Source organism: Strongylocentrotus purpuratus, unplaced genomic scaffold (genome assembly GCF_000002235.5).
Source record: "Strongylocentrotus purpuratus isolate Spur 01 unplaced genomic scaffold, Spur_5.0 spur5_scaffold_3, whole genome shotgun sequence".
Classification (NCBI taxonomy): Eukaryota; Metazoa; Echinodermata; class Echinoidea; order Camarodonta; family Strongylocentrotidae; genus Strongylocentrotus; species Strongylocentrotus purpuratus.
In genome coordinates, this window is record NW_022145609.1 from 25,909,181 (window position 1) to 26,027,337 (window position 118,157).

Sequence of the window (118,157 nt, forward strand, 5' to 3'; positions counted from 1 at the left end):
TTGTTCCTAACATTTAAATATCTGAAGTTATAAAAAATTGTTTCAAAATATTAAAGTATAGCCATGAAATTTGAGGACCGTCTGTAAATACACACATCGTAATACAAGAATGCTTTTACTCCAAATACTTCACTTCGCCTCGTCTAGTGTCGAGCGAAGCAAATATTCTCACTTTTAAAATTCAACATGAAATGTTGATTTTCGAAAGTGCAATTGTTATCTATGAACTTGTTTAATCAAGTTTTCAGAAGTTTTAATTTCTTCAATTACTACGAGAGATATAAAGTTGCACATATATTTTCATCTCTAAAATTCAGCAATGGCTACGAGTGAATGTGTATTTGAAAACTCCTCATCTCCTCGACCTGTTGTTGGCAATGATAAATTCTGAGATTTTGCGAATCAACCTGTACTTTGCTTGAACTATGGCATTTTATCATTTTAAAAAGTACAATTTCCTTTAAAATTTCAATAATTGACATCTCAATCATATTTTCATTATTAAAAATGACACATAATGGCTTTTCTGCTGTTTTTGTAAGCTAAATTATCAACAACATCATATTCAATTTTTCATTTTTTACCAAATTGTTAATTTTTTAAAGTACTTAAAACTTCATTGAAGATAATATTTCAGGGTAAAAAATTCACATATATATGAGGTCATAGCTTTCCCTATCCCACCTCCCCCCCCCCACACACACCCAGTTAATAGCACCTTTAAAAATATTTACTTTCACATAAAGATTCTAATGCTGCAGCCATGTACTACCTGCAAAAAATTGTAATTTTAATACTATTTTGCAGTTGGCATTTTGAAAACATAATAATAGGGCCATGTTTCATAAATCTTGTCATTAATAACAAGTTACAATAACTGCTAAAGGGGGTGTAAACTGACTGGGGCGTGGTCTGACTCGGGGGGCCAATCAGGTATAATACGACTACGGACGGGACCGCAGCTGCAATTACGTGCATGCAACATCCGCGAAAATGAAGCGTGAGGAGAACTTCGATCTGTTTCGCGAATGCTGACCATGTAGAGATTAAGTTGCTGACTACCGTTAATCAAGTTCATTTGTTTAGGTGCAGCTGTCCAAAAGGAGATGAAGATGGTGTTCCCCTGTATTCGTCAGTTTACATCCCCTTTCAAAACTAATGAAATTATTTGCATTTGTGTCTGGTATTCCTTAATTACAAGTTTCATGAAACTGGACCCTGGTCCTGTTTCTATCTAAGAATAAAACCAGGAAACCAATGAATGTACTGCTCAAAAGATACTGACTCTTTACTTTTACTACTACATAGTGCTGATGTGTAGATGGGATTTTAATGTAATGTAATGTAATGTAATGGAATGTAATGGAACACAAAGAGTAATCCAACAATCGTGATGAAAGCCCGTCTTTAGTGTTGCAACTATTAGGTATGCGAAGCACCGCTATGACTTTATTTCACGTGAAGCTACATGTATACACATTATGGTCATTTAGTACCAGTATACAATACATCCATACCATTCTAGTTGAAAATAATATCTGCAGTCTACAAGCAATTTAATTTATTTCCACAGGTGCCTTTGACTTGCATTATCAAAACTGGACAAAGTTAAGTCAAAACTGATTTTAGGATATTCAAATATATTTTGGAAATACATGTAGGACACTAAAATTCAGCCCAGCTGAAAATATTTGAAGCCATTGTGGGCTTGACATTCGAGAGGTTTTGTTTTAAGAATAGCTAGAGAATACAAAGAATTCAAAGAAAACCAAGTCGTAGTCTGGATCATTTTTGATGTTGATGATAGTTAATAGTAGTACCAGTAGACTTCAAATCCAGACAGCATTACTTCATGTCTAACAATGACTGTCTGAGAAAGTTCTGGAGCATCTCGACACGTTTGTACCGTTCCCAAAGTGTAATCACTGGGTGCGGCCTGGAAAGTCTTGTATTTTTAAATAGCTAGAGAATACACAAAAACAAAGACACAGATTTTAATCATTAGGGACATTTAGATTTGCATGACGAGAACGTGGACTGCGACATGTGACATCCTTTTAAGGCAATGTGACGTCCTTTTAAGGCACTGGCAGTGACGTCACACTGCCTTAAAAGGGTAGTCCACGTTCCTGTCGTGCAAATCTAAAAGTCCCTATTACTGGTGTTGATGACCGTTATCCACAAGGGACTCCATATCCAGACGGTCCAATTCCATGTCCAACAATGCCGTTCAAGATAACCTGCAGTATCCCTCACGTTTACACATAATGAAGCGTCATTACCGATAACGGAGGTCAATGGCATATTGTACATCTTCTCGCTTCTAGTTCAAATATCTGTGAAATGTCACATGTCTCAACAAGAGCTTCAAATCTGGACAGTTTCGTTTCACGTCCCACAACGGCCGGCTTTGAAAGTACAGAATCTTAACCTCACATTAACACAAGGGGGGTGTTTCACAAAACTGGAGATAAGTGACAAATGACAGTTTGTGTTATAAGCTACCGAAATCCTTGCTTCTGATTGGTTATCAGCAGGTTTGTCACTGATTTTTGCCATTTGTCATTGAGAGAAGGCTTTGTGAAACGGGTCCCAGATGCTGAATCCTCATTTGGTACGGGAGTCCAAGGCATAGCGTACGTCGTCCTGACTGACGTTGAGACGCACTCTCTGTCCCAGTTCATTGGTGCTCGCCTCTAGGAGTAGCAGTCGGGTTGATGCCAGTCTCTTGCACACACCCCACACATCTGATACCGTAGGGGGCAACTGGCCTGAAGTAAAGAATACAAATACAAGGAAAACAGAATGAAGGAAGTATCATATGATCATTTTTCTTTAAAAAATGTACAACTCTCTGTATCTTGTACAGAGCTCTGTAAAGACTTATATGTCTGAGATTGGGGTGAGCAGGTGGACCATTACACCGGGGTTTCCCCTACTCTTATACAAATAGTGCAATAGGTTCTTAACGTGCAAGCCAAGGGTGGTGACTCTCCTGTACAAGGGGCCTCCATTTAACGTCCTATCTGAGGGACGGAGTCTTTTCCACCTGACATAACCTGCGTCTATGAACAAGAGAAGGGGCACGTTAACACACAACGCAGGCTTCAGTCATCCGCCTGGGTGGGAGTCGAACCCGGGATCTTTGGTTCGACAGGCAGACGCTTTACCGACTGAGCCAATCTACTGCAGGAAAAGCAATCCAGAAAGAATTATAAGCCATGTTCTCTCGACAGACGATTCCCATACCAGAGCTCAAGATTAATTTTGATACAAATACATGGACCTACAACTCATAAAATAAGCACTCTCAGTGAGAAAAAAAAACTTGTTTAATTCTCAAATAATTATATTCACTCACCTTCTATCCTGCACAGTGATATGTGTTGTTGTAGAACCTAAAAATGAAAGATAAAGAAAATAAATTTTTTATAAATGTAATGCTTCCTGGGAGAAATTTAAGGGGAAAATAGGGGTAGAATCGGGAAGAAAAAAAAATAGGGGAAAACAAAAATCTGGAAACCGATTTAAATTGGGTAATTATCAGGCCCTGTGTATTCAAGTCATTATTATTCACCATGAACGACCCTGATAAAGCACACAATGAGATATGAGTCAACATGCATGATTTACAGATATTTGGTTTCAAAATATTTAAAAAAACATCATATTTACAATTCATTAATTAACAATAATTCAACGAAAAAACTCAGAAAAAATCAGAAAGGGAAAAAAGAAATAAAGGAAAAAATATGGAGCAAGAAAATAGGGAAGGAAGGGAGAGGGAGTGGAGAAAGAGAAAGGGAGAAGAGAAGGGAGAAAGAGAGATATTGGATGCTCTTACCTCAGCGAATGTAGCTTCCTCTAAACCAGACTGTCTGAACTCTGAGATGACAGCTCTCAAAAAGATTTGCTCCTGCTCTGAAGCTTGCCTAGAAATAAAAAGAAAATACAATGAAAGCTCAATTCATGGTGATAGACCCCAGGGCAGACCAGCCAAGAAATGGTTAGATTGTGTAAAGGCCGATTGTGCTACTAGATGTCTGGGATCCCTCACAGAAGCGACCAGAACGTCACAAGATAGGAAGATCTGGCTTGAGGTCATGAAGCAGAAGCCATCACACATCTCCCAGATGGTGTGGAACAGAAGGCTTAGGTCAAGGTCATTGTAATCAAAATAACATGGCTGATTGAATTTTGTTTAAGAGCTTTATACATTGAATATTTTTATAATCAAATATTTGACCCAGTTAAATCAATTTTCTTTTGCACAAGAGCATTTAATCTGCTTATGGACAATGTGCAGGCTCTAAGCTCTTAAAGATGGCTTTCATTTGCTTTTATAACGATAATGCTATGGAGATTCATTATGTAATAAACATTGCACATAAGACCTGTAGAAGAGGCGTTATTTGTACTGTGAGAGGTAAAGCGATGAGTAATAACAGATTTATATCGGAAACATAAAATAGACACATCTGTTTTATAACAATGACTAGCAAAATCCTAGGAAGAGAAGATGTACATACTCCTAACACCCAGTTCAAGGAGACGGTCAGAGGCTCGCTTTTCTTTTTTTCCGGTTTTGATGAGAACATACCTCAAGACTGTACGATTCTCCTCTCTTTCCATTTTTCTTGTTCTACTCTGTCCTTCTCTACCCCTCTCCTCCAATCTTTCATATATTCTCTGATCAACTTTTCTTTCTTTTTTCTTCTTCCTTCTATTCCTCTTTCTAGTTCCATCTTTCTCTATCTCTTTCTCCTTTTTTGATGACACAGAAGGTTTTTAATGTTTTTAATATTTGTAATATATTTAGATTTTGATGTAATATTTGATTTTTATTTTGTTTTGTTTATTATGATTTATAGTCGTACGTTTTAGTCATTTATATTTTGATCGTTTATTGTGTTGTATATTGACTGAGTAAATTGGACAATTTCAGCTTCCCAGCTGCATATTCTTTTATTGCAATAAACCGAATCAAATCAAATCAAATCAAAATCAACCTACCTCATAGCCACAATCTTGGGTGAACAGAACATCTCGGTAACGGCTGCATCAACCTGAGCCATGCCGACTACTGCCTTCTTCTTGCTCTTACGGGCATGAACCTCGGCGATCTCGGTAGCACGACGACAGATGTCCAGGGCTCGTCTTGCGTCCCCTGAGATAGCAGCCACCTATTAAAGGGACGATCAGATTTTAGAAATATGATTGGATACCTGATATATTTTGTATTAAAGGGATCCGGTAACTTTGTCTCAGATTCTGAAACAAAATTCTGGATTTAGCTCATGCTGCAATGATAATTATATACCTTTATGTTTGTCAGGAACCCCATAACTTTTACAAGCCGATCGCCTGTCTGATTATCAAGATATTTATGATTGCAATTTCAAATTTTGAAAAACGTTTACCAAACGGTTTTCATAACACTACAGTCTATTAGGGAAAACGAGTATAGTAAAACCGGTCACTCAAGTTTTTTCTTTTTTGAGGCACTTATTGATCATTTTGAAGCGCAATTTTTTTAGGGCTTCAATATTACACCATATTACAGACACTGATAACACGTAGGGCCGTGTATCTCAGATTTAACATTGTTATACGATCCCTTTAATTTATTTAGAATCTACAAGCACATGCAGTATGTTTAGGGTCTCAACTGGAAGTGACGAAAAGCAGCAAGATAATAGGGATGTATTTGAATCAGGCTATGGTGATGAGGAATAGAGTTGTTGAACCCTAAATAAATGAAATGAGTAGTATCAGCTATAGTAGTAGAAGTATTATATCTTAAAGTTTGAAGTTCACTCGTTTTTTATGGTCATTTGCATCCTAAACTGTTGTCATTCAGCTGTTAACAGACTAAACCATTGACTGTACGGATAGTGCGGTAGACATCAATGTTGTATGAACTTTATAATTTTACCCCAAAAGAACAAATTTTGTGACATTATCAACAATTTAATTCTCCACAACGTCAGTCTCTGTTGCATCCTTCATTACAAAAATAGATTTGTCTAAACTTCTTTTCTAGACTCTCTTACCTTCCTTGCTGCAAGCTGAACAGCATCTGAATTGAAAGCATCAATGCCCTTGAGACGACTTTCAACTATCTCTTGAAGTTGTTTGTAAGTGTAAGGCTGGAAGGTCATTCGAGTCAGTCCCTACAAAAAACAGAAAATCGATTTGTAAATTCACATGTTGCACTGATAATCAGAGTAACAAACATCTGTTTCTATTGCCCAAAACACAGCAGAAATCTTTTGTTTCACCATAATCTTGAATACATTGACAGAATTCTGATAGATTATAAGTACATCTCTTAATATTAATGAAATGGGCAGTTACAAGATAAAGTATTGTTTTGTGGATGTGTGTAACTAACAGTCCATAAAAACTAATATGACAAAATGGTGCAGTGACCTTCTGGTCAATAGATTTATACAAAACGATAATAAGGTTTAAAGAAAAATGACAAAATCAAACTTCACATACTTTCACTGGATAAAAAATTGAAAGCAGTATGAAGTGTGTTTTACACATTTCAAAAGAGGATAAAAGATGATAAAATTCAGATCTTAAAGACCGTCAATACTACTGGGCCAGAAGGGATTAAACCACCCAGCCAGGTCACTGACAGGTGGCTATCTCATCAACTCAGCTCTCAACTAACATAAGAAAAAGAGGGTCATGGGAGACCAAGAAGCACCAATTGAGGAAGTTTTCTATATAGAGGGAGCAAGTTGCTACAAGTAGGACAGTGGGGCTTTAATACCATTCTGCTGACCACCCTGTTCATCATGATGCGCTCTGGGAGATCCATGGTGTTTGCTATGGCAACAACAATCAGCTGAGCGTTAGGTCTGGTTGGCCAATCAAAGATACTGTACAAAACACCCTGCTTGCGAGTCCATAGCAGATCAAGCTGCAACGAGATTGAAGAAAGGTACAGTCGTTAGCATAGTTCTTATTTAAATACAGTGGAACCTCGTTATAATGAGGTCCTTGTTATATCAGGATAAAGAAAACAAAAGAGAGAGAGGCTACCGGCATTCGCTGTACCCCAAGACCGTCCCCGAATGGAATCATCTAGATGAGCAAACCAGAAACTCACCCGATGTGAAAACTTTTAAAATCAAATTGGACTCATTAGATATTGAAAACCTTGTAGCCGAAGCACACTTCAATATTTAGGCGTGTTTGGCGTTTGACCCTAACCCAATGTACGCGACAACCAAATGCTGGTGATTGTACGTCACTGACAGATCGTCGCCTGGCTGGCAGAAGGGAGTTAGCTCAAATTTCAGGTCAATAATGAAACTTTAAGCAGAAGGGCATTAGCACTAAATGGCCTCAAACTTTTATAAAACTGACTTATTTTCCGAGAAAAAATTGTGACCTTGTTGTACTACAACATTTCTATTAGTCTTTAATGTTTTAAACCAATTTTTGGGACGGAAGGCAGTTTAAATATAAACAAATCTTTAAATGCGAAAAATTTGAAAAGTAGTTTTCGAGTCGCTCGCCCGCTAACAGCCTTCTGCCACCCGGCAGACGAGATACAGATACAAAGTATTTTCATGGTTCCTATCCAAAACTTTGAAACTTTGAAAGGTATCTTCAATTGTGCCCATATAGACCTGTTTACTAATTTTATGCATACTCTTTGAATAAAATTTTCTCTTGACTTTTTACACAGGATTCCTTCCCTCACATTAAATGTACACCATTTCATTAAAAAATACATTTGAGAACGATATTGATCTCAAAGAAAAAGAAATAAAGAATCCTGTGTTAAATATTTACCTCATCTACAATGAGTACTGTTGGCATCTTAGTGGCTTTGTTTGCACTGAAAAGTTTATCTAGTAGAGTAGCTGCATGCTCTGGGGTTGCTTTCTTCCCAGTTAGACTCTAGGAAGGTGAATAAACATAGTAATAATGAATGTATATTAAACTGCATTCACTATGAACATGACGGACAAAGAAAGAGGAAAAAATAAACAGTTTTTCATTCTACCCTCAACAACTGCTGTGGTAGACAAAGGAACATCCCTTCACTGCTATTATGTAAAAATGTGTAGAACAGGTGAATATGCATGTGACACCTGTTCTACACATTTTTACATAACAGCAGTGAAGGGATGTTCCTTTGTCTACCACAGCAATTGTTGAGGGTAGAATGAGGAACTGTATATTTTGTCCTCTTTCTTTGTCCGTCATGTTCATAGTGATTTATATTGAAGAAATCAGATTTACTCTCAAGTAGTATCTAACATGAAATAAGGATATAATGAGATGAACGCATTTAAGTACAACTTCTTGATGCAGTGTTAACAAATAATTACAAAATACTGATTTATATGTGATATCTAAAAAGGAATCATATTTTTCCAAAACAGTTTCAAATAAAATTTCTAAATTATCTTTCTTTGATTTAACAATTTATGTGATCTAATGATGATGATTTATGTATTGCAAAACACCATTTTTGAGGTCTTACTACGACAATTAACTCATAGATTTATGGTGCTTTTTTTTTTTTTTTTTTTTTTTTGCTTTTATTCCCAGGTAATTAAATGTACCAATTACAATTGCAACAATGTTGCAAGTTCAATAGTATAAACAAAATATATATATATATATATTCATATTCCAAGATACCTTAATAATGTGAACATATGCCTGATGAGGGTTGGTTAGTCTCATTCCATTGACCTCCACACATTTGAACTTGGGTATATCTTTCGATTCAGCATCTTGCTTCAGCCAATGAAGCACCTCCATGACTGTAGCCGTCTTGCCTGTGCCCGGCACGCCAGAGATATACATGCAGCTGGAGAACGAATATGAAGATTGGTTAACAAACTTCGATTTCATTATCTTTAATAGTTTAATCTTAATATTCTTACTTGTCCCTCTATTATAACTTTGCTTCTTATCCCTCAAAGATTCTTTCATCATTTCCTGTTTTCTCTGCTTTCTTATCTATTTCGAGTGCTGATCAGTCTCTTTTCTGATATACTTTTTTTCCTGTCATCGGTTTTTTACTACTTGTAAACATTCTCATCCCCATCTCCACCGACCAAATGATTTTTAAATACAGAATTATACAAAAACCCTCTTATCATTTCTTATTCTCCTTTCCAATGTCTTGACTGTCTCATTTCTCTCAACCTCCTTAACTGCACCTCTATAATTGCTAAATCCCCCTTTTTGAGTAAGAACATTGGGAAAAAATTGGGAAAAAAATAGGGCAAAATAGGGAAGAATAGAGAAAATAAGGGGGAAATAGGGAAATCAGGATAAAATCAGGAAGAAAAAAAAATCTGGTAAAAAAACAAAATTTAAAAAAATCAGGATTTTTTTTTTTTTTTTAATCGGGAAGAAAAGAAAAAATTAGGAAAAAATCAGGAAAAAATCAAAAAAAAATCAGGTATTTTATCAGGCCTGACTATTATGGACTTACCCTCCTGTACCATCTAATAGTTTTGACTTGACGAAAGAGAAGATGTCAGCAAACTCTTGATCTCTACATGGGAGACTGTCTGGTACTGCTGAGACATGCAACCTTCACAGCAAACGGAAGTAACAAGAAATCAAATCAATCTGGATTTATATAGCGCTTGATACAAAATACTGTCTCTATAGAGTACTGAAGCTGTGACGTCATAAAAATAAATTTTTAGAATTTCCCAATTTTTTCTTCATTTTCCGAAAGAGCATCAAAAATAATGTCCAATGTCGAAAGCCTATTGAATATGTTAACTATTGGCTGAGATATGACTATCTGAATGAATGGATGTCCTATGGGAACTGGCTCCTGATGGTTAGGAGCCAGAGCATATAACACTGAGTTTCTATGGGAAATATATTTATTCAGATGGTCACATCTCAGCCAACAGTTAACATATTCAATTGGTTTTCGACATTTGGATATCATTTTTTATGCTCTTTCGGAAAATGAAAAAAAAATTGGGAAATTCTCAAAATAGATTTTTTATGACGTTACACTTCACCACTCTATTAAAGCTCTTTACAGATATCATTATCACCCCTCTAATCGTGTTCATGCAGTGTCCATTATCTCCATTTCCTGGGGATAATTCTGACCAACCATGTGGTCATTCATCACAAAGACTTTCCTCATCCTACCTGCTCCCTATTTCTCTCCAGGGTAAGGAGTGGCAAATGTAGATTAATTCCTTGCCAAAAGACATTAGTGCCATGTCGGGGATCAAACCCATGACCTTTGCATTAACAGTCAAGTGCTCAAACCACTTGACTATGACACCTCCACATATAATGCCTGAGAGATTCTGTATCTAGCATGTTGAGCTAATCAACCGCATAGTTATAACCAGAGATTCTGGTGCATAGTTATTCATAGTATTGCATATTCATAACCAGTTTGGTTTTATAAACATTAACATAAAATAAAAGCGAAAAGAATGGGCTGCTATGAAATGAAACGTGAGCCATACCTTTTAAGATGATATTAGTAATCATTTGAAGAATAACTACGGAAAATTGTTAATGCTCTTATGTATTTCTTTTTGACAATCTGTGCATCTATAAAAAGGATGCTAATAGGTTTTTAAAATTGCATTCGTCTTCAATATTCATATTACAAATAACTCTAGCAACCAAAAGATAATGAGAGTTTCTCCTACCTGACTCGTGCATGCTCCAGAGGCTGTGAAGGGGTCTTACAGGGGGTTGATCTGCTATGAATACCAGGGGTTGCATCTTTCTTTGAAAAGTTTCTCTTCTTGCCGATAATCTGTAAAAAATGAAAAGAATTTTGATACTAGTCTAATACGACAGTGATAGGAATATTCAGTAAAGTTGGCAGATTTGACTTCAAGGGCACCATTCACACAGTGCAAATTTGGAAAGGAGAGGTTCTCACAAGGAAAACTCTGATTTGGTTGACAACAGGTGCTGATAAACACGTACTCCAAGCAAAGTGTTTGTGATTTTTTTCTTCTATTGATTCAAAACAAAGATTACCTCTCATACGTCACAAAGGGGGCCCGGGAGAGAGGAGGAGAGGGGGTAGGAGAGGGGGAGAGGAGAGGAGGAGAGGGGGGAGGAGAGGGGAGAGGAGAGGGGGGAGAGGAGAGGAGAGGGGGAGAGGAGAGGGGGAGAGGAGAGGAGGAGAGGAGAGGAGAGGGGGGAGAGGAGAGGGGGAGAGGAGAGGAGAGGGGAGAGGAGAGGGGGAGAGGAGAGGAGAGGGGGAGAGGAGAGAAGGATAGGAGAGGGGGGAGGGGAGGAGAGGGGGAGAGGAGAGGAGGAGAGGAGAGGGGGAGAGGAGAGGGGGAGAGGAGAGGAGGAGAGGAGAGGAGGAGAGGAGGAGAGGAGAGGGGGGAGAGGAGAGGAGAGGGGGAGAGGAGAGGGGGAGAGGAGAGGAGAGGGGGAGAGGAGAGGGGGAGAGGAGAGGGGGAGAGGAGAGGGGGAGAGGAGAGGGGGGAGGGGAGGAGAGGGGGAGAGGAGAGGGGGAGAGGAGAGGAGAGGGGGAGAGGAGAGGGGGAGAGGAGAGGAGGAGAGGAGAGGGGGAGAGGAGAGGAGGAGAGGAGAGGGGGAGGGGAGGAGAGAGGGGAGGAGAGGGGGAAAGGAGAGGGGAGAGGAGAGGAGGAGAGGAGAGGAGGAGAGGAGAGGGGGGAGAGGAGAGGAGAGGGGAGAGGAGAGGGGCAGAGGAGAGGGGGAGAGGAGAGGAGAGGGGAGAGGAGAGGGGGAGAGGAGAGGAGGAGAGGAGAGGGGGAGAGGAGAGGGGGAGAGGAGAGGAGAGGGGGAGAGGAGAGGGGGAGAGGAGAGGGGGAGAGGAGAGGGGGGAGGGGAGGAGAGGGGGAGAGGAGAGGGGGGAGAGGAGAGGAGAGGGGGAGAGGAGAGGGGGAGAGGAGAGGAGGAGAGGAGAGGGGGAGAGGAGAGGAGGAGAGGAGAGGGGGAGGAGAGGAGGAGAGGAGAGGGGGAGGGGAGGAGAGAGGGGGAGGAGAGGAGGAGAGGAGAGGGGGGAGAGGAGAGGAGAGGGGGAGAGGAGAGGAGGAGAGGAGAGGGGGAGAGGAGAGGGGGAGGAGAGGGAGAGGAGAGGGGGAGGAGAGGGGGAGAGGGGGAGGAGAGGGGGAGAGGGGGAGGAGAGGGGGAGAGGGGGAGAGGAGAGGAGAGGGGGAGAGGAGAGGGGGAGAGGAGAGGGGAGAGGAGAGGGGCAGAGGAGAGGAGAGGAGGAGAGGAGGAGATGAGGGGAGAGGAGAGGGGGAGGAGAGGGGGAGGAGAGGGGGAGAGGGGGAGGAGAGGGGGAGAGGGGGAGAGGGGGAGAGGGGGAGAGGAGAGGAGAGGGGGAGAGGAGAGGAGGAGACGAGAGGGGGAGGAGAGAGGGGGAGGAGAGGGGGAGAGGAGAGGGGGAGAGGAGAGGGGAGAGGAGAGGGGCAGAGGAGAGGAGAGGAGGAGAGGAGGAGATGAGGGGAGAGAAGAGGGGGAGGAGAGGGGGAGGGGAGGGGGAGAGGGGGAGGAGAGGGGGAGGAGAGGGGGAGAGGGGGAGAGGAGAGGGGGAGAGGAGAGGGGGAGAGGAGAGGGGGAGAGGAGAGGGGGAGAGGAGAGGGGGAGAGGAGAGGGGGAGAGGAGAGGGGGAGAGGAGAGGGGAGAAGAGAGGTGAAGAGGAGAGGGGGAGAGGAGAGGGGGAGAGGAGAGATGAAGAGGAGAGGGGAAGAAGAGAGGGGGAGACGAGAGGGGGAGAGGAGAGGGGGAGAGGAGAGCAGGAGAGGAGAGCAGGAAAGGAGGAGAGGAGAGGAGGAGAGGGGGAGAGGAGAGGAGGAGAGGAGGCGAGGAGAGGAGAGGGGAAGAGGAGAGGGGGAGAGGAGAGGAGAGGGGGAGAGGGGGAGACGGAACAGGTAAGCAATAAAACCATTATTTACTCACTTGTGGTGTAGATTTTAATGAAGCTGACATTTTCCTCTTCTTTAGTGTTTTGAAGTTCTCCTCCTCATCCTCCTCCTCATCTTCATCCTCCTCCTCTTCATAATATGTCAACTTCCTCCTCCTGGGTGTGGATGCATTATTTTTCTGCTTCACGCTCTCCTTCAGACAGCTCTGGGTCTTCCTCAATGATTCAACCTTGGATGGTCGACCAACTCGACCTCCAACGGTCTTTGGTGTCTTTACCACCTTGGACTTCTGAATGGGAGTGGTAGGCAGTTGCTTCTTTGATGTTGACTTGCTTTGTGCTTTTGTTTCCTTGGCAACGCTCATCTTGGGAGTTGGTTTTATTAGTCGTCCTCCACGAGTCATCTTCTCTTCCATCTCCAAGCCCTCAAGAACTTTAGGTTTGATTCCAATGAGATTTATTCTACCACCCGAACGACTGACACTGCCAACTTTCCAGGATTCCTTCTTTGTTGATACTGCAGGCTTCTTGGAATGGCTCTTCTTTGTTTGTTTCCATGGCGACATGTCGTCATCAGATGAAAACATATCCCATACTTCGTCCGCAGTGAAGGTTTGATTTCTCCTAGGTGTAAGACCTGATTCAAGATGCAAGGGGAAAGAAAGAATTGAGAGGTATTTTCATTGGAAGCAAGTATGGTCCTTTAAAAATTACAGCTTATAAAGACAGGTATTTGAAAAGACACAAATCAAGAAAGTGTTAAGTTCTCTTCAAGCTCATCAAACCTTCACATTCTTAAAGAAAGGGGCGAGTTCTGGTAAAAAAAAGAAAATGAATTCTCACAGAATCAAACGAAACTTACACTGAATGTTCAAGATTACAAAAAAATGTCATTTGCCAAACAATTTTGGTAGAAAATGTATACTGACTGAGTAATGAGCATTAAAAGATTGGAAATCAAGGTTAGTAGCCCCGACACCATTTGTGGAGTCCCATTTACATCTTTCTGTGTACAGTGCTTGTTACTTTACCAAGACTGGGCCAAATTTATTATGATCTTGATGACTCCTGGGGGGTGTTTCATCAACTAAAATCGATTTCGATTTTAAAAATCAATTTAAGGCCGAATCAGTTTTAGCTTAAAACCGATACGTGTGAGCTGTTTCATCAAATCGATTTTAAGCTAAAATAGATTTTTAGGTGTCTGCAATCAAGGCTAGTCAATTTGGGGTAAATCGATCACAAAATTGCTTGCTAAACTACTGCCAGAGAGTCCTTGAAAAAGTAAGTAAATTCCGTTTTTCTTTCAAAATATTAATTCTGTTGATAAAAAATCTTTTATTTTGGAAGAAGAAAAGTGTTCCTGTCATTTTTATAGAATTACATTTGTGTTTAACTGAACAAAACTTTAGATAGACTAATATCAATTGATATCACCCCCAACTGGGCTAAAAAGTGGACGAATTGCACTGGTTCAATAATTTCAGTCCCATTCATATAAATTCATGCAGGTTCAATAGGAATTTTCTACCGACGGTTAGGGCAGGTACAAACTCATTAATCTAGTTTATTCTTGCAATAGTCTTGGGGTTATATACAATATACAGGCCTAGGGCCTCTATTCTAGGGCCTAGATCTAGGCCTAGATCTATCTATTTTTTTAGCGGCCCTTGTCTTGTTTTTGTTGATAATAAAATTAAAAATCAACAGACAACAGGATCATTGTTTTGACGTTAATATTTTATGAAGAAGAAGATTAGTCTGGACTCTAGAGAGTAGATGGTCTAGAGTGTTGCTGTTAGACCCAAGTTACATTTAGATCTAGTCTAGATGTAGACCTCTAGACTCTAGATTTAGTCTAGGTCTAGATCTAAGTTCTCGGCCTAGATCTAGATCTACTTGATAATGATACTTGATACTAGATCTAGGGAAGATGTAGACCTAGCCTCTCCAACTATTACTAGGTCTAGATCTAAGGCTCTAGCATACTGCAGTCTGCAGCTCTCTTCTGCTGGACTAGTCCTACTCCTAGATGTGGACCTATAATCTAGTCTAGACTAGAGCCGAGGTCTACTGGGAGTTGCTCAGTTGGGTCTAGATCTAGTCTAGGCCTATACCTACTAGCGCTACAGTAACAAGTTGGATTGTAGACTAGTCTAGTAGGCCTAGGTCCAGGCATATTAATATTAAAATTAGGTCTAGATCTATTACTCAGTAGACTATTAGGGTCACTAAGCCTTAGGCTCCCTATATTATTTTTTTTTTTCTTAATTTCATTTTTCTTTTAAGAGTCAGACTCAAAGATGGAGTGGACCTCAAGACTCAAAAGTTCTCTTCTGCCGTGTCTCTACTCTCTACAGTCTTGGACTTCTCATTCTACTACTAATTTCTACCTCGGCCTCTGGCTCAATAAGGAAAGGGTTTGGATATGCAGAATGTACTCAAACTCAATGTCTAGGTGTACAGCTATAGACTCTAGACTAGATCCTACTGTGCTAAGCGGCCCTGTGAAGTGATCTTTTTACTAGTAAAAATTGCACACCAATATTTAAACAAGTGAAAGGTAAGTTTTTTTGTGTGGTTCTTCTAGACCTAGACCCTACATATAAATAAATTAATAAATTGTTGTTGAGGGTGTAATCTTGATTTTCATTACATTTTCTACGTACAATCACAAACTGATAAATCCATGTAAGGAGAAGTCAACCATGGCATGTCTAAATCAAAGATAAATTACTACGTCAGCCAGACTGATAAATATTACAAATAATAGGGCAGCAATTAATGTATAAAAATGTGATTGAACAAATTGTTATGAGCATATATGTATGATGTAAGCTGTTTGTTATTTACCAGCTGAGGTATATCTTTCCCTTTTACTCACGACAGGGGAATGTTCATTGAGTGTACAACATTGTTTGGTCCAAGAGTAGGGTAACCGAGATCAAGATTAGACTCCATAGTCAATCTTGCAAATGTCTAAAACTTTCAATGTGGTTGGTAACAATGTGTGGGACCAAATTCATGTAAATTGCTATTGTAATTACTGATAAAAATGAACTTATGTTCTGTTGAACACATTAGATACAATGACAAATATTTTTCTGGAAAATAGATGTGCTCTCTTCATCACAATTATGTATCTCTGTTTTAAATCTTAGGTTGCAAAATAAAGAGCTATGGCATCTTCATGTACTGCTAGTTCATGACATATGGACTTTATTGTCCATCTCTTCAAATTGAAAAGGTAAGCAGTATCAATTACCATGATTGGTCTTATCAGCATGTTCTGTGCCTGCCATTGTTGTCATACCTCTACAGCAGTCATTAAAAATGAAAAGACATTAGTCAGTACATTTTTCATAATCCTTGTAAGAAGTCTAAAACCCATATTAACCATTCTGTTGTATAAAAAGTACACAAATGGTTATGAAAGGATTTTTTTTCTCCAAAGCAAACAATCATTTATCTTCTATAACTAAAACTACTTTTGTCTCAATTTTTTTAAAGAATATTTTGTATTCTTCTTCTTTATTTATTTAGCAATTAAAGTATTTGAAATAAGCATGAATACAAAAGTTGAAGATGGGTTGAAAAATTGCACTAGTATTTACTAATTGATTCATTTTTTTCCATAACTTTAAATTCTGATTCTAGACTGCAGAGCCTGAATTACCTGCAACGTTATGCTTCCTATGAAACATCAGCCAGCCCACAGATAGAAGCTCCCTTTTCCAGCTTTAAGCAAGAGAGACCACAATGAGATACAGATCTTGGTATCATGGACTGGTCACTTTTACAACCAACACTACTTGTAAAATAAGATTTACAAATTAATTCCTAAGCTATTTCAAAGCTGATAGAAAAGAATTGATGATTAATTTCATATAGACAAACTATTGTATCAAGAAAATCACATTCTCACCGACTGCGTGACCTAGCTAGATGACAATGTATATCATCCATAGATTAACAAACATATGAGTAACAGAAATATTTGTGACAAGTATTACTCTTTTAATCTCCTTAAAAGTAACTCGAATATAGAGTGGCAGATATCAGCTGCAGTAGTTTTAACAACTGGCTGATACTTTCATAGTAGCACTTTCATTTGTGTCTTTTAAAATGTTCTTATTGTATCCCTTGAATGTATTTGCTATGCTCATCATTTACAAAACGTAGATTTCATTCATTAAAGCATAAGCATATTGATTAGACATTAAAATCTGTGTTAATTTTATTTTGTATGTATTTTTTGTCTTTTAAGAAGATAAAAGGGGGGGGGGATGAATAGATGAGATTGTACGCTAGCGCATGGTGATAATTATTACATGATGATAAAGAGCAATGATGTGATTCAATAATGGTGTGTTTGTTTGCTGGTGAGTATTCAAATATCCCAGTAATGATCTTGTTATAAGTTAGTGTTTATTTATTCATTTTTGTTCTTTATTTATTTTTGTGTGGGAAAGGGGGGGGGGGTGTTTATATGAAGAAACAAAATTACTTTGAAAGGGGCGGCAAGCTAAGCGTTGTGATGGGAGTGTCATTTTATTTTAATGAAAGAGAGAGAGAGAGAGAGAGAATATGAACGGAGTAAGGACACATAATTTTAAGCACATATGGTTAAACAAATATAGAGAAGGGGGCACATAACAAAATGGAAAAGGGGCACTTCTAAGAAGAAAACATAAGAAGTTATTAGAAATAACATGAGGAACTTTAAAACAAAGAGAAACGGGACAAACTACATAAAGGAAAAGTGCACTTTTAATAAACAAAGGGTTGTTAATCAGATGTAAAAGGGGCACTTCAACCCTATCTAGCATGGGTTATTTTTAAAAACTGCATAGCCTGGGGGCACTTCTAAGCAGTGACAGATGTAGAGAGCCCGGGCCCCCTCCCCTGGGAAAAATAACGTGTTACGTTAACTCTACCTTTTTTTGGAGATGGGCCCCCTCCCCTGGCGCTCAAGGGGGGTGGGGGGTGCGATTGTTAACATTTTTCGAGGGCCCCCCCCAAAAAAAAAAACAGTGCTCACCCAACCCCCTTACCCCACAATGAGCGAATTATCGGCCGGCTGTTTCGCTGCTAAGTATCGTCTCACGAATTGGGCGTCCTCCCGTGCCGCCGGCTGGATAAGGCCCCCCCCCCCCTCCCAGGCTAGATTGGGTTAAGGTGAAAACGGGCCGCCCATGTATTTTTGAAGAAAAAATGGGCCATTGTGCTCCCCCCCCCCCCCCCCCCACCAGAGTGCCAAATTTGGTATTGATCATGCCTTACTATATGAACAAAGATTTGTTCCCCCCCCCAAAAAAAAATTGCCATTCATTTTTAACAGGATTCTTCATTTTCAGATGTATGAAGCTAGCCGACACTTATGCCTTTAAAACCATTGAATGCTGAACATAGCATATCAATAATGCAAAGACTAAGGATAAAATTGATTTAAAATTGATATGGATCACACTCTAAGTTAAAATCGATTTTAAGGCCAAAATCGATTTTATTTATTTAGTGAAACTGCTGCTAAAATCGAAATCAATTTTAGGCCCTTAAAATCGATCAAATTGATTTTAGATCGATTTTAGGGCTTTAGTGAAACACCCCCCAGAACTTTGCAGTACACACCAATACTTACATGCTACATGATCCACTTTCTCTGATCCATTCCACACCTTTTCTTTCACAATGCAATCGGATGACCAGAACTCACCTTTATCTTCAATAGACAGAATCATTTTGGAATCAAAATTTTAAGATTCCATTTAATGTTTCAACTGGAAGAATAGTCTTACCTTTATTCACTGGCTTCAAATTCACTTTTTGAGAGCTCTTCTTGACCACTTTCTTCACTTCCTCCTCTTCTTCTTCTGAGTCCTCCTCCTCTTCTTCTTCGTCCTCCTCTTCCTCTTCTTCTTCTTCTTCTTCTTCTTCTTCTTCTTCACTCTCAGGTTCAATAAGAGGTGTCACAGTGGTTACATTGATGCCATAGCGAGCATACAAGACTGGTATCCCTTGGTTTTCCTTCTCATCTGGTGGATCGCTGTCAACTTCTACTGTCTCAACCTGTGAGTATATCAATGCGATAAATTCACTTACTGTTAGGCCTGTAAACGATCATCAGATCAGGGGCCGATCTTGAGCCGATCAGGTGAGATTGGATAATAAATTCTGATCGCTGATCAATAAAAATGATCGGATAGCCCAAGACTTGAAAATTTTCGGCAATTATAAAAAATATTTAAAAAATCTGCTGATTATTTTTGCCGATACAGATCACAGGTGCGAGGGTGTCGCTCCGATCTTTCGATCCGATCAAATCATCAAAGCCCCAACTTACAGGGTTACTTACTGCTATATATATATATATATATACAAGAAAGAGTATTTAAACAAATTAATTCTTGCCTTGCCTTGTACTTGCAAGTTGTTTTCATATTAGGAATGGTGTAGTACAATATTCATGTCGACCAAGCACTATTCAAAATAGTAAAGTTTCTAATGAGAAAATTTAGCGTTGAAGATTGATATAAACGTTGTTTAAAAATAAATTCAACTACCTGTATGCTGTGGCAATGGAGTGTTTAATATCAATAAGAGATTAATACAAATTTCTACATCATCATTATCATTTACTAAAGTCAGCATTTGGCCTTTTACGAGGGGTTACTGACTTTCGGGCCACAATGAAACTCCCTCCATGTTTTCTTGTCTTGAGCATTCTCTTCGCTTGGACCAACCAAACGACTTTCTTTCTTTACTAAATCTTTCTATGTAATCTTAGGTCTTCCATTCCCTCTTATACCATCCACGTCCAGATCATCCCATGCTCTTTTCATAGGTTCATCATCTTCCCTTCTCAACACATGACCCAACCGTCTCAATTCACTTCTCTTTTACCACTTCCACCAAAGTTTCTTCCAGGGGGGCATTTCACAAGCCTTTTTTCAACGACAAATGACAAAAATCAGTGACAAATCTGCTGATAACAAATCAGAAGCAAGGGTTTCAGTAGCTTATAACAAAAATTGTCATTTGTCACTGATGAAAAGTTTTGTGAAACGCCTCCCAGACCTAACCCTTTCCATGAGCTCACTTGTGTCCTATCTATCCGAAATTTAAAAAAAAAAGAGAACACAAATCAGCTCATTGGAAGGTCTGGGAGAACCTGTGATGGAAGTAATAAAGAGAAGTGGATTGAGATGGATGGGTCATGTGTTGAGAACGGAAGATGATGAACATTTGAAAAGAGGATGGGGGTAATTGACTCAGATTTCTCCAAAAACTGCTTATTCAACATCATTCTTTGTTATTTTGGTTACAGTTTTCATAAGGGTTGCCTATAACAATGATTTCTCACTATGACTTATTGGTATAAGATCAGGGAGGTGTTTCACAAAGATCCTTAGTTGAACTTATCTCTAAGTTAGAATTTACAATTATGGAAAGCCGTTAGCATCATTGAAAATATTTTGTAAAAGTTATTTTAAAAGGCATAAAATGTTGATTTAAATCATTCATATTTTATATTGTCAAGGAGATTTCATGTTCTTGATGTGGAATTTATGAAAAGTCTAAAATACTTGAATTTTTGCTTTGAAAGTATTTTATTTTAAGGCTACAAATGGCTCTCCATAATATTTAGGTCCAACTTAGAGTTAAGTTCGAATCTGGGTCTTTGTGAAACACCCCCCAGTAGCCTTGCTAAAGACTACCAAGCTCTATAGGAGGAGACAATGTCAACCTACCACACATTTTCCAATAATGGTCTCTGCATCGATCTCCACATCTGTAGACGCTCCTTTAGACTGGTTGTATTTGTAGATCTCCCTGGAGAGGGGCGCTGAGGGCAGCTTCGGGCAATTGTCTTGGGCAATTCTGAGGGGCGCATATACCACTGGACCTTGGCCCTACGAGGGTCATCGGTATCCTCTTGTCCTATGGCAAGGGAGAGAGAGGAGGGAAATGAATTACTGATTACACCTCTTGTTATCTCATTCCCCAGATGTCATTGACTTTGACAATGATCATAGAATTAAGTTTACCTTGATAAAATAATAGTCTCATATAAAATGAAAACAAACTATAATATAATCCATATTGATAACTTGGTAACTTGTAAGAATAAAGAGCTGGTTTACAAAAATTTTATTCAAATCTGAACATCTAATCCATTCATATTCATACATACAGTTGTATAACCCTTAATTTCCCAAGGGCAGATATCCTTAGATCTTATGGAATATTTATAGGGCTAGATGGCAAGACTCTAAACAGAGTTCTTATACCAGTCATACATTTTATGACTTCCTATACTTCCTATTATCAGGGGTGATAGCGAGCACTAAAAAAAAATAGGTTTTTTGTTTTCCCCTCAACCACGCCCCCCTTGAGTAAAAAAATTGAGGAAAAATAAAGGAAAAATAGGGGAAAATAGAGAAAATAAGGGGAAAATAGGGAAAACAGGGATAAAATCGGGGGGGGGGAAGAAAAAAAAATTGGGGGGAAAAAAATCAGGAAACCGATTCAAATTAATTAATTATTAGGCCTGCATTTTGCAACTTAAATTTTAAAAAATAACAATAAGGTACATGTACATGTACTGTAGCCAGGAATTAAGAGTAGAAAGAGTCAATACCTACCATTATCAAAGAGGTCTTCAATAAGAGCCACAAAACTCTCATCTGATTCCCCTTCTATGAGGACATGGTCCCCCACTTTGATTACACCAATTCCTGGAAGATGGAATCCTCTGCAAAATAGTGAAAGAAAATTAATTGAGATCTTTAGTGAAAGTGCATTTGTCACAGCTAGTATCAGTATCATAATAAATCAGTTACATAAAACACACAGTCTGTGAAGTTAAAAACACAGATCATGTAGACCCTAATGTTTTAATGAAGGAAAAATCAAGTCATGATATTCATTTGTTGTACTACTTCTAGGCCTAGATCTACATACATGTAGCAAAAACTGCAGAAAATCACTCAGTAAAAATAAAATTAATTCAGCAAGAGAATAATCAATTGAGTATGGTCTGGAATGGTACGTCTTCCCATGTGTTTGTGAGATGACATCATTGTTCAATGGATTACTTAAAACAAATATCCATTTAAAGGGACTTGGTAAATATTTTCAGATGAGAGAAAATGGTGCTTACTTTAGTGACTTCAATGCTAGTACATGTACAAGTTATGATAATCTGAAAGTTTGATGAAAACAGACCATTATTTATTATTTTTTATATTCAATTTAAGTGGCTGTCGCAAATTATGGAAGTCTTCCCACTGTTCTAACTCTAACTCTAGTCTAAACAGTTCTACGCAAGTATCCAAAAAAGCTAGTAAAGTGAACCTGTCAAGTAAAAATCCAACGCCAACCCACCACGTCATAATCCGGCCATCTAAATAAATTAAAAAGACATAAAAATTAAAGATTGAGACTGATCGAGAGTTAACTCCGGGAAGCTCCGACCCCGATGCCTTTGGCATCGGCGTCCGTCAGATGCTTCCCGGAGTTAATCGAGAGTGATTGAGACTCTGACTCTGAGATTATCATGATTATTGAGAGTTTGGAACTGAATTAGGGTCTATACTCAGCCTAGTCTATAGTCTATACTCAACGTAGATCTATGTAGGTCTACAACTTCGTTACAACATAGATGTAGACTCTACATGTAGACTAAGCCTATCCAAAAGTGCATGAATGCCACAAAGTCAACAAAGAGGAAGGAAAAGAAAGAGACTCACATTGTCACAGTCACACTCAGTCACACTCATTCTCTCTCAAACTCCATTTTTTTTCAGTCAAATTAATATTGTAAACACTGACTCAGTACTCACTCATAATGTTTATTACAGCGTCGTTTTGCTTTCCCGTTACTTTTGGCTGATCCGATCCATGCAAATCCTTTCTCCCTTCTCATTCTTTGTATTCTGTCTGCAGACATCTTGTAACCTCGAAATAATGGCATAAAATGTGACACACAAAGTTCAGCTGAGCTGATAATAAAGTTGATAACAAAGTTGGGTTTACGTTTCGCGCGACACGTATCACGTGTGTACATAATAAAGCATAGTCTTTCATTAGACGGTCTTATTAAAAAAAATGTAATATTGTTAATTTTAAGCTACAAACAATTCGCTTTTAGTACAATTCTATTTTTTTTTGATTAATTTATATCTTTAAATCAATAAAAGATATTAATCAAAAGATTTTTGGAGAACTACATACTGAGTAATCTTTTAACGACTGTTTTTCACTCTACATTCATTAAATGCTTTTCCAAGATGGCGAATCGCACGGTCCGAGACGCTCGCAGCATCAAGGGGAAGAATCCGCAGTATTTGGTGGAAAAAATCACAAGATCAAGAATTTATGAATCAAGATACTGGAAGGAAGAATGTTTCGCTCTAAGTGGTATGAATTTTAAGCATATGTGATATCTGATTATTTAATTATTAGGTGATCTGCAGCAGATCACTTGTTTTCGTCCACTTCTCCTACGGCTACAGTGCAGGCCAGGCCCAGCCAATACAGGCCATAGCCAGGGTTCTCCGCCGCCAAAGGCGTCGGGGCTCCAGAGCCTGACTGTACGCTACATGTACAGTAGGGGCGCTGGTCCGAGAACAAGTATCGTCTTTATCAACGAAGATCGTCTTTGTAAACGCGGATCAATGCGTCCTCAAAAACAAGTATCGTCTGCAAAAATGCAGATCGGCACATTGGCGATGCAAAAAACGGATTCCGGGATGATTTTCTTGATGCTTGATAAATTAAACCGACAAACAATCCTCGGTAGATCTCTAGACCCTAATAACTATACAAAAGCTTGTTTATTTCTCCATTTGACATTTTGTTTTCTCGATCCTTCGAGCCATTTGTTCATGCGCGAGACATTACCTAACTTTCAACACGCAAGGATCGGAGGAACATTCGCAAACGTCATATCAAATTTGTTGCAAATGCGCAGAAATATACTTAAAAGAAACATTAAAAATCACACGTGAATTTTCAGAAAATCGTATTTGTATTAGATCTACTTTCATTTATTTATATCCTAGACTCTTGGCAGATTTGTCAGGAAAAAATGTCAGATATGCGTTGTCACCATGGTTTGGACTGCCTTCCGAATTAGCTGATCCCAAAAATGGGGGGAAGGGTATTTTTAAACTGTTATTGCTTGTGATCCCTTGGGGCTAGCAAAAAAATAAGCACATAGATATTTTCCTTACGTCTAGCCCTACATAAGCCTGGGGCTCACTTCAGGAAAGTGGCAAAGATCAGAGCTACAATGGAAACTATTTTAAATTGCTTTTTTGATCAAGATAATTTTAGAATTCCGGGGGTGAGTCACTTTGGGTAATATGGAAAAAAACCTGCTCTTTCATATGACACCTCATTTATTGAGTTTCACCTTCAGGATCACGAGCGATAAATGTTTGAATTTCAATTTGTTCATAAAAACATTGACCAATTTTGCATGATCGCGTAATGTACGTAGACTGCATAGGGATGCATGCAATCCAACCGCGCTTCTCTTATACACATGAGTGCATACAATGCACATTGCAGGGACTAGTAGAGGTGTCTAGTTTAATAGCTCACACACTCGTTAAGAATTGCAGTTTCTGAGGTACCGGTTGCTTGCATATTAAGACCTATTTTAAATGCCCGAAACCCAGGAGCCTGGCTATCAAAAATAAATATTCTGGTGTGAATTTAATCAATACAAATGACATCTCCTTACCTTGAAAGTTATAGATGCAATATATATTTCTTTATAATAGGTTGCCTTGGGAGTTTGTTTATAAAGTTTAGAATGTGTTTTTGTGTACACAGTAGAAATTTTATTACCGTACCTGTTTAATGAAGTTCTGGGACGTGTACTCGAAACAGGCCTAGGTAGGTCCCACGCCCAACACATTTTTGCAGAGGTAACTGACAATATTCTCTTTCATTTCCAGCTGAACTACTAGTGGACAAAGCAATGGAGTTGCGTTTTATAGGAGGTACCTATGGAGGTAATATCAAGCCGTCTCCATTCCTGTGTCTGCTTCTGAAAATGCTACAGATTCAGCCAGAGAAGGACATTGTTATCGAGTTCATCAAAAATGAGGACTTCAAGTAAGTACAGAGGGAAGAGTCGCAGACCTATTCCCCTTCTAATGAGAATAATTGTCTCGGGCTTTCAAGCATTCCTACTGTTCAGTGCCCATGTGCCACGTTTACAGCAAATTATAAAGGAGATAACAGTGAAAAAATAGTTCATCAATAAAACCCTGTAACTGATCATCGAATTGGGGGACGATCGTTGATGATTTAGACCCCAACATTTTTTTGAAATTTTGCCTATACGACCATTCCAATTCAGCTTCACTTTCAAAAAAATATAGTGACCATTTGATTAATTAATTAATAAATAAACGAGCCGACTGGTTGTGCATATTATAACCAACTTGAAAAAGCAAACAAAAAGCCAACATCGGCATTGGCTGGAATAAAACATATAAGGCGCTTTTTCGTTTTTTCAAGGGCTGGTTCAAATTTATCAAATATTTGTGGGGCACCACAAATATTTGAAATCGTTATATTTATGGATATTTCAGCCGACTCTGAACCAATTTTGATCACACAAAGGAGATTCTTGTCATTTAAATTGTATTTTCTTTCAAATTTGACACTCAGTTTTTTCATTATCTCACCAAAAAAAAATATTTTGTCTGGTGCCCTCTGCAACAAAACTCAACTATCCCTTTAATAGATTATGATTTAGAACATTTAATCATGCTATTGTGTCCTGAAAGAAGAGTACCAAATAGGCCAATCCAATTAGTGAGCTGCTGCTGAGATGAAGTAGAACATCCCTTTTCTATCTAAATAATAAACACAATACATGTATATACAAGTTTGCCTACCTGTAAAATTCTCATACACTAGTACACTGGGTTGTTACATTTCACCCCCTTAAAGATAAACTTGAGTTCTGGTAATGCGATTGCATTGTGAAAGAAAAGGTGTGGAATGGATCAGAAAAGTTGATCATATACTGTATATCTCCGTGTATAAGGCGCACTTTTTTGCCGCCGAAAAAATTTGAAAGTCGGGGGTGCGTCTTATACACAGGTACAGAATGTTTTTTTTTTTTTTTTTTAGTTTCGATTTTATGGCGCTATGCCTGGCAATATCTCCTATTTTTTCTATAACAAACGGTGTACCACAAGGTTCTATCCTAGGTACTCCATTATTAGAAAGATAGAGGATGCTATTCATATTATGCATGACTATTGATGTTTGGCATAGAACACAGTGCTTCTGCTAGGTGATGTGATGAGGCTGGTGTGGGACACTTGGTATCATGAGGCCTTAGACTGTTGTTACTATTATTTGTGACAAGTTCACAACTTCAACTGCACCTCGATGTAAAATGAAGGTCCTTCCCCGCTTGGGTTTTCGGCAACAAAACAACAACAACAACAAAACAAAAAACGATTTTATTTTTTATTTTTATTTTTATTTTTTTTCCCCCCCCCCCCCAAAAAATAGGGGTGCACCTTATACACAGGTGCGCCTTATACACGGAGATTTACGGTAGCATGTAAGTAATGGTGTGTAATGCAAGGCTCTGGAGTCATCAAAATCATCACAAATTTGGCAGAGTCTTGGTAAAGTAACAATCACTTACACAGAAAGATGTATATGGGACAACACACATGGTGTCGGGGCTAGTACTACACTGATTTCCTTATCTTTCTATGCTCATTACTCAGCCAGTATACATTTTCTTCCAAAATTGTTTGGCATATGACATTTATTTGTAATCTTGAACATATAGTGTAAGTTTCGTTAGATTCTGCGAGAATTCATTTTCTTTTTTTGCCAGAACTTAAGTTTATCTTTCATATCTCTCTATTAATTATTTTGTATGTGTATCCTACCTAGGTATGTGCGTTGCCTTGGAGCACTATATATCAGACTGGTGGGAGAAGGTCTTGATGTTTATAAGTACCTAGAACCTCTGTACAATGACTACAGGAAGATCAGGAGACAGGATAAGATTGGTGGTAAGTGGACAAATTTAAACTAGTCTTGATTTTGGTTGATTTCACTATATTTCAATAGTTGCTAGCTCATATGCACCTGTGTAGGCTATCAAACTAGAGAATAAGGCTGTGACGAATACTCAAGTATTTGAACTGTTGACAACTACTCGAGTTTGATTTCTCGTTCTCGAATACTCGGCCGCCATTTTTTTTTTTTTTTTTTTTTTAATCCCTTCCCCGCTCTCCCGGGCCGGCATGGTACTGTGGGTAAAAATGTTTCCCAACTCAATCACTGTCAACTCACCACTCAGAAACTGGGACCAAATGTCTGGATTTCTGTTTGGACTATGAGGAAAATGGAGTATTCTGTCATCTTTGGTTTTTAAAACAGCTTTGTTTTACTATTATTGTTATTATTAAATTGGGTTGAGTTTTCTGAGACTGCTCCCGTAGTATGGTGGTGGCAAAACAAAAACAAATTAATTTTAAAAAACATGGCGTCCAAGTATTCAAGGATTCGCCTGTAAGCCTGGGAGTGTACTCGAGTACCTCATTACACGGTTATGCACAGCCTTCGCCTTACTAGAGAATATTTGATGGAAATATCATTTACTAAAATATTTACGACACATAAACGCCCTCGAGGAACCACTCGTTATAGAGCTCATCATGGTCAAGATAACTCGCTCCTGTAATCAGGGAAAAAATTAATACTTATTTTTCGGGGGGCTACTTTTCAAGCTTGCCTGTCTGAAAATAACATTCTAAAATTTGCTTTGCACTGAACTCTATGTAAATTTATGGGGGCTCTTTTGGGCATTTCGGGGGCTATTTCGCCCCGAGCCCGTGTATTTTTTTTCACTGCTCCTTTTCTTGTCTTCCTTTGCACATTTCTCACCTGTGTTATGTTTTCTACCTAATTTTTGTCATCTGATACAATCAACCTCACGCAAGTCGACCTTGATGGGACTGAGTGACGTGTGCCTTGGCTTAGGCAATCTTTGACTTGTTCGTAATTACCGTAAATCTCGGTGTATAAGACGCACCCTAATTTAGGACCAAGATTTTTTTTTTTTTTTTGATTTTTAAAAACTTGATTTGAATTTTTTTTTTTTTTTTTTTTTCTTGTTTGAAATCTACTCTTATATAATATACACTCGTATAAAGAAAAAAATTAAAAAGAATATAAACTATTTTTTATGTAAAATGTGGAATAAATAAACTTCAAACTTCAAACATTATTCTACTCCATAGGATATTTCTTATCCCATGTTGATGAGTTCATCGACGAGCTCCTGAATGAAGAGAGAGTCTGTGACATCATTCTCCCTCGTGTGCAGAAGAGACACATTCTGGAGGAGACTGAGCAGCTTGAACTACGCGTAAGTATTGACTAGGGTTTCAATAACCTCTTTGTTCTGACATCATGATGCTTATGACACAGGACAGTAGCATGCATGTAACCCTTTTGCCCATGTTCTTTAAAGGTAAAGACCAGTTTTGGAAACGCCCCCTCTCAAAAAGTGAAATGGAAACTCTTATTACCGATCATGTGAAAGAATATGTTTTGACTAATACGTAATGATACAAATTTTACCTGGAAACCGCCTACTAATTGATATATTTCGTAAATTATTATATCCGGACTGGATAGGACGTTTCTTTCACAATGCAATCGCATGACAAGTAGGGCTGTGCACAACAGTGTAATGAGGTACCCGAGTACACTCCCAGGCTCACAGGCGAATACTCGAATATTCGGACGCCATGTTTTTTTATAATTTTTTTGAATTTTTTTACATTTTTTTTTTTTTTTTTGGATTTTTGGATTTTTGGATTTTTGGATTTTTTTCTTTTTTTGCCACTACCATACCACTCGGCAGTTTCTCAGGTCCCTCGCTGAAAACGCATGCAACTTTACTTTGAGTTGCAGTTGAAGGCGCCGATTTAATAAGAATAATAACAGTAAACAATGCTGTTTTAAAAACCAAAGATGGCAGAATAATCCATTTTCCTCCAAGTCCAAACAGAAATCTGGACATTTGGTCCCAGTTTCTGAAAGGTGAGTTTGACAGTGCTAGAGTTGGGAAACATTTTTAACGACGGTACCATGCCAGCGGACGCCGCTCTTCCTGGCACGGGTAAGCGTGGGCCTGGACATTTTTTTTTTTTTGCGGCCGAATATTCGGGTACAAGAAATCGTACCCGAGTAGTTGTCAACCGTGCGGGTACTCGAGCATTCGACTACCCGTCGCAGCCTTAATGACAAGAACTGGATTTACCTTTAAAAGCTGGCCAACTTTTGGCTAAGCTGTGTTGATCTAGTCCTCCGATTTATGGAGTGTCAAATAACCCTGTAAGTTGGGGCTCTGATCGGATCGGAAGATCGGAGCCACACTCTCGCACCTTTGATCGGTATCGGATCGGCCAATTTTTTATTTTTTTTTAATGCCGAAAATTTTCAAGTTTTTGGCTATCAAATGCTCAAATAAAATTCATGGCTTGGATTATTTTGTCATTCGGAGTTGTTGTAGACCATGTTTTTTTAATATCAAGTGCCTTTTCATGACTTTCAAATTAATAATATTGGTCTAAGAGAAGAGGCAAAACATGCGGGCCACCATCTTGGATTATAATGTAGGCATGCATCACCCCTGATCGGCTCAAGATCGGCCCACGATCCGATCATCTGTTACAGGCCTAGTGTCAAATGTCAAGTTCTTCATCCTGTACGAATCTCCACAATTAATAAGTGAATAAACTACACATGTGAACTTTGCGTTTACATCAAAATCACTAAAGCCAAGGATTCATCACTAACAGAAACCTAGTTATATCGGTGCCCACAAATTGTGTCTGGGTCCCAAATTTCAGCATCTCTTTTAACAAAGTGGTTCATGCATAGAGCCAGTAAAATCTCAATCCATACCCTCTCCCCCATGAAAAAAGGGTATTGTAGAGCTCTGCTGAAGGCTGTTACATGTACGAGGTCTAACACCATGAGAAGTTCATTTACAATATCTTTAAAGGGATCATTTAACAATGTTAAATCTGAGATGCACGGCCCTACATGTTATCAGTGTCTTTGATATGGTGTTATATTGAAGCCTTAAAAATTTTGGGCTTCAAAATAATCAAGAAGTGCCTTAAAAAAGTAAAAACCTTTGAGTGACCGGTTTTACCATACTCATTTTCCCCAATAGACGGTAGTGTTATGAAAACCGTTTGGCAAACGCAAAATTTGATTTCGATTTTCAATCATAAATATCTTGATAATCGGACAGGCAATCGGCTTGTAAAAGTCATGGGGTTCCTGAATGACCTAAAGGTATATAATTATCATTGCAGCATGAGCTAAATCAAGGATTTTTTAAAAGGATCTAAGACAAAGTTACCGGATCCCTTTAATATTTTCTGTGTAGGAGGCCTGACCATGTGTTTTGATTGACATTCATTGACCCTTGACCCTCTTTGTGATACTAGGTTAGCCCTCTGGAGGAGGATCTGGACGACATGGAAGACTCCAGTGATGATGACATTGATATACCTGTAAGTTATCTTATATTCCTCATCTTACTTCTAATTAAGTTCACCTAAAATCCATCAGCAATTATAAATGCGGGGGCAAGTCATACTTGTTCATGACGTCAATAATGAATGACAAAGCCCTGTTTTGCTGCAAAAAATGAGGGATCATTGAGGTTTGAATAGGCAGAGATGCCAACACTGTACACTTAAATTGTATTTAGTAAGATAATAAGAGTGAAATACGATAATACGATATCACCTTTTAAAATACAATTTTTCATCTTTCAAAAAAAAAAAAAAAAAAAAAAAGATATAACACCCCATAAAACCAAAAAAAAAACTTTGCCTTACAATTTTCTCATCAAATTTAAATGAAAGAGCAAACATTTTACTCGACTGTTTTTACCATTGAAACATTTTTCTGAAATTTCACTGGCCCGGGAACAACGGGCCAGTGGTAGTGTCGAGTTTTCGTAAAAATCTGATTTTTAGGATATTCAGTCTGCTTTTTTGTGTCAAGAGGTTGGCATCTCTGAATAGGTGATATCAAAAGTTGGCTGCTGCTGGCTTTTGATTAAGGGTCATGCGGAAGGGTGAGAAAGTCCACATGTATTGGCAAGCCATTGACTGTCCTTTCTAAGATTTATTTGCCACATACTCTAAGAATAGCGGAAAGATACAGATTGCAGCTGTATTTTTCATACATCTTATTATCTTAATTTATAGTGTTATGTATTCATAAATGTATTTTACTAGTTTGGTTCCTATAAACGTACATCTTTATCAAATGAAAAAGAAATATTGCAATCAAATTTTTACATTCTATAAAACCAGAAACTTAACAAAATTAGACTTTCATGAATTATAAACAAAAGTAATTTTCATGGTGAATTATAGCAAAGATTTGTCTTGTCAGTTGTGATACAGTCGTTTTGTAGCATTAACCTTTTTTATTAATCTGAACCACTCACAAAATTTGAGAAAAAATTTCAATCAAAATTTGCAATTTCAAATATAACATAAAACTTAACATAACATAATATACTTATATTCCATATACATTTCATGCACAAGAAAATTTCAGGATTTACATTCATATCATGATAGATGTTAATCATGTAAATAATAATTTTTACTAATCCAAACATCTTACTTGTTCTAAATTTCTGTATTGTTTGTACTGTGATTCTTAAAAACAGGAGATAAAAAAGTCACCTGAACGTCACCGGGGTAGCTATCACGATCACGACAGACCAAGGAGAAGTCCTTCACCAAGGCATCGTCGAAGTCGTAGTCGATCACCTAAAAGGTAAGATATAATATTCTTTGTTTTAAGGCCACACTGTCCTACTTGAAGCTACTTGCTCCCTCTATATGGAAAACAATGCTTAATCGGTGACCATTGGTCCCCCATGATCCTCTTTTTCTTATGTTAATTGAGAGCTGAGTTGATGAGATAACCACCCGTCCAGTGACCTTGCAGTGTGGTCTAATCCCTCCTATAAACTAGTAAAGATAAGCTTTAAAGCTTGCTTTTGTAAGCTTTCGGTTTGTGTGTGGTTGTTTAATTCAATTAAATGAAATATGACAAGGAATGGGTGAGAATGAAGATTGCAAGAAAAAATATAGATAAAACATTCCCAAAATTCATGAATGTGAAACACGACTCAAGAAAAGATCACACTGCTTTGCCTTTGCATCGGTATGTCGCACATACATCAGAGCCAAGTCCTTGGAAGTTTGGAAAGTTCCTACAGGCATTGCTTCTTTGACAACGACCATACCATGAATGAGGAGACAACTCCGTCTGGCTTGTTGGTTCTTGTCCTGAGATGGGCTGCCGTCTGTAACAATACCAGACTCATCACATAACATGTGAACTACTTGACTTTAGTTGGATGTAGTGATCCATCAGGTCACATCAGTCACTTTCTTGTGGTTGTAAATTCCAGGTTACCTCCCTACTTCCTGAAGGTCTATGTCTTCTCTCCCTGATCTAGCAATCAAAAGAAGCTCATGCAAGAGCTGTCCCTTCACCAGTCCTGATGGAACATAGACCCCATTCTCCTTCACATTTTCCATAGCAATATTCATGTTTTTTAAAAAAAAATAAAAATCTTGTTTTTTACTCAAAGTTGTTATGCAAATTATTCTCAAAACTATTTAATGTGGTACAGACCTGCCAACCAGTACGATGTAATCGTATTTCGTACAATATTTAGAAGTAAATACAAAAGTACGATTTTTCCACTGTGTGTGTGTGTGTGTGCCATTTTCAATGACAAAATGCCCATTCTGTCCTGTAAAGTATCGTACGAGCATCTCACATTGGCAATTTGGGGATGTTCATAGGTTCATCGAACACACCAGTCATGACGAAATCATGTATTTTCAATCGATGATCCATAACAAAAATTCTTTTTGTTTGTAAGGACTGTAAGAGGCATTGATCCGTGTTTTACAAACAAAAATACAACTTTTGTCAGTAAAATACAACTTTTGGGACTAAAGAATACAGTTTTTGAACTCCAGAGGTTGTCAGGTCTAGTGATATCATCTTGTAGGAAATTTAATTACCTTTTGTATGACACCTCACACACACATGGTAAAATAAGGTTCTGTTAAAAAGTAATGTCTGAAATCGTTCAATAGTTATAAATGGTGGCCATTTTGAAAATTATGCAGGGAGTTGCCCTGAACATGTTGATACCAAACAACCTTTTTTGACACCTCATTTCTTAAAAATCTCAAAATAGAGGTTTGCACGCTGTGGGATTTGGAAATGCATCCATATTATCATTTTATGGACAGGCCAAATTTCCACAATTACGTATCCTTCAAGAAGTAACGTCACAGATATTTTGGACAATGTATCGCACTGCACTCCTGACTTTCCCAATGTCTTCTTATTTCTTTGTTTATAATATGGGTATAATGCATTATTATCAAATTCTTTCAACAGGCATGGATGTACATTTTTCAATGTTCAGTGTTGATTTTGTTGGGTTCTTTGTTTGTCATCACCAGAACTAAAATACTTCTGATGGGAAAGGGTTGGCTATTGCATTCCCCAATCAAATATAATTTGTAGTATGACTTTATGCAAATTTGATGTTTGTGTAACTTTGATTGTTTCTTTTTATAAACATGTATGTATTTATCAATGTTTTGCATTTAAAAATGATTTTTGTATTACTGAATCAATTATTGTTGTTTTTTTTTCTCATAAAATAATACTTCATAATAATTACTTTTAAAGGGGGGCCTACACCTTACAAGCTCTGCTTTTTAGTCGGCCCTACTTCCCTTTCAATGTCATGTTGTTTTTTTTTAATGTATTGTATTGTGCAAATTGATGTATATGTTTACGAATATGTGAATATGTTAAAATGTACCATCATTGTAAATATGAACAATTGAAAGAGGAAAAATAAATGAATTGAATTGAATTGAATTGAATTGACAATTGAAAGAAACCAAACATGATGTCATTGATTTTCATTATGATGTCATTGATTTTCATTCAGGAGAAGTCGTTCTCCCAAGAGGAGAAGCCCATCCCCCAGGAGAGACAGAGAGAGAAGGAGAAGCAGAAGCCCAAGGAGAGAGAGGGAGAGGAGGAGCAGATCAAGGGAAAGAAGACACAGATCACCAGGTAATGAGCTCTCTCTAGAATGTAATAAATAGTTTTCCTCTTGGTCTTGGAGGCCTTCAGGGGGTGTTTCATAAAGCTGTTTGTAAAGTAATGCATGACTTTACGAACGACTTGAATATGAAGTGCCAGATAGGATGCCCAAAGTTTTTCCTGATGTTTTAACAAAGTGTGACTATATTTCCAATAACCTCAATTAAATTATGGCAAAAAATATACTTTGCATTAAAAAATGTTTGTTATGATGAGAATGTTAATCTAAATCTGCACAGTTCAACTTTAGTTGATGCAGTTAATAATGATTGAGCATCCCATTTGGCTTCTCATATTTAAGTCATTCGTAAAGTCATCCGTAACTTTACGAACAGCTTTATGAAACACCCCCCAGAGCAGCATCATAAAATAGATTCATGTTGGTTTAATTTAGTGTACATCCTGTCGAGCGGTCCTAAAAACTTATTTACATGTTTCACTGTGAGACAGAATGTCAGATAAATTATTATTATCTGTACATAAGATGTAATGTAACTTTCAATAGGTATCTTCTAACATTTGTATATTTGTTAAACTATCCTTACGTTACTTGTTTTGACCATGTTAGCTATCTCTTTATTATGTTATTTACTATGTTAAGTTAGTCATTTTAGTAGTTATAAGATTTGTATATTTCTCTGTGTTGATTCCTTTCATGTGAATAAATTTCTCATCATTATGCTTGTACAGGGCATAGAGAAACTAATGTTTATTATGCGCTTTATAAATATTGTATGATTAATAATTTAATATTATTATTATATTTCCTCATTTTGTGTTAGTTCGTAACTATCATCGTGATGAGAGACGTGATGAGAGACGTGACGATAGGCGTGATGAGAGGAGTGATGATAGGTACCATCATAGACATCGGTCAACATCACCGGATGATAGGTAGGTCTCCTACCCACTCACCCACATGCTGGCCGGTCACTGCTGGTGTGCTGTTCTCTCTCTAGGCGCGTATTCATCATCTCGAGATTGCCAAATAGCCCGCTATTTCTGATTTGGGAAATAATCCTGAGGTTACAAATCGCGTCTTCATCAGCTCGAGATGGATGACAATCCCGGACAAATATCTCGCTAATTGCAACTTTGGGCTAATGAAGACGAATATTAGCTGGATAGTTTGGGATCGGGATAGTTTGAATAGCGGGATATTTGGCAATCTTGAGCTAGTGAAGACAGGCCTTCTGTAGCCCAACTTGTTACATCTGGGGGGTGTTTCACAAAGATTATAAGTTGAACTTATTCTAAAGTTGGATTCAACAATTATGGAAAGCCGTTAGCATCTATGAAAATATTTTGTAAAAGTTCTTTTAAAAGGCATAAAGTGTTGATTCAAATCGTTCATATTTTCTATTATCAAGGAGCTTTCATGTTCTTGATGTGGAATTTATAAAAAGTCTAAAATACTTAAATTTTCGCTTTTTGAATATATTTTATTTTAAGGCTACAAATGGCAGTCCATAATGTTCAAGTCCAACTAATAGTTAAGTTTGACTGAGGATCTTTGTGAAACACCCCCAGGTGTCACATCTTCTGTGTTCACCTATACTGACTGGGCTTTCTGAGAGCAAGTCTTGACTGGGGAGGGGGGGGGGGTAAATTTGAGTGATATTACTCAGCCATGGAATGCACAATTGATGCAAAATTTTGCACTTATATTGACACACATATGGATAGTACCCCTGTGGATGTGTTTTTTCAAGAAAAATCGCTTTTATATTTAGGAAAAGCGGTATTTTTTACACAAATTTTGGCCTGACATGTGACTACTAAATGTCGCGCAGAGGATTATCTCATTTCTGCAAACTTAGTCTAAAGAATTGTGGGAACTGGAATAGACAAAGTCACTAAGGCAATGCGTGATCTGCAGTGGATGCGCAGCAGTCGTGCATTTTGTATGGGGGGGGGGGGGGGGGGGGGGGGTGTCATACCCCAGTCAGAATAGCATTAAATCTGGTGTTATATTTTTTACTTCTGACCCAATGTGAAACCTGTTGTCCTGTCTTCTGTGTATGATAACGGCAAGGCTAATGTCATACTTCCTTTAGTTCTTCATGTTGCATCTGCTCATGTTTCCCCTTTAGGCCCAGATGTTATTTCTGTTGTCATGTCTTCCTTGTTAATTGACATGTTATGCCCACACCTGCCAACCCTTACGAATGATCTGGAATATTCAGATCTGAATTTCTAGGACCTGAAAATCCGGAATATTCAGATTTTTCAAAATTGCATTTTTTTAAAAAAATTTTATGCTTAAGCCAAATTAAGCTGGTTTTATCATATGGCGCGATTTGAGAGTTCACATACTGTTTGCGTTGTGAATGGCTTCATGATCGAGCAGCGAATTTGTACTTGCTTTATAGTACAGATTTATCGCGTATTGCCAGTTACACTGTCGCTGCAAGCGCGATTTCTTATTTACGAAGGCATACCGTGATAAATATTCCTAATTTCTAATTTTCAAATATTGGCAGGTATGTATGCCTGGTGTTTATGTCTTGCTTCATAATTTGTTACTTTTGGGCCAAGTCTTATAAAGTAAGCAATGCCCTATCTGTCATGTACATAGATTGATAGCAATCGCAACTGCTTATAATAGGACAGGGCCCTGGTCTTATTTTTTTTTCTTTTTCAGGTTTCATTCAAATTCTTTTTTTGATTTCACCCATTTTTTCCGTTTTCCGTACCTTTCCCAATCTCGAGATCAGTACACTATTCATTGATGATATTTTTATGCAGGTTTTTTTTTTTTTTTTTTTCTGTTTGCCAAATTGTTGGTCACTGTGAATAATTTGTATCAAATTGAGAAAGGTGGCAGAAGAAACAATCATTTTTTCCTTACAATCTCCTCTCTATATCTGTAAGGTATTGTTCATGTGGTCTGTATGGTGTCTTCTCCCCACCCCCCCCCCCCCCCTCCCTGATAATTTGTGGTTTATACTTTGTCCTGCTTCTCAGATGATTTATTACCTCCTTTCTTTCTCATTTTGTTTTCTTTTCCAGGCATAGGAGATCCTACAGGAAATGATTATATCCCACCCAAAACAGATCTTCACTTCACCAGCAATGTGTTTGTATATATGACCTGCTACACCATTGAAAGGACTCAACTCACCAGCTGTGTGCTTTGTAAAGTGTGGTTCCAGTGGATATCGTGAATTGAATCGTGAAGCGCTCATGTTACAGGAAGTACATCAGACTAGAAATGACCTGGTCTTCTGATCATTCATACTACATGTACATGTATATGATCATCCACTTCTATAATATCTGTTGATCTGCATTTCACTTTGTATAATTAATTTTATTGTTAAAGACAAAGTTGAGTTCTGGTCATGCGATTACGATGTGAAAGAAAAGGTGTGCAGTGGATCAGAAAAAGTTGATCATGTGGCATGTAAGTATTGGTGTGTACTTCAAAGTTCTGGAGTCATCAAAATCATCATAAATTTTGCCCAGTCTTGGTAAAGTGACAAGCACTGTACACAGAAAGATGTATATGGGACTACACAAACAGTGTCGGGGCTACTAACTTTGATTTCCTTATCTTTCTATGCTCATTACTCAGCCAGTATTCACTTTCTACCAAAATTGTTTGGCAAATGACATTTATTTATAATCTTGAACATACAGTGTAAGTTTCGGTTGATTCTGTGAGAATTCATTTTCTTTTTTTTACCAGGACTCAAGTTTATCTTTAATGGGTTAAACAGCAGCTGTAAGATTGTATCTTCTGCTTGGAGCCAAAAGATCGCTAAGTTCATCCAAGTTAGTGTCCTTCCAGCTCCAAACAGACACTATATTTATAAATAATCACATTCTGAAACTAAGACACACATGACAATCGAAATACAGTATACTTTCACTTTTCATATCTCAAGAAAATTGTCTTTATTTAGAAGCTCGTGTCCCAAGTACGTTGCATGCTATGTTAAGCCGTTGTGAGATTATACCAAAAACTTAAAGTGCTACCTTAAAAGCTATCTAAATGATTACAACATATGTTTGACAAACTCTGAATAGAATAAATGAGAATAGCGTCTGTTTAGAGCCCAAATTAAAACCCTTTTAGCTGTCAGAAGACGACAAGCAAGTTTTGTTACATACTCCCTTTTACCATGAATCGTGATTCAATGTGTGTTTACATAACAAGCCTTGCTGAAGCGAGAGGAAGGAGACATTTTGGTGGAATAATAAATTTCAGATATCCAAACATCATTTGGGCTGGTTTTATGATGCGAGAACGATTTGATCTTCATTCATGTAAACATTGTCCTTTCAAAATGAGGTATGTGGTGTGAAAACCTTTACAGTGGATTTTGGAAGCGCATGTAAACATTGGTTTAAAGATAAAGTTGAGTTCTGGTCATGCGATTGTATTGTCAAAGAAACGTTGTGGAATCGATCAGAAAAGGTTGATCATCTAGCATATAAGTATCGGTGTGTACTGCAAGGTTCTGGAATCATCAAAAAGATAAGAAATTTGGCCCAGTCTTGGTAAAGTTACAAGCACTGTACACAGAAAGATGTATGTGGGAGTATGCGACACGTGCACGATATCTATCAGGTCCAAATAGATATAATAATTTACCAAATATATCAATGAGTAGGCGGTTTCCGGGCAAAATTTGTATCATCCCGAATTAGTCAAAACATATTTTTTCACATGATTGGTAATAAGAGCTTCCATTTCACTTTTTGAGAGGGGGGCATTTCCAAAACTGGTCTTTAACTTTAAAGATAATGTTTATTATGATTGGATTAAGTCACTTGAGACACTTATTTTTTCAAGCTGTTATGATTTGACCTCAATCCCCAATTTTGTTTTAATGAAAATATATGAACCAAGTCTGGAGTATGAAGACTAGATCTTTTGGTGGTGGTTGTTATTTTACCTAACTGCTAAGAAAGCATAAATGCTTGTAAGTAAGCAACCAGACGGCCGACGGCTTTAGGTCCTCTCCGAGGGACCTGGTAATGAGGATTAATACCTTACCAAAGAGCACTAGCGCATCACCTTGGTTTCGAACCCGGGTCACCGGATTACGAGACCACTGCTCTTCCGACTGAGCTATCGCGCCTTCATTTTTCTGTGAGAAGATGGCTTGTTTTAGGGAGAGGGGGTATGTGTGGTCTACATTATCTAGCTTCTAGTGTACCTTGTTTGAGTGAGAAGATAATTCAAGTATAATTCAACTTGAAAAAAAAAGGAATAATTGAACCTGTAATTGAGGATGAAACCATCTTATGGAAAGAAAATCTGTTACATTTCCAAGTATTAAAAATATAATCATATTATTGCTCAAACGTGGCAAGATCAAATAAACAACATCAACAAAAGTAAAGCATGGTAGTTGGTGCTCAGTGTAGGCTTGATGCCAGCCAGATTTATTGAGTCCTGGCCAAGAATAACTATTGTGATCATTCGCACCTGCTTCCAAATTATTGATTTAGAGATTTATACTGCATTTGAAAATATAACGTTTCAATGTGTCCTTCATCAGTACATGTTTAGACTGTCTTAAAAGTTATGGATGTGGTATAATTAAAGATACAACAAACCTTGTACGTTACTGAAGGTGTCGCTCAGTTTGTTAGCTCGGTGATAGAACGCTCATGTTCAGTAAAATCCTTTTTTAACCTTCATTAATTGTCATTATTTTTGTCTCATGAATGACAATTGAAGGAGGCTGTTGTAAACAAGAAACATGTAGTATGTCTCATGATCATAGATTCATAAACATTCATCAGATTTAGTCATGCATCTTTATTTTATCAATGTGGTAAGTTTCTTTTGGAGCTATAAGTTGAGCTTAGGGTAGCAATTCTATCCCTTCCCTACCTAGCCCACACTGTTTGTTCTTTGAAATGAAGAGTACCGTAAATGATTAACACTTTAACTTAATGAATGATCTGTTGTAGCTGTCTCAAAATTCAAAACGATTATCAGTTTCTATTATTCCACATCCTGTTTGCATCCTCGTACATGAGAGCATGCCAAACTTTCATTTAATTCATTACAGCACATGCTTCACTTTCATGACAGACATCATCTACTTTTTCAATGATATAAAGTAGCACTTAAAGGTAAAGACCAGTTCTGGTCATGCAATTGCGTTGTGGAAGAAATGTGGAATGGATCAGAGAAGGTTGATCATCTAGCATATATAAGTATTGGTGTGTACTGCAAGGTTCTGGAATCATCAAAGTGATAAGAAATTTGGCCCAGTCTTGGTAAAGTTACAAGCACTGTACACCGTAAGATGTATATGGGACTACGCGACACGTGCGCTATATCTATCCGGTCCAGATAGATATATCAATTTACCAAATATATCAATTAGTAGGCGGTTTCCCGGCAAAATTTGTATCATCACGTATTAGTCAAAACATATTCTTTTACATGATTGGTAATAAGAGCTTCCAATTTTTTGAAAGGGGGGTGTTTCCAAAACTGGTCTATACCTTTAACAGAGAGATAACACCTTTCTGGCTCTTGGCAAACAGAATCTCATGTCAGCAAGTGTCAAATTCCCTTATCCAGCATATCTCTCATGTATGGACAGGCCTAGAAAACAATGGGATTCATTGGGTTAAACATGGAATTTATATTATTATGTGTTTCTGTGAAATGTTTTGACAAGGGAAATTGGCAAGTTTTTGTTTTAAATACCAAATAATAATATTAATAACATGTCTTGTTTACCCAGGGTGACCTCATCAGTATGAAAGGGATTGGATAACTTTGTCTCAGACCCTTTAAAAAAATCCTTGATTTCGCTCATGCTGCAATCATAATTATAAACCTTTAGGGCATACATGAATCCCATGACATTTACAAGCCGATCGCCTGTCTGATTATCAAGATATTTTTGATTGGAAATCGAAATCAAATTTTGCGTTTTCCCGACGGTTTTCATAACACTACAGTCCAGACATGCCAACCGTTCCGATTTTAACGGAACTGTTCCGTTTTTCAAGTTTTTATAGCCCTAAAAAACGGAACGTTCCGATTTTGGGGAATTTGGCTTTCCATACACTGTAGCATTGATCCGATCGAGTGCTGAACGGATTGCATTGCGCAAGGTGCGTGCAGCGTGCACTGATAATTATGTACGTACAGTGTGGCAGCGTGTTGCTGCGCGCCACGTGCACTCTGATATGTGTTTCCGTACGTAACATTTCCGTACGTAAATACCTGCGCTGGCAAATCTCGTAAGTATAATTTCTATACGTTTGCACGCATATCATCAGCGCAGCATGCATGCATTGGCTATCGCGGCTAGCGCACCGTATATATGTATGCATAGGGTCCCCATGCAAAGTACGTGTTTCGAGGTACCGTATACGTTGTGATTTGTGATTTGTCTCGGAAGAAAATCTGTCAAAATGAGCGGAACAGCAGCAAGACGAATTCAGAAGTACAAACAGGAATACAAGGAACGATGGCAAAAAGCTAGCCCGCCACCTTCCCACCTCGAACCTTTCGAGTTCCGCTAAAATTGTGCGCTGCGGAGCTCCGAGGGTGCGTTGGTATCGCTGGCAAACTCTCGGGCGCCTAGCTCCCCACGACGGACCATTCACGGTATGGCGAGAGTGTGTGTGTGAGATACGATTTTGGATTCGAGAACGCACGTACCACAACCGTGCGCGTCATAATATAAAATATAATTTCTTCAAATTTGCTCCTGACTCGGTTCAGACTAATTGTCTGATGTGTTTTCAAGTCAATTTCTTGAATATATTTTTTTGCATGAATTTGCCTAGACTCTAGACCTAGTAGAGTAAAGGAGCCCGTAATCGGCCAGCTCCCGTTTTCGGCCGATTGGTTGGATACAAGGTAAAATCACTCTAAAATACATCGCATAATAGCATAACACATATCCCACACATACCATACCATGCCAGTGTCACTGAAGAACCACATTTGCAATGGAAAATATATCCTAAAATATCACATTTTAGCGATGTAATCGCCGGTCCCGCTACCCAAATCTGAAAAATCGAGTATCTTACGCGTGTCTGTAAGAAATATGGGTACCATAAAATGAGCTTTATTTCAAGTATTTTTCAGATTTAAAGCCCGATTTTGTGCTAGTCGCAAGCTCAAAAGTATGTCATCGCATGTATTAAATCAATGCAGCCGCACACCGCGACGCACACACGATATCTCTATCTAATTCAGATTCCAACTTCCGATCACCGCTGTGCCCGTCTTCGGCCAGGCGAGCACCAGGGAGCTCCGGCGTGGGATACCTGCTCCGCCCGCTTGTGCTGTACATCAGCGCAGAAACGCACGGCGCGCGCGAGCGCTTCCTATTGACTTTGTACATGCGGCCGTAAACTGAAACGCTCGGCCGATAACGGGCTCCAAAACAGTGAAAATTGAAATGGATATTGTCATGGCAATTCGTGATTTTTTTCTGGGATTCTTTTTTTGTGTAAATAATAATAATATTTGCTTCATGATTTGAACAAGAAATGATAATAAATAGGAAGTAAAGAGTCCTAAAAATAGGATTTTGTCTTAAGTGGCCGAAAACGGGCTACTTTACTCTAGACCTAGAATCTATGAGTATGACACAAAAATTACCCATAAACTTGGGTTGAATTTTAGGGGAAATGGTCCCTAAAATAGGCTCAGATTGCACCAGAGAGCATCTGGAAACCCAGAGCTTCCAGGGCCCTAAAGCGGGCCCTGGACCCCGGCTAAAAGGACTTCGCGCTCGTGATGTGCGCTTCGCGCACATAGTGTACAGATTTCTGATTTTCAAATGTTGGCATGTATGTACAGTCTATTGGGGGGAAATGAGTATGGTAAAACCGGTCACTCAAAGATTTTTACTTTTTTGAGGAACTTCATGATCATTTTGAAGCGCAATTTTTTTTAGGCTTCAATATTACACCGTTTCACAAACACTGATAACACGTCGGGCCGTGCATCTCAGATTTAACATTGTTAAACAATGCCTTTAATACTGTTCTCCCTGAGGGCCCTGCAATCATATTAAAAATAAAAGGCGCTCAAGCATTCAAGGAATTTAATCCTACCTGGTACTGGGTACAGGAAGGATAACTAATACAACATTTATGAAGCAACTTATAATTATATGGGAAGCGACCGACTAAAGATAGCTGCTGGTCTCCAGACACTAATGTTTGAGAGAAGTATTTTATAAATGTTATGTGAATAAATTGTACAGTTTTCATGACATCTTTGGCTTGCGTTTGGTGTTATTCATGTTATTTGTCTGCTTATGTTTGCAATACTGAGCGAGTTGTTCAGTATTTGGCAAGTGATATTAGTGAATATGAAAGTTGCATTGGTAGTGAGGTCAACTTTTCTGACAGTGCCAATTATGATGATGATACTGAGGATGATGATTACGATGATGCTAATGATAATGACGATGATGCTGTTAATGAGGATGACAATGTTGCTAATGATGATGACAATGATGCTATTGATGAGGATGACGATGTTGCTAATGATAATGACGATGATGCTATTGATGAGGATGACGATGTTGCTAATGATAATGACGATGATGCTATTGATGAGGATGACGATGTTGCTAATGATGATGCTGATAATGATGGTGATGATGATGATGCTTGTGATAATTGTGATCGTGATGATGATATTGATGTTGAGGAAGAGGATTGTGATAATGGCGATAGAAAAGCTGATGCTGAAATGATAGTGCTTATAGATGTGTTTGTTGATGTCTATGATGATGTTAATGCTGATGTTAGTGTTGATAAGTGATAAGGGTCTTTCTCCCTATCTCACTCTTTCCCCCTTTCCATCTCTCTGACTCTCCCTCACTCCCCTCTCTCTCTCTCTCTCTCCCTCTCTCCCTCTTCCTCTCTCCCTCTCTCTATCTCTCTCTATCTCTCTCTCTCCCCCACTCCCTCCCTTCCTCTTTCTCTCTTCCGAAATGCAAACGACTTGGTTTTTTTCTTCAAAACGTAGCTTCCATTTTTATTTAATACAAATATAAATACTTGTATATATAAAGTTATTTATCTTTGAACATTGTTAACTTTTCTTTCTGCCAACGCAATCGAATTCAGTAATTTCTGTTTATCATTTACATGTACATGTATCTAGTTTATTTAGAGAAGTATGATTTGTATCTGATTGATTGGCTAATTCATTTTTTGAGAATCAAGGATTAAAACAATAAATAAGTCACAAAGTTACTGCTAGAATCAATTTTCTAAGTATTATTTTTAATTACTTTAGGGGGCACAACCAGCCCCCCCCCCCCCCAACCCCTTTAAATAAAAACTCATTCTAGCATACCTAAAGTTTACAAATATTGCACCCCTTCATTGTTTTCTTGTGTTCCCTTTAAAATTCTAGACCCAAAGGTGCGTGGAATGTGTAAAAACTTGTTGGTGTTGTTGTTGTTGGTGGTGGTGTTATGGTTGCCGCTGTCGTCGTTGTAGTTGTTGGCATTGTTAAAATCGTTGTTGTCGATATTGTGCTCCATACCCTATTTCAGAATCCCTATATTTGCTCCTGAATTTATCTGTATACTGGTCCATTTAAAAGTCACTCGATATGGGAAGCGATTTCCTTGTCCTCTGTAACTTTGAATTTATTCCCGATCGAAAGGATTGTCGACAACAAAAAACAGTAGCAAATAAATCTGCATCTTCCGGATGTCATGCTGTAATGGATATATCCACTGGTTTGACTTCGTTTCCGTCATCTTTGATCCCTGTTGTCTGTTATGGTGTTGTCTTCCAACATGAGGAAGGTATTCGTGGGGGCGTTCGGGTGTGGGGTTGGGGAAGTTACTTAAGTTTATATCCGGAGTCTTGATCCGGGGAGGAAAGCGAAGGGGTGGGTGGGCCAGTGCCCCTTTTAATAGATTGAGGAAAACAAAACTTGTGTCGCATTTATTTCGTCATGTATAGAGTTTGTAATTATTTTTTTGTTAATAATGATAATAGCTGATATAGCGCTTTTCAGGACCGAAGACACTCTCGAAAGGCTTTACAGATATATATATATTATTACCCCGGTCATCGGATTCAGGCTTACCCGCACACAATTTATTCTCCACTCTCTGGGGAGCATTCCAGCCAGGCGTCATTTTTACAAGTACACACTTGCTAATCTAAGCACATTAGCTTTCGCATCCTACCGGGTACCCATTTAACACCCGTGGGTGAAGAGTGGCAACTGTATACCAATGTCTTGTCAAAGGACATTAGTGCCGCGGTGGGACTTGAACCGCGGACTTTGTGATACACAGTCCGGTGACATATCCACTCGTCCACATGAAAAATATAAATGAGTTAAGGCAAATCAAATGTTTTTATCCGTATGACTTTTATAACTAAATGATATACATTAATATATACGATAATCTTTTCAGTCTCCTACTGATCAATTGAATACACACAAAACTTTGTGAAATGGGATTTCACACTAGCATAACTAGCTTACAATAGACCAGTTCACGGTTAGCACATCACTGCAATGACCCCGAATATCCACAGATCTTCAAAACATGAAGACGTCCCACTTTGTACATTTTGAAATAATCACTCCTACAGCGATAAATAGATAGCTTTTGTTTCCCCTTTTCAAAGAATACTTCCACCTGTGTATCATGGAGTGCACTGAATGTGCATGAATGAATAATGATCACATAACTTTCATGAGCACGTATCCAGTATTTTGTCTCTGTGTTTTTCAAAATTTGTTCTGCAATGACCTTTATCTGCTCATGCTCAGACTGCAACCGTGAACTGGCTTATACAAAGGCGAACAAATGAGGCACTAATCAAATTCGTGTCCTTTTCTCGAATTAAAACATATAATTCTACCGATAATCTATTCCGCATTATTTTTCTTTCACATCATTTTCTTTCATCTCCGTAGGGACTAGTTGTTCAAAGGGCGTATTATAAACACGCGTCTTAGGTCGTCAGTGTTTACTAAACACCTAATAGGTGTGTATATTAATTAGGCATGATACGTGGCAATTAATGCGTGTAATTAGTTTAATCAACCGTTCAGGTGATGGCGTTTTATAATGTGATACCCGTTTATATTTCGTTTAATCCAAGTAGAATAGTGAAACGTAAAGGGTTTGTGTTGCTCTTAATTACAATATTGACTAAATTGTCGCCTTTTCTACTTCTGCCATAATTTGTGGGGTTGTTTTTTTTAACACTTTTTCCACAAATATAGAGGAATAAAACAGGCATGGATGCCACGCGCAACAAATCTATCAACTTCTAACTTCTTAACCCTAGCTAAATAAACAAGATAAACGACGAAAGTGTAAAAAAAATGGGAGAAAGAAAATGACCTTAATTTAATTTAACAACCTCCTCGAGAAGAAAAGAAAGCGAAAACCGAATAAGTCTATATCAGAATATATCTTCGTTTTATGAATTTCATTCAGAATAGAAAGAAAATATAGAATGAATAGGAGGAAGAGAACGTTATGAACAACCAAATGTGCCTTGATACATCTGTTTTGCAAAATATGATTGTATTTCCATGGAACCTAGGGGTGGTCTCAACTGAGCCCGGTAATCTCATTTCCGTATATCACGCAATGCGTTAATCCATTCAAGCTATCATTTTCCTCGTCCCGTCAATTTTTCCTTATTCGCTTTGAAAGGATTATGCCCCCAAAATTGGCAATGTTTTTTGCTCAAACATGAACGATATAACATGAATTATAATTTGAATTTGTATATAATGGTATAATTGTCTTTTTCTTCCCTCTCTCTCTCTCTCTCTCACTCTCTCTGCCCGTATGTCTCTCTCTCTCTCTCTCTCTCTCCCTTTTTTTTTTTAATTCACTACAAAAGGATTTGGTGTTTTTTTAATCGTGATAAGGCAATGCTTCGCTCAAAACATGAACGATAAAACAAGAATCATTATTTGAATTTGTCTATAATTTTAAAATAATTATCTTTCTCTCCCCCTCTCTCTCTCTCTCTCTCTCTCTCTCTCCCACCCCTCTCTCACTCTTTCTCTCTCTCTCTCTCTCTCTTTCTCCGTCCGTCTGTCTATCTCTATGCTTCTCTCCCTCTCTCTCTCTCTCTCCCTTTCTCTCTCTCTCTCTCCCTCCCCTCTCTCACTCTTTCTTTCTCTCACCCTCTCTTTCTCTCTCTCTGATTGTCTGTCTGTCTGCTTGCCAATCGCTGTCTCCCAAAGTTCTCTCTGCCCCCAACTCTTTACCCATCTCTTTCTGTCTCTGACTGCATGATCATCTCTGTTTTCTATCCTTCTTCCCGCTCTCTGCTTTTCTCCCTCTCTTTCCCGTTTGCTCTTGACTTCCTCTCTTCTCCCCAACTACTTCACTTTTCTTCTGTCGGTCTAATAAATTGGCTCATTATAGTGTGAATCATCAATTTGAATACAGCTTATAATATAGACAAGAACCTGCATGGGTAATAAACACTCGACAAAGCTCGTTCAGTCCTATATCCAAACCTCTTTCTGCATGACATCACACTCATGACTCCAATCCAGGCACGTACACAAACGAGGCGGATTCATACGGAACCCCCCCCCCCCCCCCCACCCCCACTCCGGGGTCGAGGGGACCGCATGCGTGTTCCCAAAATTTCCGGTAAAGAGGTACTTTTCACGCACCAAAGTCTGGCTCGTAGTACACAAAAATCCGGCCCGTATTGACTTTATACACCGGGCTTAGGGGGGTGTTTTCAAAAGGAGGGAACATGCATACGCGTACCCTAAATAACACTGAGTGGGGGGGGGGAGGGGAACGCCCCCACCCCTCCCACCGGCGCCTTTTAATAAACCAATATAGCTATTGTGATTCCACTCAGCAGATCACTTTTCAATTATCAAACTGCGGTGAAGGTTCAACACTCGGAACATGCAAATTAAATGTTGTCTAAAGACCTTCTCAATATCCTTCGAAACGCTCGTTACAAAAATTATGAAGGATTATGTTTTCTCAATCACTTTAGAATTGCTGCAAGGACTCATCTTTCAACTGCTTACTGTGGTGGCATTCTAATAGTATGAATCGTTACAAGAGATAAGTCCCATTCTCATTCAAAGCACATGCGACCGTGAATGGTAATTAAAGAGAATGAGTAAATACAGAACGACAGTGGGGTGAACAGGGGCAGTTAGAACCCCCACGGGTGAAGCCAGCGTTTACCATTCCCCTTTGAATCCAGACGAAATGATACTACTTTGAATGAATCTTCAGGACAACGTGGGGCTTCCCAGGTGCCTGCCCCTCCTCCTCCATTTATAAATTTCTGTGTGCGCCACTGTGCAATTTTTGGTAAGGAATAAGGATTCGCATTTCGTTTTGTTTTCTTTGTCAAACTTTGTCAAAGAAAGAAGCTAAATTCTCTCAACATTACTCCCTTGCAGGGGTTTGCAGTTTTTTCACATTAACGCTCCACCCAGCCCCCCCCCCCCCCCCCTCTCTCTCTCTCTCTCTCTCTCTCTCTCTCTCTCTCTTTGTTGCATGTAATGGTTATCCTGGGTCCGCTCTCGTAAGACAAGAGTTCTGAAGTTACAACCTTCATTTTAACTCCCTGATTATATACTTCATTAAGAATCATGCCGTGATGTCTGTGACCATTCATCCCTCTAGCAAGTAGCAACGGGAACCTGGCAAGCGTTTCCGCTTCCGCTCCAGACGCCTCTCTCTCTCTCTCATTCACAAGAAGGGGGGGGGGGGGGTGGAAAGGGGGGGGTATGGGCGGTGAATGTACTATCATGGATCACATAGATTTCAAATTAATCAAATCAGTAAAAATGGAATCATGCCTGATATAACTACGTTGATTATCGAAACTGTCCCTCCCATCCTTGATTAATTATCGAAAGGAATGGTTAAATTAATTAAGTTCATTTGTTTCTTTATCGATATGAATGTGATTTCTATATCTCATTCATAACATAGGCCTATGATAATAAGCATGCATGCATCAAGCTGCCCCGCCCCTACATGTCACAACTACCTGTTATCTGGTTATGCCACTTCGATATGCTTGTTTGTCACCTATACCTCGACGGAAACAAAATCTTACCGCCACATTCTTTGCACACTATTATCACCAACGTGTAAACAAGGAAGAAGACAAAAACAGTGATCTTGTTTCATGAAGGTCCATTGCTAACACAGAATAGCCAGCCAGCCATGCGATAGTAATTTTCTTTCTTTCCTAAATCGCATAAAACGACTCGTCACCCGGCTGTAGCCTAGAGCGCGAGATCGGATCGGAGAGGGTGTGACCATTTTTGTGTGGATGTTTCCCGCCATTATCCCGATCTAGGATACAACAGATATCATACGCATTACAGCACCTTACCTCGCGAATCGTATTTTCAAACCATTTACAATACGAGCCAGACCGTGAGACACAACATTCTCTCTTTTTACTGGATATATTACCAGTACAATTATTGAGCTATAGCTCAGTTTTGTCCACTCGCGAACAATAGGAACACACCTTCTTTTTTGTAATTGTCTGGTGAGACGACTCGACCTGAAGCAACTAGGTTCGGCCGACCTTTCATTGTAGTATATAAAATAGGGGAACATTTCGGAGTTGAATATCCTCTCTTCAATTTGACTCAGCTTCAGGAGTACCACAGAAATAAATCAACATGACGGGCCGAGCACCACCGAGCGGGATCAACAAGGACATTGAGGACAAGGTGATTATTATTGTCATTAATCAATTATGATTTAAAGATAAAGACCAGTTATGGTCATGCGACTGCATTGTGAAAGAAACGTTGTGGAATCGATCAGAAAAGGTTGATCATCTAGCATAGATGTACTGCAAGGTTCTGGAATCATCAAAATGATAAGAAATTTGGCCCAGTCTTTGTAAAGTTACAAGCACTGTATTATGTACACAGAAAGACGTGCGTTTATCTCTCACATACCAATAGATAAACTAATTTACCAAATATATCAATTAGTAGGCGGTTTCCCGGCAAAATTGTTAACATCATGTATTAGTCAAAACATATTCTTTCACATGATTGGTAATAAGAGCTTCCATTTCATTTTTTGAAATTGGGGCGTTTCCAAAACTGGTTTACCTTTAAACATGATCGCAAAGACTTTCAAGAAATCAACCCAAGGGCGATTTAAAAAACACCTTTTTGTATTGTCTAAAAAAGCGGATTCGAAATATTATGTCATTCTCATAGTCATGTTCGCACAATTCAAAAAGTGGACGCACAATTGGTATCGAAATTGAGTTTTTGCGACCGTGTTATTGTTATCCATTTTATACCAAAGGATAATTTGATGTATTTGCTTGTGCTAAATATAATTTTTTCAAATAAATAAAAATGTATCCTTTCTCACCTTGTATGTTTATCTGTATTGCGATTTATTCTCAAGATTATTATCATCATAAATTATATCTGACGTAAATAACCAGATAACCCTACTATATCAAGTGGGCCAAGGATATACAAAATGATATTTCATGGTTCTACTTCAATGTACCAGCATAATATTCAAGGCATTATTAACATAATGCATGTATACAGAGGCATGAACTACCATCCAATTTTTTTAGTTCTTCTCATGTGGTTTTACGTATCTTTTGAAATAAGCACGCACATTCGTGTATTAGTATTATGAGAATTAACAAAATATATATACAAAATGTTGCGAATAATAGTGTGCCGAATTTGATTATGGTGTTGTTGGCATCAGTACAGTGTAAGCCGGTGAGCTTTCATTATTTTATGAGTTTGAGTAGGTTATTTGGCCTGTGAAGAGATCTTTTTCTTCTTTTTGTCAATCTAAACTCTCAAGGTATTTTAATAAAAAGGAATTTTCAAAAGTATTTCCCTTTTCCCTTTTCATTTTACTAGCTGAGTATATTATAGTATCGATACAATTTACACTTTCACTATTTATATGTTTTCATGTTATAAGGTCCCGGTATGCATAACGCATTACGTATCGGGGCGTTAAGCCTGAAATATGTTGAATATTTTAGTTTTGTTTATTGTAAAGACTGATGCCCCAACGCGACATGTTTTTCTCAAAAGCAGGAGAGCGAAACAGAGGTCATTATAAGTATGCAAGAATGTAGCGAAAACAATGTTCTCACCTTCGCAAGTACTATACAGTCACACCGCCAGCCCGACCCCCAAAATGACCATAAACCGACAAATCGGTGCCATTCGGGGGAGGGGGGGGGGGTGTCGGCAGGTGTCGGTTGGCTGGCACTTTTAAGTCTGTCTGTTATCGGGTTTTGTCGTCCTATTGTCGGTTTCCATAATATCTTTTAAATATATTTGAAATATATTATCTTTCAAATATATTAAAAAGATCCTTCCCCGCCCTTTTGTAGCAGACCGATCGGGGTCTATAGTCGGGGATTGGTATAATGGTCCCAGAAGAAGAATAATGAGGATAACAAAAAGGGTAATAAAATTATGATGCAGGCAATTTGGGAAAGGGATACCCTTTTTATCGATTAATCATGACCAATGCAAGCAATAAAATCAGACTAATAGATAGCGAAACATATAGTTGTAAGAAAATTAGACAACGTATAACAATTTTAGGTATGATTTTTATTTTAAAAGACATTGTAATCAAGGGAAAATTTGAGAATCACCTTTGTTATAATGAGTTTATGTCATTCTATCACCATTATCCATTGCTTTCTATACATTTTGGTACAATCAAGTTCCTTTTTTTATCCTCAACTAAATTAATTCCCTCAATAATACAAAATAAAAAAATAATAAAAACGTTACTTATAAAGCGCTTACCACCGAAGTCTCTAAGCGCTAGACTGAAATACAATTACATCTTATACAAAACTAAAAATGCAAATAAACGATGGTTGCCAAGGTGCTATTGATGTATGTTATGTTGCTTTATATTCATAAATATGTTGCTTCATATAATGTTGCTTTCAGGTACCTTCGAAAAGGTTCATGAATTTAACAAGCTGAGGCTATTTCAAATATGATAATCATTAATTTCATCTCTTGCCGGATATAATATATTGAAGTTGTCATTAAGTCGATTTTCTTAAATGTTTGCGATCGTGCTAAAAAAATTGCAGCAGAAGCAGAAAAGGCTACACTTTAGTCAATGTTCTGATTAAGATCAACACAAAACCTTTATATTTCACTTTTCTACTGAGATTAAACGATACTGAAAAACAACGGGTATCACATTATAAAACGCCATCATCAGTTCTGAACGGTCGATTAAACTCATTTCACGCATTAATTGCCGCATGTCATGCTTTATACACACTGAATTAAACCCTGACGATTTAACGGGAAGCTTTATAACACGTTCTTCGAAGTCTAGTCCCTATGGAGATGACAATCCTTACACCTTGGGGGGGGGGGGAATTTCACAAAGCATTTCTTCAATGACAAATAACAAAAATCTGTGACAAATCTGGTGATGGCCAATCAGAAGCAAGGATTTCAGTAGCTTATTTAAACAAAAAATGTCATTTGTCACTGATGACAAATTTTGTGAAACGCCCCCCTGCACACCGGGATGAAGTTTCATCATGATGTGAAAGAGAAATAATGCGAAATACTATGTTTTGATTCGAGAAGGAGACATAAATTTGAATAGTCCCTCCCTCATTATTTTGTTTGCGTTCGTATTCATGAATATTGTAAATAGGTATGCTGATGTGAAATCCTTTGAACATTAGCCCCCTTCCCCTCCACCCCCCCCCCCCCAACACCGAAATGCTTATGATGGAGGGGCGCTCGTGAATGCAGCTTTTACCAAGGAGTTCGGGAAGCAAAATTAGTCAAATTTGCCCATGTCTCTCTCTCTCTCTCTCTCTCTCTCTCTCTCTCTCTCTCTCTCCCATGTCTTTTTCATTCAAATGGGGGGATGCGTGGGAGGATGCCACTAGATGTAAGTCTATTACCATTTATTTTTATTTCAGGCGATAGTGATTAAGAAAACGATTATCTCTTTTGCTCCAGTCCGTAAACGGTATGGAGAAAAAGGAAATAACTAGATTAGAACTAATATGTCAGAAATATTATTAGGCATTGGTGTTTGTGATATTTTGTTTATGATAAAAGATTATTATCGGCATTTTCATTTCCGGAACCGGAAGGTAAATAGCATGCTACCACTTTAAGATGAAAACGAAGATCACTTGAGTCCTTTGTTCACGGAATTCCAAATGTCTTTGTTAGTAAGACGGTGGTCGCACATCTGGGGCCCGTTTCATTTTATCTGAAGAATATCTGACGTCATAAAGACATAGTGAATAATAAAGCTGCGCACATACCGCATCGATGACGCATCATTGGTCACTGTGTACCCAGACACTACTCAGACGAAAGAGACGATAGAACATTTACCCCCCCCCCCCCTAATTTGTCAACTTTCTTCTTTGCTTTCAAATACATGCACGCGACTGTCTGGCGAGGTTGATTATAGGGGGATATCTACCCTGAAATTGGGTTCATTAAAAATCCAGTTTATCTGAAAAGTTGTGAATGAACTTTTGGTAGATGGGGAGTGAAAAAAACATTTATACAAGGGCAAGTTGTTGGTAAAACAAACATCATTATTGTTCAGTAAAATTTTAAGCTGTTTTCACCGATCATCGGAACGCTCAGAGGGGGAGGGGTGGAAGGGAAGAAGAGGAGAAATTCAAAAAAAATATGATAAAAGAAAGGGAGAAAGTCGGGATCTTGAAGAAAAGATCGAAATATTTTAAGAGAGAGAGAGGAGAGAGAGGGAGAGAGAGAGAGAGAGAGAGAGAGAGAGAGGGGAGAGAGAGAGAGAGAGAGAGAGAGAGAGGGAGAGAGAGAGAGAGAGAGAGAGAGAGAGAGAGAGAGAGAGAGAGAGAGGAGGGGGGGGGGTCGAAAAAAAAAATGATACGGAAGCATTTCCCGATTTGATGACGTCACTTTGGTTTACCAGGCCCAAACAGCAGCGAGCTGGACAGACGTTATCTACATTTCTAATCTCTATATCATCTTCAGCTCAGCAAGTGGTGTACTATAGTCTAGGCCTATTTTCTTTGCTGATTAAAACAAAACTTATAGGCCTACCGATAAAAAGTGCCACTCTGTTTGAAATAAGCCTGAGTTTATTTTGAAAGACATTGTGTCAAACTGTCATCAATGTAGAATTCCATCATTTTCAAAGGCATAGTACTTTATTCATTCATTTGTTTATTTATTTATTTATTCATTTTCCTTTCATTTCCAGGAACATAACATTAAAGGAGTATAACAGTCACAACGAATACAAGAAAGTTAAGTAAAATGATAAATAGGATAACATTATAAAAGAAACCATCAACCTATGCCTGTGGATTACCAAAAGAAATTGAGTTTAGGTAGAAGGCTCTCCTCACTAGCTGATGTCATAATACATAAATATACATATTAGAGATACATAGATAATAGATATAGGTAATTACATAAGATATATATTATTCAATATTCAATACCAAGAAGAAGCGAATGACAAATCATAAGATCATCATTATAAAACAATTTTATGTTGTGCAGGTCGTAAAAGCGTACAGTTTTAAAAGAAGGAAGAAGACCAAAAAAAATAACTTAAATTTGGCAAAGAAAAGCATGAAATAAAATTACCTCACTTAAAACTATATTTTCGTTATAATTAGTTTTGTTGACTATTGATCAGTCGGATTGTCAATACATTTTTTATCATTTCCAGGAAGATAGTTTTACCCATCATTAATTTTCTTTCCGCTATTCTGAAAATTAACGGGACTTATCAAGTTGCATGAGCTCTATACACAAACGAAACGAAAGAATGTTTTTGTATTTTTATGGTTTAATATTAAATCATGGACCTACAAAATAATGAATGCCCACGTTTCAGACTGGGCATGATGAATTTCTAAGAAATAAGAAATGCTTATAAATACCAGCTCGTGGGCGTGGACACCACACGCCATCACCCAGCATACACAAATTCACCAGCCATTCACACACAATTCTCGTGTACTCACGATAGAACAGCTGCTTGTATACACAACTCTCAGCATCAGTTCAAAATTACGATCTCGCAAAGGAGTACATGTATCTCAAAGTTTAGAAGGCCTTTCTGAAACTACGTGTTGATTAATAATTGTGATTATACCTGCCAACATGCCTGGCAACAATAGAGCACCACCGAGTGGAATTAACTTGGACATCCAAAGGAAGGTAATTATATCGGATCAATAACTTTCTTTTCGTTTTGATGTATCATCTCCTCGGAGTTGTGAAGAATCTTTCTTTATCCCTGTAGTCTTGGCCCGTATCTCCCCGTAGGTGCAGGTGGGACGTTCGTGAATGTCTGGCTGGCGCTGGTACTGGTAAGAGCGACAGTAAGGAGCAATCGGATCTTTACGAGTCTAGAAATTTTTCCAGACATCGGCGAAACTTTCCCTGTTAAGTGTTTTGCTGATTTGTCCATCTCGTACTTAGCAAGAGATGGACTCTCATTCTATTCAGCACAAACCATGTAGGGATCTTTCTTCTTCCTTATCAAAAATACAAACATCTTATTGATCGATGATCCTGAGGCTGAAGATGAAACAAAGTCAGCTTTGAAAATGATAATCATTTTGAAGTGCTTTGACTGAGTCAATTTTTTTAAGAATGCCATGATGATCTTTGTGGAATTTACTCTACATGCATGTCCAAAATTAGTATGAGTTGCTGACCAAAAATTAAGGAGATTTTTAAAAAAATTGCTGGAGGAATGTGATTTTCATTCTATGATTTCTCATATTCTTCACAAATCTATTTATTTCAAGTATTACCAAACGGACAGCAACATTTTAGACTAAAAATTGGTGCCACTAGACATTTTATTTGTCAAAGAATCCCGGAGGTGTCGTAATCTCACAATTTGATGTCGGATTGAAATTATGGTCAAGTTACATGTACATGTACATGTTGGCCCTGTGTGCAGATACAGAGCTAAAACAAATTTACCAACATTTAACAGCCTTCTTTTAAATATAATTCTTATTCTTCCACTAAAAGATACATCTTTTTTCATTTATATTTCAATAGAGATGACAGTGACTGTGTGAAATGATAACACAAAAATTGTCCATCAATGAAATGCAAACCTTTCGAGCCAGAGGTAGTGATGAAAAGAGAATATTTTTGTTCAATTATCTAAACAAACACATGACATAAAGCAAACTTTGCATTGGTAAGGAAACGGTGAGGTCATATTTGTGTTAGGGTGTGATGTATGTGGAGGGTGAGAGGGAAAGAGAGAGAGAGAGAGAAGGAGAAGGAGAGGGAGGGAGAGAGAGAGAAGGGTAGGGAGGGAGAGACAGAGAGAGAAGGGGTGGGAGGGAGAGAAAGAGAGAGAGAAGGGGTGGGAGGGAGATAAAGAGAGAGAGAAGGGGAGTGAGGGAGAGACAGAGAGAGAGGGTGAGAGGGAGAGATATGAGATCGAGAGGAGGGGAGGGAGGGAGAGACTGAGAGAGAAGGGGAGGGAGGGGAGGGAGGGAGAGGCAGAGACAGATAGAAGGGGAGGGAGGGAGAGAGAGAGAGAGGGTGAGAGGGAGAGATATAAGATCGAGAGGAGGGCAATTATTTAAATAGAGAGATATGGGTGGGAAATAGAAGGAGAGAAAGCAATACAGATAGTGAGATAGAATGTGTGACAGGCATAATAGAAAAGGGATTGGGAGGGAGAGAGGGAAGAATGGGACAGTGGGAAAATAACAAAAGGCAGGGACAGAGAGAGAAAAGAAAAGGGAGAAGGGAAATTTTCAAGAGGAGAGATATATGGGGAAGGGGTGTGTAGAGAGAGAGAGAGAGAGTTGAGAGTAATGGTCAATAGAAATGTTGAAGGAACAAGTAGGTGTCCCAAAAAATTGATTACCCAAAGTCCTGAATCACTTATAATTGTGTCAGAGGAAACTGAAATGTTTGCAGTACCAGATAAACCAAGCTATGCATTGTGTACTTGTTATCTCGATCAAATCAGGGACCTGCATGAAATAGGTAGACACACACCACTAATCAAACTTGTCATGTACAGTATAGATATTTAAAATGAAGAATTATTATCTGGGTCAACCTCATTAGAAATAATGTAATCAATCATTATGTGATGTACTTATACATTTTGCATTGCTCTGTAAGTTGATAATGTCAATGTTGAATGTCTTGCAAATATTGTACTCTTAAAGGCCCACTGCACTACTTGTAGCTACTTGCGCCCTCTATATAACAAACGATGACTAATCGGTGACCATTGGTCCCCCATGATCCTCTTTTTCTTATGTTAACTGAGAGCTGAGTTGATGAGATAACCACCTGTCCAGTGACCTTGCAGGGCAGTCTAATCCCTCCTATTAACTACGGCAGATAAGTTTTAAAAGAAACGGTTCACAGCCGTATTAAAACCCACAGGCCTTTATACCATTAATGGATTACATAGGAAAAGTAACTGGCCATAATTCTTTTTTAATTTGCTACATAGAAGTACTCTTTGCATGCTTATTAAATAAATGATTTCCTGTATAAGTATACAAAATGGCTTTTTGATTGGACAAATTTAGTTTCGCTCTCACTCTCAGCAGTTGAATAAGAAATTAACGATAATTTCTTTTAGACTGCACAATATGTACAATTAAACAGAATTGTGATCATAAATGACTGGTTTCACAAATTGTGTTTGTGGCCTGTTTTGAAATGTACAGGCAGTTGGCTTTTATGAAATTATAATTATGCATAGTTGCATACTTGGCAATGATAAATGATAACTTGAAAAGGAGGAGGGAATAGGTGATTGTGTGTATTGTTTCTTAAACCATTTGGAGGATGGGCTCTAAGAAATACCATGTGTTTATCTATAAACTAATTTTGCATTTCAAACCAAAATTCTTACCATATCAGGGAATAATTTTCCTCAAATATTTTGATTAGCAATTTCAGCTGATGGATAAATATTTCAAATGAAATTCTGTACATTTCTATGGAAGAAAACTGCTACACAAACAATATTTTGTATAGCAGTCATGCAAAAATGCATAGCAAATTGCGATGCGATACCAGGAAAATTATTCCCTGCCATATTCTTTCCTCACTTTTCCTCCAAGAATGAGCTCACAGCTGTTGAGCATTCTTGCCAGTGACCTTTCGGCCTTTTAAGACTTTAATGACCTAGAGGTCAGGGGTCGGAATTGATGATATTCCTAAGATGAAATGAATAATGTATGGTTGGAGTAGTCTAGATTTCTTCCAACCTTGATAAACTTTCTAGAGCAATTCATGTCCTGTAATACTAAACCCAGGATTACGATGTGTAACCTTGTTGGAGAGTAATGTCATCATTGTTTATCAAGTTCAGAGATTTGCAAGAATACATTTAATACATTTGATTTCAGTTGAGAATATTAAAAACATGAAATTTAAAAAATAATGTAAACAATATAAATTTAGTCTGAACACTGAACTCCAACCAAAGCCTTTATTATAAATATCTGACTGAACAAAAAAGTAATTGGTGCAAGACTACATGTACAATTATACATTGTACTGCATGATGATTTCAATTTGTGTAACCTGTGAAATTAAATTATCATATGTTTTTATATTTTTATTGTTTTTGTTTGTTTGTTTGTTTGCTTTTTGTTTAAAGGAGTCCTAGATGCCTTAGCTCCATTTGGAATTTGTTCACTGTGGAAATGCATGTGGTCTTTAATCTCTATAATATAGTTCCTGTAATTATCATAAAGAAAGGAATAGACTTTTTTCTTCTCTAGTTTGCCAAATCTGTTTCTGTTTACATGTGCATATATAGCACTGCTACAAAATGTGTCTAATGCACCACTTCTTTGTGCTAAATGTCATCCTCTTGAAAGTAGGGATCTTTCCAAATTAGATTCTATTGCTTTTACATGTTTTCAACGTGGCTATACGGTAATCTTAAATTCCCCCTCAACCTCAAACCGTGGACATCAAATTTTCCTGATTGATTTTCCATGAGTTGCATGTTATGAAGCCAACCCATAATGTAAGAAACATCTTCGTCATGTCACAATTTCAGAGGTTGTTTCCCTCATTAAATACTGTCTTACAGCTATAATGCTGTACAAATCATGTGATACATGAAGTAACATGCTAACTATAATGTATATCTACATGTACATGTATGGTATTTCCTTGTAAACATATGCCGTAGTACAGCATAGTATGACATTAAATACATTTTTTACTTCCATAGTTCCATCAAATTCTGGGGTTTTCATATTTTGGCAAGCACTGAATCCAATGACCGGGGTAATAGTATATTTGTAAAGCGCTTTAATAGAGACATTTGTATTAAGCGCCATATAAAAATTAAATATTATTATTATTATTATTATTACAGTACAGACTGCAGGTATGCATTACCAGGGCCAAGTATTTGCTGACAACAAGTCTATCGTACTCTTTTCTATTTATTTCATAATTTTTTTTTACTGAAAATGATTATTAATATCATGATATAAAGATGAAGCAGTGCCCCCTTTAAGCCTCAAAATGTAATATACGGTGCTAAAAGATGAGGGGAAAGGCCACTCTAGATATATGCCTTAATCACCTTCACTGATGGATGGGCATGGGCTTGCAAGGCAATAAGAGTCATACCCAAGTCACACAGACACCAGACCGAACAAACAGTTACATTACCCTAAATGGCAAAAAGTCAAGTTGGTTAGGCAGTGTGACTGAGATCTTGATATTAACATTGCAGATATCCAAGTTAGAATCAGTGTACAGAACACACATGACAGAGCCACCTGTTATGGAGACATTGAAGTATGTTGTTTTTCTCCTGTTCAGCTCATTAAAAGGAAAACATGATGTTTGAAATATATATTCTGTTTGGACCATAAGGGTATTAATTATAGTTAACACAGTTAATGACTTTAATGACTTTCAATTAAGTCCATTTAGTTTTTACTCTGGTATCCATACAATATGTAAAGTAGCCTTCAAAACTACATTATTTATTCCCCCCCCCCCCCCCCCCCCCCGATTCTTAATTCTGTTTATATTACATGTATGTACACTGTATAAATTACATAGAAAAAAGCCCAATGACACTTCTCTCATAGTACTCAATTTTCACAAATTGTTGGATTTCATGTTGGCCCTATGACTGTACATGGTTTAATTGAAGGGATTTGTAGTATATTAAAGTGAGGACACGAATGGCAAGAACTGGCAAATGATCATCTTTGTGTATATTTGACTTATATTGTTAAGGTGTTTTTCTTGTTACAAGCTTGTGAATAGGAGTAAGAAACCACAAAGTCTCTTTAAGAAAAGCTCAGGAAGTCTGGTGTTGTGTTTGGATCTATTCAAGCTAAATACCTTCTCTGCATCCTTGTATTTGTCTTGCAAATGGAGCCCCGCCAAGCCATGTTCACACAAAACTTAGCAAGGTTGTGAAAACCTCTTAAGTTTTAACCAACAGTACAGTACACTGACAGCTTCATAAAGAGGGTTCACACGTGACCGAAACAATGAGTATTCAAAGAGTTATTAATGGACAAGCCGGCAAAGAAGGCATTTAACTGTAATCCGATGCAACCTCCAAGTTAATTGCATCCTGGTTTCACAGAATTCAAGTGAAGACCCCCTGCTTGTCAGAGCTATCTTGTTAGCCATAAGATTGCTTGAATTTGAAGTTTATAACTTTGAGTAAACTTAAAGTTTCAGTATATTTTCTCTCCACATGGTCCATAACCTTAGGATAACCTCAACATTTAAAACCATGACCTAAACTTTAAGTTTATGGTTTGCCATGTGAACCCAACTCCTGTCTAGATAATACAATGTACATACCAAAAGGTTTATTCGAGCTGATAGAAGGAGCTTCAATATGTCCTTAAAACTTGATACCAGTTACAGTTCCATTTACAACTTTTTGTATGTATTGTTTGCAACTTTGCAGTGTATCAGCCTTCAAGAAAGTGGATTGCAAATTGTAGGATTAATCCTCTTGTGCTCATGGTTCAATAATTTGCAGTTTTGCACTGGACTACTTTAGACCAGGATCCTGTTTAGACTACTTGAAATGGATGATCAATTCTCGATGTACCGGTATGCAGATCGATTGTTAAAATCGTGGGCTATTTATAATGAATTTGTACTTTATCTCCGGCTCTCCGCTCCGTTCAGTAAACATGATTCCTCATTATTGATGCTTTAACTACTTTAACTACCGGTAATGATATATTTGTACATCATTAGTTTATTACGTTGCTATGGTCTTGCCATTTACAATACTAATTCACATAAGGATGATAAGTGTGGTGTTATCTTTACATTTAGGGCTTTCATACTGTATTACATTGAATAAGAAAAGAAGAATGTAAAGATTATGGATGCTCATCAAAGTACAGATGAATAGAACATAAAGGAAGGGGAAATGATTGTGATTGAGTCTACAAAGTTAATTCTAGTGTATAACTTCTTGCAAAACTCCACTTGTCAAAAGTAGCGTCGTAAATCATACCCAAACTATGCAATTACAGTGTAGACCATCTTTAATGAGCATGTATTTCATTTTTATGGTTTCACTTTCACGCTCAACAACAACACAATATAAGGTCTAGTTAATACTGTTGAGAATGAACTGAAAGTAAATTGGAGTTTACATGGTGAATTTAATAATACTGAACGATGAGGAATGTTGCATTTTCACACAAAATTTGTATTAAGAATTCCTATTGATTTATATTGGTATGTAATACAACCAACTTTTGTGTGTACATAGAACAACAAAAGGATAGAAACAGAGACTAATTTAACTAGAAAAAGCCGGAAAAGCCTTTAAGAAACTATAGGATGAAAGCTCGTAAAAAAACACATACATGATGTACATGTAAGCGAATTGGCCTACTAAGATATTAACTACATACATGAGCCTTGGCCCTTCAGGGTTTTTCAATCTCTTATACACCAGATTTAAAAAGAAGGGATTTTCATAAGCAAGTTAAACTATTTGTAGTAATGTTCATGTACTGTACAGTGTACATTGTATATCTTAGAAAATTTACTTGTAATTTTGGAAAACCAAGTTTCCTAGTCTGTTCTAAGTATGGGATGAGTATAAAAACCTTTGCAAATTTTGGAAAACAAAATAGTACATATCGTCCTTGTTTTCACGAAGTGACGTTAGTGAGGAAAATCGTAATGCAAAGTGAATGCAATTTTTTTTCACTACCGTCACTTTGTGAAAACAGGGACGATATAGTACATACATGTACATTAGGCCAGTGTTTTTCATTCATATGCCAATTTTGTTCCACTCTATAAAATAGATATTGAAATGATCGACCTCTGTCTGGAAGCAGTGATTTATGTCCAAACCAATTTATTCAGCAAGAGACCTGCAGAGCATGAGACCATAACCTGAAAAGCCAGCCTGAGCAAATTTGCTCAAAGTCAAATGAAATTCCAAGTTTTCTTCTTTTTTTATGTACCTAGCCTTGACCAATAGCCATAGGTATGGATGGCACAAACATGACCTTTGCCCTCTAGATATAAGAGATGTTTGTTCACTTTCTAGCTCAAACTCATATTTCTCATCACAACCATTTTTGAGTGACAATTTTTGATATCATCTGCTGAGAGCAAAAAAAATGCATATATATGTAGGCTCATACAAACTCAAACAAACTCAAACAAACTCAAACTTGTTAACAAATAATGCTAACAACAATTGTATTCACACCCTTACCAAGTTTTGTAATTTTGTAAGTACAGTTTATGAAAAGTTGATTGTCCCAATTTGTGTTTTCTTGAGAGTGTGACATGAAAGCTTGCTTATTAATCAGGCAAAGCCCTAATTCAACCAGTCCACTTTTCATTCTTGAGTAATGAAAAATAAACCATAAAATATCAAATTTACAAGGGGTACTATGAATAATTCAATTGTTAGCTGTATGTACTTTTGTATGGAGTTATCACCCCTAATTTTCTGAACAGACAGTATAGGCCTACAATACATGTGGTGTGAAGTGAAAGTGTTTTGGTAATTTTCTTGGTAGTTTTTATGTTGTTGTTGTTGTTGTGTTTTAGCTTATTGGCGATTAGTCAGTAATTTCACTATTGTCGCCAAAATACTTTACGTCATGTGTTATATCTCTCATTTTGGTATTATGACAATTATATGGTGGCATGGAAACATAAAAATGTTTATTATTTTGCAACTTACAGGTTGTTTACTTGAAACTTCATGAATACTTGTTAATATAGGAAAGAAATATAATCAATACTAGAAATGCAATCGTGTCACAACGATGTGCGTGCAATGACGCCATGTTTCTACGTGTCAAACGAAGGAGCTACTCTCGGACTATCCAGAGCAATATGAAAGAAGTCTGTAGCTTCTGTGATAGTGGAGATAGTTAGGGCGAAAGAAAGGTCACCAAAACGGCCCGAAACGGAAAAATTGGTGCCTGGACGGTCACGCATGAGGGTTTCCGGAGAACGAAGAATTTAGTGACCTTGAAGGAATGCTAGAGACTACGCCTACAAATTTTGAAGGGAATTGGAGTAGAGGAAGGGATCTAGAAAGGGCTCGCAAGCACTGCGTGCAAAACCAATATGACTTGGTGCATGATGAACATGTTACGACGCGTGCTTTGGCACGAACGGCCGCCCATACTAACACAACCGAATAACAGTCTTAACAAATGACGTCATGGAAACTCGGCGGAATTCGTACTTGTTCAAATGTGATTTACTCACAATTTTGTGCGTGAACATATACCATACTTGGTATCATTCGAAAGGGCACTTCAGTGCGGTCAGTTTGACACCATTGTCATCTGCGCAAAACGTACTGCACGCATCAAACGCGCTAATACGTAAAGCATAGTAAATTCATCATTTTTGGCGATAACTTGGCGAATAGGGCATTACAATTTACCAAACTTAGCAGACAGTTGTCACGTATATGGATACATGTGTTTGCCAAGTTTCATTGATGTAGGTATAAAGATCGCCGGTTTAGAGCAAGCTGAAGTTATTTCTCAATTTTCTTGAAAATGGCGAATTTGGAGGGCAATTTTCTCATATTTGGTCAGTTATAGGGTATATAATTTTGTATATGGCTGGAAAGGGCATATCTTCAAGTATCTAAATCCAAAAAAGGGTACGGGTTTGCCAAGCCATTATGGAGATACGGCCACAGAGAGAAAGCCAATTCCCAAAACTTTAGAGGGCGCTATTTATGTTTTGCATAGTCATTGGAGCATGAAATTTGGCATGGCTATGGGCAATTATGAGATAAGGATAATGTGAGATTTAAACACAAAACGGAATTTATATGAGAAAGTTATGGCAGTTTTAGATTTTTAGGGGTCCATTTTTTAAGAATTTGAGAGATTTTTGACGCAGTCAGTTTCAGATTTGAATTTTGAGTACGAAGATGGCATTTTGAAGGTCAGGTTATACGTCGCAGATGAAAGAACATCTCTTAGACTATCTAGAGAAATTTGTTAGAAATGTGTAGGATCTAGGATAGTGGAGATAGGAAGGAAGAAAGAAAGGCCTTAAAATGGACCAGAAACGGACAAAATGGCGCCTGGACGGTTATGCATGAGTGATTTCGAAAATCGAAGAATGTAGTGACCTTGATGAGATGTTAGAGACTATGCCTATAAAATTTGAAAGGAAAAAGACATGAGGAAAGTACCTAACAAGGAATAACAAGCACTACGTGCAAAACAAATGCGATTTCCTGACGATAAGGAAGAAAACGAAAACAAGGAGGAGAATATTAATGCAGAATGGGGCAGAATGTGAACGAAAACAAGGCAATGACGAAGGTTCGTCATTGCAATGATAGACTCATGTTGCTTTGTTTAGGCATATGTTTTTTTGGTGAATTTTGTTTTCATGATCATATTGTTTTATGTGGATGGGGCTACAAAATGTAGATGGCAATCAGGCTCTGAAAGAGTCCTTGAACCACCTGTTTTGCCATCATCTTTTCTTATTAAAAGATGAATGCAAACATGAGCTTGAAAGTATGGGATCCTTTTACAGAAAAGGTATTCCGTAAACTTGATGTGACAGTCTTGCATCTGTAGAGTGGTTTGTAAATCCTGGAACGCAGTCCTCCCAATGGATGAGAAAATATGGAGTGTAAGACAAGCTTCTTTGCTTTTCTTTACTCTCTTCTCCTGGTATGCCCTCTTTATGAAATAAGAACCTACTGCTTTATGTGACCTCATTCTCACTGGAAAATTAGAACACTCTTATTAGCAGGTCAAGAATTGATCCCAGACTCCAGAGGGACATTTCGTTTGGTTTAACATGGAATGCCTAGGCACTCTTAGACTGCATGATATAAGCTTGCATGACATGCAGACTAGCGGTTGACACATTGTCTATGGGGTAATTTCTTCTCAGTGAATTTGTAAAAATAAAGGTCCAATTTGATGCTCTAAGTCCAGCTTAGACCGCTCTCATTTCACAAGTGTGAATAGGTCTTTGCAGTTTTGTCTTTATACTGGCATGACATCACTGTTTGGACCAGCTTAGACCGCTCTCATTTAATAAGTGAGAATTAGGGCTGTACATGCAGTTTCAAATCCAAGCTCGCATGACATACATTGATCAAGCTTAGACCGCATTAATTTTACTAGTGAGAATGAGGTTATTAATCTGTTAGGTGAGTCATGACAGAATTAGACCATGGATTGTTGACGTTACAGAGGCAGGCCTAGTTCATTGTTGAGTGAAGTGTTCAATTGACCAAGCCCTATAGCCTATAGCAGCATTCCAGACTGCTATTCATACCCAAATGAACTATTACCTACATTTATGACTACATACCTGTACTCTATCAGTATGGAAAGAATGCTGAATCTTTTATATGGTCTATAATCCCAGGTCTAACCACCTGACCATTTGGCCTAATTGTGGTTGTCTGGAAGGCAATATACATACCTGTACTTTTTGTAAGAGAAACTTTCACTTTCAAGATATCTGGACAAAAACAGAGGATCCTTAGTATTGGTTCAACTGTGAATTCGTTGGTGAACATAACCTATGTACTGGCATAACCGTGGAATGCGAGAAAAATCAATCATTTTTGCATGCAGTGTATAAATGAAGCTTGTGTCTGCAACAAACAACCCCAAAAGGTATAGCAAGGGTCACTATGATTCCACAATATATATGTCATCTACATCGTAATACTTTACAAGCCCATTTGTAAGCAGCATGAGAGCATATAATACCCAGAAAGCAAAACAGGTTATATGAGACATGGAATGTTGTAAAACTAGGTTGTTTGGTATCAACATGTTCAGGGGACCTCCCTGCTCAATTTCTAGGTGGACTAGCTCCCTTATGAATATGTTGTACCTACTTGCATTTCAATTCTTAAAGGTAAAGACCAGTTTTGGAAACGCCCTCCTCTCAAAAAATGAAATGGAATCTCTTATTACCAATCATTTGAAAGAATATATTTTGACCAGTATGTGATGATACAAATTTTGCTGAGAAACCGCCTACTAATTGATATATTTGATAAATTATTATATCTATTTGGACCTGATAGATATCGCGTATGTGTCGCACACGTGTTTTGTAGTCCCGTATACATATTTCTGTGTACAATGCTTGTAACTTTACCAAGACTGGGCCAAATTTCTTATCATTTTGATGATTCCAGAACCTTGTAGTACACACCAATACTTGTATATGCTAGATGACCAACCTTTTCTGATCGATTCCACAACATTTCTTTAACAAAGCAATCGCATGACCATAACTGGTCTTTATCTTTAAAACAATTGTGATAAGATTGTAAAAAGGGATTTATGTTATCATCATTATACATTCTCAATGTATTAGTTGAAATTTGTTAATATGTGATTCAGTGTAAAGTTATGATGTGTTTACAAGAGTAGATAAGTTTACAAAACGATCTGTTACCTCTCTCGATCAGTATAGATTACCCAAGAAAAGAATATTAATCCATGCACATTACCCACAATTATTACCACAAACTAGGACCTGGGGGGCGTTTCACAAAATTGTCATCAGTGACAAATTACAGTTTTTGTTATAAGCTACTGAAATCCTTGCTTCTGATTGGTTATCAGCAGATTTGTCACTGATTTGTGTCATTTGTCATTGAAAAAGGGCTTTGTGAAACGGGTCCCTGATTGGTGTTGGTTCATCAATCAGTCAAATGCAATTTCATTTTTCCATCTGTTCAAGCCTCTTTCAGACCAGCCACTTTCCTCTGTATAAGCTTTATGGAATTTGTATAGCTAATAGTGCTTTACAGTATGTGATTAATATTTTTTGTGGTCTGAACATGTTCCTTCCGTGAGAAATGATTTGCAAAACAAAAATTAAACATTTGCTTAATGATTGTGCATAAAGGTCTGTTGACATATCAATCCATTTATAGTGTTTGTGATACCATGCTTGTCTGACATGTGAAAATCACATTGATCGCCTTTAAGGCTAGTTCACATTGATGGGTAAATTAGGACTTTAGAAATAAATGCTCGATGTAACAGGCCCGTAACTAGAATTTTACTGGGGTGCAGACATTACATTAAGTGGACCTTATTGAGGGAGTGAAGCAGGGAAAAAATTATTATATATTTTTGGGGGGCTACTTTTCAACCTTGCCTGCATGAAAATAACATTCTAAAATTTGTTTTGCATGGAACTCTATGCAAATTTAAGGGGGCTCTTTTCTGATTTCCGGGGCTATTTTGCCCTGAGCACCTGTGTATTTGTTTCCCTGGAGTGAAGCAACTCAGCATGGGCAGGGGGGGGGGGGGGAGGTGGGGGGTTCTCAATTTTCTATGTGAAAATCAGGTTTTTGGTTACAGGGGCATCAGAGCATATTTCAAGGAGGGGGGCACCAACAAAATGGTCTCTTTGGAGGAAAAGGGGGCAACTACACATGTACACATGGTAACACATAATATGTTTAACCACACAAAGCGGAAAAATTCAACTTTAAGATATCATTTTATATACTGGTACATAAAATGATATACCCCTACATTCTAATTAAGGCATTGTCATGGATCATCTTCTAAATTGTATTGTTTCTCTCTTTAATAATAATGATAATATTGGATATTTATATATTGCACATATCCACCCTGCGAGGTATCTGCTTCTGCATCATACTTTCTACTTGTTTCCATTGTTCTGAATATCTATTTGTGAGCAAGTTGGCAATTGTGTGAAAGACCTTGTTAGCGCTTCTCCTATGTTTCTTTCTGCATAAGAAAAAGTCTTAAATTTTCTTTTTTTTTCTTCAATCTTACAAGATTACATCTTATGTTTATTTTTACTCCAGATAGGCCCATATTTTAATATATCCCCTCTATCAGCAACCAAAGAAATGGAAATTCTAGCCCATACCAGGCGCGGATCCAGGATTTCTTAGGGGGGGGGGGCAAATTTGATTAGTGTGCTGAAATTTGAAAATCGTGCCGGCCAATATTTCGCTCAGTGTGTGTGTGGGGGGGGGGGGGGGTAGTGAGCACTTACACATTTTTTTCCCAGGGGGTGTGGGGACTGGGCTTCCCACTCCCCCCCCCCCCCCCTGAACCCGCCACTGCCCATACATAGTTGCAAATTTGTGTTGGATCACTAATAACCTAAAAAACTTAATAGTTTTTTCATCCTTTATCAGATTTTCAGATCATTGGAAGAAGTCAGGTGTGAATATGACAGTTACTTAAGGCCATATTATTATCATTATTGTAATACAGTACATTAACATATACCTGTTTTATAAAGTTTTGACTGTATCTATATTTCTACAAACCAGTCTGCAAATGTGAAGACTTACACCACCACACCCAGCCAGCCACTCCATCCTTCAGTACTCAATGCACTAGAATGCAGCCACATAAGGCGCGTCTTCATCATCTCGAGATTGCCAAATAGCCCGCTATTTCTGATTTTGGAAACATTCCCGAAGTTACAATTGACGTCTTTATCAGCTCGAGATTTGACCTCGAAACTTGAAACTCGACCCTGAGAAATTAGGATCAAGATATTTTGCCCCGCGTTCGCGCATAGTGCGAGTCTTCGGTTTGGTGAAGACGCACCGGACAAATAGCTGGATATTTTGCAAACTATCCCAAGATATCTTGGGATGACAATCCCACGATATCTTGGGATGACAATCCCACTAATTGGAACTTTGGGCTGATGAAGACGCAAACTAGCTGGATAGTTTGCGATCGGGATAGTTCAAATATCGAGATAGTTCAAATATCGGGATATTTGGCAATCTCGAGCTAGTGAATACAGGCCTATAAATAACCTTTGGCATACTGCTATACTTCCTTGTGGCTACTCTCACTACATGTATGTCAAGTAGCCAGTGCTCATGTTTAGGATGTTGCCATGGTTTCAACGATCAGGTCATCCGTGTTCAAGGAAGTGGGTGTGGCATGACAGAAACAAAGAGAGTGGTCTGTCTAAGATTGATAACCAGGATAAAGATTAGTTTATATTGCAAGAAGGATCCGGACATGAGTATTATAGTGTATCCTATCATATTATTATTATTGCACAGTTTATGTTTTGAACTAAAAGGTACTTAAGTTTGTTTAGTCTATTCTGTCGATCATGTTTGCACTAAATAAATCAAATTTTGCCTTCAACATCAGTAGTTGAATCATGCATAAAAATATACATGTATATATCAAAATGATTTGATCAGATTACCATAATCATTAGGCAATAGGCAGTTGAATAAAAACTTAATAAAAACATTTGCTTTGTTATTCTAAAATAGTACTGTATATTTTAAGAAATTGTATATCCAAGGCAGCAATTGTGCTTGAATCTTACTCTTTACTGCACCCACTTTGAAATACATGTAGGCATATGCACTACTGTTTAATAAATGAGTTCAGTATACTATTTGAGGCTACTGGCAGCATTTTGATGAATGCATGCATTTCCCACCCAATCAAAAAATGAAATCAAAATCCCTTTGTAGAGAAAATTGCCTCAGGAAAGCGACTTAAATTGCCCAATATTCAAGCACTTCCATAAAATAGAACAATTCTCGGGATGCCTTAAGGCAATTTTCCCCCTGTTATATTATCCATCCATCCTTTTCTTTTGATCTGGGCCTCTTTTGTCAAAAGGATTTTTTGTTGTACATGTAATTGTAAGAATTGTATCATGCCTATTTGGTGGGTGTGTTCCTCTTCCAAGCTATATCTGTTATTATGTTGCGTCTCTGTTGTTCCCAACACAAAGAGACAGGCTTCCAAGTCAATCATTGTAACTACTGGTATTTGATCCTGTGTTCAGGTATTACCTTCTACTACAGAGTGATGTCATTGCAAAGTTGATACACAAATGATATAACAACTCCATGTACTCTCAGATTATAGGCTTTCTTTTCCAACTTCTAGTGGACTTCAAAGTGGCTATATGTCAAAGTGGCTATATATCAAAGACCGCGTGATTTAGATATTAAAGGTAAAGACCAGTTTTGGAAACGCCCCCCCCCCCCTCTCAAAAAATGAAATGGAAGCTCTTATTACCAATCATGTGAAAGAATATGTTTCAACTTATACGTGATCATACAAATTTTGCCGAGAAAGTGAGAAACCGCCTACTAATTGGTATATTTGGTAAATTATTACATCTATTTGGACCTGATAGATATAACGCACGTGTGGTACACGCGTCGTACACTGCTTGTAACTTTACCAAGACAGGGCCAAATTTCTTATCATTTTGATGATTACAGAACCATGCAGTACACTCCAATACACTTATATGCTTGATGATCAATTTTTTCTGATCGATTCCACGTTTCTTTCACAATGCAATCGCATGACCATAACTGATCTTTACCTTTAAAATCCATGGTATCTTATTTTCATTTTGTTAATTTCATGTCTCATTGGCCACCAAGTACAAGCGTAATGGATGGTAGCCACGTAGTGTTTTTCATGGAAGTACTTACTGATATGTATCTAGAGGAACCAGTCCAGGGCAGTATTGTATATGTCACCATATGCTTTGAGAAAAAAAAGTTGTCTTAGGCCATTTAAAAAAAAGATACATTAATTAATTTTTTTTAAACTTTTTTTTTTTTAAATTAAAGAAAAAAAATTAAAGAAAAATACATGAAAACACTGCTAAAATAAATCTATTTCTGATTATTTTTGTTTGGCCATCTTAAAAAGTAGCCCGACTGTCAGGGAAAATGTACCGAGCTGCACTTTTGAGTGGCCATTTTGAAAGAAAACAAAAAAGGGGCCTCCTTCCTATTTTTCAAAGAGGCAGGACACTAAACATGTTTGTTTGTTGTTTTTTTTTTGGGGGGGGGGCCTTATTTCTCTTGAACAGTCGGTATAGTGTGAGGGCAGTACAGCAATAATTTGGCAACAATTGATGTAGGGATTATTTCCTACACTAAAACAGGATTCCTTTATTCAACCAAAATGTTGCAGGAGAAAGCATGGAACAAACTCTATACCCATGGATTTACAACAAATCCTAACCCCTAACTAACCTGAGGGGAGTTTCACAAAGACTAAGATCAACTTTAAGTTGGACTTAACTATGGCAGGCCATTCATTGAGGTCTCTCAATTATGATCTTTAGATAATGTGTTTTCCTTCAATAATGATCGAACTATCAACAGATGTAAATTCTGTAGATTTGTGACCACGATTTGTACGTCCCTTGAGAGACCAATGCCAGTAAATGGTGAGAGCAAACAGTGGCATGAACAGCCTGCCACAGTTAAGTCCAACTTAAAGTTAATCTTAGTCTTTGTGAAACGCTCCCCTGAAACCATATTGTAACCCAATTCCTAACTCTGTATCTTTGACTAAATTTTACAGGAGAAAACGCCACAGGAGCGAGTGTTGCATCACTGATGCGACTATAGATGGTAATATTTTATCAACTTATGTACAAAACTTACGTTTTTGGTTATCAATTTTGTTTTTTTATTTCTGAACAGAAAGCTGCGAAGTATCCTACAGATATAGAGATAGAAGCAAGGAAATGGGTACAGGATGTCTTGGGCGAACCGTTGCAGATCCAGGAGGTTGGTTCTCATCACTTTGCAGAGTCACTCAAGTCTGGTGTTGTGTTGTGCAAGTGAGTATGAACAGGGAAACTTAAAGGGAAGGTTGAGTTCTGGGAAGAGATGAAAAATAATTTGTGAGCGTTATCATTGTATTATGCAAAGTGGGGAAGAACATCAGATAGAAAATGTTCCCTGACAAGTATGGCTCTTCAAATGCCTTCATATTCTAAATATGGCATGTAACATCGTTAAAAAATGGACAGATTTTTAGGTCACGTGTTCGTGTAGTCCCATATACATGTAGTACATCCTTCTGTGTACAGTGCTTGTTACTTTACCAATACTTGACCAAATTTGTTATCACTTTGATGTTTCCAGAACCTTCCAATACACAAGAATACTTATGTGCTAGATGATAAACCTTTTCTGATCGAGTCCACACCGTTTCTTTCACAATGCAATCGCATGACCAGAACTCAACTTTATCTTCAAGAGTCCCTGGGGCGTAATTTTCAAAAACAGTTTCTTGAGAATGTGATGTATTAATGCTCATGTCTAAAAGTTTTTAACAAAGGCCTTAATTCAACCAGTCTACCTTTCATTCTTGAGTTACAAAAAAACAAAAAAACATGAAAGTTAGGGGTATGAATAATTTAAGTATTTACCAACATAACGTGATAGATTGGGGGTAGAAAAAGGTGTCCCATATTTTCAATTCCTTAGTCAAGTGGGCTCAAGTTTATTGTGCAAGTAACGGTAGTTGTTTTCAAAAAAAATTACCAGTCGGTATAAAAAAAAATGTTAGTCAGTCTGGTGCAAAACTAAGAAGTTACAATTGTTTTTCTAAGTATCCTTATGAAGTGCACTACCAGTTCCCTGAGTAAAACTTATTTTTGTTATATGGAAATTGACAAATAAGGAAAATACTTCTCCGCGAAATCAAGTATTTGAGGAAGACTTTACAACGGGATGACTACTATACAGTTTCCACGTCAGCATTTGTGAGGATAATAGGCTAGAAATTACATTTCTGATGAAAGATGATTAATCTGTTTGCTTTCTTCCTTCTCTCATTTTTGTAATCTCTGCTCCTTCCCTCTATTTCTCTCCCTCTTTTTCTTTCTCCCCCCCCCCCCTCTCCTCTTCCATTTCACTTCCCTTTTTCCCCTTTCTATTCCTGCCCCTTCTCTCTCTCTCTCTCTCTCTCTCTCTCTCTCTCTCTCTCTATCTCTCTCTCTCTCTCTCTCTCCCTCTCTCCCTCTCTCTCTCCCCTGTCTATTCCTGCTCCTTCCCTCTATTTCTCTCCCTCTCTTTTTCTTTCTTCCCCCTCTCCTCTTCCATTTCACTTCCCTTTCTCCTCCTGTCTATTCATGCCCCCCCCCCCTTCTCTCCCTTTCTCTCTCTCTCTCTCTCTCTCTCTCTCCCCCTCTCTCTCTCTCTCTCTCTCTCTCTCTCTCTCTCTCCTCTCCTCTCCTCTCTTCTCTCCTCTCCTCTCTCTCTCTCCCTCTCCCCCTCTCTCTCTCTCTCTCCCCCTCTCTCTCTGTATTTTTTTTCTCCCCCTCTCTCTCTGTATTTTTTTTCTCCCTTTGTTACAGATTGATCAACACTCTCAGTGAACATTGTCAGATGCCTAAAATCAAGAAGATCAACGAAACAAAAATGGCATTCAAACAGGTACTGGACCTCTTTTTTTCATAAGACATATTATCAATAACAATACCGGTAATTAAAAAAATCTACTGGTACTGAAATCATGAAATGCGATTGGCAGAGAGCTCATTTCTTATAGAATCATGACATTTTTTTTTTCATAGACTAATTTGATTAAAGGTAAAGACCAGTATTGGAAACGCCCCAATTTCAAAAAATGAAATGGAAGCTCTTATTACCAATCATGTGAAAGAATATGTTTTGAATAATACATGATGATAAAAATGTTGACGGGAAACCGCCTACTAATTGATATATTTGGTAAATTAGTGTATCTCTTGCCTGTTGAGAGATCCAAATGCATGTGTCGCGCATGTGTGTGTAGTCCCTTATACATCTTTCTGTGTACAGTGATTCTAACTTTATGAAGACTTGGCCAAATTTCTTATCGTTTTGATGATTCCAGAACCTTGCAGTACATCTATGCTAGATGATCAACCTTTTCTGATCGATTTCACAATGTTTCTTTCACGATGCAATCGCATGACCATAACTGGTGTTTAGCTTTAAACAGGCCCCTGATGTATTTTCCTCACTGGAAATGTAATTGAAAAGAAGTTTCAGTATTTTGTCTGTTCTAAAAGGGGCTAGGAGTCAAAGTAAGCCTAATGTTGCTTTTGTTAGAAGATTATCACGAGAGCAAACATGGAGTGAAGTGTGTTGTTATACCTTTTGCAAATTTACCTTTTGTTTACATCAGTCAGTAAACTGTGCTGTAGAGTAAGACGATTTGCAGCAGATTGGCTGTGCTGAGCCAGTCTAGCATGACGTTTCACTCATCGTTTGTGTTGTGTTCATACAGAGTTATTTGTGTTCAACCAAGTTATTTGTGTTCACATAGAGCTGTTTGTGTTCACACAGAGTTGTTTGTGTTCACACAGTGTTGTTTGTGTTCACACAGAGTTGTGTGTGATCACACAGAGTTGTGTGTGATCACACAGAGTTGTGTGTGTTCACACAGAGCTGTTTGTGTTCACACAGAGTTGTTTGTGTTCACACAGAGTTATTTGTGTTTACACAGAGCTGTTTGAGTTCACACAGAGTTATTTGTGTCCACACAGATTTATTTGTGTTCACACAGAGTTGTTTGTGTTCACACAGAGTTGTTTGTGTTCACACAGAGTTGTTTGTGTTCACACAGAGTTGTTTGTGTTCACACAGAGCTGTTTGAGTTCACACAGAGTTATTTGTGTCCACACAGATTTGTTTGTGTTCACACAGAGTTGTTTGTGTTCACACAGAGTTGTTATGATGGGGTGAGCTTATATATGCATGTACATTGTGATCACTGTATTTTCTTAAAAGACTTTTTATCGAGAGACTTATATGTACTAGTATATCAACACTGTAGGACGCAATGACACAATTAAAGTCGAATACCCACTCTGGCAATCCAGGAGCTGAGAGTTTTCGTTACAAACTTCCGAAATATATGACTACTGCTGGTCTACGTATAGCCATACAACATCTTCACATTTCATACGAACGCTATGGAAAACACGGTGGAGAAAACCGTATAGACTATGTTACAGATTTATTGTGTCATATTTTACCTCATCTTGACAAGTTTATCTGTGAGCATTTTGTTACCATATATGAATACCCGGTACCAAGTGACACACAGGCCCAAGATGGCGCGGATAACCCCCAATTTTCCCGCCAAGGCGTCCCAAACAAATCTACTCAAACAGGAGAAGGGAGGATTGAAGATAATCAGAATGAAAACAATTGCAAGACCTGTGGTACAATCACAACTACTTTGGAATCTGTTCAAAACCAACTCCAGGTTTTGAATGAAACCGTCAATGGCATCATCTCGTCAACAAAAGGCTCTAAATCAGCTAATCAGACGACAACAGATGAAGCTCAAATCGATTCCGACGCAAGCACGGAGAAAGATCAGCATTGTAATGAACCTAATAGCCTTACAATAGATGATCAATTACGAGACTACAAAGCAAAACATCAGCTCCTGAGAGCATCATTGGTCACGCAGAATGCCCATTCAACCGATGTTTTGATTGTTGGTGATTCCATGGTAAAGGACATCAACCCTTCGAGGCTATCAAGAAGACCCGTTAAGTGCAAAACATTCAGAGGCGCTCGTATTGGAGATGTTTGTGACATTGTTTGTGAGCAAGCTATTCAGCAAAATGCTAAAGAAGTAATCCTTCATCTAGGTTCGAACGATGTCACTTCACACGACGCAGATGAAATTGTTGCAAAACTTGAGTCCCTGGCAGAACAAATTGTCAAACTGACACCAGCCAAGAAAATAACTGTCTCGACAATAATCCATCGTCGCGGAGAATCAGCAAGCGATTTCGAGAAAGTGCGCAGTGTAAATGAAATGTTGAAACTTCTAGCCAATCGCCGCAGCTGGGGAGTCGTGGACAATGAAAACATCACTCCTGACACACATCTCGCCGCTGATGGCGTACACTTAAACGGCTACGGAGTACGTGTATTGGCACAGAATATCATCGCATATCTTCGAGGATCCCGCCCTGCGTTTCATCGTGACCAGTTTCCATCAACTACTGTTTATGTTTCTGGTCCGGCTAGTTTGGATAACGAATATCCTCGGCTCCAATCTCAATATCCTGATGCTCCGTCTTTTCAGATGATGAGCAAAGCGAAATTCCGCAAGAAAGCGTCCGACCGTGTTTTCCCACGAGACTGGCTAGATTGTCTACAAACAGCCCGGAGACTCCTCAACAGTCACATAGATTAGACAATAGTCATGAAGACATTGATGACTTCAATCGATCAAGTGATTCAGTTCGAAATAGTGACAATGCAGACAGTAATAGCAATCAAGAAGCCTATCTTGAACTTGCTGATGATGGAAGTATACCAGTTATTTCAAAACGAGGATTACGTATGTGTCATTTGAATGTTAATTCCTTACCAAATAAACTTGAAGACCTAAGGTATTTGTTAAGAAATTCTCCCTTCGACATCATTGGCCTTACTGAGACTCATTGTGATAACACGGTTAGTGACAACGAACTGCATATTGATGGTTATGATTTACTAAGGAAAGATAGAAGTAGGCATGGTGGGGGCGTGATGATTTATTTGAAGAACACCCTCCACTTTCAACATGTGAAAGATCTTGGGTTAAACTTAGAAACTATTTGGATAAAAACCAAGGTACGGAACGTGAAATCATTTTTAATTTGTGTTATGTACCGTCCACCGAACTCTTCAGTTGATTATTTTGATTTAATGTCTGCTATGATGAGTAATGCTCTAGATTTTGATTGTGAACTGATTATATTGGGGGACCTCAACTGTGACCTACTTTCTGACAATGTCGATTCATCGACACAATCTCTTATGACTGTAATGCAGGGATCACTTTTGTCACAGTTGATTGAGATTCCTACTCGTGTGACCCAGCATTCTAAAACACTTATTGACCATATTTATACATGTCCGGACGATCACAGTATTTCAGGTGTCATAAAAACTCACATTAGTGATCATTTTTTGATATTCACATGTTTACATTCTAGAAGTGCTGGGAATGTTCATAACGATATCAAATTCAGAAACTTAAAAGAATTTAAGCAGGTAAATTTTGTCAACGATCTCTTTAACTTAATGTTTAGAGAATTAGCTTGTGTTAGCAACGTTGACACAGCTTGGAAATTGTGGTACAATCAAGTAATGTCAGTTATTAATAAACATATGCCATATAAACACAAAAGAATGAGGAAAAAACCCTCTCCTTGGATCACAGGTGAAATTATTACATTGATAAATAAAAGAAAGTATCTCCATAACAAGGCTTTAAAGTTTAACTCCTCAGGATTATGGAAAGAATATCGTAGAATACGTAACATGGTAACAAGTTTAACTAAAAAATCTAAACAAAAGTATATACAGGGTTTATTGCAAGATAAGTCTGGTGACCCCGGTGCATTATGGTCTATTCTAAAGCAACTATCCTCTAGCACTGGTCAGCTTTCCATAAAATTGAATATTAATGATGTTGAAATTTATCAGCCTGAAATTGTTGCCGAAAAACTGAACGACTACTTTATTGATAGTGTTTCAGAACTCCTGGGAAAAACAGATTGGAGAGCTAGTGAAACCACAATTCCAGATGTAATTGTCAGTTGTCCATTGCCACAGGAGAATTGTGAGGACCTTGATCATGTTGATCGTCAAATTTTTGATATTCCTCCAATCACCTACGATTTTGTTGTAAAAGAAATTGATAGCCATTCTGTAAAAAAAGCGACAGGGCCTGATGACATCTCTGTTAAAATGTTGAAAATGATGAAATATGCCACAAATGTAATAGATGGTCTTATTTATATTTTCAACCTTTCTTTGTCAAAAGGTCATTTTCCAAAAGCATGGTGCTTGGCCAAAATTCGCCCTATTTTTAAGGGCGGTGATCGATTATGTATAGAAAATTATCGACCAATATCCTTATTGTCAATTGTTTCAAAAATTTTGGAGAAATGGGTACAAAAGCATTTACAGACATACTTATTAAATAGCGATTTCTTCAGTGAAAGTCAATTTGGCTTTAGACCAAAGCATTCATGTGAAAGTGCTCTATTGTGTATGGTTGATGACTGGGCAACTGAAGTTGATAGGAGTAAATTTTGTGGGGTAGCGTTTATTGATATGCGTAAAGCCTTTGATTCTGTTAACTACGATGTATTGCTGAACAAACTTTCTATGATAGGATGCTCTGAGAATGCATTGGCATGGTTTAAATCCTACTTTTGCTTTAGGGATCAATTGACAGAAATAGGGGGTAAATTATCCAATACAAGGTCAACTATCTCTGGGGTACCACAAGGCTCTGTTTTAGGGCCCCTGTTGTTTACAATATATATTAACGATTTGGTTTCCAGTATAAAGTCAGGAAAAGTTGTCATGTTTGCTGACGATGCAACTCTGTATGTTAGTGGTAGTAATCTTGAATCGGTTGAAAGTCAACTAAATTCTGCAATGAATGAAGTCTACAAGTGGACATCTAAAAATAGATTGGTACTAAATGATAAAAAAACGAAAGTGATGCTTCTTGGTTCTCGACAACGATTGAATACCTTGCAGGATAAAAAAATATCTGTTATAATTAATGGTACCTTACTAGAATGTGTATCTGAATATAAGTGTCTGGGGGTGTCGATTGATGATACTCTGACATTCAAATCTCATGTTACTTCTATTGCAAAAGTCATGAAACAAAAACTTGGCCTAATTAGAAGAAACAAGTATATATTTAATGTTGATCAACTCAAAAGATTATATTGGGGATTTGTTCTCCCCCATGCATTATATTGTTCAACCGTCTGGTCATCTTCATCCGAATCTAACTACAAAATATTAAACACGCTACACAAGCGCGCAGCATATATTGTAAGTGGATATACTTGGGAAACCTCATCGGAAACAGTTTTTCGAATACTAGCCTGGCCTACTCTAAAAGAACTGTTTAACAAGTCAATATCATGCATGGTGTATAAATGTGTAAGTGGGGTAGCACCATCCCAGTTAAGTAGTAAATTTGTTCTAAATGACAATGTCTCTACACGTGTAACACGAAGCACCAACAGGTTGTTATTACGTATCCCTCAATGCAAAACTCAATTTTATCGGAGGACATTTGTACCAGTTAGTGTAAATGAATGGAACTGTTTGTCCGATGAATGCCGATCTGCCCAGTCCTTAGCCATTTTCAAAAAATGTATCAAACCTGGCAATAAATAGCTTTTTTAATGAAGGTGGAGGAGGGGGTTGCAGTGAGGTCAAATTCATCTTATGCTTGATTTTAATGTAATTTTTAGTTTGTAAACAGGTGGTAAACAGGTGTGTGTGTGTGTTAGCTTTCGTTACCCCTGTCATTTCTATATATAATATTGTTCATTGTCATTTTATGTTGTTTTTTAAACAGAGCCCTGTTGTAAACCAGCCTATTTTAATGTTTTTAACAATGTTTTGTAATGATTTTTAGCTGAACATGTTACTCTGTATAAAGATGCGAAATAAATAAAAAAATAAATAAATAAAACACAGAGTTGTTTGTGTTCACACAGAGCTGTTTGAGTTCACACAGAGCTGTTTGAGTTCACACAGAGTTATTTGTGTCCACACAGATTTATTTGTGTCCACACAGATTTGTTTGTGTTCACACAGAGTTGTTTGTGTTCACACAGAGTTGTGTGTGTTCACACAGAGTTGTGTGTGTTCACACAGAGTTGTTTGTGTTAACACAGAGTTATTTGTGCCTGCCAGCCTTTTATATCTAGAGTGGACATTGACATACACAGTGAAACCTCGGGAGGTTGTGGCACATTTGGGCTAGATATAAATGGGATGTATGACGTACACTTTGTATTTCTGAGCAGTTTGAGTTAAAATCACAAAAGAGGTTTAGATTTAACTCAAGGTGTAACCATGGTATAGACCACTCCTTCAAATAAAATATGTGTAAATAAGCGTGCAGAAGCCTATATATTGTTCATTTATTGGACATAAGGGCATGCATGTATAGAGGTTTAAACCTTTGGTTAAAGGCCAAGTCCACTCCAAAATAAATTGCTTTTAAAGCTAAAGACCAGTTATGGTCATGCGATTGCATTGTGAAAGAAACGTTGTGGAATTGATCAGAAAAGGTTGATCATCTAGCATAGGTTCTGGAATCACCAAAATGATAAGAAATTTGGCCCAGTCTTCATAAAGTTACAAGCACTGTACACAGAAAGATGTATATTGGACTACGCACACGTGAGCGACATGTGCGTTTTTATCTCTCACATCCCAATAGATAAACTTATTTACCAAATATATCAATTAGTAGGCGGTTTCCCGGCAAAATTTTTATCATCATGTATTATTCAAAACATATTCTTTCACATGATTGGTAATGAGAGCTTCCATTTCATTTTTTGAAATTGGGGCGTTTCCAAAACTTGTCTTTACCTCTAATAGATGCCCAGAAACAAGAGAAACAAAAGCCAAAAAAAATGATTAAAATCGGATTAATAATAAGGAAGTTATGAATTTTTGAAAAAGTATGGAACAATGGAAATCACTAATCAAATTGCCAATTTGGTTATCAGTTTGTGACGTCATTGCCTCACTATTTATCACTTGCTTTACATATTTTTATCCCATTAATTGCCCTTTTTATCCCCAAAAACTTCATTTTGCCGAGGTTGTAGGATTTGTATCATATTGCATGCATGACATTTTACAAAACCTTTTATGAACCTTGAAAAATTGATACTAATTTTTTAATATTGAATATTCATAATCATTTATTTTTATATAAATAGTTTATCAAAATTCACATTTTTCATGATTTAAATGAAAAAAAAATTACTCTAGATTAGTGTGTCCACACAAAAACATATTACTATCAATATAACTTGGATGCTGGTGCGAGGAAATAAGATTCTTAGTGGTAAAATTGCAAATTTATATTATCAATATAAAGAAAACAATTAGTAGAGAGTTAGGCAATTATGTCACAGACTCATGAGTTGCCTATTTGTCTTGTGACTTTCAAAGTTTTTCATGTCATTAAAAATTCATTACTTTTTTTCTTCCAATTTTGCTCAAACTTTTTTTCATTGGTTTGTCTGATATATTTGGAGCGGCCTTTCCCTTTAAGAATTAAGATTAACCAGTTTTCTTGAATTTGGTCCTATATATATCAACTTTAATGACTGCTATATCCATGGGCGTAGATCTGTAATTGATACGTATTGTTCAGGGGGGATGATCTATTCATTCATCCCCCCCTGAACAATAGGTATTATGTAAGGATTGACGCCCATGGCTATATCATTCTAGCTTGGGTAACATGTTTTCCGACAGCCTTCATGAAGGCAAAAAGGAAAATTGCAGAGAAGTGGTGATTTATTTCATGACTCATTTCTTCTTTTATTCTACAGATGGAGAATATTAGTAATTTCCTAACGTTTGCAGGCGATTTTGGTGTACCAAAGGAATCTCTCTTCCAGACGGTGGATCTCTATGAGGAACGAGATGTGGGGATGGTATGTATTCAGCTGAAAATCAATATCCTTGGCTGGGGTAGATCAAGAGATCTGTAAATGGGGGGGGGGGGGGAATTGTAAATATTACCCTTAACAAGAAGTGTAAAGGTACCGGTATTCCATTTTGGATGTGCCACTGTACTTTTTTTGTTTTTTTGAAAAGAAAATATTAAAAATGTTATCACAATTTTCGAGTGCTTTGGAGGTCGGTAATCTTAAAGGGGGAGGGGGTGCAAAAATATAATTGGAGTAGGTACATTTCCGTGTTTGTGTGTACTGGGAGTATACTGGTGTGACACCCCCCCCCCCCCCCCCCCCCCTGATATTTACTCTTGGTCCAGACAAAAAATAGGGCATTGTAGCACAATCCAAATAATTTTGTTTTTATCTCCTTCAGAAAATTATTCTTGCTCATACTATTATATTTGAGAAAAAATTAACTATATTAAAAAATGTAGCAATATCAACCCTGCCCATATGAAGGGGGAAAAGGTGATTTTCCTGTTGAAAACGTTTGTCTCTAAAAAAAAAAAAAAAAATCATGTTTTTTCTATTGTAGTTATTTTATTTTATTTTTTTTTGTTTTTGTTTTTGTTGTGTGTTTGTGTTATCAGGTTGTGATGTGTCTCCTTCGGCTGGGCGGCGTAGCTACAAAGAAGGGCTATCCTATCAAGTGGGGTATCGCCGTCGCAGACCCCAACAAGCGTACATTCACCGAAGAGCAACTGGCTGCAGGCAACAACATCATCGGCCTTCAGGCTGGCTCGAACAAGGGCGCATCCCAAAAAGGATTAAGCTTTGGAACACAAAGAAAAATGTGAAACTCCCCAGATAAATATGCACACATACATGTACACCTTGGCACGCCGGTGTTACCCGTGAGAAATATATAACGTCTGCTGACAGCTAAAAGGGCATTTAATCAGTGCTAATGTATGAGGCCCGAATTCACGAAAGTGGTTTATCTTAGCCCATAGTGTATATCTCCATTTTAATTAAAGCAGACTAGTACATGCATGTCCTTGTGTCCAGTGAACAGGCAATATACAGTCAAACCTGCTTTAGTGACCACCTGTCTACAAAGGCCACATTTGTTGTTTCCCTTGAAAATGGTTTCTCATTGAATCATGTACTAAATGAACCTGTCTACAAAGACCACCTGTCTACAAAGGCCACTTTTTGTGTTTCCCTTGGGTGGTCGCTATAGACAGGTTTGACTGTATATGCTTCTTTACCAGCTTCAGATCTGTATCCTCACTGTATGTTTCTTTACACAACAGTAGCTCAGTTCAGGTGGGGGTATTTCAGTTCAAGGGGAGGGGTTTTTAACCATAGTAAAGCCATTGGGTTAAATTTGAACCTTGTTTTGTGAATTCAACCCTATGACTTATGTCCTTCTGGCTCTCAGCAGACATCATGTACTAGTTTGAGCTAGAAACATAAAGCCGGATCTTAATTTTGGCCCATCAAAAAATGTTGGTTAAACTTAATATTCTCTGGTGCTACATAAAAGTGAGCAGTTCTTCCATATCATCATTAAGTTTATTTGTTTGGTGCAACTAGAATCATGTTTCTCCAAATTAGTGATTAAGCACAAATTACAATCAAATACAGATTTCATATCGTCAGCCACATCGGCCAACTTCCAACAAGTAAAGAGTACAAGAAAACCTTCATTCTGACTTGCTTCTTTAAGAGTGTTGATTGGTGGGAAGTTGTATTGCTTTTGATAGGGGAACTGTGATTGGCTGTCGGTTTGCTGGCATCTTATGAGGGAGTTGTGATTGGTTGTTAGTTGTTACCCTATCAGGGTCCACGTTTCAACAGTAAAGGAATAAAACATATTTTCTCTTTGGCTGTTAATTGTAGCCATTCAGTGACCCCTTGCAAGAAGTAAATAGTAAAAAGAGAATTTTGATTGGCTGTTACTTGCATCTGATCGTGGTTTACCAATCAAAAAGTAAATATAGAAATTTAATTCTGACTTGCTTCTGATAAGAGGGCTGTTATTGGTTATTAATGGCATCCAATGAAATTGCATTTATCTGTCTAAAAGGCTTGTTCTCCAAATGCTATTGTGACTGTAATATTGAGAGTATATTGAAGATGAAATTAAATAAGATGACTTGATACACGGGAAGCTGGTAATCATGGAGTTTTGAAATTAGTGTCAAGTCTGACAGACATGAGCGCTATACAAGAACCCACCATTATTATTATTATCATTATTATTATTATTATGAAAATAGGACTGGCATGTGGCCCAATATGTATTTTCTTTTTTAGTAATTTGTATAGAAAGAAATTGTACTTGTTTTTCATAGAATAAATGAACTTCTTTTATGTGCCATGACATTCGAAATCTTTCTACCATAAAATCTTCTTCTGACATTTCCAAGGCATACACATTCCCACAATATTGGCACCATTCCTTCCTTTTCTGTACAAAATGTGAGATTTCAAGCCAATTGTACAGTTGTAAATAAACGTGAGGACTTACTTGAAGCAGACAATGGCTGTGTAGTTTGTTTTTCATAATTTCCACCTTAAATATGATAAGCTATGGCACACAGGTTGCTATGACGATGCATGCTGACTTGTTTATTGAAACATTATACGTGTAGTATAGATTTTAATAGTATAGTGTGAATTTTGTTTTCTCATTCTTACACCACTCAGTTTTTATACATATTTGTATTTGTAGTTTTGTACGTCATTTCTGTGTGGTCTGCTTATTTTGTCATTGTGAGGTATTTTGACGTTTACCTTTTTCTTATTCAAAGAAAGATCTCTCTTCCAAAGCTAAATGCATATTACAAACTCGTAGTTTCACTGCAGTTGATTTTTCAAAGACATTTTAGAGGCTGTTGGAGAAAAAAATATAGGGAGAAAGTAAGTTTTAAATTGATATGTGCAGTATTACTCATACATAAAAATCTATGTAATTGTATCTTGACAAAAGTGACAAAAGTCAACCAATCTTTGAAAGAGTTCTAAAATGTTTAACATTTTGGAATGTGAATTGTGTGTAGTAAATACAGAATGTTTTGTCTTCCTTCCATTTGTGTATTTGTTTGCGATAGATATATATTTATGCTGATTTATTTGTATTTAGATGCTATTTAGTAAACTTGGTGAATAAAACATAGGCATGGATTTGTCAAAAGTACAGAAATCAGTCTGTGTCAGTGTAGCTATATGTCATCTCTCTCTCTCTCTCTCTCTCTCTCTCTCTTTATCTCTCTCTCTCTTTATCTCTCTCTCTCTCTCTTTATCTCTCTCTCTCTCTCTCTCTGTATCTCTCTCTCTCTAACTCTCACCTCTCTCTCTCTCTCTCTCTCCATCTATATCTCTCTCTCTTTCTCCATATGTCTCTGTATATCTCTCTCTTTCTCCATCTCTCTTTCTCTATCAGTCTCTCTCCATCTCTCTTTATCAGTCTCTCCATCTCTCTCTCTCTTGTATTTGTCATACATTAAGTTAAGGTGAATATGAAATTGGTTTAAGGTACTGTCTAACTTATTTTATTTTGGAAATCTTGTTAAATCAGGGCTTCAAAAAATAGAATACAAAGAGATGGAACTAGCCAAATTACCTTGTAATTACATAAGTAGAGTTTGTTATGACCCATGCACTTGTATAATAACCAAGGTGTTCTTTTCAGGGGGAGTAAAGACTATTCGTGGATTCTCTTGTCATTTTTATTTTGGTTCAAGAACATACTGAAAGATAGAGAGAGAGAGAGAGAGCAAAGAAACAGACAAGGAGCAAGGGGAAGAGAGAGAGAGAGAGAGAAAGAAAGAGCGAGAGTAGGGGGTGTGGAGAATAGCAAGATTACTAATAGGAAGACAACAGAAGAGAGATAGAGAGAGAGCTGGCACTTTAAGCCCACCCTCATGCATGACAGACCAAAATGTAATGAAAAATTAAAGGAAAAAAAACACCAATGAAACAAATAGAGATACCAAATCATCGATGTTTTTATGTTTTTAGATGCGCGCAGTGTAAGAAATGGAGGGGAATTGGCACTGGGAGGAAGGCGCGGATCCCGAAAATTTGAAAATAGCGCCGGCCGAAAGGTCGGGGGGGGGGGGAGGGGTAGTGAGCACATTTTTTTTATTTTGGTCCTCGAAAATTTTAAAATTTGCACCCCCCCCCTCCCCCCTCCCCCCTTGAGCGCCAGGGGGGGGGGGGCCATCTCCAAAAAAAGGTAAAATACACATGTGACAGTGGCAATAGAATCTCCCCCCCCCCCCCCCCCCCCCCCCGCTGACATAAACGCCCCGCAGTCATGAGGCATGCTGCCAAGTTGGAGAGCAAGGACGTGTTTATTTACAGACTAGCCGTGAAGAGAGCGGTCTGGCGCCCTCTTTGACAATAAACCATACAACAATTTTCTCCAATTATCTTTTTTGTAAATAGATTTATCGATGGTTTACTTTTTCTTCGATATTATTTTCAGGTTATGGGATGGTGATGGGAAAATGAATAATGTTTGATAACAGTTTCCAACAGTATATCGAATATATCATTAGTAACTGCAGGCTCCCTCCGGTATAATGCAGGCAGCAGGCTAATGTAAAAAAAAATATTTAACAACTGTGGTGCCGCAAGAAAATTTTAGTATTACTTTAGAATAACGTCAATTCCGTCAAAACCAAATATTAGAAATTGCTAGAGTACACAGTGGTGGATCCAGGAATTTCTTACCGGGGGGGGGCACAAAATTGCATGGGGTGAAATATATGAAAAACGATGGAGTGAAGCGACAGAGCGAGGCGCCAGCGGCGAGGGAGCGGAGCGACCAAGCGGGGGTGGGTCTGGGAGGGGTCAGAAACTCCCTTTTTTAGTTGGAAGCATTTAGAATTTTGAGAACCACATTTGGCACATTAATGTCCACCGGCACTTCCTGGAAAAAACGAGGCTTTCTGATTGATTAGAAGTTAGAGAAAATTGATCTGTCACGTCGCGGGACGTTGTATATGCTTCGTTGCTGCACAATGCACAAAGACGGTGGTTGGTACTTCACTAGTTGTACTTGCAAAAATTATCTCAAGTGTGTAAACTGTGTTGTTATCAGGGACGTCGCTGGATCTTTTTCAGTGGGGCGGGGGGGGGGGGGGGGGGTAGAGGCCACCGATTACCGAGAAAACTAGCCGTCAATTACCGACAAACATAATTAATGCCAATGTCCCAATGTCTAGTTAAAGTTATTTTTCAGTTTCCCCCTCCTCCGCGAAGTGCGAAAGCTTCGACACTTCATTAAATTATTAGAGAAAAAAGACGATTCGTTGTACCGTTCCCGACACGTGATTCTTGTTTCGCCCTTCCCACGCGAAGCGCAAAATTTTTCACGTTTCATTAAATTATTAGAGAAAGAAGACGATTCGTTGTATCGTGTCCTTGTCTGAATTCAGTTACACCCCCCCTCTCTTACTCCCACCCGTCTTCTCTCATGTTCTTACCATCTCTCTCTCCTCTATTTCATTCCCCGTTTATTATGTTTCATTTTTCTCTTCTTTTTTCCTTTTCTCCTTTTCTTTCTTTTTTTTTCCTTTTCTTTTCCTTTCTTTCCTCTCCTTCCTCTTTTTTTCCCCCTTTTTTCCTTCTCTTTCCTTTCCTTTCTTTAACTTTTCTATTTTCTTTTCATTCCCTTTCCCTCATATTTCCCCCTCCCCCTTTTCCTCATTTTTCCCGACAGCAGCGCAATTTTACCGACAATATCCTGACAGGTGTGGGGGTGTCGCATCCCCACACCCAGGGGCTGATCCACGTAGCGATTTTTCCGGCCCGGCCCCCCCCCCCCCAGCCCCCCAAATGATAAAAACTAGGATAATAACGTAAAGTTAACCTTTTTTAAAACTAAAAACAAAAGTCGGCGGTAAATTTTTCGTCAAAAACTCGATCAAAAAAAAAAAGAAGTGCTCCCCCCCCCCCCCCCGCTTATTCGCCGGCCTGCTGATCAGCACTAAATTTTGTATTAAGATTCGGCTTCCCCCCCCCCCTGTCGCCGGCTGGATCCTCTGCAGGCGCGGATCCACGGGGGGGGGGGGGGGGAGGGGGCTGACGGTTCAACAACATATTTAAAAAAATATATATATTTCCTGAAAAATTGGAAAAAAGTGCCTCCTACCCCCCCCCCCCCCGGTGGCTGAGTCGCAACTTATATTTTCTCACGGATTTGGCCCCCGGCCCCCCCCCCCCCCCTCTTCCCGCCGGCTGGATCCGCCACTGGCCCGAATATCCCACTATAATATGTTATCAAGGACCGCTTACAATGATTTTTGTATTCATATATTCGACAGCGAGGCACACTGTATTTAATCTAGTGTGTAACTGGTAATAAACGGGGTAATAAAGCAATTACATTATTGCGTATTAAAAGTGTGACTATTTTTTGCCAGGTCGTAAAATTTAGAAAGAAAATAATGTGCCAGTGTGTATGGCCCTTGACGAGTGTCAGAGTGATGCAAAATTAATCTTCTGTAAATAAATTTGGAATTTTATTTCTTAAAAGGGTACCATAATGACTATAATTTTTTTTTTTTTTTAAGTGAACGCTAGCGCTGTTATACCCGATCAATTGCAAGTTTACAAGTACCATCATCATCATCATCTAAATTGCAATATAAGTTGCGAATTAATCGAAACTTTTTATAATATAACTATAAGTCACCCCATAAGTCACAGAACCGAACTCTCCCTTACATACGTATACCGACTATGTGAACACACTGCTAAACAATCACTTACAAATAAAGAAAGAAACAAAACGATTTATCAATTTGAAAAATATGCATCTGCATTTTGAACGGTCTGTGAACACCGAGAACGCCGATCGGAGATCTTCCCGACACGCGACGTACGTACGGCCCGTTTTCAGCCACACATAGCAACTGAGAGACAGGTGCATAGCAACAATACATCAATACGCGCTTTGCTTTGGCTTTGGAGCACTTCCTACATACACGGTAAGCAGAAGAATTTCTACATTATGTTAGTTGAAATTGAATAATAAAATACTGACATTTGAGAAAGTATTACTTTTTCTATCAGTAAGAATAATGCGTTCTTTGAGTATGATGTGTTGTATGACACAATTGCGTGTGAAATGTGACGTGTTCGAGCGAGTTCTTTTGATGCTCAGTCCCATATGACATCTTTTGTGTTTGTTGATAATGATAGGGTGTCTGATCGCGCACTCGATTTTGTGTGCTAAAATCCTATGTCTATGTCATGATGTGCATTGCGCGAACATGCATAATGTGTCTCTCTTTCCTATTCTATTGCATAGATAATAGCTGGAAAGAAATATGCTGAAAAGTTGCTTCTCAAACTAAAAGTCAAATTCATAATCTGTTTAATCAGTGATGAAAAAAAGAGTGAACAGACTTGCTAAAAATGTGGCAACTTTCCTAATGATCATGAAGCATACATTTTCATGAATAATGCAGGCTTACAATGAAACAAGTGAATGTGGTTTCATTTGACATAAGAAGTAGTTGCTGTGACATGTAATATCATTTTACTATTTACAGAAACACAACATAAGGAGAAAGAAAGAAAGGTACAAACATGTCGATAGCACTCTCACAGCCCCGCCATGTATTTGGCATGAAGGGGGACGTCTCTGGCAACATCAGCTATGTTGACGAACAGACAGTGGTCTACCCTTGTGGTAGCAACATCATTCTCTACAACATCGACCAAAAGACCCAGCGATTCATACCAGGATCGGACAAGAGCTCTGGATTCTCTGCCACGTGCGTCAGCCCCAACAGAAGGTATATCGCGGTTGCAGAAAGAGGGTCAGACAAGGCACTTATTACTATCTATGATCTCCACTCCCTGAGGAAAAGAAAGGCCCTGAGCTCCACTGACATCCAGTCCAACGAGGTAGTCAGCATGGCCTTCTCTCCAGACTCCAAGTATCTGATTGCCCAGGGAGGCAGGCCAGAGTGGACCTTGGTCTATTGGACCTGGGAAAAGTCCAAAGTGATGGCTGTGACAAAGACTACAAATCCGGCTAATAATGACATCTACCAGGTAAACAAAATGAGAATCATTTTTAATGGTTCACGACATCAATTGAACTTTGCGATGAACAGTTAATGTTGTGTACAGTGCTATAGGTTTTTATTTATTACTCACATTGTATACAGATAAAGCAGATGTACTTTGTTGTTTTGGATTTTGATGCAATCATTTGAATATTTTACTTGGTCTCTCTAATAATGAAGATGTTTTTTTCCCCTCTTTTGAACACTCTTTATCATGCAAAAAATGATGCAACGATGGAATTGTAGAACCTAAAGTTATCATGAAAAAAGATATTTGCTTGGATAATCAGCTGTTATAAAAACAGGGCTGGTACTAAAAATCTTGGTTACAAAATAAATTTGTTGAATGACCATTGATCAATTTCATTCTTGTGTTGTAAATCAGGGCGCGACAAACCCGCTTGCCCGACGTCCCGGGGCAACCAAATTGAGCCGTCGGGCAAGTAAATCAAATTATCACTTGCCCGATTCGGGCAAGTGATACTTTTACAGTAATTTCCTAGTGTCCAAGAACTCTACCATTCACCCGTCAACTTCTTACCCGTCGTCAAAATCCAGAAGCAAAAAAGCGATCGTTCCGATTTCGAAAAAACTTCACAGACAGCTAGCCAGCTCAGCTAGCTCAGCGCGCATGCAACAGTCACTTCAAGCCATGAATGCCGCTCCGCCTCCACGCACGGCCGGCCGTGAGCTAGCTAGAGACAGCTAGCGCGATCGTACCAGCTGCGAGCTTATTCGCGCTCTCTCTCTCTAGCTCTGCAGGCCGCACCGACAGGCCTTTGCTATTCTCTGATTGCCGATTGGTTGAATCACGCCAAATATGACGTCATTATTCTAGGGAAATGAACACGTGCGAATCGGAATGGAACAAACAACAGGGATTTTCTAGTAAGTACAAAAAGTCAAATGTTTGATATTTATTCATAATGACTGTTAATGATTGTGAACATATTATTTAAAACTCGCTGCTCATATAAATCAGATGAATGTTTTTGTCTCGTTTTCAATTTATTACTGCGGTCTCAAGATCCGACCGAGCGAGTCATTTTGATAATAGTATCGAGACCCCCAGAATATAAGCCGTTGTTGTTTTGTTTTCATGGTTTTAGCGACGTTGTTTAGTCTAGTTTTCGCATACTTATCCGAGATTTATCGTAAAATATCTTCAATATTATTATTTAGTAAGAATTTACAAATTTTGGCATGATATTTATAGCAGTGAATGATGAAATAAAAATGTCCGTACTTTATTTAAAATAGTTGATTACCCATTAATATTTACATGACGTTTCTTGATGGAAGAGTTGACCCAAATTATTAACAGCTGAAAATTAGCCTACGTTTCCAAATGACAGCGGCTTGCACAGACACACATGTGATGTTGCACCATGGTACATGTGGCTACCATTAATGACATGTTTGTATCATATTTTTTACAACAGGGTCATTATGCTTTTTTACATGACTGAATATTAAAAACTTAAACCTGCTTGAACCATTCTACCTTGCCGAGATTCATGTGAATCTGATTATTTATGGAGAATCAATAAAATGCGTTTTTTAAACCTTCAACCATCCTTTGTTGACCATTTTCTTTGACATATTAGGTTATTATTCAGTACAGTTAACATAAAACATGTCTTATTATTCCTCTGAATCTGATATCATGATTAACCTTGCAAACTTGCAAAGTTACTCTGTGAAGACAGCTTGATCTGTGACGTGTTTATATATGCCTTTGCAATGCAATGTTTGCACATGGTCAGGGAGAGAGCTCCCTGCATGTATCATTGCCATATGAAATTATGTGGAAATGTGTATCACACACACCCAAGACACACCCTGCAATGAGCTGATCCAAGTTAGTGACCAATCAGGAAGGTTCTCTAGCTATGTGGGTGGAGTTTGATACCAGCATAAATTACAGGTTGGTGACCGCGCGTGCTTTCACTGTACCCAGTTCAGTGGGAGGTCAAGAAGCCACGCCCACATGTGTGCATGTGATAAGCATGCGCTCTCTATCTGTGTGTATGTACAGTGTATTTGGGCGCCGGAGGTTTGTGTGTACATGTGTGTGTGACTGAGAGAGCATGCATGGACCAGGCATGCAGGGACATGAGAGAGTGCAGTAATAAGAAAAGGTACATGAGCGATAAACACATTGCAGAGAGAAGGGAATAAAGAGGGTGAGAAAAGAGATATGGGGGCTGGTTGTTTTATTGTTTACAAATTCATTCATGGAGATTACTGCTGCCAGAAAGCTGGCGCGCAGCGGCCAGGGTGTAACATTACACTGCGGTTTCTTTGATTATCTTTATCACCGGCTATTAGCACATTCCAAAATGTATAAAAATAACGGTTAAACGGAGCAAGAAATGCCAAACGGTTTTGATGAATGCGGTCGGATAACCATCGGTTAAACGGATTGACTCAGGCCTAGTACATGTATGTGCATTAATTTGCTATCTAAAACACTAACTTATCATTACGAGATAATAAATGCTTTAACCTCGAGTCCTTTTTCGCTTTAAAGTTTTGGGCAAGTGGAAATATTGTTTGGGCAAGTAAATTGAAAACCCACTTGCCCGACAGGGCAAGTGGTGAAAAAAATTCTTGTAGCACCCTGTAAATTTATTGATACATACTCTTTATTCAAGATAGCCTGTTAAATATATGTTAATATTTGCCAGGCTTTGGGTCATTGGTACTGATATATCTTGCTGAAATTTATTTATTTTTTTTTCCTTATCTAGGTGTCATTCAACCCCCAAGATAACACCCAGATCTGCGTTGTTGGTAATGGCATCTTCAAGCTCTACCGGTACAGTGAGGGGAACCTCAAACAGTTTGCTTTCCAGAAGCTTGAACCTCAGAACTACCTCTCCCAAGCATGGGTCTCAGACGAGAGGGTGATCGTAGGCACAGACATGGGCAAGCTCCTGCTGTTTGAAGCTGGAGAGCTTAGGAATGAGATGACGGTCCAAGTTAGCTCCAAGCAAGATGCCGATAAGTAAGTAACCGATATTATCTTCAAGGCATCGTTTAACAATATTAAATCTGAGATACACGGCCCTACATGTTATCAGTGTCTGTGATATGGTGTAATGTTGAAGCCCTAAAAAATCGTGCTTCAAAATGATCAAGAAGTGCCCCCAAAAAAGTAAAAATCTTTGAGTGACCGGTTTTACCATACTCGTTTTCCCCAATAGACTGTAGTGTTTTGAAAACCGTTCGGCAAACGCAAAATTTGGTTTGATTTCCAATCATAAATATCTTGATAATCAGACAGGCGATCGGCTTGTATAGTCATGGGGTTCCTGACTGACCTAAAGGTTTATAATTATCATTGCAGCATGAGCTAAATCCAGGATTTTGTTTCAGAATCTGAGACAAAGTAACCAGATCCCTTTAAAGAGATTTTTTTTTCTTCCAGAAACGGAACTGATTCCATATTGTGCAAGACAATTAGAAAGTAGGAAAGGTGGGGTGGGGGGTATCAAATTTTATTTTTGCTTGAGGTCCGTCCAATTCACAAAAAATACTTCTGTCCGATATATGATGTATGTTGTACACTACTTGAGTTTTAAATGGAAGTAGGATTACAATCATATATTTCTATTGTTAAAAGATCTATTCCTATTGTTTCCTGGCAGAGTTCTGGGATCATTGATGAACTGGAAACTCAATTCTTTCATAAATTTGAATTTGAATTTTTGAATTTGAATATCATAGGTCTGCAATGGGCACCATTACTGAGAATGAGGGGACCGGAGCTGCTGGCACGCCTCGGATCACTGCTATCGTCTCATCCTCCAAAGGATTCGCGTGCTCAGCTGGTCATGGGGTTGTAGTCGTCTATGAGAAAACAGAGGACAAGGATTCGTACAAGAAATCCAGAGAGATACGGGTAATTAATAAACATATATTTTTGTTCAACTGGAATCTGCTGTATAGAATCAATTGCTTGATAAATTTTCCTTTAAAGGCATCGTTTAACAATGTTAAATCTGAGATGCACGGCCTACGTATTATCATTGTCTGTGACATGGTGTAATATTGAAGCCCTAAAAAAAATTGCGCTTCAAACTGATCAAGAAGTGCCTCAAAAATGTAAAAATCTTTGAGTGACCCGTTTTACCATACTCTTTTCTCCCAATAACCTGTATTGTTATGAAAACCGTTTGGCAAACGGTTTTCAAAATTTGTAATTCCAATCATAAATATCTTGATAATCAAACAGGTGATCGGCTTGTAAAGGTCATGGGGTTCCTGACAGACCTAAAGGTTTATAATTATGATCGCACCATGAACTAAATCAAGGATTTTGTTTCAGAATCTGAGACAAAATTACTGGATCCCTTTAATACAAGAGCAATTTGTGAACTGCCATTACAGATATGTGCAATGTATGAATTCTAGTTACAGAGTTAAGATTGATGGGGATTTTACACTAAACTTTGTGAGATCATTTTTGTAGTCCATCATTATTTATGTAGAAAAAGTTCTCTTAATCTTAAAGTTTCGGCTATCAGAATGCTTATTTTGTATTTTGTATGTATAAACATTTATTTCCTTCTCAACAGTACAATATGAAACACAATGTATATATAAATGATATATGTAACCATTTTTTCAACAGTAAATAATTCAGATACGGAAGGAGGCGAAAACCTGGAAAGCATAGCTTGAGTTGGGAACGCCAATTATAAGTTAACACAGTTACCGAGAGAACATTATAGATATTATTATGAAAATTACATTTTATATAACAGAACGTTGATAGGAACATAGTCTTGGTAAAAGGGAAGATGTTATGAGAATCAAGAATACAAGGTGTATTATAATTAAATCAGCAATCCTTCTCTTTAAATCTTCCCAATTATACTAATGAGTTTGTCTATTTTTATAGAAAGGCAGATGGTAATAGCCTGGGATAACATTATCATCATCTTTCTCCCTTTCTTTCAGATTGTCAACAATGCTCTAGGAGCAGATGACAGCAGGGCGGAGAGTCATGAGATAAGAACTCTGACTATCAGCCCATCCGAGGAAACCTTAATCGCTAGCACACTTACAAATCAGCTCTATGCCATCACGTTGTCCAGTGCAGAGATTGGCAAGGTAAATATATTTGAGCAAGCTTGGTCCAAGGTAATTTGTCATTATCCAAAAGATATGACTCGTTGGTTGTATACGGAGACCAACTACAGTATATATCCCAAATACTCCTGGATCAATTATTTTCATAAAAGTTATCTAGACCAACTACATTCCATTGTTTTTTTAAAAAATACACCCTCGGTGCATTTAAATTGATTTATTAAAGTTTATGTTTAAAAAAAGACAATTGTCAATCAGAACTAAAAGAGGTTACCAATTTATACATCAGTTACACCAAAGAGGTCGACACCAGACCAATTCTAAACCAAAAAAAAGTGCATTACTTCCAGCGGCCAGAAATCAGTCAGTTTGGAGTTGGGTTATGACTCGGGTATTCATGTGATTAATAATGATATTCCACTTTTATAAAGCGCCCAATACATCGATACAACAATGTTTATAAGCGCTTTACAGATATATTATAACCCCGGTCATCAGATTCAGGCTTATACCCGCACATAATGAAAGCACATTCTCCACTCCCTGGGGAGCATTCCGGCCAGTATGATTCCATACGCTTTGATACATTCTGCTTGGTTTCGAGCAAGATATATTTCAAGATTGTTCAAAATGTTCTGTTTTCTTCTCGTTCTTGTGCAGGGAGACCAAGCGACATTTGAAGTTCTATCCCAGCCGTTCCATTTTGATATAATCACCGGCCTTGATGTGTGTATCAGAAAGCCTCTCGTAGCAACTTGCTCCACAGACAGATCTGTGCGTGTTTGGAACTATGAAACATGGTAGGTCATCTTAATATTTAAAGCCACACTGTCCTACTTGTAGCTACTTGCTCCCTCTATATAGAAAACAATGCCTAATTGGAGACCATTGGTCCCCCATGATCCTCTTTTTCTTATGTTGATTGAGAGCTGAGTTGATGAGAACCACCTGTAATTGACCACGCAGGGCGGTCTAATCCCTCCTACAAACTAGTACAGATAAGCTTTTAGAAACAAAATATTGCTCCACCACTTTTACTTTGTCTTTTATCTAATGGCCAGACACTCTTTATATCAGTACTGTGGCTTTAGCTTGATAGCAACTTGTAGCGTTCATAGAATTTATGAATTCTAAATATGAGATAGCAATTCTTTGCTTTAACACGTAATTGCTAAATTCCACAGGGTGCGATTATAGACTCGTAATAGGAAGTCAAACATTGATTTGTTTATTGCAGTCTAGAAACTGAATTTGTTGATATGATTGCAGAAAAAATGAGGTCAGCTAGACATGCATTATGTAATTTCTTCAGTGATCAAGTCTCTACCTCTTCTTGGAGTTTCTGTACAGGCAGGCATTTTAAAAATGATTATTCATTTCCCCCTTTAGTTCACTGGAGCTATATAAAGAGTTTCAGGAGGAGGCATACAGCATCGCTCTTCATCCATCTGGTCTCTACATCCTGGTGGGTTTCAGTGACAAGCTTCGTCTGATGAATCTACTCATCGACGACATCAAGAAGTTCAAGGAATTCCCCATCAGAGGATGCAGAGAGGTAGGTTTATATCATCTCCTTAAGAGCCAGAAGGGGCGCTAAAGGTAAAGACCAGTTCTGGTCATGCCATTGCATTGTGAAAGAAGCATGGTGGAATCGATCAGAAAAGGTTGATCATCTAGCATATAAGTATTGGTGTGTACTGCATGGTTCTGGAATCATCAAAATGATAAGAAATTTGGCCCAGTCTTGGTAAAGCTACAAGCACTGTACACAGAAAGATGTATACGGGACTACACCACACGTGCGCGATATATCTATCCGGTCCGGATAGATATTATAATCTACCAAATATATCGATTAGTAGGTGGTTTCCCGGCAAAATTTGTATCATCACGTATTAGTCAAAACATAGTCTTTCACATGATTGGTAATAAGAGCTTCCATTTCATTTTTTTGAGAGGGGGGCGTTTCCAAAACTGGTCTTTACCTTTAACTTGTATACTTTCAGCAACCTTCTCTATATGGAGGATTCATAATCCGCAGCGCTTTCTAGCAACACCAGTGTTAAGTTGATTTCTCATGATGTATCAGGGGAAAAAGTAAACAGAAATATCAGCAGTGGCATTATTAAAGGTTGCGCACGAGGTCAAGTGTCATAGAGTAATTCTTTAAGATATCAGATACTGCAAAACATCTTAAACATCTCTAATTTGATGCAGTGAAATGTAAACTAGCTATCACAAGTTCTCAATCAGAGCCTTGGTTATATAACAGATATCCAATACAGTATTCAAAGGAAGGTGTCATCCTTAATCGAGCGGCGTCATCTTCGCCCTGGACTTGGCTCATCTGGCCTTACTCTCCAGATGCCCATTACTCATCTCAAGGGATATGGAGACCGGGCATTTTCCTCTATTGCTCCTTGCCTGTGGAATTCCCTCCCATCATCTATTCACGAAATTGACAACCTAGACCACTTCAAAGCTTCACTCAAAACTCACATCTTCCTTCAGACATTTAAATGCTTACTTTATTGGAGGAGCTCGCGCCTTTGAATTTTTTTTTAAAACAGATATATGGCGTCATACAAATGCCGTGAATCATCGTCATCAATTGAACACAAATTTAAATGATTATAAAATCTTCAGTTATGCACACAGACTCTACAACAACTTGTTAACTCTTTTATTGATATATGTTTGATTATTATGAATCATAAGTGAAAACATTCTGTATTTTGTTTTCTTTCAAATTTCCAGTGCTCCTTCAGCAATGGTGGTCATCTATTTGCCGCTGTGCATGGCAATGTCATCCAGATCTACTCATCAACAACATTTGAGAATGTTTCCAATCTCAAAGGCCACAATGGAAAGGTAAGGAAAAGAAATCTCATTTTTTTATTTTATAAAAAGTGATTTGCAAAAGTGGCATCACAGTGCTGGTTGAAAACAGATACTAGCAAGTATAACAATAGTGCACAATTATAGAGAACATCGTAATAATAACAAACTCTTGTAGAGGTGCTGTGGTCTATTGGAGGTCTACAGACTGTAGATCACAAGGTACAGGGTTCAAGTCCAGCCTATAGGCACTATAATGTCCTTTGGCAAGACTTGAATCTACATTCGCCACTCTCCACCTAGGTTTGAAATGGATACGGGTAGAAAGGAATTCTTTAATGCCGTGAGCACTGAAATTGGTAGCCTAGCAGAGCTGGGGTAATATTTGATCGTTTTGAGCACCTAGCGTAGTTGATATGTACACTGTTGGAATATCTATGCTAATGATGATTGGTATTGTTGTTGTTATTATTACAATAATGTTATTTTGCTTTCCCCAAGTTTTTGTTGGTATTCTATTAATTTTGCTGCCCAGATACAACAATTGAATTCACTTGGTAAAAAGGTATTTGTTATGATAAGATTGTACTGTACCGTCATACTGAAAATAAAAACTGAACAAAAAAAACAGATGACTAGATGAAATTGAAACTAAAGCCTCCGTCACAAATGCCATTACGAACTGCGCCGAACGCCGTACAAACGATTTTAAGACCATGGAAATTTGGGAAGGCCATGGAAAAACAGGGAGATTCATTCGAATGCATCGTTCGTACCAACCTTTGTGACCGTAGCTTTACTCTCCTAAATCTCTTTGAACTTTCTTTAGGTGAGGTCCGTTATATGGAGCTCTGATGACAGCAAGATCATCTCTTGTGGTATGGACGGTGCTGTGTATGAATGGAATGCCTTCTCGGGCAAGCGAGAGGGTGAGAGTGTCCTCAAGTCCTGTAGCTACACCTGTGTGACCTCCAGCCCCGATGGAAAGGTCACCTTTGCCGTGGGCTCCGACAGGACCCTCAAGGAAATATCAGATTCACAGGTGAGTTTCAATTCTTACACCAAACAAATAGTTCCTTCTAAAAAATAAAAAATAAATTAAATTAATTAAAAAAATTGTTTAAAATTTTTTTTTTTTTTTAAATGGGAAAACAAAACTGTCCAATTGAAAACGGATAGTGCCATACTGGACGGTTGAACATTTGACTACAGCACTAGTTCCTTCTTCATAGAGGCTTGTTGTGCCTTTTCACTTTTTTCATTGTATTGGTTGAGAGTTAAAATTTCCTTTTTTAAAACAATCTTCAGATTCTGCTGTTTTGCCCATCCTTTTGTGCTACCTATGCAAGTTTATACCACAGGCAATTCTTTAAATTTCCATCATATGTGCAAAGAGAGTAAGAGGTTAATACATATCAGGTGCCCATTTCATAAAACTTTTAATCTATAACAAGTGCTATATTTCTATGACAAATTTGCTCTCAGCCAATCAGATGCCTTGATTTCAGTAGCTTATAACAGTAGCTTGTAACTTGTTATTGATATCAAGTTTTATGAAACAGGGTCCTGATATTGTGAAGAAGGAATGTGGAGATTCTTGAATGTATTACTTCTTTTGACTGTAGTATGATCACTTCATTCTGGAATTTTGATTTTTTTTTTTTCTTCTAAAAAATACTGTGTAGTGTAGACTATTTGTCATGTTTGAAAATTAAATTGTTTCCAAATACTACTTTAAACACAACAATTAAAAAATATATACTTTTTCAAGTTGATTGTTGAGATAGTAGACTATCTTTTAACGTTTTGATGTTTGATCTTTCCACAGATCCTTCGTGAAGTGGATTCTAACGAGACCACTCTCTCTCAAGTTGTCATGTCACATAGTGGGCGGATGTTGTTCGCTGGTACCGGTAACGGGACCCTGCGCTCCATGAAGTTCCCTCTCACTGTACCAGGTGAATGGCAAGAGCATATGGGACATGGAGGAGGCATCACAAAGGTAAGACCCGCTTCAAGCAAGCAACGATTTGAAGCGGAGCTGCACTACTTGTAGCTACTTGCTCCCTCTATATAGTAAACGATGCCTAAGCGGTGCCTGTTGGTCCCCCATGATCCCCTTTTTCTAATATTAATTGAGAGCTGATTTGATGAGATAACCACGTAGCTGTCAGTGACCTTGCAGGGAGGTCTAATCCCTCCTGGCCAAACTAGTACAGACAGGCTTTAAAGCCAGAAAGTCTCTGACTAAGAAAGAGGGCTTTCTGACTAATGTTAGAATCCAAAACTGTTTCTATAGAATGCTTACAGGAACAAGACAAGCAACTTTATGTATAGCTTGTCCCTCAATGTAGTTCATGTATAATGTATCAATGGAAATATTCAGCTGTTATAAGGTGAAAACATGCACATTTTACTTTATAAGCACAGATATGTAAATTGGTAATTGGCAGCTGGAAATCCTTTCCCAATCATGATTTTCACAAACTGCTCCTGAGAAATCAACAAAATATTTTTATTGGCAAGTCATCTATATATGTTTGGAAGAAAACAAATATGTGCTTACAAAATATAAAAATTGTTGGTGAAGAGAGAGTTGCTGTTAGTATACAAATAATGCACTGCAGTGAGGGCATTAGTAAGAATTACCCACATGCAAGGTACCTTTGGAACAGTCTAACACGCCCGAGGCGATAGCCAAAGGTGTTTGAACTGTTTCAAAGGTACAGAGTGTGGGTAATTTTACTAATGCCCAAACAAAATGCTGTGTATTATTTGTTTTATAAAATTATCACGTGGATCTTTGTTATTTGATAAATCACCCTCATCTCAAAGTCTGTACATTACTAATTCTAGGTCTACATCTATATCTAACTAAGATAAGTAATGGGTTTTAAATTCTACGGCAAAAGAGTAAAAGTAAAACGATACATCTCAATGGTTGCGATTGCAAAACATGATCGCCAATGACCGGTCATTACCATAGGATAATGACCGGTAGTTCTCCAAATTTCGCGTTAGGCTAAATAAATGCATGGTCACGTGTAAGCTTTCGACCAATCATTGATTAGGATCTACGTCATCATTTTATAATTATAGTTCATTCCCGTTGATGAATTGTATAATTTTGTTCTTTTTGTATAGATGAGGATCACGTATGATGACCAGTACCTCATCACCATCTCAGAGGATGCAGTCCTTATGATCTGGAAGATCAATGATAAAGAAGGACGTGGTCTCAAGAGAACAGACAAGGAGGTTGGCTACGCAGAGGAAATCCTCATCACCAAGACCGACCTAGAAGATAAGGTATAGTGAACCTCTTTGGTCTTTCTATGTCTCTTTATCTTTCTTCCTTTTAGTGTGTATGTGTGTGTGTCTCTCTCTAACTCTCTCCTACCCCCTCTTCCACCTTCTCTCTCCCTCTCTCTCTCTCTCTCTCTTTCTTCTTTCTCCCTCTCTATCTTTCCCTTTCTTATTTTCTAATTTTCTTCATATCTCTATCTTTCTCATTCTATATCTCCCCTCTCTCTATATATATCTCTCCTCTCTCTCTCTCTCTTTGTCTCTTCTTCTGCTTATCTATCTTTCTCTGTCTGTCTCTGTGTCTTTCTTTCTATCCCTCCCTTCTCTTACATTCCTTCCTTTGTGGATCTGATCCTATTCCCTTGAAAATTAGCCTTTAACTTTCCCCATCTTTTAACATATATTTCATTTAGAGGGTACCTACCAATTATTCCACCATCCTCTTTGATTTATCCCACCTTTCCTTCATCAGAACCAAGAGATGGGTGAGCTGAAGCAACGAGTGGAGGAGCTCAAGATGGAGAACGAATACCAGCTGAGGCTGAAGGACATGAACTACAACGAGAAGATCAAGGAGCTGACCGAGAAGTTCATCCAAGAGATGGAGTCTCTCAAGACCAAGAACCAGGTCCTCAAGACGGAGAAGGACAAGGAGGAGGCCAAGCACGACGAGGAGCTGGCAGAGACGATGGAGAAGCATGCCAAGGAGCTTCAGGATCTTGGTAAGTTTTTTCATTTTCCCTTTTTTATATCTTTCTTTTTGCCTTTTGCTATTTCCCTCCATTTTTCCCTCACTCTTATTTGTTCCCCCTCCCCCCCCCCCCCCCAATCTATAATTTCTTAGCTACATATTTTTTCTATTTATTGACTTTCTAAGCATATTTTTTCATGTTATATTGTAAAACAGCATCTGAGGAACTAACACTTCAACAAGCTCTGCTTCTAGTTAGTTCCTCTTTTCCCCTTCTCTTTCTATTATATTTGTCGTTTCCTTGCATATTTTTGTAATATAATTATTTATTGTATTATGTTTTGCATGAGAAATAAAAATCATTTGAAAAAAGTGTACCATGCACCCAGGGATGTTTTCCAGACGCAAGCTTCTGATGATGCCACCGTCATTAAATACAATTTGAATAAATTGTTGAATTCTCTGGTCAAATTGAGATTTGAGAGAACATCTTATTGAGGAATTAATTTTTCCTTCAAATCAATCCAGTTGCAAATTGTCAGCGTTCACATCTCGTATTTGAGATTTTCATAGCATTCGAACTACAGATCTCTATCTGGAACATAATGATATATTTAAAGATGGCAACCTTTTATCACATTTATAACCAGCCCATTTTTTACCAAGATGACGACTTTCACACTCTCTAGTAACAACATTTTATATTTGTGTTTTTCCAAGGAGGATTGAGTTGTATCTTTTAACTTATGAAAGGTTTGGCTATTTTTTAGCAGACATTCTTGAAGAGATATATTGTTCAAATTACCTCCTGCCATATCTAACTTAATCATCAGTTTGAATCCAAGATATAGATTATCTTCAGTTGTTGATATGGTTGTGATTACATATGCGCGACACGTGCGCGATATCTATCAGGTCCAAATAGATATAATAATTGACCAAATACACACCGCCTATCAAGTAGTAGGTGGTTTCCCAGTAATATTTGTATCATCATGTATTAGTCAAAACAAATTCTTTCACATGATTGAATATATTGAGCTTCCATTTCCTTTTTTGAGAGGGGGGCGTTTCCAAAACTTATCTTTACCTTTAACATATTCATATTCCTTTGATGCGTAGAATCTGCCAACAACCAGAAGCTGATGATAGAGTATGAGAAGTACCAGGAGCTGCAGTCTAAGAGTCAGAAGATGCAGGAGGATTACGAGAGACAGCTGGCCGAGATGGAAGAATCCAAGGAGCAAGCCCTGGAGGAGCTCACCGAGTACTACGAGACCAAGCTCCAGGAGAAAACAACACTCCTGGATCAGGTAGGTGGACGATTGAGTGGCTTGGATGCCTTTGACAATCAATCAGGCCTGATTATTACCCGATTTAAATCGGTTTCCCGATTTTGTTTTTCATTTTTTTTTCCATTTTTTTTCTGATTTTTTTTTTCTTCTTCTCGATTTTATCCCAATTTTTCCAAATTTTCCCCTTATTTTCTCTATATTACCCTATTTTTCCCCAATTTTTTTACTCAAAAGGGGGGGGGGGGGGGGGAATGTTGCTAGATGCCATTTTTTCCCCGAATCCTCTTCTTCTTTTTTTACTCAAGGTGGGCGTGGTTGAGGGAAAAAACCTTCTTTTTTTTTAGTGCTCACTATCACCCCTGCAATCAATTCAATTTCCTACATAACCTCCCTTTCTTGGAATATGTTTTTGACCTTCGCTTGCATATATGCTCATATTTGGTAGCAGTGTAATCTAATTCAAATGAATTATCACATATTCATGTCATAATGTTTTATGCAACTATTTCCCTTAGTTATTGTCTTGGACTTTGCACTATTGAAATATAATGAAAATTTGTTCCATTCTCCTCTCTTCGAATATGCTTTATTTGCTTGTAAATATATAGTGAGAGATACATTTCTATTTTAAATTAATCTCATCAAACTAAATTCACTTATCCCAAATGAGTGACTCTCTGTCAGCAAGAACTTTTTTGTCTTGCACTTAGCATTTTTAAAATGATGTCTAAATTTTAATCAAAGTATATATTACTCTCTTGCACTATGCATATTCTTCAAGTTATGGTATATTTATGGCTCATTCAGATTTGAAGTGGTAAACTGTTTTTTTTTGCATTTTTTTTTTGTACGTGTAAATGAATGGTAATTAACTGCGCATGACAAAGGTTATTTTAGTTTTGTTTGGCCTGTTGTTGTCTGATGTCTTCGTGGTGTAAAATAGAATATGATTGTACCGATATCCCTTACAAAAAAGGACATGTACCATGGTTTTTTTTGTCCAAATTACCATCCACCATGGTAACCATGGTTATTATGGTACCAAAACAATGAAATACATTGGGACATTAAACAATATATTTCATTGTTTTGGTACCATGATAACCATGGTTACCATGGTGGATGGTAATGTGGAAAAAAATCCATGGTTACCATGGTACTTTTTTGTATGGGATTGGTACATTGTTATAATATGTGCCTTCAGTATGACTTAGATTTGTTGTAAATGTCTTAATTCAGGCCACAGAGGAATCCCGTCAGCAGCAGCGTGAGTACGAAGAGACCAAGAAACAGATTGAAGAGGATGCTGATAGGGAGATCTTAGACATCAAGAACAAGTATGAAAGAAGACTGAGAGATGAGAAGGAAGCTAACATGAGACTCAAGGGAGAGACAGGCATCATGAGGAAAAAGGTAAAAATAGGATTCATGCAGCCACAGCAATAGGAATGGAATTTAAAACTAGTAGTAGTCATAGTAGTATAGTAGTAAAAGTTATGGTAATTTTTTGGAGAATACTTGTGTACTCCAAAGCTGTTCCGTTGTATATCCCACTTCAGCTGAAGCAAAATGTATCTATACATTGTCTGTTTCATGGAAGGATATGGTTTCTTATTGGATATCATTCAAAGATCTGTGAACTCTTTTGATTCTACTCTTTTTAATACCTTAATTGTGAGTGATATTTTGCATCGCTCAGGGGAAAATAAAGTCAGATTATTAAGACAATAACATTGTACTTTTGTGTAGCAGCTAGCTACACATGACAATATTCTGATGGACTTTTGAAGTATCTCCATGGCTACTGTGGTTCTGTTGATACACCCATATATATCTTAAAGTATTCAGAGAAGAAGCTCCTTTCAGTTGTACTCCTTTGGGTTAAACATATCCGTTGTAATGGTTAGACTGGTAGCTGACCCTGTCTTGAGCAAAAACCAATGACCCTACACTGTATGTAGATGAGTGTAAACATTAAAATTGTTTGTTGTATAGTTCACCAGTCAGCAGAAGGAGATAGAGGATCACAAGGATGAGATCAAGAAGCTGCAGAATGAGCAGACCAAGCTTCAAGGTGTCATCAAGTCACTGGAGAAGGATATCTATGGGCTCAAGAAGGAGATCCAAGAGAGAGATGAGACCATTCAAGATAAGGTACGTCCTAGTGAGTTATTGCATGGTGCTGTAGATTCTGTAGGTTTTCATGTCATAAATATGTTAAAATTGGAATTCAATTTTATCAGGTTTGTTAGATAAGTTTGTAATTTCAACAATTAATAAGAAGAAAAAAGTTATACCAATGATGTTTAGTGACTTTTGTTGTGTAACATGAGTCTCGGTGACAAATACCTCTAGTACGTGGCATAATTCAGTCACAATCTGCTGTCCGGCCCTTTTATTTCAATTAGGTAGATATATCACAGTCAATTGTAGAGGCCTCCTAAGGTAACCTTGCTCTAAGATATCCATTAATGATTACAATTAATGGAGGATCCATATTAAATTAGCTGGTTCTGCAATATGTTTTGAAGTTAAGAATACAGTGATCTATTTTTCAAGGTTCATATTGATACTGTAGATGTGTGTTGATGACAGCAGCAAATGTCACTTTTCAAACCACTGGCTCTTTTTCCCTTATCTCCCACCCATCCACCCCTACCCTCTACAGGAGAAGCGCATCTATGACCTGAAGAAGAAGAACCAGGAGCTGGAGAAGTTCAAGTTTGTCCTGGACTACAAGATCAAGGAGCTGAAGAAGCAGATAGAGCCCAGGGAGAACGACATCAAGGACATGAAGGAGCAGATCCAGGAGATGGAGAGCGAGCTGGAGCGCTTCCACAAGCAGAACACCCAGCTGGAGCTCAACATCACCGAGCTCAGGCAGAAGCTCAAGGCCACTGAGAAGGAGATGCTGATGGAGAGACAGAAGGTGAGAAGTAGGAGGAGGAGGAGGATAATGTGATGGTGTTGATTATGGTGATGATGATGATGATGATGATGATGATGATGATGATGATGATGATGATGATGATGATGATGATGATGATGATGATGGCGATGGTGATGGTGATGATAACGATGGTGATGATGATGATGATGATGATGATGATGGTGATGGTGGTGATGATGATGATGATTATGATGTTGATGATCATGATGATAATGATGAAGATAATGATGACGGTGTTGATGATGGTGATGATTATGGTGGTGATGATTATGATAATGATGATGATGATGATTGCGATGATGATTCTGATGATGATTCTGATGATGATTAGGATATGGTGATGATTATGATGATCGTCTTGATGATGATGATGATGATGATGATGATGATGATGTTGATGGTGATGATGATGATGATGGTGATGATGATTATGGTGATGATGGTGATGATGTTGATGGTGATGATGTTGATGGTGATGATGATGATGATGATGATGGTCGTGGTGGTGGTGGTGATGATGATGATGATGATGATGATGATGATGATGTTGTTGATGGTGATTAAGATTATGATGATGATAATGATGATTATGGTGATGATGATGGTGATGATAATGATGATGGTGATGATGATGATTATGATAATGATGGATGTCGTGGTGATGACGATTATAGGGGTAATGATTATAATGATATCAATAATTGGATTCAGAAAGCCCTTTTGCAAAGGGATAAGAAGAGCTCATCATTATTTACCCCTACTTTATAGTAAATATGGCTCAAGACTATTTGAAAACTTTCTTCAAACTTGACAATGAAACAACTGGAGATCAGATCTAATGACATAAACAATTTGTCTTGCACAAGTGTTTCATAAGAAGTGCTTAAAAACTCAATCTTTCTTTCTGTCTATAGGTGCGAGACATGGATGCCATCAGCAGGCGATTCAAGACGGATCTTCACAACTGTGTAGGCTTTGTGCAGGAGCCCAAGAAGCTCAAGGAAAGCATCAAGGCACTCTACCAGAAGCATGTACAGGATGATACAGTGAGTAGAAGAATACTTTGGGTATGCCACTTACCTGACAAATTTGTGTCTTGAGTGAATGTTCAAAGCTACACTATGTTAATTTTGTATGTAGTTCATGCCATGTATAAAGTCAGTTTTATTTTGGGCTCTAAAATAGTAATAAAATGGGCTGGACTAGACACTAAATTTTCCTTGTAGCTAAAATTCTAGACTTTTAAAAGCATGTTAAATTCATTGGATCCATTTTCATCCATTGATTACTTTCACATGGAGTTTCTGTAAGCACCCTATCCTGTATATAAAACAGTATGAATTTAAATCCGTGTGTTAAGATTTCTGCTTCTGTGTGAAGAGTCCCATTTTCAATCCTGGATTATGCTTGGTTTGGAGGTTCTGAAATCCCTGTCCATACTGTCTTAAAGGGAGTGTAGCATGACGAGACTACGTGTCTTTCCCGTGGCCTGACTTGGGGGCCAATCAGATATAATAGGACTACGGATGACTTGACCGCAGTATTCATGTGCATGCAACATACTCGAAACCGAAGCATAAGGCAAACTTCAGTCTGTTTCGAGAACGCTAGTGCACTCTGACTGTTGATCAAGTCCATTCGTTTATTTGACGTTGTCCAAAAGAAGTCGTAGATGGCGTTAACCAGTATTTGCCATGCTACACCCCGTTTAAGTTTGATTCAGCATTAATCCGCATTTGTTGGTCAAACAGTTTTTGAGCGTCAAGTAACATCTGGCTGGAATGCTCCCCAGGGAGTGGAGATTGTGCACACATTGTGTGCGGGAAAGCACTGAATCCAATGACCGGGGTAATAGTATATTTGTAAAGCGCTTAGAGACATATATTATATATTATATAAAAGCTAAATATTATTGTTATTATTATTATCCAAATCCTTGTTTCAGATGGAGTCGGCCAGCGTTGATGCAGACATCCAGAGGGAGTATAGCAGACAGAGGAAACATCTGGAGCAGAGCGTAGCCTCCCTACGTAAGAAACTCACCAAGGATACAGAGATACATAGAGCAGATAATGTCAGAATCATGCAGGTAAGATACGCCACCAGTCTTCTACTTACTTGGGTATACTTGGGTGTAGAGACTGCGAAAGCTTAGCTTATTTGTCCCTTTTTACTGTTGCATCCCATCTCAAGTATGGTTCAAACTTAATTGGATTGTTTCTCCAATACCATTCTAGGGATGACTTGAATTGGTTAAAGGTGGCAGCATTGACTACTTCCTTAGGCAGGGCATTCCAATTATTTACACTCCTTATTGAGAAACTATACTGCCTAAGTCTTGTGTTGAAACGTTGTTTGACAATCTTGAAATCATGGCCTCTTGTTGTTGAGCCAGTGGCTAGATGGAAGAATTTTGAAGGATTCACTCTGTCAAAGCCTCTCAGGATTTTGAATATCTGTATCTGGTCTGCTCTCTGTCTTCTGTAAGCCAAAGTAGGAAGTTGTAGTTCTGTAAGTCTGTCTGGATATGCTTTTTGTTTCAGCTCAGGAAGAAGATATTTCCCCTTAATATCAGGAGTTCCGTGATAGTGCTTTTGATCCTTTTTGAAAAAGACTCTTGTTTGGAAGAGCCATCCACCCTATATATTGGAGGGGGAAAAATTGTTTAAATCAAAAATTATATGTGTTGTATTCAGTTGCGATAAGCTTTTATTGGAACTTTTTTAAAGATGTGTATAGTGGATTACTAGTTGATTATCCTTACTTTGGATTTTCTCTAATTAAGGTCATTCATTTGTCATGAATAAATGGACGAGTTATTAAAGATACCGAGACAAAGTTTCAGTATACTTTGTACACAAAACTATAAGTTTGCCTAATAGTAATTAATAAAAGCTAATTCTGTAGGATATTAAATACGTTTAAGATCTAAAGAAGTTGATTACAACATGAATATACATGTACATGTTTGTGTGTGTATATATGTTACAAACCTGGAATACGCAGCACAAAATTTAGTCTGACGTTAATTGCTTCATGATGCAGTCCTTACCAAAGTGACCATTACATTTTCTACAGAATCTGTTTCAAAGTGATTTATATTGGTCTTTAATGAGAAGGATTGTAGAATGATAATTTGATGCAATTAATATAAAGTTTATTTTCTTTCCCCATCAGGAAAATGTTTCACTGATCAAGGAGATCAATGACCTGAGGAGAGAGCTCAAGATTGCCCGCACCCAGGTCCACGATCTGGAGGCCGCCCTCGGGATCAACAAGAAAAACAAGACCCCCGCCCAAGATCTGACCTCCATACCCAACGGATCGATCGTCTCAGGCCTAGCCTCGAGGGAGGGTCGCAACGACGAGAACGTCAAGATCATCGAGATGCAGCGAGAGGAGATCCGTAAGCTGAGGACCGCACTTACAGACGCAGAGCAGTTTGCAACGCAGAGACCGCCTTCGGGTGCGAGGCTCCCTCCTGTACTCGCACAATAGTTCATGTATACCGTCTGTAATGTAGAGTATATTCTAGACTTTATTGTAGATTCTTCAGAATCACTTGGAGGTGTTAGACGGTATAGTCTTTTCCCCTCCAAAAAAAAGGATTTATATTGATGCCAGGCTCATGAATCACCTCACCTATATTCTAGAACACAAAGAATCATCCTTTGGGTTGATAACTGAAGCTCCCAATCTCTGGAAAGTTGCGATGTTCTTTCAAATTTGTATACCATTTTGAATATCACCTTGTCACAGATTCAACGTATTTTTCATATCATTCCTTGTTTTACATCAGTAAGCCTTCCAAGTTTACTCCATATTCTTGTATGGAATCTGCACACCTTGAAACAGAATGCAACCGACTGTGCCTGAATGCATTGTTATTAAAGATGACAGCTCATGTTAACGTTCACACATTAGTGCACATTTGCACCTTGATGTCTCTCTTGCAAATTCAAGATAACTTAAGTCATTGTCAAGGAAGAATTAAAGACAGGTGTACAAGAAAACAATGATACATTGTCTTTGCCAGCTTTATAAACTTTGATTCTTTTCCAAGGGTTGTGTCTCATGAAATGAGTCATTGGACTGAACCTTGCAAAAGAAGAATGAACATTATCAGCATTTAATTCTTTTGCTTCTGTGACATTTTATTCTCAAACTCTTTTCAGGGTTCCTATTCTTGACAAATGTTTAAATTCTTTGCCCATTTTCTATTGACATTTAAACCAGACAGTGGGTTTAAAAGCTTTGTCTAAATTACAGTTTCAAGGAAGAAGATGGACCTAGATTTAAAAAAAAAAATTGGTCCCTTTATTAACTGGTTTAACTGACTGATGAACCTAGTTCATAGGCATTGGCATTTACTCAAGCAATGATTATATGGATAAGACGGTGCACGGTTTGTAACCTCAGTCGTAAGAAGGAGCATCTTTAAACCATGTGCACCCATGCCCTTTACCATGGCCAGCATAGGTTGCAGGCAGCCAAAGTCATTCAGTTTTCATGGGCATGTAAATTGATCCTCGTGGTATGTGGGTGGTATTACTTCACAGGCAGAGCTGGGTCCAACAAGATTGACTTGAGCTAGTGATCTGTTCCATCAAATAAATGCCTTGCTGCTTTGATGCTTCGACTAACGAATTATGAAACTTTTTGAAAAATTGGCTTCCAAACAGATATTCCAGTGCGTATTCACACAAGATATTACCTGTCTTTCAAACTGCCTTTACAGTGTGATGCAACTTTCCACCTTACCCAAAAACTTTATATAAAGTTTATGATGTACTGTGTATAAAGACATGAACTGATTCCTGTCTCTATCTCTCTTACTCACACTTGATGTTATTAATGAAACTTTCAACATTTCCTCACAAAGGAGACACATGCTTGTAACTAGAGATATTAAGGAGAACACCTATTGAACCTTTTTGAATTACAACAAAATAAAGAAATCAAAAGAAGATGCTTTGCAAAATTGAGAGAACATCAGTTTTGGAAAGAAAGTCATTTGACCTGCAACCTGCAATGTAAGTAGGCTAAAAACCAAATATACAAGCATTTGTGGGAACAGGTCATGTGACTCTATCTTTCATATAATCTAAATACATATACTCAAAAGAAACTGAATATTTTAAAACAACAGTGAGCACAGCAATGAAAGCTAGGCACTGCACTTTGCAAACTCTGTTGTGTGTTTTGTATTGAACTTTTTTACGATGTTGTAGGCTTCAAGCTAGCTAAACAATGGATCTCTCCAAATTATGAACTTGTGAGTCATGCACAACAAAGTTGTTAATTGATAGCTTCCTATCTGTTTAGATGGCAAGTCTGTTTTACTCACCATGAGGTGTGGGAGAGAGAGAGAGAGAGCAAGCAAGATATGTACTGTCAGCGATCGAGACCATAACATGAGACCATGTGAAACCAAGCACTTAACATTCCAAAATGTTCTCGTACATGTCTGCTTGTCATCAAGTTAGATTATTCCTGAATGAAATGTTCATAGATCTTTTTCATTCAATTATTTTCTGTGGTATGTACTTTCTATCTTGTATTTTGATAGGAAAATGTGTGCAAGTTTCAATGCGATACTGCTCATATCTCAAGATTTGCACAAACTGCTCAATTATTTATATCTCTTGCAAAATTTCTTTTGTAGGATAGAGTGCAAGCTTGATTATTGAAAACTGAATGTGCATGAGAACAGACCCATTTATTTATGATGGTAATGTTCACATGCAAAGCTGTATATGAAAATTTCAAGATTTACACGAGACAATGAATCTCTGAAGTAATGACACATGCATCCTCTTGAACCTTGATTATATTTAGATTACTATCTCCCACTAATAATGATGAAATTTTCCTATCTGTTGGCTCACTTTTTGAGCCAAAATGAGGCATAAGGCTTTCCACAGCATATTCCTTGTTGAGCCTATGCTGATTTAGCAAGTGTTGAAGTGATCTGTGCTGATGTCATCATACATTAATATGGGAGGAAGTATGGCACGTGAAGAGAAAGAGGAACATTCTTTTGTTTTGAGTCATATAACCGCACTTCCTGTCGCAAGTTATGAATCAATCAAAGTTTGAGGCTGGAGACAAGCTAGAAGGGGTCTAGGGTACAGTGCCCCCTTCCCAACCTCCCCCTTCTATCAGTGTATTATGATTAAATCTCATACTGTAGATTGGTAGCTCCTTAAAAAGGTTAAATTTTTAGAAGCCCCTGAAATTTAATCATAATCTTGCCTTTTCTCCATTAAGGATTTCAGTATTTTATCTCTGACAGTCATATCCCTACCCCCCTACAACCATCCATGCATCTTACCCCACCCCCCCCCCCCATGAGGATCCTGACTGCACTCTACATGTGGACAAGGAGATGAGGGGGTAGCTAGGGAAGGATGGAATGTGGTAGACTATAGGTAATACTGTGATGAACCCCAGGCCCATCAAGGTCCAGGCAAGCCCCCTTTTTGAGGAAAACCCCTCTTGATACGACACATACGTCTAGGCATCGAGAGGGGGGTGGGGTTTAGAAGGAATGTGGTAGACTACATGGTGATACTTCGATGAATCCCCCATCAAGGTCTAGGCAAGCCGTTGACTGGATGGAATTCCAGCCAGCCTACGCTCTTATATAGCTTGTTCAGACTATCGGAAACCTTGCGTAAGGAAACATTGTATAAAGAATCATCATATAGCAAAAGGAGCGTAGAGATTAGAAAAACAACATTAATTGCAGAAATTTGGTTGAAAGAAACTAATTTTAAAGAGGTCATTTTACCTAACAGCTGACCGATCATCAGAGTACCATACACTCACAATAAGCCATGTCCAGTTATACAATTTTCATATGATAGGATGTTCAGACCACAACCGGACTGTGACTCTTTATCAAGTTTTGATGCTCAAACGTGCTTTATGCTTTTCATTGTTTCTTTATACAATGTTTAAGACTATGAAACAAGTAATCTCTTATTGTATAGCTGCATGTAAATGATGAATTCCAGTAGTCTAGCTGAATGCAGGGTTAACATTGCATTACTCGAAGTCAAATGGGTCTTGAATGTCACGTGCAAAATTAATGGAGTAGAAGTTAGTGGAAGAGGATGCGCTGAGTGGATGCACTGAGTCACCAAGGAATCAAGATAGGAAAGCCTCCATAGGGTTGAGGTATGGGAGGGAAATAGAATTGCTGTGTGGCCTTGTATGTTAGGGTTTGGATTTCGGCTTCTATTAAAGGTAAAGACCAGTTTTGGAAAACGCCCCCTCTCAAAAAATGAAATGGAAGCTCTTATTACCAACCATGTGAAAGAATATGTTTTGACTAAGACATGATCATACAAATTTTGCTGAGAAACCGCCTACTAATTGATATATTTGGTAAATTCTTATATCTATTTGGACCTGATAAATATAACCCACGTGCCGCGTAGTCCCATATACATCTTTTTGTGTACAGTGCTTGTAACTTTACCAAGACTGGGCCAAATTTGTTATCATTTTGATGATTCCAGAACCTTGCAGTACACACCAATACTTATATGTTAGATGATCAACCCTTTTCTGATCAATTCCACAATGTTTCTTTCACAATGCAATCGCATTACCAGAACTGATCTTTACCTTTAAAACATCAGATTGATGATGCATCATCTGTGAATAAGGACAGTAGGCCTAACCCTAATTATTTTGAGACAGAGTTATTGACTTTCTTGCTCTCAACATGCAATATTATCTGGACTCATATTTGTATATAAATTCTAACAAATCTTGAGTATGTTCAATTAAGTTCAGGTTATTAATGAATGAGGCACCAAAATATAATGTATCCATGTCTATCCATGTAGCATAACGTATAATAGAGCAAAATATAACTACAAAACTGTACAATGAAATAGTAGGGAATTTATGACAAATTTGTCACTTATTGATAGTAATAATAATAATAATAATAATAATAGCCTAATAGTCCACTCCAAATTTTATTAAACCGAAACGGAAATTCTTTTTGCCCAATTGATCGTGAGCCCGGCAGCCACTGAGCAGCGCCAGATCGACGTTGCTCTAACCCTTATTGTTGAACGCCAAACAAGGTAGCAACAACTCCCATCTTTTAACGTCTTTAGGTAATGACGCAGCCGGGGTTCGAACCCACGACCTCCCGGTTGTGAGGCGGACGCTCTACTGACTGAGCCAACACTCCGGTGAACATCTATAGATTAGTTTCAAAATTGATATTTCAAATAATTGATTTTTGTGCTATATGATTGTGAGAAATATTTGCAAATTCTGTGTGAAATGTGTCATCTCTTTTTTCTCCAGTCTATTGACTGGTTTGTATACTTTGATAGTGTGATCAGAGAACTTTTATGCAAATTATGCATAACTGTCTTTTCTTCCATCATGCCTTCTTTATCTATGCCTGTGCACTAAATAGTTTTATACAACACCTACGTGGATCCTTGTCATTTGATTGGACGATTGTTGGTCACATGATATTCAATAGATGGTATATTGCACGGTCGTGCATTTTTGGTTATATGCGCCGTGCATTTTTGGTTATATGCAGACTGCGTACCTCTCTGCTGCATGTGCGCGCGCGTATCCCTGCGTGTATCTGACGCGAAGGCAATCTGCATGTAATTGAGAAGGCTTGACTCGAACTGTAATTTATCTTTATAAGGAGTAAAGCATAATTTGTTGATTAACGTTCTATTAGGTCTTCTTCGATGTTGTATAAAACAAATAATGAATGTTTTTCATTCGTTTAATAGTGCAAATATTTTCATTCGTTGAAAGATTAACGTTAATTCTATTCAACTCGGCTGACGCCTCGTTGAATAGAATGTTAATCTTTCAACTCATGAACATATTCGCACTATTGAACTCATAACCATTCATTATTTGTATAATATTATGATGTGTTTATTACACCATAAACCGCTTAATGATCCGTCCATAGTGATATTTTCATGCATTTATAGGTAGAAAACGTTCAATTGTGTTGTTTCAAATTAGTTATGCTGATCTGTCTACTTTCAATTGTTGTTATTATGGAAGCAATAGTTTCTGAATATTCACAAATTGCCTTCCTTGAAGTGGAAAGACCTTTATCAATAAGAAATGATATCACCTTGTCAAACATTACTCAAACCGCCTTGATTAAAACCATTCATGTAAATGTATTGTATACCAGCCATTTTACACAATAGACTCATTGTCAAAACTGATTGGGCCAGCTAGCCAATATGTATTGATATAAGCAAGGCTAAATGACATAAGCCAAGGACTTTGCAAATGCTATACAAAAGGATTTGGGATAGCTTTGATGTAATGACTGTGTATTAAAGTGTATTAGTGTAATATACATGAGAGATTATGTTTTGTACAAAATAATACTGTATCATTTGTAAAAAAAACTATACATGGTAGTGTAATATACACAGGAGAATTATTATGGCTCCCCACAATTACTGCAATTGTTTTAAGGAGTGGATAGATATTTCATTGCTTCTGTAATAGGCAAACCTGCATTTGCTTTATTTAGTGTTTTCTTTCTTTTATCTTTAAAAAACAAGAGTTACTGAGAAGTAGAAACACTGATAGATTTTATCACATTAATCAACTGCAGTCTGTTGTTTAAATTTCTCTATTGCTCTAAACTTATTTGGATGTATTGATATTTTTGGATAGAGAAGTTGTTTCTTCAGGAATTATTTAGATCAAAATGACAGAGCTCCTCAAAAGAAAAGGCCCCAAAATTGTTTTTAATCACCAGCTGTTATGGAAAATCTTCATTCATTAGGATGCGTTGGAGAAAGAGGGTTGGGGGGAAAAATGAGGACATGTTGGGATTTAAACAGGGACATATTTGGCTTAGTATGGCCCCAGTTTCTGCCCTCTACTTAATCTTAATCTGTAGGATCGATAGTGAAATCCTTGTTGACTGATTAGGGTGTAGCCATTGTTGAGCTTTCTTTAATCTTTTCTAAATATTAGTGTACATACTTTCATAACTCAATTTGATATCCCATCCTCTTTGAATTGAATAGTATATTTACGAGTGTATATAATTATTTGCATGTGTACTGTATTTAATGAAGAATAAATATATTTGTTGTTCAAAATATATATATATATACATGTGGCTAAGATTTGCTTTTATTGTCTTTGGCCTTGTATTGTTCTTATCGAGGTTGGATAGAATCACATATGAAAATACACTGTACAAGCCAAGGTCACAAATTTGATGAAAAATAAAAATTTGGATCTGATGATGCAAATAATCAGAACTTCAATCTCTTGAGATACAAAGAAAGGTGACTCGTCTAATGCAAGTTATGGTGTTTTTATGCAAGTTATGGTGTTTTTCTGAAAACATAATATTCAACTTCTTCTGAATTCTACCAACACCTGAATTACATTTAACAAGAAATATTCAGAGTAAACACTCAGTAAAACACATTTGAAATAATTATGAAATACAACATGGATTTCTTTGATAAAAACATTTCCCTATACAGCGAGTTTTATTCCATTTACTCAAATCAGTCAGAGCTTACAATATACTTCAGTCTCCAAAGATACAACAGTGTTACACAGATATGTAAAAATTGCATGGTGGAAAGAAAGAGACTATTTTGTTGACAAGGGTCTAGGCAGAAGAAATATGAACTACAAAATACTTTCTGAATACTCAAATCTGGATTTATTCAAAGAAAATAAAAGTGACTTTAGGAAAGCCTTTTAAACTTTCTCTTGTACAGCTTCCTTTAAAACTGTAATTTCCGACGATTGAAAGTTTAATAGCACACTGAAACTTTGCATAATTTCTTCCCATGTGATGGAACCATTGTGGATTAGTCCATAGCCACTTGAGAGAGACAGTTGGGATACCGGAAATGGCTTGTGATTGGTCAGTCATTTCGTGGAGCTCCAAATAGTTACCTCCCATAGAGATTGTATGTGGGAGGGAAATATTTGGAGCAACATACTTAGTTAATGCCTCGGTCACAAATGCCATTACGAACTGCTACAAACGCCGTACGAACGATTTTCAGACAATGGAAATTCGTACGAACCTTAACCTATGACTATGCCTGTGTACTTGATATGCATTACAGCTAGCTCTCTTCACTATGGATTAGACTAACCCTATATACGGTAGATGTATGTTTGATTTTTGATACTGGATTGTAGAATACTGGATTGCTCAAAGTTGACACAATAGTTGGATTAATTTACACCTTGTTTTGTACATGTTTATATGTCAAATACATTTAACAAAGCATCTACATATATATATATATATATATATATATATATATAAACATAGAAAACATCGTTCATATATATGCTACATGTATACTCCATTTCTATTTCTTTGCATGTTAAACAATATTACATGCATTGTTTTTTTATTGCCTTAGACTCACAGCGAAAAACCTAGTTTGTTCTTTCAATAAATAGACCAAATATATACAACAATGGGTACCAATGGGCCAATTCATATCCATCAGCACAGTTCACTCACAGGTCAATTAAAAATGGAATAACCTTCTTTGAGGTACTTCAACTTCTTCAATTAAAATAGCCATTATCATGTCATGTCTTATCCTTAAGTGTCATAGTCAATAAAACATAGCCCTCATATTTCAAAATAAAAAATGAACATTAAAAAATTATAAATTAAAAAGTAGTGTAACTGCTTACATCAACAGTCATCAAAAAAGGGTATTACACGTTATTCTTTTGTTTTCAGAGAACGTTCCCAAAAAACAATGTGGACCTATGTTTCTGGTACATGTACATTTAAAAAGAAATTCCTGGTTTATACAACTGAATTCCATTCTTACCCTATTTCAATTATATGTTTTAAAGAAATTCCCTTCTTTCTGGTAACAATTAGAAATCATTTGCAGATCTAGA

General features: G+C 37.8%; 4 protein-coding genes and 1 long non-coding RNA gene across 7 annotated transcripts; 4 read left to right on the top strand and 1 right to left on the bottom strand.

The window, feature by feature from the left end:
- Window positions 1-2,519: 2,519 nt before the first annotated feature.
- Window positions 2,520-22,900, bottom strand: LOC594443 (origin recognition complex subunit 1). The gene is given in 16 exon segments (XM_030996152.1): window positions 2,520-2,771; window positions 3,362-3,398; window positions 3,845-3,932; window positions 5,014-5,183; window positions 6,054-6,173; window positions 6,785-6,934; window positions 7,816-7,923; window positions 8,674-8,845; window positions 9,479-9,580; window positions 10,683-10,792; window positions 12,925-13,526; window positions 18,688-18,958; window positions 20,641-20,745; window positions 20,748-20,830; window positions 21,535-21,644; window positions 22,735-22,900. Coding segments are annotated over 16 exon segments (2,499 nt in total). The 5' UTR covers window positions 22,842-22,900; the 3' UTR covers window positions 2,520-2,607.
- On the top strand, window positions 14,012-17,114 carry LOC115928628. Of its 2 annotated transcripts, XR_004066126.1 has the most exons (4): window positions 14,012-14,173; window positions 15,179-15,452; window positions 16,051-16,136; window positions 16,547-17,114. It is a non-coding gene; the product is annotated as an uncharacterized LOC115928628 (long non-coding RNA). The 2 variants fall into 2 exon arrangements; XR_004066125.1 differs by lacking the exon at window positions 14,012-14,173 and having other exon boundaries at window positions 15,007-15,452.
- Window positions 22,901-23,164: 264 nt separating the features above from the next.
- Window positions 23,165-37,515, top strand: LOC763151 (pre-mRNA-splicing factor 38A). Its single transcript, XM_030996795.1, has 9 exons — window positions 23,165-23,311; window positions 24,859-25,018; window positions 26,834-26,955; window positions 28,189-28,316; window positions 30,418-30,483; window positions 31,662-31,771; window positions 33,990-34,117; window positions 34,930-35,041; window positions 37,160-37,515. Exons 1-9 carry the CDS (start codon window positions 23,182-23,184, stop codon window positions 37,182-37,184), a joined length of 981 nt encoding a protein of 326 aa, XP_030852655.1. The 5' UTR covers window positions 23,165-23,181; the 3' UTR covers window positions 37,185-37,515.
- An 11,718-nt stretch (window positions 37,516-49,233) lies between these two features.
- LOC583924 (transgelin-3) lies at window positions 49,234-85,152 on the top strand. Of its 2 annotated transcripts, none has more exons than XM_030996049.1 (5): window positions 49,234-49,847; window positions 72,166-72,305; window positions 73,830-73,908; window positions 81,873-81,977; window positions 82,592-85,152. In XM_030996049.1, the coding sequence occupies exons 1-5, from the start codon at window positions 49,797-49,799 to the stop codon at window positions 82,796-82,798; spliced, it is 582 nt and encodes a 193-aa protein (XP_030851909.1). In that variant the 5' UTR covers window positions 49,234-49,796; the 3' UTR covers window positions 82,799-85,152. The 2 variants fall into 2 exon arrangements, with proteins under 2 accessions (XP_030851909.1, XP_030851908.1); XM_030996048.1 differs by lacking the exon at window positions 49,234-49,847 and adding an exon at window positions 55,136-55,355.
- A 3,672-nt stretch (window positions 85,153-88,824) lies between these two features.
- Window positions 88,825-111,259, top strand: LOC105444891 (cilia- and flagella-associated protein 57-like). The gene is made up of 19 exons (XM_030996007.1): window positions 88,825-88,948; window positions 89,516-90,023; window positions 92,791-93,047; window positions 93,770-93,944; window positions 95,006-95,158; window positions 95,798-95,937; window positions 96,527-96,692; window positions 97,895-98,008; window positions 98,805-99,017; window positions 99,804-99,977; window positions 101,120-101,284; window positions 101,754-102,003; window positions 103,095-103,285; window positions 104,507-104,680; window positions 105,263-105,421; window positions 105,936-106,196; window positions 107,132-107,263; window positions 108,163-108,306; window positions 109,395-111,259. The coding sequence occupies exons 2-19, from the start codon at window positions 89,553-89,555 to the stop codon at window positions 109,713-109,715; spliced, it is 3,660 nt and encodes a 1,219-aa protein (XP_030851867.1). The 5' UTR covers window positions 88,825-88,948; window positions 89,516-89,552; the 3' UTR covers window positions 109,716-111,259.
- The last annotated feature ends 6,898 nt before the right edge of the window (window positions 111,260-118,157 follow it).

What these genes read in the sequence shown, in the direction of transcription:
- LOC763151 (XM_030996795.1), top strand. Translation starts at nt 23,182, where the DNA reads ATGGCGAATCGCACGGTCCGAGACGCTCGCAGCATCAAGGGGAAGAAT. An exon ending in GAGACAGGATAAGATTGGTG is followed by an intron (nt 26,956 to 28,188) that starts GTAAGTGGACAA and finishes TCTACTCCATAG; the next exon opens with GATATTTCTTATCCCATGTT. An exon ending in ATGATGACATTGATATACCT is followed by an intron (nt 30,484 to 31,661) that starts GTAAGTTATCTT and finishes TCTTAAAAACAG; the next exon opens with GAGATAAAAAAGTCACCTGA.
- LOC583924 (XM_030996048.1), top strand. Translation starts at nt 55,299, where the DNA reads ATGCCTGGCAACAATAGAGCACCACCGAGTGGAATTAACTTGGACATC. An exon ending in ACTTGGACATCCAAAGGAAG is followed by an intron (nt 55,356 to 72,165) that starts GTAATTATATCG and finishes ATTTCTGAACAG; the next exon opens with AAAGCTGCGAAGTATCCTAC. An exon ending in AGGAACGAGATGTGGGGATG is followed by an intron (nt 81,978 to 82,591) that starts GTATGTATTCAG and finishes TTGTGTTATCAG; the next exon opens with GTTGTGATGTGTCTCCTTCG.
- LOC105444891 (XM_030996007.1), top strand. Translation starts at nt 89,553, where the DNA reads ATGTCGATAGCACTCTCACAGCCCCGCCATGTATTTGGCATGAAGGGG. An exon ending in TCAAAGGCCACAATGGAAAG is followed by an intron (nt 98,009 to 98,804) that starts GTAAGGAAAAGA and finishes AACTTTCTTTAG; the next exon opens with GTGAGGTCCGTTATATGGAG. An exon ending in AGGAAATATCAGATTCACAG is followed by an intron (nt 99,018 to 99,803) that starts GTGAGTTTCAAT and finishes ATCTTTCCACAG; the next exon opens with ATCCTTCGTGAAGTGGATTC.